The 121,896-nt window shown below is 44.7% G+C and overlaps 1 protein-coding gene across 5 annotated transcripts; it reads left to right on the forward strand.

Moving 5' to 3' along the window:
* Positions 1-67,743: 67,743 nt before the first annotated feature.
* Positions 67,744-120,114, forward strand: SLC41A3 (solute carrier family 41 member 3). 5 transcript variants are annotated; one of them, XM_035106485.2, is made up of 11 exons: positions 67,744-68,127; positions 75,069-75,383; positions 86,808-86,915; positions 89,636-89,707; positions 91,768-91,912; positions 93,863-94,009; positions 100,733-100,877; positions 105,700-105,779; positions 115,519-115,653; positions 116,401-116,549; positions 118,321-120,114. In XM_035106485.2, exons 2-11 carry the CDS (start codon positions 75,093-75,095, stop codon positions 118,504-118,506), a joined length of 1,458 nt encoding a protein of 485 aa, XP_034962376.2. In that variant the 5' UTR covers positions 67,744-68,127; positions 75,069-75,092; the 3' UTR covers positions 118,507-120,114. The 5 variants fall into 5 exon arrangements, with proteins under 5 accessions (XP_034962376.2, XP_034962377.2, XP_034962378.1 ...); XM_035106486.2 differs by lacking the exon at positions 67,744-68,127 and adding an exon at positions 72,209-72,360; XM_035106487.2 differs by lacking the exons at positions 67,744-68,127; positions 75,069-75,383 and adding an exon at positions 81,752-82,303.
* Positions 120,115-121,896: the final 1,782 nt, after the last annotated feature.

Below are 121,896 nucleotides of genomic sequence, written 5' to 3' on the forward strand. Positions count from 1 at the left end.
AGATCAAAATGAAGCAGGGCAAAGGCTAATAGAGTTCTGTCAAGAGAACAAGCTGGTCATCACAAACACTCTCTTCCAACAACACAAGAGACGACTCTACACATGGATATCACCAAATGGGCAGCATCGAAATCAGATTGATTATATTCTCTGCAGCCAAAGATGGAGAAGCTCTATACAGTCAGCAAAAACAAGACCTGGAGCTGACTGTAACTCAGATCATCAGCTTCTTATAGCAAAATTCCAGCTTAAACTGAAGAAAGTAGGAAAAACCACTGGGCCAGTAAGATACAATCTGAATCAAATCCCTTATGAATACACAGTGGAAGTGAGGAACAGGTTTAAGGATTTAGATTTGGTGGACAGAGTGCCTGAAGAACTATGGATGGAGGCTCGTAACATTATACAGGAGGCAGCAACGAAAAACATCCCAAGGAAAAGGAAATGCAAGAAAGCAAAATGGCTGTCCAACGAGGCCTTACAAATAGCGGAGGAGAGGAGGCAAGCAAAATGCAAGGGAGATAGGGAAAGATACAGGAAAATGAATGCAGATTTCCAAAAAGCAGCAAGGAGAGACAAGAGGGTCTTCTTAAATGAGCAATGCAAAGAAATAGAGGAAAACAATAGAATGGGGAAAACCAGAGATCTGTTCAAGAAAATTGGAGATATGAAAGGAACATTTCGTACAAAGATTACCATAATCAAGGACAAAAGTGGTAAGGACCTAACAGAAGCAGAAGACATCAAGAAGAGGTGGCAAGAATACACAGAGGAATTATACCAGAAAGATATGGAGGTCTCGTACACCCCAGGTAGTGTGGTTGCTGACCTTGAGCCAGACATCTTGGAGAGTGAAGTCAAATGGGCCTTAGAAAGCACTGCTAATAACAAGGCCAGTGGAAGTGATGATATTCCAGCTGAACTATTTAAAATTTTAAAAGATGATGCTGTTAAGGTGCTACACCCAATATGCCAGCAAGTTTGGAAAACTCAGCAATGGCCAGAGGATTGGAGAAGATCAGTCTACATCCCAATTCCAAAGAAGGGCAGTGCCAAAGAATGCTCCAACTACCGCACAATTGCGCTCATTTCACACGCTAGCAAGGTCATGCTCAAAATTCTACAAGGCAGGCTTAGGCAGTATGTGGACCGAGAACTCCCAGAAGTGCAAGCTGGATTTCGAAAGGGCAGAGGAACCAGAGACCAAATAGCAAACATGCGCTGGATTATGGAGAAAGCTAGAGAGTTCCAGAAAAACGTCTACTTCTGCTTCATTGACTATGCAAAAGCCTTTGACTGTGTCGACCACAGCAAACTATGGCAAGTTCTTAAAGAAATGGGAGTGCCTGATCACCTCATCTGTCTCCTGAGAAATCTCTATGTGGGACAAGAAGCTACAGTTAGAACTGGATATGGAACAACTGATTGGTTCAAAATTGGGAAAGGAGTACGACAAGGTTGTATATTGTCTCCCTGCTTATTTAACTTATATGCAGAATTCATCATGCGAAAGGCTGGACTAGATGAATCCCAAGCCGGAATTAAGATTGCCAGAAGAAATATCAACAACCTCAGATATGCAGATGACACAACCTTGATGGCAGAAAGTGAGGAGGAATTAAAGAACCTTTGAATGAGTGTGAAAGAGGAGAGCGCAAAATATGGTCTGAAGCTCAACATCAAAAAAACCAAGATCATGGCCACTGGTCCCATCACCTCCTGGCAAATGGAAGGGGAAGACATGGAGGCAGTGAGAGATTTTACTTTATTGGGCTCCTTGATCACTGCAGATGGTGACAGCAGTCACGAAATTAAAAGACGCCTGCTTCTTGGGAGAAAAGCAATGACAAACCTAGACAGCATCTTAAAAAGCAGAGACATCACCTTGCCGACAAAGGTCCGTATAGTTAAAGCTATGGTTTTCCCAGTAGTGATGTATGGACGTGAGAGCTGGACCATAAAGAAGGCTGATCGCTGAAGAATTGATGCTTTTGAATTATGGTGCTGGAGGAGACTCTTGAGAGTCCCATGGACTGCTAGAAGATCAAACCTATCCATTCTTAAGGAAATCAGCCCTGAGTGCTCCCTGGAAGGACAGATCGTGAAGCTGAGGCTCCAATACTTTGGCCACCTCATGAGAAGAGAAGAATCCTTGGAAAAGACCCTGATGTTGGGAAAGATTGAGGGCACTAGGAGAAGGGGACGACAGAGGACAAGATGGTTGGACAGTGTTCTCGAAGCTACGAACATGAGTTTGACCAAACTGTGGGAGGCAGTGCAAGACAGGAGTGCCTGGCGTGCTCTGGTCCATGGGGTCACGAAGAGTCGGACACGACTAAACGACTAAACAACAACAACAATGGTGTACTAGCAGAGTCATCTGGAATTTGGCTGTTGGTTGTTCAAGATATAACTATGTCCAGAGAAAGAGAACTTTGTCACTACACAGGGGGCTCCTTGTACTATCTAAGAAAGGAAATTATGTAAATAGCAAAACATGATCTGGCAAGGATGTTGGGGGTGGGGGGGGAGAGAGTACAGACCTGAGATGTATACCTACCCTCATGAAATAAAATATTCAGAAAAACCGATTAATGAACTATTTTGTCCAGAGATGGGGGAAAGAGTGGCATTCCAGTACAGAACATGAAGCAAGTTCATCTGTTTTTACTACAGCTGGATAGACATGCATTCTTGAACAACTGGGCATTGGATTCTTTTATCACACTCGTTAGGCTCATTATAGCCTCTCCCATTTCTTAACACAGTGTTCTTTCTGCACTGTCCACTGGCATTCTTGTTCTCACCAGCAAAACCCTATACGCCTTCCTCAGATCCTTCTCTAAAACCAATAGGAGCAAATTCAAAAGATACACTGCTTTTTAGGAAGAAAGAAAGAGAATAAATCAGTGGACAATGTGTGCAATTATTTCCTTGCACAACTGAGGGAAAAAATATTTCCCAGAGGGAAAATGCTTCCCAGACCTTCTGTTTAGAGATCATCAAATTTCATAACATTCTGGGAGTCCTTAGCCATAATACAATGGATCCTTCTAATAAAGTATTGGGTTATTTTCCACCAAGATTCCAGTGGGAGCTATATTCCATAGCAGCAATGTTAAGTGTTCAATTTGAAGCTAAATTAATATCATATGGGAAGCCTGTTTTCACTTAGAACATGGAGGAATGGAAACCAGCCAGTAAGAAGTTGAAACGTCCTGTGGGGGGTATTCTGGTAACACTAAAAGGAACAGACTCATTGCATTATTTTGATTATTGCCATCACTGGTTGGTTTAGGAAAATATAAAACTCCACTATTATTGCCAGTTAAGGATAGCTTGATTCCAGCTTCTAGATTTCCATGCAAAGGACATTTAAAATGTTTAATTTCGGATTCTGAGGATCAAGACCATGATAAATTGCACAGAGAAAAGACGTGTGGATATTTCTCAGTGTGCGGGCAATCCTAGCTCAGTTGGGGTTTCATAAATTTCTTTTTACAATTTGCACAACCCCCAGTAAGGCCCCTCGGAACACAACGGAGGTTCGGGATTGTTGAGGATTGCTGCAGTTTTTTATTATTATTACTTGACACTGACTGGTATTAGGTGTGGCCTTCACAAAACACCCATCAGAAATGGGGACATGCACAGGAATCTGGGAGGCTACTGTGAGAACAGGATACTGGACTAGATGGGCCATTGACCTGATTCAGAAGGTTCTTCATTGGTTCTTATCCTGCCAGCAAGACTCCCACCCACTCGCACATTCAGCAGCCATCTTAGCCAGGAAAGCTAAAGGGTAGAGGGACACTGCCACCCAATCCAGTCCACAGTTCCAGCTTTCTATAAGTCCATACAATGCAACACAAAATTCTGTTACAAGAAGAAGAGCATTTGAATTTTATTGACTTTGCTTTTATTTATAGACTATCAGGGAGTGCCTAGCACTGCCCAGGGATTTTTAGAAACCAAAAAATATTGCGATTTTTAAATGGATAGTGCAACTTGTGAGCTTGGACCTCTCACGCCAAAAAATCAGGTAAAGTGATGTTTTGGATCACCGACAATGCAAAATGGTGCCTGGCACCCAAAGATCAATGAAGACTGCCACCCCCACCTCAAGAACCCTCATGCCACGTTTGGTAACCATATCCTGAGAGGTGGCCAAAAATATGTCAAAAAAAGGGGCAAAGTCACATTTGGGTCCACCAATTTGAATCAACTTGAATCAAAATGATGGCTAGCATCCAAACATCAATGAAGAGTGCCACACCTGTCTTGGAAACCCTCATGCCATGTTTAGCAATGATATCTCAAGAGGTGTCCAAACATATTGAAAACAAGCAGACAAACCACTTTCGAAAATATATAGTAGATAAACTGATTGGTCACTTTTTCATTTTCTGAAAAGCTCGAAGGCATAGTGCAGAAAAAGGAGGGCAGAATAACCCTGTAAACAATGAAAAGGAGTGGAATATATTAATGTTATCTTTTAAAGATGTTGTATCCACTTTTTGAGCATCAGAGGTCCTTGACTATTAACCTGGAATGGTTCATTTCAGTTCATCAAAACATTATTTTAGCATGGAAAGCAAAACTAGGACCAAAATGAAATATAAGGAAGGCAACATCCATTGGAGTTATGGGAATATTCTCCAGACAATAAGAATCGTGAATTATTGGTACCCAGGCCTCAATGTGGAAAAGATGGAAAGAGAGATACACAAGAGTGATGGGTTTTTTTAATTTAAAAAACTGTTTTCTCATTTTCCCACAGTGTCTTGAGGCTTTTTGGTATATTTAGCACTTATTTTCTCTTTTGTCTTCGGAAAACCTGGTTCGCCCAGGCGCCGTTAGAATAGGAACAATTCCCTCATGTTAATTCACTTTGGCACAAGAAGCCCCCAAATGAAATGCCTTTTTGTTTCACTTCTCTAAACCTGAATTGCTCACAGAGACCAGGAGTGGCAAAGGCTGACTCCAGTTAATCAGAGGCTCCTCTGTGGTTTCAAAGGCTTCTTTTCCAGATTTAGCATGCTTTCCAACATTTCCCCGTTCTCTGTTGCCGCTACAAAAATCCCTCTGCCAGGTTTGTCAGCCAGGACAAAATGCGGACAGTGGACTCCAGGCAACTTCATCCAAAATTTGCAGGTAATTATAAAGTACTGTAATAAGTAGGCGACTTCCTCCATCCTTAGAGACATGAGATTTTTTACTATCACCATTCTAAGTGACTAGTGTTGCTGACACAATGAAGCCAGAAACAAAAAACGAATGTCCTCATAATGGGGAGAAAAGCACACCTCTCTTTTTAATCACCAATGGATGGTTGGTTGCAGTGGATGCTTCTCAATAAACAGCCTAGCCACAGGCTTTGCAGTATACAGACTAGAAAATTCCCAGGGAAGTCAAGTCAATTGCACAGTGCTGTCATTATTCCCTAGGATTGAGCAGTGACTACAAGCTTCACTGTTTTAGTAATGTTTGGAAGCAGCCTGGTCTGTTTCAGATCTGCTCTGTGTTGTTGTTGTTGTTGTTGTTGTTGTTGTTGTTGTTGTTGTTGTTGTTGTTGTTTTTATTCAGTTATTAACTGGGGTCCAGACCTGATGTGTTAAATCCAAAGTTCGGTTTCATTCTCATTATGAGGATTCAGAATCCCTCATAATGGGGAATCTAAAAACTTTTTTTTTTTTTACATAAGTGGGTGAAATGTGCAGGCATCCAGAGTTTCTTAAGCCTGCCGCTAGAGTAGATCCGTACAGGGATTTTCATGCAGGGAATATTTAAATTTTATTTCTAAGGGAAAATTCTCTTAATTCTCCAAACCCCCCCCCCCCCCCCGCTGGAATTGAATGCAATTTACAGACAGCTTTCAAAATGATAGGTGCAGTGTTTTTCCTGCAAATGCAGGCCTTAGCATTTGGGGGTGGGTTAAATAGGAATCGTGTTCCTACCTCCTAGGATTTTTTGTGGGCCATCAGTTTGAAAACTGGGGGCATGAGGGTAAGAAACCTATTGAAGTTCAAGTGATTTTATTTTAATTCTAGAAAACTGGTGAAGTAACTTGTTCTGTGCTGCAGAGAATGGAGAACCTGTGGCCCTATCCATGTTGTTGGGCTCAAACTCTCATCAGCCAAAGCTAGCAGAGTGGCTGGGGAAACCCAGCCAGATGGGCAGGGTATAAATAATAAATTATGATTATGATTATTAACTTATTATAGCATAGCTAATGGTCAGAGATGATGGGGGTTGGAGCCCAACATCTGGAGGACCACAGCTTCTCTATCACTGACATGGGCCTTTAAACAGAAAACATCAAAACTAGTGCAGGACTGCTTGCTCTCATTTTTTAGTTCTGTGTTTTTAAGAAATTAAACAATGTGCACTTCCCCTCTGTGCACTCAAGATTTTCCCTTTCTTGTGAAATTGACTAGAACAGAAGACATTGTACTCTAGTTAAGTTAATTTCACCACTTCAATTTACTTGAATGGGATAAGTAGAAGCAGCTGTAATTGGGAATTTGTAGTACGGCTTTCTCTCAACAGTGTAGAGGAAACCACAGCTCCATTACGTTGTACAGTTAGCAAGCTGTCACAGCCGGATCAGGGCTAGTTCTACAATAGTGGGAAGGGAAAGAAATGCAGAAAGCCTTGCTTGATGCATAGCAAATCAAATAATTTGTTGAGCAGCCAGCATGCTTACATTCATTCTGAGACCCATTTGCACTGTGATCATTCTACTCTGTTTGTATGTAAGAATGATGCAAAAGATGTGTGAGAGAGGTGCTGGAGCAGAGTTTGGCCTTTCCCTAGTGGGTTCTCTGGCTTCTAGAGAAATGCAATGGCGGATTCATACATTGTGACTGACAGACTCGGGGGAAGCAGGTAGAATTACATGGGTAGAATTCAATGTGGCCCTAATTACGGGTAGGTAGCCGTGTTGGTCTGAGTCAAAGCAAAATAAAAAAATTCCTTCAGTAGCACCTTAAAGACCAACTAAGTTTTTATTTTGGTATGAGCTTTCATGTCAGGAAGTTCTTCCTAATGTTTAGGTGGAATCTTCTTTCTTGAAGTTTGAATCCATTGCTCCGTGTCCGCTTCTCTGGAGCAGCAGAAAACAATCTTTCTCCCTCCTCCATATGACATCCTTTCATATATTTGAACATGGCTATCATATCACCCCTTAACCTTCTCTTCTCCAGGCTAAACATACCCAGCTCCCTAAGCCGTTCCTCATAAGGCATCGTTTCCAGGCCTTTGACCATTTTGGTTGCCCTCTTCTGGACACGTTCCAGCTTGTCAGTATCCTTCTTGAACTGTGGTGCCCAGAACTGGACACAGTACTCCAGGTGAGGTCTGACCAGAGCAGAATACAGTGGTACTATTATTTCCCTAGATCTAGATGCTATACTCCTATTGATGCAGCCCAGAATTGCATTGGCTTTTTTAGCTGCTGCATCACACTGCTGACTCATGTCAAGTTTGTGGTCTACCAAGACTCCTAGATCCTTTTCACATGTACTGCTCTCAAGCCAGGTGTCACCCATCCTGTATTTGTGCCTTTCATTATTATTTTTTTGCCCAAGTGAAGTACTTTACATTTCTCCTTCTTAAAGTTCATCTTATTTGCTTTGGCCCAGTTGTCTAATCTGTTGAGGTCCTCTGGGGTATTAGCCACACCTCCCAATTTGGTGTCGTCTGCAAACTTGCTCAGGATGCCCTCAAGCCCATCATCCAAGTCATTGATAAAGATGTTGAATAAGACTGGGCACAAGACAGAACCCTGTCTGGTGGAGACTTCCGCTTGAGGCGCCATGGAAGATGGCTGAAAATTCCATCGCTCCACCTCTCAAGGGGTAATTAGAGGCTGAGATGGGAGTAATCAGCCTCCCAAAATCTTCCCAGGGGGTACGGGAAGATGCAGTCTCATCCACAGATGCCCAAGAACCCAGCCCCAAATTCAGAAGGAAGGAGGGACTGGGAGGCACTGGATGGAAAGCCCCTGAGTCTGGCTCTCCTGGATGCTGTCTCCGTGAGCGAATCAAGTTCTATTTCTTAAGATGAAAAATTGGATTTAAGTTTTGGACATGCTTCAAGCGAGGAGGGAAGAATTACTTTGGTAAACCATCCAGCCACTGAGGTGCCAAAAAAGTCTGAATCGAAGAAGGACTAGCATCAAGTTTGTATGTTGGAATGGAACGGAAAGGGGGGGGGGCGAGCTTCTTTTATTATTGTATTTTGCTTCATTATATTATTCGGCAAAAAAAAAAAAACCCAGAAGAACAGTTTACAATATTTATAACAAGCGAGACTGGAAAGTTTGGTATTCATTGATATAATATGGCTTTAAAATTATAAACTGTGTGGAAATGAAAATATTATATCATTAAGGTTTTTGATCTTTGATTTGCTTGGAAGAGGATAAAAGATTCTCCAATTTGTTGACATCAGACAGAAGCAGGATCTCATTGGCTGCTGGAGTCTTGATAAAAAACCTTGGATGGTTTCCTGGAATCTTTGTTGGAGTAGTGTCGCAGTTACAATTTGGAAATCCGCCATATTGGAAGTCAAGACCAGGCTGCAGAATTATAAATAGTCATAGGGATAGGTGAGCCTTTAATATGTCATTATATCTGTATTTCCAGTTTGATTTGGTATATCTCCCCGGAAAGGCTAATGTTTGATGCAACCGGTTTTGGAAAACTACTGAGCAGACACTTAGATTTGATTTTATTGAACTATGTGAAGATGGCGGCTGCCAGCAGTGAAAAGACTTTTGGCTTGATTCGGCAGAAACACCAGCATGTGAGGAGATACTGCGAACTTATGGAAAGGAATCATAGACATAAAATCCACACAGAAACACATCATTGTTTGTTTTAACTCACTTGTGGAAACAACCCAGAGGCTGCAAAAGACTGAAGGATAACAACAGATAGAAATAGAGGAACCATCGGGAATGATTATGAAATGCGGTAGAATTATGATGATGATCAGAGCCTTCCGAACTTGAAGCATGGAAAGTCCCCCAAAAACTTTTTACAATTTGGCAGAATATTTGGATTATTTGATGCATATGTATAATTTGGAATATTTAATGTGATTTAATTGGATTGTTAAAGTGGAAAATTTAATAAAAATGATTTATTAATTTAAAAAATTGAAATGTTTACTGGTGGAAATGCATCCCAGTCAGGGTCCTTTAAGCAGCTTCCCACTCGCCAATCTAAATGGGCTTGTTTCTATGGCTGTTGCTGCAATGATGTCTGAAAGCAGAGTTATAGGCAGACTGCAACATTATAAAGTAGTCTGTTTTTATTTTATTTTATTTTTTATTAAATTTGTTCACTGCCCTTCATCCAAAGATCTCAGGGCAGTTCACAGCATTAAAATACAACATGAAAACACAAAGTACATACTAAGAACAAGAACAATAGCAAAGCAAAAAAAAAAAGACAAAACTCCTACCCCTCCCACAAACACATTTAAAAGGGTTTGGGATGTTAATTTGTGAAAGACCTGGTTAAAGAGTAACATTTTTACCTGGTGTATAATGAAGGTGTATAATGAAAGGTGTATAATGAAAATGCCTAAAGGTGTATAATGAAAACACCAGGTGAACCTCCTTGGGGTAGAGCATTCCACAAATGGGGAACCGCTGCAGAAAAGGCTTGTTCTTGTGTTGCGACCCTCCAGTCCTCTTGTGGGGGGGCACACAAGAAAGGGCCTCAGTGGAATTTGTACAATCCACTAGAGATGGCTTGCTGAAATCCACAGGACTTCTATGCTCTTGCGGAATCCCCATACATTTCAATGAAGTTTCATCTTGACATAGAAATGATTTGAGTCAGAGGTCCATTTTTCTCCCACAGCAAATAGCAGGCGCAGCAAGGAACTGTTCCGAATAGGATTCTGGATGGGGGGAAAGGTTAAAGCCCCATTTCCCATAGGCTGGCTTCTCTCTCTCTCTCTCTCTCTCTCTCTCTCTCTCTCTCCATCCTGCTAATTGTTAAATGAAAATCAGCTACGCAAGAGCAAACTACATGAAAAATATCACGTCTAGTTTCGTCCTTGGACTGTGGGTATTTTTCCAGTTGGGTTCTGAACTTTTCCAACTTCTTTCCCTGTTTTCAATTCCCAAGACCAATAAAAAGAAACAAAATATGAAACTTGCCAGTTTTGGCAGCCAATGCAATGGATACTGGCCCTAAACCCATTTGCAGACAATTAGACACTAATGAGAAGGTGAATTTTCCAAACCTTGGAGAATTCGTTTTTTTATAATTACTGGCTAGTGCTTCTGGAAAAGAACGTTTCTTTCTCCCAAAATGTTCAGTATCAAATTTTGCTTGTGATGATGCTTATACAGTAAGAGTAAGAGACAGCAGGTCCAGTGCTATAGTGAGGCAAGTAGTGACAATTGTCTCAGGCAGCAGCCATGGGGTTGGGAGCAGCAAACTGGAACCCCGAAGGAACCCCACTCACTTGCCTCATTATTGCTCAGCTTCCATTTTTGCCATCAGCCAACCCCTCTCCCAGAAAAGCTGTCCTCCACCCCCTCCACCTCCTCCTTGCCCCTCTCTAGCCCCAGAGGAATGGTCAAGGGGCTTGTTCCTCAAAGTGAGACCTTCTGGGTGAAGTGGCCAGGCGAAAAACTGCACACCACTGTGTTTTGACACAGTGGCTAGAAATACGCTTCAAATTTAGGGAAAAAGTTGCTGGGGCAATGGCAGCAGCGCAGGCACTCTCTCAGCCGCCTCACCCAGAATGCCTCACACTGAAGAAGGACCCCCTTTCCCGTTCCTCAGAGTGAGCTGGGGATGAAGGGAAGAAAGTTCTGGGGGCGTGTGTGTAGGCAGAATGGGGGCAGCAGCAACAGCAGCAGGGGACAAAGGGTGGAGCAGCGAGTGGATGCAGCCATGGGGGCGGGAGCAGAGAGGCACAATCTCATGCGCTGGGCCTGAAGGAGAGCAAAGATCAAATAAAACAATATGCTTTAAAAATAAAACCATACCACATCTAGCATTATGTTTGCTGTAAATTTAAAAATTCAGTCTGAAACTGAACAAAGGTTTGCTTTCCCCCCAAAAAGCATTTTGGAAAACCATCACAACCCTGTGATCAGCTAGTCAATTAAATTGTTTGCAAAATGACAGGTAGAATGAGATGTCAAATGAAACAAGAAGTCAACAAGGAATGGGGAGCATTTAAGGAATACTTGAGAAACGATAACATAAAAGAAACCCCTTTGGCAGAGCTAGAATGAACCTTGTATATTACAAATCTATATTAAAAATGTTTAAATATATGAATAAGTGAGAAAAAAGGTAATATGTATATAAACTGTGCGAAAACATCTAAATAATAGACAAAATAGAGCAAGTTTAATTGGAAGTCATTTTAAAATTTAGATAATAGAATATAAGTTTGAAAGTAACAGAATAATTAGTTTTATGTTCACTGTTTGTTGTGTATTATTTGTTATTGGAATGTATAATTTATGTTTGTAAGTATAATATGTGTTTGTTTGTAATTTGTTTGTTTTATAATTTTTAAATAATAAAGATATATATATATTAAAAATTGTTTGCAAAATGAGATACCAAAACATCCTGGCAGGGACCTAAGAGGACCAGGATTTATGTCCTCATAAGTCAATGATGTCTTCGAGCCAGACAAAAATTTCAAATTCAATGTGTGTCTTCTCTTGTGTGTTATTTCCATTACCAGCTAGGGAAAGGCAAGTGAGAACAGGATGCTGGACTAGATGATCCATTGGCCTGATCCAGCAGCTTCTTCTCCTGTTCTTATGATTTTTCTGATATAATTAATGCATAATATTGTGTGTGTGCATTGCCTTGCAATTTGATCTGAAACACCAAGTTTGTTAAAAAATAACCACATCAATACTCAGTCCCTACATTTTAAAAAGGTTATCACAAAAGTTGCAAACATCTGTAACTCCCCAAGGGAAACAGTGATCATTGGTCAGAATAGTGAGGGCTGTAAATTGCATCCCCACCCCCCACTCTCTGCAGCCCAGCTGGCTGAAACTCTGGGGCAATGCCAAGAACGTCTTACATTTCCCCTTCACTCAGCTGCTGTTTCCAGCCTTGGCAGTCAATGTCCCCATTATATTTATTTGCTTGAAATGCTGGTTCCAGGCTTTGGCATTTACCAAAGTTGTTCTGCTTCTAATTCATTACACACACACACACACACACACACACACACACACACACACCGTGACAGAGACATCCCTACTCTTCCAAATCACTGGCATGAGATCAGGAGCGAGATCAAAGTCAAGCTGGAAACTCCAGCTAGATAGGCATAAGTCTAAATGAGCTCAGGAAGTGAGCAGGGTGATTGACAAATATCTCTCATTCAGGAGTTTCTGACTTCGCTGGAGTCAGCCCATGGATGCTTTCCCTCTCAGTGAGACAGCATTTTCTAAGCGTTTTCCAGTTTAGTCCAGGAAGTGGCACTTCCATGGAGACAACCGGAACATTGACAAGAGACCATTGTCTGATTTATTTCAGTGGAATTGATCACCAATCTACCTTGTCATTTTGAGTGAAGTCAAGAAGTTTTCAGTGATTCAGAGTTACAAGCCGGACTTCTTAAATGTTGAATATAAACCGTGTGATCATGGCTCATAAATATATATATATATATATATATATATATATATATGGAACGATCAATTGAAATCAGCTATTGTGACACACCTGAGAGCATTGAACCTGTCAACAACTGATGACTTCACCATTTGTAAAATAGAAATGTCACTTGAGGCTTCTTTGACAACGTAGGCTGCATTAGCCATCTCCCCATATAGACCACCCACCCACCTGCAGAACTGCTGCTTGTCCCAGACACCAGTACAGCACTTCCACTTCTTGACTGTTGGTAGATGAGAAGGAGCGATCACACAGAGTACCATCTGTGAACTAATGACACCTTACTCCAAATGGCCCTCTAGGTCAGTGTTTCCCAACCTTGTGCCTCCAGCTCTTTTCAGACTACAATTCCCATCATTCCTGACCACTGGTCCTGCTAGCTAGGGATCATGGGAGTTGTAGGCCAAAAACATCTGGAGGCACAAGGTTGGGAAACACTGCTCTAGGTAGTAACACAACATAATCCCTCAGTCTCCAACCCAAAGAGTCTATCCAGAAGATATCATGGTTGATTGCATCAAAAGACACTGAGCTATCCAGGAGAATTTGCAGGGCTACACATTCCTTGTCATCCAAGTATAGGACAACCATCAGGGTTGAAAGAGGAACCTTTGCACTGAACCCTGACTGAAATCTGATTGAAATGGATCTAGATAGATGAACAATCTCATCCAAGAGGTCACTGGATTGGATTTTTGAGGGGATTGGATTTCTGAGGGAGGGGTGTACTGATATTGCTTTGGAGTTAACCTTTCCAAAGCTTGCTGCTGAATCCATGTTTACAACACACAATACGTTTCCAGGTCTTCTCTCCAAAAAAGAGAGAGAATAACAATAAAAATATCTCCTGAGTTTCCTGCTGCTGAAAGGAAGGGGGGGGACGTGAGGCCAGCTTCAACTTTTGGGCACAGAGTTGCCTTGTAAAATTAGGCAAGTGCTAAACATTTCAATTTTTAAAAAGCTTACTAGGTTGGAACATTCCGTGCCTCACAAACACCTAAGTTGACTTCACTGTTTTGTAGGATCAGATTTGGCAAGGCTACCGAGTTGCTAACATGAACCAGGCTTCTTTGGGTGTGCTTCAAGAAACAAAATGCAGATATATTGAATTTCTTCTATGTGATAATTAGCTACTGGACATGTACTGTACATGTAACACTTATTTAAGGACAATTTCTCAATGTACTTATCCTTCTACTAAGAGTCTGGTGTCTCCATGGAGGAGAATGGGGTATGTTGGAAGACGGATTTAAAGTAACATTCCAAAGGGACTGTGGTATTTATTGCCAATCAAATCTCAGAAACCACTTCTCGACAAGTTTCAGATCCCTTAAAGTTTAACCTGCTGAAAGCAGAGAGGTTTTTTTTAAAAAAAAAGTATGTTCTTTTCTTTCAAAGAAAACTAGTTGTTTGTGGTTTTAAAGTCAGCACAAGAATGTGGTTCAAGCTTTTGATTTTGAGAAACATTCAAACCACATTTAACCCCGTTGCTGAATCTGGCAATGTGTCTTATTGTTCAGTTGTTTCTCTCTTGCCAACTTCAGTGATTTAGCTAGCCTATAGCAGTATGATCCTGAGCCAAGAGAAGCCTTGGGTTTGCTGAAAATAATTTCACAATCTATCAGCTTTCTTAGACAGCAGCCTGATCTTATTTATAGTCTTGGAAACAATGACCTGGTGAGCCAGATTTTCTCTGCCATCCACACTGGGCTCACATGCATGTGAATGTGAAAGCAACTAGGAGTCCCTTACAGATCTACAGGCAGATGTAGACAATTTACATGAATATTGCAAGGCACAGCAAGATTTATGGCACTTCCAAACAACAAGACCCCCACCAACAGTGGTGACAAAGATAGCACAAAACAGGAAGGCATTAACTAAAGTACTTCCTGTTGATTTAGTGTTCTTGTCACAATGGTAACATCACTATTAGTGCCAATTCTGTTAGTCCATTTGGGCTAGCCGTGGGCAGCAAAAGCATCAACTTCCCCCCATCAACATGTGGGCTGTCCATGATTGATGCTTCAGCTCACAGTTCTGCTCCCCTGCAAAATGTGATGTGCAAAATAACAGCAACATCGAAAGCCGCAGTCCACAGCTTCCAGCAAATTTAGAAATTCTGGAGCAGATTTCGAGGAATGGTGATGGGTTCAAGACGTGATGTCAGGTAGGTTGGAATCGAGTCGCCAACCCTGCCTCAAATTTTGTTTCCCAATGACTTTGTGGATGGGTCTTGATCCCACTCACAATCTGACTCATTCTATATTTAGAGTCCAGAAGGAATATTCCCAAGTTTACATTGGCCAGAATGATCTGTGGGGAGTTTTGCTGCAAGATACAGATGTAAGATACAGCTGGAACTGGATGCATGAGTCATCCGGAGCTGTTTGAGCCTTGTGCATCTTTTCACATTGCTCTTTCTCTCTTTCTGCTTTGTGCCACACTACAGTACAGAATGGACAGTGTTGGTTGCTCTATGGAATATAAGTAAATAGGTGGTCATGGGGGTTAACGAGATCAGTCCTGTGCACTTCATAACCCACCAAATTGTATACAGCTCACCAGCCAATTTCTCCTCCTGCATGCCAGAGACAGCAAAGCTGAGCGTGCCAAGCCCCTTGCAAGCCACAAGGCATTGACTAGCGGTCTGCATTTGGCTTGGTAAGTCTCAAGCTAAGCTAGATGGTGTATTAGTCTTGTCCAACTCTATGACCCATGGATGATTCCCCCGGTGTAATTTGTTTATGACTATAGCTTGCGTTGCTTTAACATTGGTTGCTTTTGAGCGTGAGAAAGCACGCTTGATGAAAACAAATTCGCTAGCAATATGGCTGAAAAGGACATTTCTTGTTCTGCTCTTCAGCTAGAACCTGATATTTGGCAAGGATGCATGCTGAACCCTGCCTTCTTGCCTTCTTGCTTCGCCAATGACTAGACAGCTGTGTTTACATATCTGCTATAGGCTCATTGCTTAGCACATATGGAAGACTTATGTGCAAGTCTTTGGATGCTATAATGGCTCGCATCTGAAGACACTTTGGATGACAAATGGACAGGGTACAACATCAACTCAAGTAAACATTGCTTACATTTTAAATGCCTCTTCACTGGGATTGTTTATTCAACATGTCTTGCTCAATCGCTTTGATAATGGAAGACTTAATAACCTGGAACCGTGAAGAACACAGAGTGTTGTAAATGGGCTTTTCCTGGAGGCAAAGAGCGACAGCGAAATGTGCATCACCACTGATCAATAATCAAAAGATGCAGTAATTATAAAAGTAACAGTTTAAGAAAAGCTTTCACACTTTGGCATGGAACCCTATTTACACACATGGAGCTATTCTGGGAATATATATTTTGTGTCCAGGAGAGGCAGAGTGTCCCACTCTTCATATAGCTTGGTTCTAAAGAGAAAACAAGTCAGTTTGGCGGTGGGATGCGGTTTTCTTTAAAAAAAATCACTGATATGTTTGCACCATGCAGGGGCAGCCCCCAGCCCCTCCTCTAAAGCCTTGCTTTTCAGGGTTGTGCAGCAATGGCTTCCAGTGACATCTCATGGAACTCGTGCAAGATCTTGTGGAGATCTCACAAGTCTTCTGCAAGATCTCACAAGATCTCACCAGAACCTGCCGCCACCACTTTTCCTCGCTTCTCCGGTGGTAGGATGCTGGGGGAAGGCCACACCCCACCACTCTGCCTCATGGACATGTGGGTACTGGCACCACGGCAACCTCACCACCTCTTGCCCTCTACCCCCCAGTAGGCAGCAGAGGTCATGTGAGCACTGCCTCCTCACTGTCTGCTCCTGCCTGTGTAGCTAGACTAGAGCTATTTAGGGACCCCACTAGTTCTCCCATATTTAGCTCCATAAAGCCACAGTTCGCAGAGCCCCTCAACTTTCCAAAGCATTCATCCTATTCAACTCTAGCCTACCTCTGAGCAGACAACATGCTTTTTGGTCAAGCAGTACACAAGTTATATATAGAGATGGGCTGGAAAGAACTATCCCTGTTTTTCATTCCCCCCTCACAGCAGCCAAACAGCCCAGCATCATGTAAACACCACGCTGAAGCATCTGACATTTCTATTCTTCCAAACATTTCTGGGGCGAAAGGGACACCTTACCCATGATTAGGTCAAACCTTGCCCCTTGTGGTACATTTTGTTAGTTTATTCATGGCATGCTTGTATTATAAATACAACATTTGGTTTTCAAAAACCAACACTTTCCTCCTCATCACCGATTCTGTGGGAAAGGATCAGAGAAGTGCGGACTTCCTTAAGCAAATATTTTTTAACCTCGCTAGGCTTTCTTTCTCCAGGGGAGTTTTGTGCCTCTCCACACCCTTCCAAATTGAACCTCCTTCTCCTTCTCCTTCTGTACTTTGTTAAAATAGTGGACTGCCGCTTTGGCTGAAGAAAGCCAAGCATTGGGTTAACATTTAGCACATTTGAGTAGCACAGAGATTGCTCTTCTGTGAAAGACAGGATTGTATTATGTAACAGCCGCACTGCCAAATCCTTATGCTGGCATCACTCAGCTTTCTATGCACCATTGACATGAAGACCAGGCGAGATTTGATCCAGAGACGGGATCTGAAAGAACGTCTTGTGTTTTTCCCCCCGCAGTCTTCGATCTTTACAAACAGAACTCTCTCTTTTAAAAAATATATTAAAAAGCATAAAGAAGATAGTCTTGTTTGATAAATGAGGGGGAAAATTAGTGGTTTTTCTCCCAAGTTTTGGCTGTTTATTTCTTTAAGAGCAATTGCTTAGAACAAACAGTTTCTATTTACAGTGTTTATCGCATCATCTAACTTTGCAGGAGGGATTGAGCCAGCAATGGAGTCAATGCTTGTGTGTGTTCTGGATTTCATGACAGCTCACCTTACGAGTACAGATTCCTCACATGCATAATGGCATTTTACATCTTATATACACACAGAACAGATATTAACTGTCTCAGAGCAGCAACAAGATGACTAGCCACCTTGTAAGAGCATCTAAGAACATAGGATAAAACCCAGTGATGCTAACACTTATGGGAGTTTCTCTATCGGCTTTGGGCAGTATTTATATTCCCTCCCTCCATAATCCACTAGCTTTTTATTATTTTGCACCTAGACCTAGGTCTGTCCTGATAAAGAAACGGGATGTTGACTAATATGGGGTACCACCCATACTCCAACCCAACCCATTGGAATCAAGTCCCTATACAGCTCAGGACTGGGTTACTTGAGAGACCAATGTATCCCTTATCACCCAATAGATCATTGCGGTCTGCAGCACAAAAGATCTCAGAAGCCGAAAATAGGTTTTGAAGATAAAAGGTCCAAATTTCAAATAGAATTGTTGGAAGGCAGAGTGAAATTGTTGTCGGAAATGTATAATTTTTTGTTAGAGTGGTTTGCAAAAGATGAAATGACAAAAGAGGTGATGATAAAATGGGCAAGAGACTTTGGGTACAATATTGAATATGATGCGTAGTTGAAATTGTGGAGCGAAACATTGAAATTTACTGCATGTACCACTTTGAAAGAAAATGTAATGAAAATTATGTATAGATGGTACCTAACACCAGTAAAATTAGCTAAAATGTATAGACTGAGTAGTAAATTATGCTGGAAATGTAAAGATAAAGACGGAGAATTTTACCATATGTGGTGGACATGCGAAAAAGTAAAAAGATTTTGGGAAATGATATCTAATAAATTGAAAAATATGTTTAGGTATACCTTTCCCAAAAAGCCTGAACCTTTTCTATTGGGACTAATGGGAGAGGAAATAGCAAAAGGAGACCAGAGATTATTTATGTATGCTACAACCGTGGCAAGAACTTTATTAGCCCAAAAATAGAAATTACAAGAGATACGGGAGATTGAGGAGAGGCAGACGAAAATGATTGACTATGCAGAGTTTGCAAAGTTGACCTGCGGAATCCGAAACCAGGGAGAGACAAAGTTCCAAAAGGAATGGAGTAAATTCATGGACTATATGGAGAAGAAGTGTAGAAGTTTAAAGACACTTGCAGGACTGAAATAAATCCTACGAGCTGGTTTAAAATGTGGGTAAAAAGGAACTGCGAGCCAAGAGTGAGAAACAAAGCCGAATGATGGGAGGGAGGGAAGTCACAGCTCGGCAGAGCAAAATGAACTGAGATGGGTGAAAATAAGATGAATGGTATAAAAAAAAAATTGTTTGGAAATTAATTTGGAATTTTTTTAATAAAAAATATTTTTTTGGGGGGGGGGGATATCTCAGAAGCCTGGTCTGCAGAAATTCAGAGCAAGGCTTTAAATGTGGATGACCCTGTTCAGTGGAATAGCATTTCTTTTGAGATATATTATCTATACTATTTTCTATTATCTATAATTTCCAGAAACAATTGAAGTCAATCTTTTTTCCCCAACAGACTTTCCCAACTAGCTGAATAGGTCTTTACCACTAGTGTCCCCTTTTTAATATTTGAATCTTGTTTTAAATGTATTTGGTTTTGTGTTTTTAACTGTAATTAATTATTTCTTATGTACAGGCCCGGCTCTAGGTAGACCCCCGGTGGCGCAGGGCACCATGGCGCCGGCCCGCCAGAAAGGCACCGCGAGCTGCGCCCGCCCGCTGGCCGGCCGATCCGCCGGTCCGCCGTGCAGCTGCGCCTGTGGGAGCCGCGCTGCGCGCAGCGCCCACCCGCCCATCGCGCTGGGAAACGGGGCGGGAGGGCGCCGGAGAGATCCGGCGCACCACAGCGGCAGGGGCGTTTAAGACGGCCCTGCTTATGTAAATTGTATTGAGACAGTGGTTTAGAAGGCAATTAATAAATCAAGGTTAAGAACAATTAATAATAATAATAATAATAATAATAATAATTCAGGTTAAGTCCATTAACTTCAATGCATCCACACTGAATATCTTAGGTGGATATTACTCATTGTTTGAAAGTCCTCAGACATGAGTCAAGCAAACCTTTCAGTGCCTCACATCTGGAATGGTTTATCTAGAAAAATTATATGAACGAAGATTTGTGTCTAAGCAAACTGCAACTCGGTTAGCATCAATGGTGAGATCAAGTTACGGTAAGGAGAGAGTTCAGATCTGATGTCCCACTAATAGGACTGGGTGGGGGAGTTGTTGCTGTTATTTCCCTGGGCTCATTCGGGAGAAAGGTCTGGATATAAATTTAACATAAATGACATGAATATAACACAATAGCAATAGTAACTTCTCACCTCCTCCACTGCTAGGCATCTTTGTTACAAGAACAGTTAATCCTTATGCTGTCTTCTATTACAATGACAATTTTATTACACCTCAGTGCCTTTTCCAGAAAAAAAATGATTCAAGAACATATGCTGGATCAGACCAAGGTCTCTTTAATCCAGCACTCTTTTTCCAACAGTAACCAACCAGATGTATCTGAAAGCTCATAAACAGGGTATGGAGCTAATGGTCACCTCCAGTTTCCGGTAATCACAGGTATATTTCTTTAAAACAAGGAACTTCCAGTTAATTATACCACTGTCAAAAAACCCCAAACAATTGACATATCCACCATCTGCCTAACTCCAGCCTCTTCTGAACCACATTTTGATAAATGGCTGGGGGATTAATGCAAATTTCAGCATGCGTTCCTTTAAGCAGCTCAGGCTGCAATCCTGTCCTCATTTAGCTGAGTAAATCCCATTGAACTTAGCAGGAATTACTTCTGAGTAGAAATGTCTAAGGTGATGCTGTCGATTAAGTATCTTTTATGAACTGACAAAAATTGAATTAGTTATGGAAATAAAAGACAAGCCCTGAGCTTTGTAATGTCAGGAATTCCTCATCAATCCAGCCCACAGAGGGCCATGTGCTATTGAACATCTAGTAAAACATCCTTCACTTCGTTTATCATTTTTACAGTACAATGGAATTCAAAAAAACACACCACCCTTTATCAAGCTGCTTTGACCACCTCACCTGTTTCTTTCACGTTCATCTCTCTTCCCAAGACCACTCCAAGCATCCCCCCAAAGCAGCATGGTGCCAAACAGCTGCTTCAAAATGCAATTTTTAAAATTTTTCCTGATTCCCAAGGTTTCCCTTCTTGGAGTCTACCCACGGATCAGGCACAGCCTTTCATGAAGATTACAAACATCCAGGTTTACCTTGGGATCCTGAGTAGCTTTAGGCTTCTGGTGTCCTGACACACTGGGTTTAAAATCTGTGATGATATCACAGGCCTGGCATCAGCACACAGAACACTTGGGCAAATGCCAGGCCCCTCTGCCTGGACTCAGCAAGGCCCACTGCTGGCAGTGCCTACTGGGCTAGAGGGGTGCTAATTAAACTCATCCCCTTGTCACTCACCTGGAACTGAGCGGCTGCCATGAGAGAGTGGGGGAGCTGCCATCTTAAACCCCCTGCGGTGTCCTCAGCCCCACAAATCCTCCGGTCATGGTGCCTAACAACATAGGGACCACATTCACACAATGCATCTAATATGCTATGATGCTACTTCAAACAGTGATGGATTCCCTCAAAGAATTATGGCAGACCCTCCAAGTGTCCCTGTTTTCCAGGGATTTAGAGAAGCCATCCTGGTTTCTGATTTGATCCTGGAATGTCCTGCTTTTCCTTAGGACGTCCCTATTTTCATTGAAGAAATGCTGGAGGGTATGGAGTTATCTGACCCCTGAGCCGTCTGAAGCTAATTCTGCATAGGGAAGTTTTTTTTTTTAAAAAAAAGTTCAATGTTGTATTATGTTCTGATATATGTCGGAAGCTGTCCAGAGTGTTGGGGCTACCCAATAAGATGTGTAAGATATAAATAACAAAGTTATCGTTATGGAATGGGACACCCCTATTTTCATCAGAGAAATGTTGGAGGGTATGTTTGGGAGCTGGGGTTTGTTACGGGTGCTTCATGTTGTTAGGGGACCCCCGTTCCCCTCCCAGAGCTATAATTCCCGGAGTTCTCTATGAAACAAGACTAATCGTTAAATGACTCTAAGTTGGAGGAACCATGACAGTTAAAGTGGTTTCCATCGTGCAGAGGCAGACCCTGGTCTTTCAAATTTCAGCAGTGCCCTGTGCGAGCCCAAAATCCAGTTCCCCCAGCCTCTCATCTTTCATTTTGCTCAATTCACTATGTCACAGTTGTGGCATCCGCTAGGCTCAGCACCCAATGTGGTGGAACTAGTCTCTGCCCTAGTGCTTTAATGTATGGGTATGGTGTGGCCTTTGGTTAACTTCAACTCAGCCTTTCTTGAGATGAACATCAAAGGCACTCTGAACGCCTTCTGGCAGTGATGTGCAATGGCAACCCCCACCAAAAAACAACTGGCATAGGAATATAGGAAGCTGCCTTTTACTGAGTCATCCTGTTGCCTCATCTAGCTCAGTACTGCCCACACTGACTGGCAGCGGCTCTCCAGGATTTCAGACAGGGGACATTCCCTGTCCTTGCTTTAGATTTTGCTGCCACCCCCACCTGGAGATGCCAAGGGTTGAAAGTGGGACCCTCAGCGTGGAAAGTATCTGCTTTATCACTAAGTTCCACCCAATTTTCATTGGCTGGCCAAAAATTATTGAGCCCTTTTGTTTACCAAAAGCAAACATGGGGTGAACAGACATGCGATCAGCAGAAGTCCATTTTCAAAAGCACCATCAGTTCCCTGGATGAAAATGATCATCTGTCTCCAGGCTAGAATTTTGAAACAATTCTGAAGAATAATGACCATCTATTGGAGGCCCCCCGACTGTCTTCGAGTCCAGTATTGGACCACTTTGATCGGATGCTCCCTGCCAATGTAGACAGATTCCTCCGAGCTGGAAGGCCCACCACTTGCTCCCTTGACCCGTGCCCGTCCTGGCTGATTAGAGCGTGTCCAGATGAGGTACGGGCCCCCCTGGGTGAGATCATCAACTTGTCCCTTGGCACAGAGACTTTCCCAGAGGAGTTGAAGGAAGCAGTGGTGCGTCCGCTCTTAAAGAAAACATCTCTAGATCCTTTAGATCTATCCAATTATCGCCCGGTTTCGGATCTTCCGTACCTGGGTAAGATAATTGAGAGAGCGGTTGCAGAACAGCTTGGTAGGTTTCTGGATGAAACATCGGCTCTAGATTCATTTCAGTCCGGCTTTCGCCCTGGTCATGGGACCGAGACGCCTCTGGTCGCCTTAACAGATGATCTCCGTAGACAGCTGGATTGAGGTGGGTCGGGACTGCTGATTCTTTTAGATTTGTCAGCAGCCTTCGATATGGTTGATCACGAACTTTTAGACCACCACCTTGCCGACGTGGGGATTCAGGGCAAGGGCGTAGCCAGGATCAAAACTAGGGGGGGGGGCAAGCCATGATCATTCAGGGGCGGGGCCACAAAGTGGGAACGTGGGCGGGGCTACAGGGCCAGCTGGCCTGGCGACATCGTGGGGGCGGCAGCGGCGGCAGCGGCCACCTTGTGCTTCTGGGGCTGGCAACGGCGGCGGCTACCCTGCTTGGCTGGAGAGGACGGGAGGGTCGGGCAGGCAAGAGGGGGTGACAGGGTGGGTGAGGGCAAGGCAAGGCACGGCCGCAGTCACGACGGCTCCGAGGCGTTGCTGCATATCAGCATAATATTTCAACCATGTTGTGGGTTCAAGCCCCACCTTAGGAAAAAATTCCTGCATTGCAGGGGGTTGGACTAGATGACCCTTGTGGTCCCTTCCGACTACAATTCTATGATTCTATTGATATATTGCCATAGCATATGCATCATTCTGCTTTCTTGAATTGTCCTACTCCTAGGCATAGCAGCCAACTCCTAGAGGCCTAGGTGCCTCCCCCCCCCCAATTACTAGTAAATACCGTATGTGAAAGAGTCATCCCCCCCATGTTGATGGGCTTTCTATGTGGGGCTTATCTGCCCCCCCATATTTTATTAAGAATGGAAGAGGGAGGGAAGGAAGGAAGAAATAGAGAGAGGGATAACTCATATTTGTGGGTGCCTCTGGGTGACGCTGTGATGCTGGAACTCTGCAGCAAGAGGACGGGAGGGTCGGGCAGACGAGAGGGGGTGGCAGGGCGGGTGAGGGCGAGGGAAGGCACGGCCGCAGTCACGACAGCTCCGAGGCGTTGCTGCATATCAGCATAATATTTCAACCATGTTGTGGGTTCAAGCCCCACCTTGGGGGAAAAATCCTGCATTGCAGGGGGTTGGACTAGATGACCCTTGTGGTCCCTTCCGACTACAATTCTATGATTCCATTGATATATTACCATAGCATATGCATCATTCTGCTTTCTTGAATTGTCCTACTCCTAGGCATGGCAGCCAAATCCTAGAGGCCTAGGTGCCTCACCCCCCCCCCAATTACTGGTAAATACCGTATTTGAAAGAGTCAACCCCCCCCCATTTTGATGGGCTTTCTATGTGGGGCTTATCTGCCCCCCCCCCAGTATTTTATTAAGGATGAAGAGGGAGGGAAGGAAGGAATAATAGAGAGAGGGATACCTCATATTTGTGGGTGCCTCTGGGTGATGCTGTGAAGCTGGAACTCTGCAGCAAGAGGATGGGAGGGTCGGGCAGGGGAGAGGGGGTGGCAGGGCAGGCGAGGGCGAGGCAAGACAGGGCCGCAGTCTCGATGGCTCCGAGGCGTTGCTGCATATCAACATAATATTTCAACCATGTTGTGGGTTCAAGCCCCACATTGGGGAAAAATTCCTGCATTGCAGGGGGTTGGACTAGATGACCCTTGTGGTCCCTTACGACTACAATTCCATGATTCTATTGATATATTACCATAGCATATGCATGATTCTGCTTTCTTGAATTGTCCTAGGCATAGCAGCCAACTCCTAGAGGCCTAGGTGCCTCCCCCCCAAAAAAGAAATTACTGGTAAATACTGTATTTTAAAGAGTCCTCCCCCCCCCCATGTTGATGGGCTTTCTATGTGGGGCTTATCTGCCCCCCCCCCCAGTATTTTATTGAGGATGGAAGAGGGAGGAAAGGAAGGAAGAAATAGAGAGAGGGATAACTCACATTTGTGGGTGCCTCTGGGTGACGCTGTGATGCTAGAACTCTGCAGCAAGAGGAAGATACCGGTACACCTGTACAGGAGCCTTGTAAGCAGCTTTCTCTCTGCTTGATTTACAGCAGGCACGTCCAACAGGTAGATTGTGATCTACCAGTAGATCACTGGATGTCTGTGGTAGATCACTGCTAGATCACTGGCACCCCTAAAAAAAGCTCACCCAAATTTTTCCTCCTCCCTAAAAAAAGCTGAACTATGACCTGAAGCCCTAAACAAAAATGGGCCTCCCTCCCTCCTAAAAGAAGCTCAACAAGTTTGACCTAAACCCCCCAAAACAGGGCTTCCCTTCCTTAAAAAAACTCAACAGCTTTGACCTGAACCCCCCAAAAGGGGGTAGATCACTCCCAGTTTTTAACTCTGTGAGTAGATCAGAGTCTCTTGGGAGGTGGCCACCCCTGATTTACAGTATACAGATGCAGGAGGAGGGGCAGACTGGAACACCAATGCTTTTTATAAACATCACTGTGTCTATCAAAGCTACAGCCCCCCCCCCTTCTTATTCACTTCCTTTTAGCCTTGCAGGGCCACCTTAGTCAAATTGAATCCTCTGCACCCTCATTAAATCGCCAATAGAACTGTTAATGCGATCCCTGAATGCCCATTAACAACTCCCACTGAATAACAATAGGGTGAATAGGGTGGACCTTGCCTGAAGGGATATTCTGCTCCATTGTCTTAACTGCTTAAGTACTGGTAGCCACTTTGCTTTATTTATTTGATGTGTTTTTGTTACAGCTGTGTTCCCGCCCCCAGCAAGTGGAGAGCTGCTCTTGCTAAAGCAAAGCCCTTTCCACTTCAGTTTTTGGAGGGGCAAAGTATTGGTTATGGTCTGTAAAATACAATAATTTTTTGCTTCTAGGGGGGGCAGCTGCCCCCTCCTGCCCCCCCTGTCTACACCCATGATTCAGGGCATAGTCCAACAATTGCTGCGTTCCTTTATCTCAGGTCGGGGACAGAGGGTGGTGCTAGAGAGGGAGTTGTCGCCGATGCTTTTTAATATCTTTACGCGCCCCCTTGCCCAGATGTCCGGAGTTTTGGGCTGGGTTGTCATCAATATGCTGATGACACCCAGATTTATCTGTTGATGGACGGCCGCCCTGCCTCGGCCCCGGACACACTGACCAAGTGCTTGGAAGCTGTGGCTGGATAGCTACGTGGGAGCCGGTTGAAGCTAAATCCTTCAAAGACAGAGGTCCTCTGGCTGGGTCGGGACGACATGGGGTTGGGGGGCCAACTCCCATCTCCTGCAGGGGCTCGATTAGTGTCAGCGCCTTCTGTCAAGAGTCTGGGCGTAACTTCGATGCCTCCCTTTCCATGGAGGTGCAGGTTGCAGCCACAGCTAAGGTGGCATTTTTCCATCTCCGCCATATCAAGCAGTTGGTCCCTTACCTCTCTCGCCCTGATCTGGCCACAGTGATCCATGTGACAGTCACCTCTAGGCTTGATTATTGTAACTCGCTCTACGCGGGGCTGCCCTTGAAGCTGACCCAGAAACTCCAACGGGTGCAGAATGCAGTGGTGAGGCTCCTTACGGGCTCCCGGCCGCGGGATCACATTCATCCAGTGCTTTACCAGCTGCACTGGCTCCTGGTGGAGTACAGGATCAGGTTTAAGGTGCTGATTTTGACCTTTAAAGCCCTATGCGGCTTGGGACCCTCGTACCTATGGGACCACCTCTCCTGGTACGCCCCACAGAGGACCTTAAGGTCCACAAACAACAATACTCTGGAGATCCTGAGCCATAAGGTGGCTAGATTGGCCTCTACTAGGGCCAGGGCCTTTTCAGTATTGGCCCCAACTTGGTGGAACGCTCTTTCACAGGAGACCAGGGCCCTGCGGGATTTGTCATCTTTCCGCAGGGCCTGCAAGACAGAGCTGTTCCGCCTGGCCTTTGGGTTGGATTCAGTCTGACCCCTGTGTTTTCCTCCCTCATGGCTTGGATTTATGGATTACTTAAAATGAGGCTGCATTTTAAATTTTAATATTGTATTTTAATCTGCATTTTAATTAATTTCTTTTTATGTTTTATTGTAATTTTATTGGTGTTAGCCGCCCTGAGCCCGGTTTTGACTGGGGAGGGCGGGGTATAAATAAAAATTTATTATTATTATTATTATTATTATTATTATTATTATTATTATTATTATTTGCAAAGTGTGTCAACAATCACAATGGTTTGGTGACCCTGTTCAGGCTGTTCTATGTCTTGTCTTAGTAATGGAATTTGGAACAGATCCTTCGTCCACCTCTTGCTCTCCATGAACCATGGTCATGGCCAAGCAGCAGAAAGTGTGATGGTGAGTGGAGATCAGTTCCAGTTCTGGAGCAAGATCTCACTAGGCTTGAAGATCATGCCCATCTTTTGTTTGACAGGGGAAACATTTGTACACACACTCTCAGAGTCTGTTGGGAGCACAGCTGGTGGAGAAGGGAGGGGAAAGGAACTGTCCAGCTAACCCCCGTTGTCCTAAATGTTTTGCAACAAAGTTTCGATGTGCAGCAGATACGTCAACAGGATTCTTCCATTCTGACTCGGAGATCGCCAAACAGTGATGGGGCTGTTCAAATGTGTTATTTCTTTGTCTTCTAAAAAAATACAAATACTACGAAGGAGATGAAAGTGGATATTGGCCTGAGGCTCTGGAAGCTATCAATCTTCCGTGGTTCTATTTCCCCCTGACTTCCAGGGTCTTTATTGATGGTGCTATCCTGGGCTTGGAGAAATTGAAAGGGAAAGCTATCTGAATTGGCAAGGCTTTAGTGGGAAGCAGGTTTGGCTTGGTATACCAGCACATTGGCCTCAAACTGTGCCCATTTTCCAGGCCAGGTTGTTTGCCTGGGTCTCTGTTTTGTTCTACCCTCTCTTTGGACACTCTGGTCCTGTCGAGAAAGCCAAAACTAACATAATGTTCATTTTTCACTGGGTTATGCTTGGCTGACATTTCCTGAAGGGAAGAGCCCCTTGATATTTATTGGGCAGGATGATAATAAAATTAAAAATCATTCAATTTAGTAATTAAAATCTCACCGTATTTCCAAGATTGAATTGTGAGAAACATATTTTTCAGTGTCTGAAGCCAGAGTGCCTAGGGTGGAGTATCGTGGAGGATTAAGTCTGCTAATATCAAGTGGAACACTGTTGCTCTATTTTGGGGAACAATTTGTGTTTCCATACATAAAAGTTTTATTGTGCAATGCAAGGGGAAAAGAAGAGCTCCTACTGTATTGCTTAATTGGGCCAAGCTCTAGGATTCGGAGCGTAGTTTTAATGTAATTGTGAGATGTGTAGTAAAATTACTACAACTGCGATCAAGCTAGCATCTTCTGAATCTAAGCACACCAGGTGTGTGGTGTAGTGGTTAGAGTGCTGAACTAGGACCTGGGAGACCAAATATCCATTCAGTAATGAAGCTCCCTGGGTGACCTTGGGCCAGTCATTGCTTCTCAACCTAATCTACCTTACAGGGTTATTCTGGAGGTTAAATGAGGAGAAGGAGACCCATGTATGCCATCCCTACGCTCATTGGGATATAAATGCAAAAATAAATAAATGCTGCAAAACTTCATGAGCTGGATTCAACTAGCAAGTCCTACTAGCAGAAGCCTGCACAAGGACTTCTGCTAGCACAGTTGGGGTTTCCCCTCTCTCCTCTCCCCCTGGGCCTGCCAAATTGGCTCGGGGGTTGGGAGAAGCCCCAGAACAGCACAAAGAGGGGGTGACAAACTGAAATGCTTGCACTCATGGAACAATTGCCATAGCACTTTGTTGAATTCCTTCTGGTGTGAGCTCAGGTTCTCTCTGAAAAGGACATGCATACATAGCTCTGAGCTCAAGTTTGATTCCGTCCTCAGCCTTCATCTTCCAACACCACCACTTGGCTTCAGATGGCTGCATTCATTTATTGATCCTTTCAAACACCCTTAAAAACAAAAGCAATCCAATGGAATCAATCTGACAAAGAAAAGAGAGGGAAGGGGGGTTGCAATGTCATTGATTCTAACCAATCAGTGCTGTGTATAGTCAATATCGAATACAGCCATACATAGCTGGTTTCCCATGAACCCTATTTGAGATGGAAGATGGTATAACTGAACCAAACACCACAGTTGGATCACTGTTCAACTTATGTATATCTGTACAAACACTTCTGCTGGCTCAGTGATGCTCTTATGCTCCACTAATGCTAAGAGTAGTGATTTTTACTACTTCCTAACAGGAAAGAGACACAGAATGATATTCATTGTGGCCAGTAAACGTTCCTGAACTGTATGATCAATGATGTAATCAGGGAGTGTAGTCAGACTTCCCCAAACCTGCTAACACAGAGCAATAGTCTGTCTAGAACCAGGGAAACTTAGTCAAGGAGGACTCTATATTATACTGAGTTGGGAGGGCAGAGTCGCAGCTAGAGAGAAACAATCTAGAGAACTGTCCACATTATATTCTGTGACTTTCTGAAGGACTCTGATCAAATTGGTGCTTTTAAATGTTCTTTTCATTCTGCACTGAGAAGGGTCGGGTTCTACACCCAGGCAGTAGCAGATGGCGTGGTGGAAAGGCAGTACTTAAACACTGTAAAGTCCTTTGGCTATGTACAATAAAATTGACCGATCTGCCTACCTGACCTCCTGACAGCTGAGTTGCTGGAGGGGCATGGCAGCAGGGAGGTAAGCAAGGTGCAAACATATTGGCATGAGTTCCAGACTGGCTCTGCTGGTGCATTTGCACCATACCAGCCTCCCTGCCAACAGGAGGTCAGGTAACCACCACCACCCCACCATGCTGTCTGCTACAGCATCCAGTGGTTAAAGCTAGGTTTGAACCTCAGAGACAAAGTCCAGGATCCCCCCAAATGACCGCACAGAGAGCAGCAGATTATGGTACCTGCAAAGAGACCCTGTGTCAGCATCTGGGCTGGCATGGGCCAATGGAGCTGTCGCTGATCACTGGCACTGGAAAAGACAGCAATTGGTTGACAGCCACCAGGTGAGGCTCTCTGGAGAGGGTATTCCACCAGAGTGGCACGACCAAGAACTCCCCCTTTTTCATTACCACCCAGTTTCCTTCAGTGCGCCTAGAGGAAAATGGCATGGGAAGGGTGAGAATAGGGAGGGGCAGAAATTCAGTTTTCTTTGCATCTTCAGGATTTACCGACGATTGAAGAGTGGCAGACAAAAATGATAGACTATGTGGAATTAGCGAGACTGACTAGCAGGATCCGGAACCAGGGGGAAGCAAGGTTCCAAAGAGACTGGAGTAAATTTGTGGACTATATGGAAAAGAACTGTAGAAGTTTAAAGACACTTGCAGGACTGAAATAAATCCTACGAATTGACTTTAAATGGGAGAGACAAAGGAACTGCGAGATAAGAACTGAATAGAAAACCAAATGAGGGGAGGGAGGGAAGTCAAGCTCGGTGGAGCATTGGGAACAAGAGATTTGGAGAGAATTGTTTAAAAAATTGATGTATGTGTTGTATTGTTTTTTAATGTTTGTTTGTTTTGTTTACTGTTTTATATGTGCTTTAATTGGAAAATCTAATAAAATGCTTTTAAAAAAAAAGAAATTCAGTTTTCTTTGCATCTTCATCGGAAACTGTGTGATTTGCACTCCTCACACCAATGCAATCAAAACACAGTTATCCTCTGAAAATTGTACCTACAAGTTTGCAGTGTCTACAATAATGTACACATGAAAGGGAAGTGCATGTGAAAATGTGCACATTTGTGAAAATAACATACAAAACCATGTTGGGGGTGATTCCTTGTAAAAATGTGTGTATTTGGAAAAATCTGCATTCAAACGCTGATGGGTTTTTATGTTTGTTAAAACAAATATGTTTGTTTGTTTGTTAAAAAAAATATCCCAATTGCTGTGGAAATAGGTAAAAAGGTAAAGGACCCCTGGACGGTTAAGTCCAGTCAAAGGCGACTATGGGGTTGCGGTGCTCATCTCGCTTTCAGGCCAAGGGAGCCGGTGTTTGTCCACAGACAGCTTTCTCAGTCATGTGGCCAGAAGGACTAAACCACTTCTGGCCCAACGGAACACCGTGACAAGTGCCGGAGCACACAGAAAGGCAGTCTACCTTCCCACCACTGCAGTACCTACTTATTACTTACTTACTTGCTTGCTTGCTTACTTACTTACTTATTGTTGAATTTATATACTGCCATATACCCAGAGGTCTCTATTTATCTACTTTCACTGGCGTGCTTTCGAACTGCTAGGTTGACAGAAGCTAGGACAGAGCAACAGGAGCTCACTCCGTCACACAGATTTGAACTGCCGACCTTCTGATCGGCAATCCCAAGAGGCTTGGTGGTTTAGACCACAGCGCCACCTGCGTCCCTGCTGCTGTGGAAATATGGAGAACTGAATTTAAGATTGACAAGATGAGAAAGTGACAGAAACCAAAATGGACACATTTATTCTAGCTGATCTGGGAGTGGGCGCTCCTTCAGATACCTAGATCCCAAGTCTTGCTGGGTTTTCCTGCTGTTTGAGAACACAAGCAGAAACACACACACACACACACACACACACACACACACACGTCACTTTTCTAGTCTACCAGCTATTTAGGTAGTTGCTGTTTTTCATTTCTGCTTTGGTTTTTGGCAGGCTCCTACTGACATAGACTTTCTACCCATGGCTTTACGGCTATGAACCATGGATTACTGAACCCTCCACTCCATTTAATATTTGTTCACCACTTTAGAATCTTTTTCTCTTTTTTGAGAAAGAGAAAGAAAGAAAGAAAGAAAGAAAGAAAGAAAGAAAGAAAGAAAGAAAGAAAGAAAGAAAGAAAGAAGGCACTGAATGTACAGGCTTCACAAGGAAAAACTGACCATTTGCTGTATAGTGTCTACCATGGTTGGGGGCAGGGGCGTAGCCAGGATCAAAATTAGGGGGGCAAGGGGCGGGGCCAAGGCACGGGGGAGGGGCCACAGGGGGGCAAGGAAAGCCATGGTCGTTCAGGGGTGAGGGGGCACCAGGATCAGCCCGAAATCGGGCTGCTCTGACCCCCTCCTCGACAGGCAGGGGCGAGGGGGTGGCAGGATCAGCCCGAAATCGGGCTGCTCCGACCCCCTCCTCCCCCTCCTCGACAGGCAGGGGTGAGGGGGCGGCAGGATCAGCCCGAAATTGGGTTGCTCCAACCCCCTCCTCTCCCTCCGCGATCGCCGGGGCGGGTGGAGGGAAAGCTGGCTTTCCCTCCACCCGCCCCACAGCCAGCCAGGGAGAAGGGAGACGGCACCAGGTGGTGGCGGGCAGCGGGGCAGGCTGGCCAGCGGCCCTGCTTCTAGGGGGGCAACTGCCCCCTCCTGCCCCCCTGCCTACGCCCATGGTTGGGGGAACCACTAGGTGCAGAGCATCTATTGGGATGGGGAGGACCAATTAGGCACACAGCAGCCATGGACAAAAATGGCCAATGGGTGGTGCATGGCAGCTGCTATTGAATAAACACTGTTAGAATGAGTTTGCTGCGTGAACTGCCTCCACTCAACTGCCTTACAAACATGTCATTGATAATCACTTAACACCCAAATGAAACAGATGCACTCCATATGGCTAATCCCATAAACTGCCAGGGCTTGGAATTGCAGCGCCCAGAGCCCTACAACTCCCAATATCTCTACTGCGAGAGTCAGTAAATTGCAAACACTTGGCAACAGCCAAAGTTATTCCCCCTAGAAGATATAGCTGGCATTATATTCCCTGGCTAGAGAGAACATCTAATGGAGTGCAGATGATGTGAACTAATCTTTTGAATAAGAGCTTAATTTACTGGCCAAGTTCTGATTACTGGATTTTGTGTTTTGGGGGGATGCGGGGAGGTTTAGTATTCTCTAAATGAACATAAAAAGATTACAAAAATTGTGAATGCAATCAGTCTCCTGGAAATCCTGGTGGTTGGCTAAACCTTGGCTTCTCTTGGTGTTAGGTAATTAAAAACACAGGGGCGAAGAATTCGGGCTATCCAACTGGAACTTGCCCAGGCTGAATCTCAGAACTGCATCAGCAGCACCTTGTGACACTTGCCTTGAATGAAGAGGGGAAAGGACACCATAAAGACATTTCTTCTGAAAATTGAAACAGTTTTCCCCGAAATGAGCAGTGTGGCTGGCTCCCTTGCAAACAAGCAGATTTAGCTCCCTGACGTATACGCTAATTAAATTATCATGGGAATACCAGTTCTCATTAGGCACCAGAAAGAGCACAATTCATCGCAGTAGAATTGGACAAATCAAAACCACTCATAGGACATCCAAATGGCTCAGATTCATGCTTAATTGGAGGATTCATTAAAAAAAAAACACCTTTGTGGGGGACTGTGCTCTGCAATGGGAATCCTGCTTGGGTCCTCATCCCTTATCCAGACCCATACACACAGAAAGCACAAGCTCTGCATGTGTCCTAACATTTCTCCCAGTGCTTGACTTTGGGCAGAAAACAACCACACACACTCACACCAAACTCAGGTGCTTGAGTGTTGGCAGGAGCAGTGTCAAAACATAGGTCTACCGAGGCTATGTATTAACCATGCACTAAAAGCACGTAGCTTTCCCCAAAGAACAATGGGAACTGTAGTTTATTACTACTCACTGGGGTACAAATTCCCAGCACCCTTAACAAGCTATGGTTCCCAGCAATATTTGGGGGCAAGCCATGCACTTTAAATGTGCTTGAAAGCGATGGTATGCAGCTTGAAGAAACAAAGAGGAAATACTGGCATGCTGGGGTGAACGTATGCAGAACTGACAAGCGTTTTGTGAAACAGACACACAAACACAAAACATGCCAGTGCAGACCACGTACGCCCAGTGGCCTCCAGAGTTTGCAGAATGTTGTGTATCAATTGGGAAAGCAGAAACAGAAAACCTTCAGTTCACAGAGGGAATGGGGGACCTGGGGACCTCCAGATGTAGCTGGACTCCAATATCCATCAGCCCCAGCTGCCACAGCCAATGGTCAGTCATGGTTCAGCAACGTCTGGAGGTTCATGCTTGCTGGAGCTAATGGGAGGTGTAGCTCAGCAACAGCTGGCTAGTTAGACCATTGATAAACAAGCAGTGGAGGCTGGTCCATGAGGGTGAATGGGTCACTGTCCCATCAGCCTCAGTCTACCCCCAGACAATCCCCTGGCCTGCCTTTCTTACAATCAGTCAGGATCTGGGTCTACCTATCATTGGCCTCCCAGCCTTGCACCCAAATGGGCCCCTTCCCACGGCCACCAGCAGACCTCCTCTTCTGTTCTTAACCACCACAGCTGCGTATTATGAGTGAATCTCCAACCCTGAATGCATCTCTATATGAAATGACTCCAAATCAGAAAACAAATCGGGTCCTCCCTCAAAGAGAGTGAGACCTGGCAACCAAACCCTGTGTTGTGGATGGGTATGATTGGATAGCCACAACACCCATCTGGTAGGTCCCTTGATGCAGGGTTTAATCGGGCCAATGGGACGCAGGCTAAACGTATCAAGGGACCTATATATGCCCATGCATGTGACCCAGAGCATCTTTTGGCCAGTGCATCAGAACACCCGCCCACCTCTCCCTACTTTTAGGGCTTGTGCGCTTGACCTTGCTATGCCGTCATGTGTCGTCTGCCGTTGGGACAGGGGCATGGCAGGAATTTTCCCCACTTGGCTGATTGGCTGGTGCCATTTGGGTTTCGCCTGCTGCGTAGCAAATTGTCACAGCTTGTAAGGTTGCAGATAGGCACTGGTTCAGGTGATAGGGATGGGAGAACGCTCTCGCCATCCCTATGTGAAGGGTATTCCGTTAAAGGAATCCAGGGACTCAATGGTTTGGTCAACCCTGTGAGGGGGTTGTGCCCGTGCCTGAGTCCAGGGGGGCATCTGGGTGGTGGACAAATCCTGTTCCCGGCTTTCTGCCTATCCGGGTGTTCACCCTTGGCTGACCTATGCTGGAACCCTGGGTCAGCACTACCTGCAACGGTGCAGGGAGCTAGTCAAACCACAGCCTATGCAACCACTCACTTGCTGTAATCAATAAAGTTGTGGCCTAAATTCTGCCAAAAACCAAACCAAAATGTGAGTCTTGTCTGAATTTATTTAAGGGGGAGGTTTAAAGGTCTTAACACGCAAAATGGCTGCTTCAACAACTTATGAAATTTCTACACCTAAACAGTACAATATAGAGATATTTATTTGCCTTATGCTAGGGTTGCTGTAAAGTGAAATATGTTGAGCTTTCTTGGGCCAAGTTGATTCCCCCCCCCAAAAAAAAAGAATCTCAAAAACATTTAAGTTTATGGGCGTTTTTAAAGGAAATTGTCCAGAATCTAGACTTCTGACATGGGTTGCCATACGTCCAGATTTTCCCCAACATTTCAGCGGTTTCCGCCCGGACACTGTTTCCAACAACCGTATTCCGGCTATGTCCAGGAAATTCCGGACGTATGGCAGCCCTACCTTAGGCCAGAAATGTGTTATCTCAAATCCCAGCATAATAAAAAGTTCACATTAAAATATTACATGTTTGCATTCAAATATTTCCACATGGACACACATATAGCTTAGGAACAAACCACCCTGAGTTACTGAATCTACTCTGGCCTTAACATTTTGGGCTTACATCAGAGAGCTTCTGGCCTGCTTCAAATTTCTCATTCAGACTTTAAAATCAAACCAAAACCAGCTTGTGGATCTTGGAACCTTTGTGAGGTATCCTGTTACAGATTTCCCTCTTATATAGCATGCATTCAAATTAATGATGAAATGGTGTCCACAGAAAAAAGAAAGATTGCCAAATCAACATCTGGGCTGCTACGTGGATAGCAAAGGCGATAAATGGATGATGGATATTATTTAAAAACAAAAACAAAAAACTCTATTTTTATGTGGCCTGGTTTTTAGAGGCAGATGTTCCGTGTTCACAGTTCCTCTTGGCCTGGAGGAGAACTTGTTTAGCTTTGGCATATGAAAATAAGATAATCTGCTTTCTTCATCTGTATATCTTCTGTGTCTTCCCAAAGGGTGTATAAAACATTCCTATAGTCTGAGGACCATTTCAGAGACCACTCTTTCAGAAAAAGCTAAGCATTCATCAGCATGAATAATTGGGTGCTATTAAGGCAGAGATCACATATTAAAATATACTCTAAAATGCACAATTGGACAATACTTTATTACAATATATTACAAGATAGTAGCAGGCTATTGAGTTCCCTGGAACTTTTCAGGTTCCTCCAGATGATCTATTTATTGAGCACGATTTTCGTATGTAATGCTTACATGGAGGTGAAATTATACCCAGTCTTTAACCAGCATTTGTTCTGAATTGTTTGTGGGGAGCTTATATGACAATAAGCACTCATCTTGATTTACTTGCAGAGTGTTTATAGGTGTTCCCGTTAATCATTTGTTCATACCATGGTTTTCAATGCATTTCATCATCATTTTCCTAACTGCAAATGGGTGTTTTTTAAAGTGGAATTTTTTTCATTTGAATCCTGCTTACAAAATACTGATGGATGTTGTTTAGTCATTTAGTCGTGTCCGACTCTTTGTGACCCCATGGACCAGAGCACGCCAGGCACTCCTGCCTTCCACTGCCTCCCGCAGTTTGGTCAAACTCATGTTCGTAACTTCGAGAACACTGTCCAACCATCTTGTTCTCTGTCGTCCCCTTCTCCTAGTGCCCTCAATCTTTCCCAACATCAGGGTCTTTTCCAAGGATTCTTCTCTTCTCATGAGGTGGCCAAAGGATTGGAGCCTCAGCTTCATGATCTGTCCTTCGAGTGAGCACTCAGGGCTGATTTCCTTCAGAATGGATAGGTTTGATCTTCTTGCAGTCCATGGGACTCTCAAGAGTCTCCTCCAGCACCATAATTCAAAAGCATCAATTCTTTGGCGATCAGCCTTCTTTATGGTCCAGCTCTCACTTCCATACATCACTACTGGGAAAACCATAGCTTTAACTATACGGACCTCTGTCGGCAAGGTGATGTCTCTGCTTTTTAAGATGCTGTCTAGGTTTGTCATTGCTTTTCTCCCAAGAAGCAGGCGTCTTTTAATTTCGTGACTGCTGTCACCCTCTGCACTGATCAAGGAGCCCAAGAAAGTAAAATCTCTCACTGCCTCCATTTCTTCCCCTTCTATTTGCCAGGAGGTGATGGGACCAGTGGCCATGATCTTGGTTTTTTTGATGTTGAGCTTCAGACCATATTTTGCGCTCTCCTTTTCCACCCTCATTAAAAGGTTCTTTAATTCCTCCTCACTTTCTGCCATCAAGGTTGTGTCATCTGCATATCTGAGGTTGTTGATATTTCTTCCGGCAATCTTAATTCCGGCTTGGGATTCATCTAGTCCAGCCTTTCGCATGATGAATTCTGCATATAAGTTAAATAAGCAGGGAGACAATATACAACCTTGTCGTACTCCTTTCCCAATTTTGAACCCATCAGTTGTTCCATATCCAGTTCTAACTGTAGCTTCTTGTCCCACATAGAGATTTCTACTGATGGTAGGCAGCCTTAATTAACATAAAAATAGCTCCCTTGAATCAGGCTGATGACCCATCTAGTCCACCACCCCTGTTCTCACAGAGCCCAACCAGGTGCCTATAGGAAACCTACAAGCAGGACCCAAGCACAAGAGCTCTCTTCTCTCTTGTGTTTTCCAGCAAAGCCTGGGAGGAGGATGGCGCAAGGAGAAACACACACACACACACACAGAGAGAGAGAGAGAGAGCTGGGCTACTTGTTATAGTCATAGTCAGCTTTTAGACTGCTGGCTCATTAAATCTAGGCGGTATAGGTATCAGGCTACAAACTTAGAGTTTGAAGCTAAAGAAACAATGGCTGCTTCCCATATATGAAACCATAAAGCCCAAATCTTATACAGATCTGTGGCATACCTTAATGAAAACACACAAGTTCCACTTAGGCAAAAAGCAGCAATAAAGAGAAACATGATAGTTTCTATATGAGCATAGCAGAAGAGTGATTCTATTGAAATACAGAATTTCTGTAATGCTTGGGGCTACTTTGAGTTTTACTCCTGAATTAATCTTGTTCAATCCGACTGAGGTTAACAGTTCTATGGATTTGAAATCATTGGTTTCAATTTCATTGATAGCAGCAAATAAAATTGTTGGCAAAGAAATGCCAACAAATCCCAATGGACTAGGAACATTTATTGAAATGCCTTGAATTAGCAGAGTGGATAAACTAGCCATATTGGCCCAAAGGAGGACTACGGGAGAATAATTTGGCCAGCGATTGACTTGTTTTGTTAACTAGTGAAATGCAAGATAAGGTAATGTAAGAATGGCAAGAAATCTTTTTGTGGAATGTTGAAGGAGAATTAATGAAATCAGGGGTGAATATTGATTTTTCTTTTACAGTTTAAGAAGAGATGCCCTCTTTGTGTCCATGTCCAATATTTTACCTTGGGCCAGTCACTGCTTCTCAGCCTAACCACATTCACAGGGAGGGATGTTGTGGGAATTAAATGAAGCAGGGGAGAATTGTGCATGCCACTTGGAGCTCCTTAGAGATAAGGTGGGAGTAAAAAGGCAATAAATTAATAAAATAAAGCACAAACAAGCTGTGGTTCTGGAACGGTAATAAAAAAGACAAGAGAAATTAAGAAGTGGCTGTTTAAAAATGCACAATAAAAATGTGCATTCAGTATATAAAAGTTCAGGATGTTCATTTGGGACAGTGACACCTCTAGGTCAAGAACAGCAATGTCAATATGGGAGCAAGTTAAGGTGCTGGATGCTCTCTGCAAGCTGCCAGTTTCCGCTACCTAATTCTAAAGAGCAATAAACCTCCGTCCGTACTGTATCTTCAAAAACATCAGCTGAATTAATACAGTAACAGTCATCACAATGAGTTCATTTCTTTCCTTCCTCGATTTAAATGCAAGGAAGCCAATTCCATTAGTGAATCTCCGAGGTAACTATTAATAAGCTACTTTTGCAAAAAACAAAACAAAACAATTTTTAGCTGTCCAATCCCCCCCCAAAAAAAAACCCAGACCGGTCTCTGCCCTGAGTCTAGATGTAGACTAGGGGGTGAAGTAGCTATGAGCTTCAAGATGGTGCTGGACAACAGCTCTGGCCCTCCCTGAACACTGGCCAAACTGACTAGGGCTTATGGGAGTCCAACCACATCTGGGGGGCCAGAGGTTCCACTTCTCTGATTTTAGCAGTACAGGAGATGCCAGAAGGAGGGAATGGCTTGTGTGATGTCACTATACCTGTGTGCATCAATCCAGATATTGCCCTGGTCAACAGGGCAACTACCAGAGTGCTTACACCAGTTTGCCATTTCATCATTACATGAAGACTGTAATGTAGTTGCCCCATCAAAGTTACATGTGAATATATAAGTTTTCAGAAATCTACTGAGCAGTGCTAAGAATACTGATTTGCACAATCACGAAAAGGAAACCAAATACGAGTGAGTGGTTTCAAGTTAGCCCCAATTTTAAACATGAGGTAGAATAATTACGTTCTCATTCTTACAAGGTGATGTCATATAAAGAGGTCAGCATTCCTGTATAAATTGGTGACGCACACAGCTTCTTAAGGTGGTTCCAAAATTAGCAAGCCCTCCGTCATAAAATCATTATGTCATTTTTGTCCAAATATGTACAGTCTGCAACAAGGCTTCTGGAGTTTGCTCTGGGTCTGTTATTTATCTTGAGCGGTGTCAGTTTATAAAATGGTTTCGGCAATTTCCATTCCAGTATCAAATCCTCCTTGTGGGGGTGGGGGGGGGGTGAGGAGGGAGCCACTGGATTATTAAAGAAACATTTCCAAGTTTAAAAATGTTAGTATTAAAAAATCTATGATCTCTCCCTCCTCGTGGTGATCTCATGCACGATAAGCAAGAGAAAAAAGCTGGTAACATTTCCCCCCCTAAAGTGTGTACTCTATGTATGATTCAGCCAAGACTTAATATAATTTCCTGCTTCTTTTTTCATATTTAGAAACAGTGGATGTGACTGTTTCTGCACAAACACACATTACTTTCTCCAGATATAGGTCAGCTTTCTAAAGGGCTGGCTGTGCATTTAAAATTAGTGTTCCATGAGCGTCTTGCTTTTTGCAGCGCCCCATGTAATGAGTCTGAGAGATGAGTTGTGCCTCGTTCTTTGCGTTATTCTGTCGACATCTGAGCGCTGCCTGTACCAGGAATGTATTTAGAAGCCTGCTTTGAGTCATATGTTTAGGGAAAGATGGGGGTGATTAACTGTGTGCAAATGACACAATTTGAGCCATGATTGTGCCTGTAAAGTCTTAGTCATATGCGCTGGTTATAAAATCATGAAAAATGTTAGGGGCTGGCTTGGAGGTACATTAAAACAACACCCAGTCCATCCTTGGCCTCAAAGAAGGCCTAACTGTGCCCAAATTATTTCTGAGACAGTTGTTGTTGAAAATCGTGTCCTCCCTAAAAGAGGTGCAACCCGGCAACCAAACCCTGTTTTGTGGGCGGGTACGATTGGATAGCCACAAGACCCTGTTGGTAGGTCCCTTGTTGCTGGGTTGAATCAGGCCAATGGGACGCTAGCCAAACTGATCAAGGGACCTATATATACCCATGCACGTGACCCAGAGCTTCCTCTTTTGGTCAGTGCATTGGAACACCCGCCCACCTCTCCCTACTTTTAGGGCCTGCGCGCTTGACCTTGCTATGCCGTTGTGTGCCGTCTGTCGTTGGGACAGGGGCACGGCAGGAATTTTCCCCACTTGGCTGATTGGCTGGTGCCACTTGGGTTTTGCCTGCCGCGTAGCAAATCGTCACAACTTGTAAGGTTGCGGATAGGCACTGGTTCAGGTGAAAGGGATGGGGGAACGCTCTCACCATCTCTATGTGAAGGGTATTCCGTTAAAGGAATTCAGGGACTCTATGGTTTGGTCAACCCTGTGAGGGTGGTTGTGCCCATACCTGAGTCCAGGGGGACATCTGGGTGGTGGACATAGCATGTCCCAGCTTTCCACCATTCCAGGTGTTCACCTGAGGCTGACCTATGCTGGTGCCCTGGGTCAGTGCTACCTGCAACGGTGCAGGGAGCTAGTCAAACCAGAGCCTATGCAACCACTCACCTGATGTAATCAATAAAGTTGTGGCCTAAATTCTGCCAAAAAACCAAACCAAGATTTGAGTCTTGTCTGAATTTATTTAAGGGGGGAGGTTTAAAGGTCTAAACACGCAACACAGTTCTTCTCCACTGGGGACAGGGAAGACGAGAGGCAATGCCATGTGCCTGAGTGCCTCCCGTACAGTAGGCTAGTCTCTACAAACACTTGAACTGGATGGAAGATAGAGAAAGATGCCTGAGGAAAACATTGCAGCCAAGGATGCTGTGAAGCAGGACCACTGAGGGCCATGATCTGGGGAGAGTGGGGTGGCTGGGGATGAGGCAGGGTAGCCAGATAAAGAGAATGAGATTGGCATGCCTTGAAACCAAAGACAGGAACTATAGATAAGTTCCTTATCATATTTGTGGCTTTGGAAACAAAGGCTGACTTCCTTTCCATTAAAAAAGCCACATTCTTCCTAAGATGAAGCTCTTTCTAACAGCAATAAGCTTTGGGGGTGGGGGAGATTGTGATTTTTCAGTGTGTTAAGATGATGCGTTCAGCACTCAAAATTCAAAACAGCTTCTATACAGTCCCCCAACAGCTGAGCCTTTGTCTCATTCTACTCCATATAAGCCAAAGTTATATGACTAAATGCAAGAGAACAGGCTGTACCTAGAGTCGATTGCTATACTTGAACAGTTCTTGCCAAATGGGAATCATTTTGTGCTGTACTATCCAAAAGAGTGGAGTGTTGTTTTGTCATCGTTCCCCCACCCCACCCCCAACCCAGAAACTCCCCAATGACTTCTGGAGATTTGCAGGTCTCTCGTCTGACATGACAATAAAATCACAAGTGACTCTTCACTCTGTTTACCCTGCATCATTCTAACGTTTGATTGAGTTGTCAGTGAATATCGTCTCATCACCTCAGGCAGATCTCCAACCAGCAGAAGCTAGATCACTGGGGCCCAGGCCTCCCCCTGAAAATGTCAAGCAATTCTTAAAAACTTCATCCTCAGCATTTCAAAGCCTCACACTCTTTCCTGTCCCACACATATTTTGTACAGTGGCAGCTTGGTTCTCAAATGGCTTGGCTCCTGAACAAATCGGCTCCTGAATGCCACAAACCCAGAAGTAACTGTTCTGATTTGCGAATGTTTTTTGGAAGCCAAACATCCGACATGGTTTCTGCTTGACTGCAGGAAGCTCCTGCAGCCAATCGGAAGCTGTGCCTTGGTTTTCGAACGGTTTCGGGAGTTGAACGGACTCCCGGAACGGGTTAAGTTTGACAACCAAGGTACCACTGTACTTTGTACTTCCTTGAACTTACAGAGGCACTGACCACTGGTCCTGCTTGCTAGGGATGATGGGAGTTGTAGTCCAAAAACAGCTGGAGACCCAAAATTGGGAAATCCTGCTCTATACAATGTGTACTCAAAAGTAAACCCTGCAGGAAAACACATTTAGGATTGCAGCCTAAGCTTTCGAGGATCCACACAGTCCCGGCGTAAGCAGACTGGGAAAAAAAATCCAACATCTGCCATCCTCCCTGCTCCAACGGAGTTAGTGGCTCTTTTAATCTCCCATTTCTTCCTTGGAGTTCTGCCACCGCTGCAGCGTGCCTTTGTGAAACAGATCTCCCCGTTCAAGCAGCAGCAGCTTTTCATTTGTGTTTTATCTTTTTGCTGAAGAATGCGGAGCTATGCAATCGGGGGCGAAATACGCCCTGAAAAGCAAAGGGGGTCAAGGATCTGAAGTTACCCACCATATTAATGACAAGCCAGCAGCTGCACCATGGCAACCTGGGAGAAGGTTGCTCAGCGTGGAAGCCATGAGTGGTGGATGGAAGGGCTCTGAGAGAACACTAGAGGGAAGTGAATGGAAATAACATGATGTTCCCGTTCTTCTCTGCCAGGATAGACATGTGCAGCTTAATCCCTTGGAGGCTGAGAGAGCCCAGGATTGCCAAGAAAGGTCCGGAGGAAGGAGATGAGGAAAATAAAGGTGAGCGGGGAGCAACAGTCTGAATCCATGCAGTCAGTGTTGTGATAAAGGGTTCCATATTCCTTTTACACATCACTTGGGAAGACAGGCGAACCAATGCCAGTGTACTGGAAGAAGCAAATATCACCAGTGTTGAAGCAATAATTCTTCAGCATCAACTTTGTTGGACTGGTCATGTTGTGCGGATGCCTGATGATCGTCTTCCAAAGCAACGACTCTATTCTGAACTTCAAAATGGAAAGTGTAATGCTGGTGGTCAACAAAAGAGGTTTAAAGACTCTCTCAAGGCAAAACTAATCTTTTTTATAAACACCGACAACTGGGAAACACTGGCCTGCGAGAGGCGCTCCAACTGGAGAACAGCCTTTACCAAAGGTGTCATCAACTTTGAAGACACTTGAACTCAAGATGAGACAGAGAAACAAGCTAAGAGGAAGGCACATTTGGCAAACCATGATCAACTCCCACCCGGAAACCAATGTCCCCACTGTGGAAAGACGTGTGGATCCAGAATTGGCCTCCACAGTCATTTAGGGACTCACTGTTAAAACCGTGTTTATGGAAGACAATCTTACTCAGCTACTGCACAAGTGATTGCCAAAGAAGATAAAGGGTTCTATATTCAGTGGTATCGCTTGGCCTGGATTCTGCTCCCGGGAAGAGAAAGTTTGCTGAGCGATATCAGAAAAAGGCCTCCTCCTCCTCATCCTACAGACCATTCTGTTTTTCTGTGTTGCTGCTTGTGTTCTGCAGAGTGCCACTGAAGCAATAACAGTGCATAGTGATGGTCCATGGGGTCACGAAGAGTCGGACACGACTAAACGATTAAACAACAAAACAAGTGATGGATTTATACTGGACCGTCCACACATTGTCCTGCTGGTGTTATTGCATTCTTGAGGAGCAACAAAAGTGGGACAAAAAGTAAAAAAATAAATAAACAACATTTGTGTTCAGCAGGAAGTTGGCAGCTTTCAAAACTCTTAGGTGGGCTCATTGGGGTGGAAGGACTCTCTCAAATAAGGCCTAGACCACATAAGACTTTAAAGATCTAAACCTGCACCTTGAAGTCAGCTTGGAAAAACAAACCAGTAACCCATGCAGATATTTCAGGACAGGTGTGGCGCATTCCTTGCCACTCCATTCCTAGCATATAGCTGAGAATCTTAAATTAACTCTTTGCACATTTTTGTAATACCAATGTGTTGCTGCTGGGATGCCAGACACCTAATAGGAATAGTAAGCAGAAGAGGCATAAACAGAAGGACACAGGGCCCCGAGACTTACAAAAGTTTAGAGGAGGAGAGGGGTGAATCAGTGGTGTCATTTCCCCCTGCATATTTTGCTTACCAGCTTTAAAACAAGGAGAAGCAATCAGGAAAGGGAAAGTCAAACAACAAGGTTGGGTTCTCTTTTCTATACTGTGTTGAGGTTTGAGTAAATAGATGCTGTTAAATAAATGGTGATGAAGAAATAAAACCAAGTTGTCAAATAGCCCTGCCATGTTAGAGGTGTATCCGCAGGGTGCCTTCCTCCTGTTGACAGGAGCAACTTATGCCAGACTCTCAAACGCTACACTCTACACACTTCCATTCACTCTGCCGCTTCCCCCCTGGGAAAATCTGCAGTTCAGCAGTGAACAAACAATAATCAGGTTTGCCATGGATAGCCATTTGTTCCGAGTTAGCGCAAAAGAGCGGGTTTTTCATGGGCAAGTGGCAGGGCAAAAAGAAAAGCACAAGGCTCCATCCTTTCTAGGCATGGGACAAGCGGAAGTGTGGGCAAGCCCTTTGTTTTTACCACAACCATGGACTCAGCTACAGTAGTAAAAAAGATGATGCTTTGAATGTGTTATAAACATGCAACAACAGATGGCACCAGAGAGCAAATAAATTTTCTATGTGAGTTTTACATAGGGTTTTTTTCTTTCTTTCGTTATAACGATTTAATTTCTGATTTATTTATAGCATTTTCCCCCCGTGTGCAGATCCACCCCATTTCAGCAGTGAGATCTGGTGGTTGCCATGTGAAGATTGATCTCATGACAAATTGCCAGCATTTGTGAGAGGCAAAGTGTTCTATATGCAAAAGGGAGGAGGTAATTAATATTAAAAACATTTGGTTACATAAGAAACAAGCCTGAGAAGTTGGCCTTGAATTCCTATGAGAGAAGACAGGAGTCCTGTTCAGGCATTTAAAGACATGTGATGGAGAGATCACATGAGGGAAGAGAGCTGTGTACATAATTGCAATTTACTTGGGCCTTTATATTAGTAGCTGCTGTATCTGCAACAGTGACCCTGTTCAGGCATTGATACAGGTGATGCAGGAAGAATGGAGAACCTGTTGCTCTCCAGATATTGCTGGACTGCAACTCCCATCAGCCATAGCCAGCATGGCAAATGGCCAACGTTGATGGGAATTGTAGTCCGGGTACATCTGCAGGGCTGCAGGTCTCACAACACTGTGATAGAAATTGCACGAGGGGTGAAGCAAGGCTGAGTCCATTGGCTTTGCCCCTTCACTGTGTCGCTTAGCCCAGTTCTGCAGCCCTTCTGCTGCTGCAGAGCAAACACCTGCAGCAGACAGAACGCAGTAGAAGCTGTGCAGGCCAGGGTGGCCAAACTGCGTGGCTCTCCAGATTTTGTTGAACTAAAACTCCCAGCAGCCCCAGCCAGCCCTGCCAAATGATCACAGATTGTGAGAGTCAGTGGTGTAGCAAGGTCAGGTGGTACCCGGTATGGAAAAATTCTTGTCACTCCCCACCCCCCACATTGAAATCTAGCTGGACTCCCAAGAGACTGCGATCTACTCACAGTATGAAAAGACTGCCTGTGATCTACCCATTGTCATTGCTAGGAGTTCTTGAGCTCATTTTAGGGGAGGGTTGGCAAAAGCTGTTGAGCTGAGCTGTTTTGGGAATTGCAGGGTTTGTGTCCTGAATTTAGGGAGCTTCTGCTTCTCTCCTTCCCTCTACCCTAGCACGGCAGTGTACCACAGCTCCCCCCTTCCCCCGACGGGAGTCATGTCACCTCCCCCTCAGAGATGACACCCGGGGCGGTCCGCACCCACCACACCCACCTTGCCCCTGATGAGCATTACTGTTTGGCAACATTGGGAAGACCTCCTGTTAGCCACCCCAGCAGAAGCTCTTGGCAAAGCTTAGAACTCTGCCTAATCAGGGTTCTAAATTGCACAATGAGCCTATGCAAGCTTGGCGGGTTCTCTGCTGCAGAAGTTCATTTTGCACAAAGCCAGGAGGGCCTCAGACCTGCACAAGGAGATGCAGCAGAGAGAGGCTGGGGCTAATGGGTTCATCCCTCCACTCACAAAATCTCTTACTTGCCTTTAAATGTCTGAACAGGGTGAGGATTGCAAATATACCAGAAGCTTATCAAAGAGTCCTGCTAAGATGCTAAGTTTTCTGAGTATTTGGTCAGGCACAAAACTGGGATGATTAGTGCTTGTTTCCTGCTCCATCCGCTCGGCTTTCAGCTGAATATTTTGTAACCTGGTACAGGACGGGATTGGGGATTATCGGTTTGTGTTTGTTTCATATTTTTAATATGTATGTTGTGGGGGGGGTTTATATTGTGTTTTTATGTTGTGACCTGCCCTGAGATCTACAGATGAAGGGCAGTATACAAATTTAATAAATACAATAAAATACAATAAATAAATTGGCATGAAGCACTGTTCCGTTTTCCAGATGAAACCCAACATGTTACCTCAAGTGGAACAAAATTTATGACATTTATTGCGCAGGATTCATTACCAGGCTGCATTTTTATCAGACGCAGCAAATTCCAAATGGCCTTGACAGCTGTTCCTTGTAGGGAAAAGCAGCTGGGGGGGGCTATATTTTGTTAGCATAGTAGCAGCTGGTGAGAGGGGTTTTTTTTAACTCAGCCTTCCCAACCTGGTGCCTTCCACCTGTTTTAGACTACAACTCCCATAATTCCTGACCATTGGCTACACCAAATGGGAACTGCAGTCCAAAACCATGTTGGGAAAGGCTAATTACCTCTTCCCCTGCTTGCTACTTTTCTGTTGAAAATTAAATTTAACACCCCCCCGGACCTCACCTGGTTGCTTTCCCCTTGCAAGGCTCCATAGAGACCTTTACAATAGGTGCTGAACTTAACAGGGAAAGGAACAGCAGGTAGGTGCCAAATCCAGGGGCGTACCAAGGGGGGTGATGGGGGTGGGCTGCCCCAGGTGCCATCCTGGGGGGATGGCACTTGGCAAGCCCCTCCCTGGCCCGCCCCTCGCCTCCACCTGCACATGCGCAGTCCGTACGGGCTGTTGCTGGCACGCGGTGACCTTGCAGGCTGCCGCTCTTGCGTGGCTCCCCCATGGGGCCGCTGCGCGCCAGCGGTGCCCCGTGCGGACTGTGCATGTGTGGGATGCCATGTGTGCACAATCCGCATGGGGTGCCACACAGGCGCTGCACCCGGTACCAGCTGGGCTAGGAACGCCACTGGCCAAATCACTTCCTTCTGAAACATTTAGTGTCAAAATGCACAATCCTTGCCCTTAAGCCTCAGTATTTCACTCCTTTGCCCTTCAATTTCCTTCTATAGAAATCATTGGGGGTTTTTTCTGCACAGGATAATTCAGGTGACAGGGAGTCCTACTGTAATGTCAAGCAAGACCAAATTTAGATTGAGAAGATGCAGAAAACAGTAAGGTAAATCACTTCCCTGATGAGTGGTAATAGCCCCCCTCTGGCGTCAAACCCTTAGGAACAGATCTCCAGGACTTTGGGGACTAGGGCACATGACAGATTATTTACAGATTGGCCCACCTTCCCGGGGCAGCTTGTTCCTGAATTTCCATTGCCAGCTTTGGAAATGTCGCTGGCCTCGTGCAATGCTTTCTGGTCCTGTTCTGCAAACGGAACGGTCGTATAAGTATGTGAAAACAGCAAGCGCAGAATTTTTAAGATGACAAAATCACAGGGCAGGTGGTTTTAAATCCGAGTCTTTCCAGATAATCTAAAACTAAATAACATGTGAAAAGGGGCGCGTGCGCGCACACACACACACACACACACACACTGGTGCAAATGCTGTAATAAATCCTCTGATGCTGTTTACACCAAGATGACATTTTGGTTCCCGGCCAGGAAAACATCGCTGCCTTAGTGACAGCATGGAGATAGAGTTTCCTTACCTTTGTATCACTATGCAGAAGAGGCAAGGCATCTCCATGCGGTGCAGCACTTGGAGCGAACTGGCGTCTTCTTGATATTTCCCCCACCGTAATTACAGATGAGGGCTAACAAAAACACGTCCGGAGCCTAGTGTAGAGAAAGAAATCTGGGATTATCCATCCCATAGGCTAGCAAAGCCACCCCCCCCCCCAGCAGGAGCAGCCCATACAGAGGAGACAGAGGTGGAGAGTGCAGCCTGAGTTCTGTCTCTCTTGAAGCGATCTGTCAAACCAGAACTTTAAATAGTGGTTCAGCAATTTAAATAACTGCATTTGCCAAAATCTTACTGCAACAAGCACCATGTATGCCACAGACGTTTTCCTTTTTCCAGCATTTCAATATCATTTCCCGTGGTTAACTGGCATAGGAAGAGCTTTTTTGGACCAAGTCAATGATCCATCATGCTGTTCTCAAAGTGGCCAACTTTGCAAGATCGCTTCCCCCACTTGTGATTCCCAGCAGCTGGTATTGAGATTTATGCATGTAAAGCAGAGAAGAGATTAGCACTTGCGGTCTGGTTGTTATCTACAGTGCTAATAATCCCCCCCCCCCATTTCAGTGAATTTATCTCAGGGTTTCGAAAAAATAGTGAGTCACCTTTGACAACCAGCGCCTTCCCCCTAAAACGAAGATGCTCCGTAATCAGCTGCCCCTTACCACTTGTCCTGATTCCCAGGTGAAGTGTGGCGCTGTTTGCTTGCCACGTGGTTTTGCAAAAGGCCTCCGCCAGGGGATGCAACACGGCAAGCACTGATTCCATTAGCAGAAGGAATAACTGTGTTATGTAACTTGCCGTATTAAACCATTTCACAGATTGAGTCTAAACATTGTTCCCGAGAGGAAAGTACCGGCTGGCATAGTTTACATTTTTTAGCTTGATGGAAAGTCAAAGCACACGCGTATCCACAAGATTTAGTGGTTATTAGCTGAAAGCTTTTGGGCAAAGTGTGACGTCTCTGTTTTTCACTAAGGCCCTTTTCAGATTCAGGGCTCCCATGACCCTGTTAGAGATTTTCCAAGATGCCAAAATAAGGGATTCTATCTACTCAAGAATCTCAGGATTTGGCTGGACCGAGTTTGTTCTGAAGTCCTAGTGACTGAAGAGGAAAGTAGAGAATTATTACATCATACAACTTTGAGATGCTCAATAAGCCATCAGAGGTAGGAATTCGCCCCTTCTGGATGATATGAGCCGAAGAGAGTGGAAATGCATAAAGCATAGTGGATTGGGACATAAGATTAGCCCTGCTGGATCAGACAACTCCCATCATCCATTGGACATTCTGGCAGGGGCTGATCAGAGTTGAAATCAGTAGGTTTCTGTTCTATGTGCTCTTTGGTTAGGGCTGTACCTGAATGTGAGAAGGCAGCTCCTATGATGCTACTGGGGTGATGGTAGCAGAATTCCTTTTTCCGCACCAGACGAAAGCAGATTTTGCTATTCCTTACAAGGCTGCAACTTCTAGAAAGTTCTCAGGTGTACAGAATAATGTTTGATTACCAATTTCCACATGACTATAATAAACAGCCTATTTATGATCAGCCAAGGGCTGCTTTGGGACTACAGTTCCCATCATCCCTGACCACTGGTCCTGTTAGCTAGAGCTAATGGGAGTTGTAGTCCAAAAAACAGCTGGAGGGCCAAGTTTGGCCACCACTGAGCCAAGCACTCAAAGGGTAGATCCACATGACCTTGGCATATTCCGCCAATAATTCAGTCTCACCGTGAGTTACTTCAGGACAAACTAGAGGAAACACTTCTTCATGCAATACACAATCAATTCATGGGAATTCACGACCACAAGATGTTGCAGCGGCCAAGAGACTACATGCTTGCTTTTTGTCACATTTGTTAACCCCACTCAAAGGCCTTAGGCCTGTGCATGTGGTTCTCTCACCTCCTCATTTCATCCTCAAAGCAAACTTCTCAGATATATGGAGCTGAGAGGCCACCTAGCTGTGTGGAGATTTGAACCTGGGACTCTGGCTTCGTGGTGTCAATGGTTATCAGCCACATGCCTTTAGATACCAGTTGCTAGGGATCAACCACAAGGGAGAACTGTTGCCTTCCCTTCATGTCCAGCTTGTGGGCTTCCCAAAAGCATCTTGTTGGCCACTGTGGGAAACAGAATGCTGGATTAGAACATTCTTTGGTTTGATTCAGCAGGGCATTTCTTAGGTTCGTCTTTTATTATACCAGTAGTCATCTTTTGGCAGAACCCTTCACAGAACCTGTTCTTGCAAATCAGCCATCCACAATCTAGTGCCCTCCAGATGTTGTCGGACTACAACTTCCATCTTCTCTGATCATCTGCCATGCTGGCTTGGGTTGATGGGAGTTGGAGTCCAACAACATGTGCAGGGCCATCCCATTGGGGAAGGTGGTTTCAAATGCCTCTATCTATCACACAGAGTGGACTATCATTAGTGAAGCTGTTTATACAGTGGATTCCATACACCCTCACGAGACACTTCATGGTGGAAGAATAAAGCCTGTGGATTGTCCTTCCAGGTTTTTTTCAGACAGCCTGGGATATTTTGTTCCGCCACTCTTCAATCCTAGAAAGACTGCTTGAGCTCTCCTGGCACTCCAGTTTTCACCGCAAATAGTCTGTAATTATCCAAGTAACAATGATTAATCATCCTTTTTTACTCTCCCCAAGGCTTTGCTTATGATCTCAGTCGTAAATGACATTCTAGCACCCCTGCCATGCTGAATTCACCAACTTAATGCGCATTCCAATTCCTGCTGGTGTTGCCAAGCACAGCATGTTCCTTTGAGTATCACAGTACAAACCCAAACAGTAGCTCTGTTAACTGTTCAGTTATCAGCATAATGATCTGAGAGCTTTATGAATCGGCTGAAAAGCAGCTGCAGCAGCAGCAGCAGCAGCCCAGAGGCACTTTCACACTCCAGCTGCAGAGCTGTACAAGTTTATGGCGACCACAGCTATGGACTCTGAATTCTAGCACTTCTCCCTTGAGCGGCTGCTGAACACACACATACACCCCAGTAATACTGGCACAAGTCAACAGCCTTTCTCCCACCATCTTCTCCACCCTGAATCATTCCATCTTTTTTTTACATTGGCATGTCCACGCATTACACTGAGCACAGGTAAAAGCTGTCTGTATGCATGAAGAAGTGTTCGTGTGAAAGAGTGCACACACTTGCTGCTTTGCAACAGCTTGACTGTTGTACGCTCAGGTACACAGACTGTTCGTTTGTTGAATGCCACAAGTGAATAGCTGTATGAGTGCACTGCTCAACTATTGTTGTGCACAGGTACACAGACTTTACACTTGTTGAATGTAATGTGTGAACATCTCTAGTGTGTATATGGGGAGTAAACTTGCTATTCTGGGCAAGGGATGGAGCTCATCACTTAACACACAGTACCATGCAACAGCTTCCCCAACTTAAAGGTAAAGGTACCCCTGACCATTAGATCCAGTCACGGATGACTCTGAGGTTGTGCGCTCATCTCGCTCTATAGGGCGAGGGAGCTGGCGTTTGTCCACAGACAGCTTCTGGGTCATGTGGCCAGCATGACTAAGTGGCCAGCATGGCGAACCAGAGCAGCGCATGGAAACGCCGTTTACCTTCCCGCCGGAGCGGTACCTATTTATCTACTTGCACTTTGACGTGCTTTCAAACTGCTTACTTTTCCAGAGTGGGCTGTGCCCCAAGTGGCTTACAACGAACATCCAAAATACAAAAAGTTGTCCGTTCATCCTTCCTGTCACTGAGTTCCTCACAGGGTGGCATAAACATTATCGGAGTAGGAGGGTGTTTGGTGCTGGGTTAGCATAATTGCAGTTGCCTGGGGTATCTTCAAGCCCATATGTAGGAGCTTTTAAATAACTCACGCTGATTAAACTGAAGAAATATTTACTCCCTCTCAGAGATAAAAGATGGGCAAGAAGTCCTGTAAACAGAGAGTCACACCCAGCGTTTCTGAACAAGGCTCTTGGCGGATTTCCTCCACAATTCTAAGAAAGGATTCGGGGTGTTCTTCATGTCACTATCACTGCGAGAGTATTATTAGCGAGCCGATCACAAGATGGAACATGCTACTGCTAATCCAGATGCCTGAGGCTCCCAACAGCCAGGGCGAGCAGCATGCCACAAATATGGGAAGCAGAAGAGCTGCTGCATGCCTATTATGGTTCTTGTTACTCCCGGATGCCGGATGCCAGGGCAGCTCCCAACAGGAAAAGTCGCTTCCATTCACAGACATTTCATTCATTTGGGGTCGAGAGTGGTGGCGTTCCCTTTGAGCCTTGCATTATTCTCCCGGCTTCGGCTCATCCATCCAATGTCCAAATGTGGAAGTGCGGCTCTGCTGTCATCTTGACTCAGTGCAGGAATGCGTGCACAGATTTCTCATTCGCAAAAGCTATCTTTCGTTCCTTTTTTTTCCAGCCGAAAGCTAACACCAAAGGAGAAATTCGCACAGCCTCTGCAATGGTCTTTTAGACACCCGCTGAAGAGTTTTATTTCAGCAAGCCTACCCAGACATATAATTTCATTTTAAAAGTTTTTGCTGATCCCCCCCCCGCTTGTTATAATCGGTAACTATTTTATGCCTATTGGATTTCTAATAGTTGTGTTTTGCCTACAATTTTGTTTTGCACGCCACTTAGAGAGCTCTTTAGTTACATGATTTACAAAACAAGGAAATGTGATATATGCTAACTGATACGTTACATCAGTGCTATTTTTCCACATTCCAGAAATGTTTCCCATGTCAGGGATTCAAGGTGCTTTATCTCTAATAAAAAATTACTCCAGGAAAGCTGGCTGGTTTGTATGTTTGCTCCCTGTTAGAGGGAAACCGTAGAATGAGAATGGAAACAACCACTGGGTCTCTTTTTGCAATTGCATAGTAGAGGTAAGGAATAGATTGAGCAAGACCCCAAAATCACTCTTAGAGCTAGCATATTGGCAGGAAGGCGAACCATGTGATGATGTCACAATGTGCACTGTTTGCGTCAGAAGTATCAAAGATGAGATAGAGAAAAGAGGCACAGAGAAGACGATTACTATATCTTATGATATAACAAAATATAATCATATTTTTAAAGAGTAGTAGCTGGCTTAGGTTCAATTAGTTCATTTGGTTCAATTATTTCATTTGGTTCAATCTTCATTTTAACGTGAACCAGCCTAATTTGTCATTGCTGAAACAATAAGTAAACCAAAACACAGCTGTCTTTTACGATTTGTACCTCTGGAATGCACATTGCAGTTCCCCAACCAAAACAAAATGTGTACAAAAATTAGGAGAAATGTATAGATGCATATTTTATTTTTTAGTGACAATAAAATGCAAAAATGCACTACGTTAGAGGAAATTGCTTGCAAAAAATATGCAAATTAGGAAGAAATTGAATACAAAATGTGTCTATTAGGGAAAAAAATGTGCACTAAAATGCTGGCACATATTTATGACGTTTTTAAAAATAAATCAGAAACTGATGATACATCATTGATTTGCATTGTGTATTCTTTGCATTGAAATTAATGGGGCAGAATATGTAATTTCACCACAGCGGGCATTGAGACAAATAGCATCAATTTTGGCAGAAAGTGAACTGTAGTGGAACAGAAACAGAGGTGCTTGTGATATGTGACAAATACAGGGTGGGGTGGAAAAATGATGCCTTCTTATATCCCAATCAGTATAAGAAAAATGGGGTGTTTGGGAGATTGGTGGAATCTGTTTTGTTGCGTTGATATTGACCTAAGCGAGAGAAGATTTAGGGGACGCGGGTGGCACTGTGGTCTAAACCACTGAGCCTAGGGGTGGCCGATCGGAAGGTCAGCGGTTAGAATTCCCACGACAGGGTGAGCTCCCGCTGCTCAGTCCCTGCTCCTGCCAACCTAGCAGTTCGAAAGCACCTCAAAATGCAAGTAGATAAATAGGTACCGCTACGGCGGGAAGGTAAATGGTGTTTCAGTGCACTGCTCTGGTTCGCCAGAAGCGGCTTAGTCATGCTGGCCACATGACCTGGAAGCTGTCTACGGACAAACGCCGGCTCCCTCGGTCTATAGAGCGAGATGAGCGTGCAACCCCAGAGTCGTCCGCGACGGGACTTAACGGTCAGGGGTACCTTTACCTTTTAAGAGAGGATTTGGGGAGCCGAGTGCCTGCATCTCCTTTGAGGCGAGCTTCTGAGAGTCCTGGTTTGGGTTTAATATCCAAATCTAACAGATATACTGGGCCCAAGTAAGATTTAAACCAGAGGCCTAGTGAATAGACTAGACGGTTCAATGACATTTCCATATTCCAAATTGCGGCCTTGTACAGTGTCATGGAACTTCTGTGTTCCAGATTGCTTCTGTTCCCAAGGAAAGAGAGCATAGCAATCTGCACAGCTGTGATAATTGCAGAATTTATCGTGACCAGCAGAATCCCCTGAAACTCATGGAGGATTTCTTGTTTGTTTTTAACAATTTTCAAGTTTCTAGCCCTCAATGGCAGGTTAAGAAAACCTTTAAATTCCAGATGTGGGCTTTTATGGCCAAACAACATACCTCTTTAAAAAAAATTCACACAAATATTGTCCTCAGAGCCAGCTTAATACATTAGAGATTTTCTTTATTTCTGAAATTCTAAATTACCCAGTTGTTCTATACTGGACTCATCCCGCCACCACTTTTTCATTAACAAGCTCTATAGGCAAGCTGGTCTGTTTGAAACAAACACAGTAGTAAGTCTTCTTTCACCCGCCACAATGAAGCCTGAGAGATACAAGCCCACATTTTTTATGAAGCGCCTTTTGCTGGAGGGGGCAGGGAAGCAACCACCAAGCATTCGCAGCAAACAAACAAACATAACTGCAAATGAATTATAAGTGCAATGGCGCACAATTATATATACCAGCCAAATGGAGAAGAAAATAGTTGCCTGGGGAGTGGGGAAGAAGAAGATTCTTTTGGAATTCTCACTTTGTGAGTCATTTAATGAAAACACTTTAATACTATTGCGCTCAAGGGAATAAACGGTCTAGATTTCATTCCTTTTAAGTAGGAGCCTTTTAATGTGTCAGGAAATGTTGGATGCCAACTTTATTCCTCTCGTTTGAAGGAAACAGATGCATTCCTAAATGTGTTTAGGTACTCAACATGTCAAAGTAAAATATACTATTAAAGACCAAACTAGAAACATATGAATAGTCTCCCAATCTTGTTTTATAACTGGGGGGAAAATGGGGAATGGACCCTGCCAGTTTAAGCAGGGTGGAGCTGTTAAACCCCTTCCTTTCCCACCAATTTTCCCGCATAAATTCACCCACCCCAAGTTGCTTTTCTCCTATGGTTGGGACAGGGAATTAATTTTGAGAAGACAGAGGCATCCATTGAAAGGCCCCTTTCTGCCATCTGCTCCTGATCGCAGCCTCTGAAGCTGTTTTGGGGGAACAATCACAACGAACCATCAGGAGACTGGTCACATGTCATCATGTTCACATGCATACCGGTAGCTGCCAAGTCTCCCGCTGAAAAATGCGGGATCAGCAGTGGCGCAGCACCGGAAGTCGCTTCTACGCATGTCCGGACATGCGTAGAAGCAACTTCCGGTGCCCAGACATGGGCAGAGCAGCACCCGAAATGGAGCCTCCCTGGCAGGTAGGAAATCTGGGGGATTTCCGAGATTTTTTTCTCTTTGGGATAACAGCGGGAAACGGATTAAAATCTGGGGGTTTCCCGCGAAAAACGGGAGACTTGGCAGCTATGTTCACATGTGCACTTTGGCCCCAGTGAATCTGAAAAATGGTGGAAAAGGAACTTCTTGCATTAGGAAGTTGCTGTGCCGTTGCCTGGTTTATTCATGGTGGATCAATCAAATAGGTATCTCCCTCTTCTTCCTACTCTCACACCTGATATCACACCTTGCGGACTTGACATGTTCGCTTCTCCTTATCCTCTTAAGTCTCAGATTACTGGGCGAGGTCCCTTCCTGCAAATTAGTTCTTTATTTCTATTTCACAAGGTTTATACACTTTGTAACTGATCAGAGCAGTTTACAAAAAGAATTTTAAAAAATCAGTTAAAAACGATTATTTAAAACATTCAAAATGTAATTAAAATAAGCATTGCAAATTGACATGTCTGGGCAGGCCTGCTTAAACAAAAATGTTTTTTTAGCGTGTGCCTGCCTGATGCCAGTAGGCATAGACTTCCAATGGGTGGGTGCAGCTTTCTTCATTAGGGGTGTGGAGAGATGTGAGCCTACCTAATCTGCATTTCCTGAAACAATATGGGAATGGAAACACAGCTATTCTTTGAAATTTGCACTTTTCTGAGCAAAGATTGCATATGAAAATGCCTATATTAGGGGGAACGTGCATGAAAATACATATACTGTATTGGGGGAAATGATATAAAAAAATGCACCCCTCCACCCCTGCTTTGCTCAAATTTCTGCCCTTATTTAAAACAACTCCTCCCCCCCCCTTCAGCATCACTCCTTTCTCACTGTACTCAAACTTATTCCATTTCTCAGCTGCCTCGCGTGAAAGAGATGGAGCCCTCAAACATTCCACAGTAACTTCACTCAGCTTATTTCACTCCTGGTACCATGGGCCATCTTCAACGTGAAGTTCCATATTCAACATAGTAATTTAGAAGAGATACTTTATTAGCAAGCAAATACCCACATATGTACAACTTCCATCAACATCAATGTGATTGCTGTGTACTGTATGGCAATGGTTTGCAGTTGGTCAAATTTTAAAGGAATTGTCCTGGCCTTTGGTTGATACAATAAATCAGGCATCCCCAAACTTCGGCCCTCCAGATGTTTTGGACTACAATTCCCATCATCCCTGACCACTGGTCCTGTTAGCTAGGGATCATGGGAGTTGTAGGCCAAAACATCTGGAGGGCCGCAGTTTGGGGATGCCTGCAATAAATTATTTGATCATCGTCACCAAATGAACTTGAGTTTCTCTAACCGAACAGAGCTAACTACAAGCTCTGGACAATTCATTCAGGCAGACAGCAAGAAAGAGAACGTCAAGGTTTCTGAATATAAGCAGTTTGTTTGTGGAAAATAGGTCTATTACCTGCACTTAGTCTGAAGAAGTGTGCATGCACACGAAAGCTCATACCAAAATAAAAAACTTAGTTAGTTTTTAAGGTGCTGCTGGAAGGAATTTTTTTTATTTAGTAAAACTGTGTATCCCTGTTCAGAAGCAGGAGAATCATGTCGCTTTCCAAGCTTGTTTTGCAAGCTTGCCTGAAACACATAGCAGGCCATTGTTTAGATGGAGAATGCTGGAGCTGGTCTGATCAGGCAAGACTCTTCTTATGGTCTTCATTTTTTATATACATAGAGGGGGGGGGGAATCTAAGCCTGGCTGATACAGAGGTGTGTGTGTGTGTGTGTGTGTGTAAATGCTGGCACCATAAAATGTCAGCTCTCGAAATGAAAATGTTCTCATGTTCTTTGGGACAGTTTCCTGGAAGTTCCTGTCAAGCTACAGGCACCCTTGCGCCTGTGCCCCTCCCTCGGTAAATACGAGCGGGCAAAGGCAGAGCATCTCAAACAGGGGTCATTGTTATGTGCGGAGAGCACCCTGTTCCTTAAGCACTTGGTTTCCAAGTAAACAAGCTGGGGAGGTAACTTTGCAAAAGAGGCTGATTCATTAGCGGCAAGGCAAACCAATGGGCTGGAGGGCTGCCCAAAGGCCTGGAGGGATTTGCGTAGCTCGTTGAGCTGCATGCTTTTCACTTCTTTGAACAGAGGGAGCTGTGTGACAAACACAATCTTGAACTGTACCAGAGTCATATGCTTTCTGGGCACATTGCTTATCTCATGGGTTTGCTGGGCTTCTTTTTTTCCCCCTTCCCTTCCCCTTTCTGTTTATTTGTATTACTGTTGTTATTACTGGCAGGCCGCCTTCGGTGTTCAGCGAGACATCTGCATTTCTTATGGCCTTCATAGTAACAATAAACTGGGAATGTAAATCACCTCATTAGCAAGAGCCCTTTAAAAAACAGAAGAAGTTCTCAGAAGAGTTAAACAAAAAAAACACAGGGGGAAGAAAATAGACCCAGATACATACCGCACGATCCCAATGCAATTTTCACTTTGTTTTCTTATTTTCACACAGCACTGTCTATTTGCAGGACTTCCCATGAGATCAGGGAGTTTGGGGTTTTCCTGTTTTGCCTCTCTGAAAACTCTGCGAGCAAGTGAGCATCAAGAAATAGCACCGGGGGCTTGTTCTAGAACCACCAGGCACATTTGCGGGCTGGAGCCCCCCATGAATGAGAAGGAGAGAAACCTGCAAAGAGGGTTAACGGGTGGCAGGGCTCTGAAAGCAGGTCCACTGCTGCTGGAGGAAGACAACCAATGGGCGAGGACTGGGGCTGGGCCACTCATGAGGCAGACTGAAGCAGCTGCCTCAGATGGTGGAATTCCAATGGGGCAGTGCCCCCATAGATGCCCCATCTGCCCCCCCCCACCACTGGAGAAGCAAGGCAAAATGGCAGTGGGTTCCAGCAAGATTTTGCAAGAACTCTGCAAAATCTCCCAGAGCTCTTGAGAGCTCTTGAGGGGCTCCGCCCAATATCTCGCCACTGTCCCTGCCACTTCTCATTTTGCCATTTTGCCTCAGTCAGTGAAATGGGATGGGCCACCACTGGTGAGGACCGTTCTTTCCCATGAGCACTCTGTCTTCCCTTCTGAGGGGGCAATCTGCAGCTGGAGCAGCTGGAGGATGTGGCTGCTCAGCTCTATCCTTCTGGTCGTTGCCTAGAACAATAGATTTGAGACCCTCTTGTGCACATACTGTAAAGCAGGGGTGGAGAACCTGTGTTGCTTTTAGGTGCTCTTGGAATTCAACTTCTATCCGCCCCAGCCAGCAGAACCAGGGCTATATCTGGAGGACTGCAGGTCCCCCACCCCTGCTTGTGAGTGTAAAAAACAACAACACACTTATATAATTTATAAGCATTATATAAGGTTGTGTTCAATTCATACAAATCACATTGACCGCCTTCACGCTTCACGAATCAAGATTACATTGTTCCCCTTCATCATTGTTGTTTTGTTCATTTTGTTTTTCTTCCTTTGTACTGTTTGGTGAGGAGAGTTGACGTGTGAAAGCAGCAGCAGCAGCAGAAAAGACTTCTGCAGACTTTCTTAGAAGCCACCATCACTCTCTCTCTCTCTCTCTCGCTAACACATACATACACAATGTCAACTGTCCTAGCTGTTTTATCATTCCAGGGCACTCTGGGGAAGGAGTGGAAGAAGCTGCTGAGAGGGGAAAAGGTAGAGAAAGGGGAGGGATAAGGGAAGAGGCATGGATACAGGGAAATGACAGGCACCTGCTGAAGCAGGTAGGCCACTTCCGCCATTCCTCCTCCCTTGAAGGCAGTGGGCGCAAGTCTCCTTGGCTTCAACAACTTTAGCCTTATCCAGTTGGGTGCGCTTCGATTTTCATAACCTTCAACTGTTGGCCATGCAGACTGGGATGGATGGGAACTGGAGCCAATGGGGAAAGAACTGAAAATTAATAGATGCAGGTTGGTGGGGCGGGTGAGTGGGTGGGATCATGCAATGCCCCTCTGTAAGTAAATGATACAGCTGAACCATGACTTAGCGCAGCTCCCTTATGAGGAAAGCTTGCCACATTTGGGGCTTTTTAATTTAAAGAAGAAGGGAACAAGAGGAGGCATGATTGAAGTGTATGAATGTATGCATGGCATAGAGCAGGCATGTTCAAAGTCCGTTTCGGGGGCCTAATCCAGCCCTCTGGTCGATTTAATCTGGCCCCCGAGGAAGTTTATTTCCTGGGGAAATGCATGTTCACTTCATCAAATCTGGCCCTCTTTGAAAAAAGTTTGAGCACCCCTGGCATAGAGGAAGTGAATAGAGAAAACGTTCGCCCCCTCTCTCATAACACTAGAATGACAGCTGGCTGTCACATAGCTAACACAGCAGGCGCATAGCTAAACACAGCAGGAAGTGATGGCCTGAAATTTGAATCATTATGAGGATTAAACAAATTCAAGGCTTCCCACAGGCATTCGGTTGTCCACCGTAAGAGCAGGATTCTGAACCAGATGAGCCACTGGCCTGATCCAACGGGCTCTTCTTCTGTCCTTGGTCATCCCAACCCACCAAGGGTACAGTCAGTATATGAAAGTATTGAACTCAGATATGTGAAGGAATGAAGCAAATGCACACCAAGAATGTGGCAGAGGCTTAGGTAAGCAATTCACCCAGCATCTCCCAGTAAATTGAAAGGGAACTGCACAGGAAATACTTCCTGGTGGGTTTTTAACTTCTTACGTGGGACTCAACTACATTGTTGCATGTGCAGAATGAGGGCTGCTGCAGCAACAGGACCTCATCTCTCTTCCCTCATCTTCCATTGCAACCCCTAAATCTGCTCTGAAGGGTTGGGGGAAAACACAGAACAGGTTTGGGGTGTACAGAGGGGAGGAGAGAGGGGAAGTTCCATGGAGCAAGCAGACCTCAGTCTCCACCCCACATTTATAAGGCAGAGATGGGGAGCCTGTGGCCCTCCAGGTGTTGCTGGATTACAGCTCCCATCATCCCTGGCCATGGACTATGCTGGTTGGGGCTGATGGGAGTTGGAGTCCAACAATCCTTGAAGGCCCACAGGCTCCCCATCCCTTCTGAGTCCAGACATTCCGGGCAGTTTGCTGGGCTTCCCTTCCCTTTACGGCCGGCTTTCATGAGCTTCTGCTGCCACCTACAGCTAGAATGGGGCTCTCTGCATCTCTTGGAACCGCTACTGCTGGTTGAACATCAGTGAATAAAATAACGGCATTTTAAAGCAAGGACATGCGGAAAAAATCTGGTGCTTTGGGGATACATTTGGTACGCATTGTGGCATTGGATGAAATTCGTGCTGCTCATTAAAATAAATTACTCCATGATGTTACTGTTTCTCAAAACACCAGGTGCTGCCCTTTGGGGATTTAAAAAGAGTTTCTGGAGAAGCTCCGGTGTCACAGAGAATTGTCCCAATCGAGGTATGAGAGGAATTATCAGCTTCTCTCTAGGGAGTTGGGAGCTTCTGCTAGAGCCCTCTCCACTGTCTATCCCCATGGAGTCAGTACAAAATTCCAGCGCCCCTCCTTCCAAAAATAACAATATGTGGCTGGCCCGCGTAACTCCTTGTCCTTGACAAAGGCACCCAGCAACCCATTACCACCTGAATTTCCTGAACCCAGACTTCAGGGTCCTCTTCCTCTGACATGTCCTGCCATTCTCACCCCTTCCCAGCTTGTACTCTGGGGGGGGGCATGACAAGGAGGGAACCTCAGTAGGGACAGATCCAGCCTTCCAGCCTTCTCTATCTGGCTCCTCCCAGGCTGCGACTCTCTCCAGCCCTGCTCCATACTCTCCTCAGGTGTTTTGCCTGCCTAGAATGTGTCCTCAAACTGTGAATTTGTTTTCTCCTTGCCTGGACAGACAATGGAGGATGTTTGTGAGGGAGGGGGTGTGAACCTCTGGCTTCTACAGACAATGAGTCACACCCATTGTTCTGCCAACTTTTGCCTCTGGCCCCACCCACTTCTCCTCTGGCCCTGCCCACCACTGACATGTGGCGCCTGGATGGTTCTCCATGAGGGAATGTGGTCTTTGTGTCTGAAAAGGTTCCCCACAGGGCCGTCCCTAGGACTGGGCTGGGTGGCGCAAGGGGCCAGGGCGCCTGGCCATCAGGGGCACAGAAGGGGCGCCAAATGCTGGTGTCTGCCTCCGCACGTGGTATCAGGCAGCTCTCCAGAGGCGCGCAGGGAGCGCTGGCCTGGGGCCGCCTGAACAGCTGAGAGGTGCAGTGCGGCGGCCCCAGGCCAGCGCTCCCCGCGCGCCTCTGGAACTTTGCGCGGGGAGTGGGAGCCTGGGGCCGCCTCCTCGGCGCATCTCAGTTTTTGAGCGGCTTCAGGCCGCTCTCCGGAGGCACGTGGGGAGCGCGAGCCTGGGGCCGCCTTGCCGCGGCTCCCAGCTCCCTGCGCGCCCCTCCTGCCTGCCTCACTCACGGGGGGCGTCGGAGGGATCTTGGCACCAGGGCGCCAGATATGGTTCAGACGGCCCTGGTTCCCCATTCAAGGACCTCTCAGAGGATGGACAAGTTCATTCTATAGGCTGGATGGTGCCTGCAAGTGGCCGAACTCATCTTTGTGTCCCACAGTGGAGTATCCTAGTTCTGGGGATCTCATCCAGTCCCTGCAGATGAACAGTCACCATAAGGAAGTGACAAGAGGAGGTGCATACTCCCCAAAATGGTTTGTGTTACCCAAAACGTGGAAAATATCTTATCCATTACTTGTTTCCAGAATCAAGTTCCCAGGATCTCAAACTGATCCCATGTGTCTAGTTACAGGTAGGTAGCCGTGTTGGTCTGAGTCGAAACAAAATAAAAAAATTCCTTCCAGTAGCACCTTAGAGACCAACTAAGTTTGTCATAGGTATGAGCTTTCGTGTGCATGCACACTTCTTCAGATACACTGAAACAGAAGTCACCAGACCCTTATATATAGTGAGAGGGTGGGGAGGGGCACTCAGAAGGGTGGTGGGAATGGGTGATTGGCTGATAGGTGTGGTAAACCTGTTGATGACTGTTAACGACTGCAATTGGTCCTACAGGAAAAAGCAAGGGGTGAGATGGCTAAAGATAGCTTTATCATGTATAATGAGATAAGAATCCAATATCTTTATTCAGACCAGGTCTCTCCATGATTTTAACAAACTTAAAAGCTCACACCAAGTATTACAATGTCCACGTTATTGTTGTTGTTAAGAAAACCCCGAACCAAACGGAGTCTGACTTGCTTGGTGCAGTTAGAAAGGATAACCTCCTCTCAGGACACTCGCTGGTTCCTTTTATAGGCCTCTTGACTCCTCAGTGATTCACATAGTTTTTAACACTTTCTGCTCATGCAAGAAGGCATGTGATGGTGAGCTCAATCAGGGCAAGGCCTCCCTGGCCTAAAAAAAAAAAGGCTGATGGGAAAATGCCTCTGAAAGAGATACGTTTTCTTCAGTAAGATACCCGATTGCGTGTCAAGCCCTGTCCGCACAAAATGGAATCTGCTGCCTCTTGGATTCTTTCCTGTTCATGAAGGGGGATCCCTTACACTGCATTATGTGGGGAGAGGGAAACAGGATAAAGTGAGACCGATGGGTCCAGCGTGCTCTTCATCACCATGGAAAAGGTTGGCCAAGCAGAAGCACCCGATGTCCAAGAAATAGCATATTGGAGAAGAGCACAATTACAGCACACTGGATTAGCACCTACAAACAAACAAACAAACAGCATGAAGTAGCAGATAGTTCTAATTAATTTGAACATGCTCTGTCCCAGCTCTTGCTTGGTTTTTTTTTTTTTTGCAGGGCTTTAAAAAATAAATAAAAATAAAATAAAATAAAATAGTGTGCCCTAGAGCTGATAGAATCTGTCTGTTTTGGTTTCTCTCGGTTTCTCACCTTTCTAATCTTAAATCCAGTTTTCCACGTTTCAACATCAGATTGTGATTTTTTTAAGTCCTAGTGAAAATAAATCAGCGTTGTTGTGCGAATTTCTTCTAAATATGCACATATTTGTTTGCCATTCTGCCTAACATATATATCCTTGCAAAACAGTGTTCCCTAATTTAATGTGGTTTTGTATGCCAGTTTCCCTAAGACACAGATTTATATGCACATTATACTGTGGTGTGTGCATTCGTGTGCGCATCAGTTGACTGGAGAACTGCATCACAAAATCCAGGGAAGTACAAATTTCAAAGAATGGCAGTGCTTTATTTTATGTACTGTTTGGGGAGCTGCAAATTAGGTGAGGTCACTTTTAAATGTGAACCGAATCAAATCTGTCCCTCTCCCCCATAGCTGCCAAGTCTCCCGTTTTCCCTGGGAAATCCCAGTTTTTCCAGCTGTTCCTAGCTGAAAAAACTGATTTTTTTGTTTTTCCCTGGTTTATTCTGGCACGGCGGCCATTTTGGAACTGGGCGGAGCATGCTCAGAAGTGACTTTTGATGCTGCTCTGCCCAGTTCCAAAATGGCTGCAGTGCGACTTCTGGCGCGACGGCCATTTTGGAACTGGGCAAAGCAGCATCAAAAGTCACTTCTGAGCATGCTCCGCCCAGTTCCAAAATGGTGGCAGCGCTACTTCCGGTCTGCTATTTCCGGCCCGGTCCCTTATTTCTCTGACAGCAACTTGGCAGGTATGCTCCCCCCTGGTCCTTAGGGTGTCCATATTGGCTGGCAGGTCTATGGGACTGAAGTTTCTGTGCACTAATGGGGCACCTCTACAGTTGTTTCACGGTGTTTACAATGAGCCACAGCACACACATCTTCACAGACACAGCACCCATCCTATTTATGAGCAGCCGTGCTTGCTCTTGGTAGGCAGATCCTTGACAGCTGAGAGACCAAAGAAACATGTGCCCCTCATTGTGGTAGTGATGTGACCGAGGGACAATTGCAAGGGAGTAGATGTGTCCCTAGCATGGGAAATAGCTCTGTGGGAGGGCTGCAGAGGAGCATATGCAAGCAAAAGTGTCACTCAGGGAGAAAGAACACAAGGGTCTAGATTCATGATGGCCAACATCTTTGGCCTTAATATGGAAGTTGGATGTAGTCCATACACCACCAGCTAGCCACACAATCATCAGATTTTATTGTGAAAGGTGAATTTGGAAGCCACCCAGTTCAACCCCTGCTCAATAAAAGTACAGTATGTACGGTATCATAGACAGCTGGCTGTTCAGCCCCTGCTTGCTTAAATACATTCAAAGAATGAGAGCTCAACACTTCTTGTGATGTTCCACTGTCAAAACAGCTCTGACTATTAGGAGATTTCTCCTAAAGTTAAGTCAAAATTTGTTTCCTTGGCATTTTCACTCTATAGTTCTAATTCTGCCTGTTGGAGCAACAGAGAGGAAGTCTTCTCCATCTGCTAGGTGACAGCCTGTCAGATATGTGAAGGCAGCTTGACCTTGCTTCCAGGGTAAACATTCATAGTTCTTTCAACCGTTCCTCTTAGAACTTGATTTCCAAAGCCTCTCACCAACCTGGCCACCCTCCCCTGGACACATTTGATTGTCCACACTGTTCTTTACATGTGGTGCCAAGAGCTGGGCACATTACTCCAGATGTGGTCTAACCATCACTGGCATAAAAACCGCATTTGCACAAAAGCATCAAAACACACCTCTTCCAAACCATCCATGAATTTAACTAGGTGTGAGCCAAATATTTTTCCAACACTTGTCAACATTGAAAAGCATCCCTCTTTTTCGTGATTTTTCATGATGCCCACATTATTTTTTAACCTGTTATTTTGCATTGATCTCTCTTGTTTCTCTCAATTGTTGTCTCATAATAATAATAATAATAATAATAATAATAATAATAATGTATTTATTATTTATACCCCAGCCACTCTGGGCGGCTTCCAACAGAAAAATAAAACACAGTAATCTATTAAACATTAAAAGCTTCCCTTCCTAACCTTGACTGGTTATGTAATGTTGCAATGTTATTCTGTTGACTACATGTTCCTTGATTAGCTGAGATCACCCACATCCTTAATTTAATCCAATCTGAGGCCAAAGTATTTCAGACCAAAGTATTATAAACTACCAAAAGCATCCAGCCGGCCAATGTGAGAACAGGATACTTGACCAGATGGGTCACTGTTCTGATCCAGCAGGCTGCTATTTTGTTCTTATGTTCAATTTTGTCTTTTCATTCCTGTGCCTACATGCATATGCACTGCACATTTGGCGCATTGTACGAACCAGCTAATTAGTCATTGTGACAGTAACATAAATATGAAAACAGTACATAAGTTGTTTCTATAAAGCCAGATTGTGAAAGAGCAACCTTATTCATCTGTGGTAGCATGTTTACAAAAACTGTTGTTGGAGCCTTGGAAATGAAGTAAATATTTTTGTATGATACTGGGACGGAGCAGTTAAATAATTTTAGATGCCGGATGAGTGTTCGGACCCCTGGGCTCTCACTTGTGGGATGCCTCAGGGTTCTGTCCTCTCCCCCATGCTTTTTAACATCTACATGCAGCCGCTGGGAGAAATCATCAGGGGGTTTGGGCTGGGTGTTCATCAGTATGCGGACGATACCCAGCTCTACCGCTCTTTCAAATCAGAACCAGTGAAGGCAGTGAAGGTCCTGTGTGAGTGCCTGGAGGCGCTTGGAGGATGGATGGCGGCTAACAGATTGAGGTTGAATCCTGACAAGACAGAAGTACTGTTTGTGGGGGACAGGAGGCGGGCAGGTGTGGAGGACTCTCTGGTCCTGAATGGGGTAACTGTGCACCTGAAGGACCAGGTGCGCAGCCTGGGAGTCTTTTTGGACTCACAGCTGTCCATGGAGGCACAGGTCAATTCTGTGTCCAGGGCAGCTGTCTATCAGCTCCATCTGGTATGCAGGCTGAGACCCTACCTGCCTGCAGACTGTCTTGCCAGAGTGGTGCATGCTCTAGTTATCTCCCACTTGGACTACTGCAATGCGCTCTACATGGGGCTACCTTTGAAGGTGACCCGGAAACTACAACTAATCCAGAATGAGGCAGCTAGACTGGTGACTGGGAGCGGCCGCCGAGACCACATAACATTGGTCTTGAAAGATCTACATTGGCTCCCAGTACGTTTCCGAGCACAATTCAAAGTGTTGGTGCTGACCTTTAAAGCCCTAAATGGCCTCGGTCCAGTATACCTGAAGGAGCGTCTCCACCCCCCACCGTTCTGCCCGGACACTGAGGTCCAGTACTGAGGGCCTTCTGGCGGTTCCCTTGTTGCGAGAAGCCAAGTTGCATCAGATGTCAAAGAGAAAAACAGCTACCAGACTTTTAAAAGACATCTGAAGGCAGCCCTGTTTAGGGAGGCTTTTAATGTTTAATAGATTATTTTATTTCATTTTTCTGTTGGAAGCCGCCCAGAGTAGCTGGGCAAACCCAGCCAGATGGGCGGGGTATAAATTATTATTATTATTATTATTATTATTATTATTATTATTATTATTATTAATTTTTCTTACTTTATATGGTCTTGCGGAGGGACCTCTCTTTAAATGATAATATGCCCCAAAGTTTGACCTTGAATAAATCACTGAGCCTGAGCCAGGCCTCAACTGCTCCATACATTTAAAACAGTGTCATATCACTTTAAACAGCCATGGCTTCCACCAAAGAATTATTGGAAATGTAGTTTGTTACGGTGCCGAGAGTTGTAAAGAGAGACTCTCCCTCACTGGAGCTCTTCAAGCAGAGAGGCTGAGCAGCCATCTCTTGGGAATGTTCTAGTTCTGGAATGTTCACCTTCAAAAGTAGCCCCACGTAGAGCACATTGCAGTAGTCCAGCTGCCCTGGACACAGAGGAGGTTGACAAGCAGTGCCCCCACTGCTACTCACCTGCAAGGCCCTCTCCAACCCTTATGATTTTATGACTAGTAATACATCATTGTTAACTGAGGACCCATCAAGTTACTGTACTTACATAGTTAGCTATGGGTCTCAAGTTTGTCCGCCCCCACCCCTCCCGGCCCCGCATTTCTCAAGGCACTTCTCATTTGCTTTTTGAAGCTCAGTTGAAAACTGATAGCATAAGTCATAACCATCTTGGCGAGGCCACTATTTTTAACAAAGCCAACATGCTCCTCTCTCCCATCTAACCCTGCTCTCATAATAACTCACGAAAGCAAGGTGGAGCAACACACAACCACTGTGGTCCAGCGATTCCTCTGATGGAAAAAAATAAAGCTTTCCTTGCCGCAGATGACGCAGCATGGAGCACCACTTGTGAAGATGCGAAGATACACAATTTTGCCCAGCGAGCTGAAATTTAAGCCTGGTTTCAAAACGACACCCTGAAACGATGCACAGCTCTGGGACACAGCAGCTGCAGGGTTCAGTTACTGCCACTTGCAAAATCTTGCAACTCTTTTGTAGCTGTGGAGTTGAAGCCTTAGCCTTACAGGACCATGTGAAGCACCGTTTCTGGCATTAAGAAGCTTCTTGCCTAACCACCTCATTTCCTGAACTGAGCTTCGGTGGAACAGGCAGTTGTTCCAGCTGTGACCTGGAGGTAAGGGTTCTAAATCCTGAAAACTTTAAAGAACATAAAGAGCATGGTTCCAATCAATTTAACATGAGAATGGCTGACAGAATGTTCCTCTTTCTTAGCTGTTGTGATTAGTAATTTTAATGCCAAACAGGCAATAATAAAAGGGGATAAGTATATGCAAATGAGTTAGTACCAGATAGACCAATCATTTCCCTTTCTTGTGCAAACGATGCATGTGTTTACTGGTTCTAAATACCATTTCCCGTTCACTCAGACCACTGCAAAAGTTCTTGTTACAGGTAGGTAGCCGTGTTGGTCTGACGTAGTCAAAACAAAATAAAAAAATTCCTTCCAGCAGCACCTTAAAGACCAACTAAGTTTTTTTTTTTTGGTATGAGCTTTCGTGTGCATGCAATCTGAAGAAGTGTGCATGCACACGAAAGCTCATACCAAAATAAAAAACTTAGTTGGTCTTTAAGGTGCTGGCTGGAAGGAACTTTTTTATTTTGTTTCAACTACTGCAAAAGGTTTTCCTTGTGTACAAATGCAACAAGGTTTAGAATTCGGGGTTTTGAAATACAGTAGCTATTACATAGATCCTATTTAGACCATATTCTAGGGCCAAATAGATCCAAATGTTTCTTTGAGAATACTTTCTAGGTAGCACAATTGTAATTTATGAAATATTATATCATCTTTTTAACATGCTTCCAATATATGCCATACTAGGATTTCAATAACAACCAACATTACTATTAAATACGATACTCTCACCGGAAGGGGGGAAATGCACAAAGCAAAGCTGTTAAGGTGAAATTATAATAATTCCTGGTGTGGTCCGTCTGCTTTACTAAGGAGTTAAGACACAGAATTGCATCTCCTTTCAATACAGCACAGAGTTATATTTTCCTGTCAGTTCCTTGGCCACATACAGCAATCTCTTCCTCTCATTCTCGCTATCCCGGGCAGGCGGCAAAAGTTTGTTAAAGTTCCTTTTATAACCTGCTATACGTGACTGGTGGACTGCATTTAGTCAGATGGGTCACAGGCTCACAGTCAGCATTCAGTAGCCTTGGGCAGCTGCCAGAGCCTCAAAATCCCACAAGGGCCGCACAGCATTGATGCTGCTCTTGAGCATATTATGCCGGATGGCAGATAGCTAGGCTGAGAGCTGCCATTTTAAATTTCCCAGGGCACTGTGGGAAATAAAAATGGTGGCTTGTAGCCACTCGTGACTGCTGGGCTCCAATGCAGAATGGGACAGTTAGGGCTATTTCCCAAATGCCCCTTTGAACTTGCTTTTTTGCTGTACCATCTTTAATAAGCGTTTGTGCGTGTGTTTTAAATCCTATGAAATAAAACAGCAGCAAAAAAGTTGATTCTATGGTGCTGGGGTGACAATGTTTGCTGACTCTCTGCCTTGGAAGGGAAGACCTACAATCAATTAAAAGAGGCACAGAGAAAGCAGCACACACACTGCTGTAGAAAATAAACGGGCCACCAGGCAATACCCAGTATTTATAATGGCTCATTAAAAACAAAAGTTACAGGACAGCACACATTATTAATGAAGTGGGAATTAAGTGTGTGGTCATTTTTTTTTTAAACCCACCTATCCTTTCAGACTTTCCTCTTGGTACATTTCCTTTTTTCTTCCTTTTTTTAAAAAAAGCCTTTAAACCTTGTGCTAGCACATATGGAACACAATGTTAATGATGCAGAAGAGACCATTTTTCACTGTTTCAGACTTTTACATCCATTACTCTCCTGTTTATTAAGCCCATGAGGTTCACAGTACAGAATTTATTTGGAAATCCCACTCCCCTACAACTTTAAGCCAAAGGCATTAGGAAATAAACGGACAAAATGATATGTAATAAAAAAAACAGGAAATGTTATTGGTTTTTTTTTTAAAAAACTGTATATCATTTCAGCAAAGACAAACCACAAGCCAATGCTGTTGCCAGGATTTTAAACTTTTTATTTATTTAATTTTCCTTTGCAGAACATACATTTGCAATGCAAGCAATAAATCTTGTACGTATCTGGCAGATCGTTCTGTGTGGACTACCAACCAGTATTTCAAAATCTCGATGTATTATAAAGGTAGCTCCCAACTGTGTGCTATTCAATTTAGCAGAAACACACAAATACTATGGGTTTGCCCAGAAGTACCTGTAAACATCTGAGGTGGTGTTCTGCGAACGAAGGCAAATCATTTGGGGAAATTTCTACACAAATCTAATTTATTTTTCTTTATAAAGGTGCATTTGTAGAACACTGCCTCAGATAAACGATTAAGGTGGTGTACGGGAGGGGGGGGAGGAAGCGGCTGCAAAAAAGCACAATATACCATAAAACAATGCAAAATAATTATAAAAAATGAAATTCCTTCCAGCAGCACCTTAGAGACCAACTAAGTTTGTCATTGGTATGAGCTTTTGTGTGCATGCACACTTCAGAATAATAATAATAATAATAACTGAAACAGAATAATAATAATAATTTATTATTTATACCAGATGCTTATATATAGTGAGAGGGTGGGGAAGGGTATTACTCCCTCCTTGTGGTGGGAGTGGGTGATTGACTGCCTGATAGCTGTTGACGACTGTTAACGACTGCAATTGGTCTTACAGGAAAAAGCAAGGGGCGAGATGGCTAAAGATAGCTTTGTCGTGTATAATGAGTTAATAATCCAATGTCTTTATTCAGACCTGGTCTCTCCATGGTTTTAAGCTTGGTAATAAGTTGCAGTTCAGCAACTTCTCTTTCCAGTCTATTTCTGATATTCTTTTGTAATAAGACAGCTGACTCTCTCTTCTTGAAAATGCCTGTTGGCATTAAAATATATCCAAGAGAGACTTGGAAGTTAGCAGCAAGGATGCCTGAATCTTTGCTGGACAAGCGTTCCACAGCATGGTCTGGTAGGATATGGGAAGCCAGTGCAGATGTTTAGCAAAGATGTCACTCGCTGTTGCTAATCTACCCCTATTGGCACTTTAGCGGCTGCATTCTGCACTAGCTAGTGCAAATAGACAGGGCCCAAGGGCAGCCCCGCACAGAACACATTCCAGATATCCAGTCTTAAGGCTAGCAAACCATGGTTGGAATAGTGGTCAGGCTGTCTAGATACAGCTGTATCGGTGGCACCAGATGAAGCTGGTAAAAGACACTCCTTTCAATAGCTCTGAGGTGGGTGCAAGCGTCTTTGCTCATATTAAGAAGGCCGTTGCAGAGCACAAATAACCTATTTTCTCAGCATCAACGCTGAAACACATGCTGAAACACGTAATCCCTTCACTACATGTCACAACAGGTGGTGCTGTGGTCTAAATCACTGAGCCCCTTGGGCTTGCCGATCAGGTCAGCGGTTCGAATCCCCACGACGGAGTGAGCTCCCGTTGCTCTGTCCCAGCTCCTGCCAACCTAGCAGTTTGAAAGCACACCAGTGCAAGTAAATAAATAGGTACCGCTGCGGTGGGAAGATAAGACGGTGTTTCCATGCGCTCTGGCTTTCGTCATGGTGTTCTGTTGCGCCAGAAGCAGTTTAGTCATGCTGGCCACAGGACCCAGAAAACTGTCTGTGGACAAATGCTGGCAAAGTAGAGTTGAGCACTGCAACCCCTGTTGCCTTTGACTGGACTTAACCGTCCAGGGGTCCTTTACATTTATTTACATGTCCATTGACTGGCAGCGCCCACCATTTCTACTTGTCCTTCTCCAGCTGGGCACTGGCGTTATCAGAGCCTCTCTGTACTGCCAACAGGATTAGGGGAAGCAGTAACGTCCCCTTGAGCATGTGCAGAGTGCTCCAAGCAACTGACGGGGGGGGGAGAGAAATAAGCCTCCCCAGACAACCCTGGAAACCGACACCCCCTCTCTCTTTTAAAACACTCCAGCATATAAAACCCGCTGCGCTGCAAGCAGAGGTGCGTTGGCAACCAGGGCTGGCGGCTGCAGCCCAGGACGAGTCCAGAGGCGGCATGTGCTCAAGGGGCGGCACTCTCCGCCCGTGGCCGCGCGTCCCTCCGAGCAGGCCCGCCCCTCGCCTTCGCTGCGCGGGCTTTCCGCTTCCCCCTTCCGCGGGCCGCTTCCTTTTCCGCCGCGGAGCCGCCTGGCCAAAGCTCCGCTGCCTCCCAGATAGGGTGGAGCGGCGCGCCCTGCTTCGCATGCGCTCCCGATGCGCGCGATGCCCCTGTCGGATCCCAGGGGGCGATAGACTCCGGCGGGGAAGGACAAAGGCGGCCGCCGGTAAGTTGCTGGCGAGGGGCGTGACTCTCCGCGCCTTATATGGAGGGAGCGTTGCTTTATATACCTTTGCTTTCTCGCATCTTTTCAACACGCTGCACGCCCTTAATTAAATAAAATAAAATCGTAGTGAGTGAGTTGGAATCCGTCTGTCTCGGGGAAACAATTGTTTACCAGATCGTAGGATTTGGAATGGTGTTCCCCCGCCCCCAATGTATTATAATCTAGCGTTTTCTGTGATCCAAGCTTTTTGTCGCTGGGGAAATTGAGGCTGGTCGCTAGCGACTTGCTCCAGCAGAGGACAGTCCTACTGCGTTAACATGATAGATGTGGATCTGTGACGGTCTTGAGCCCAGGGCAGAGTTCAGCATTGACCTCTGGGTCCACCACTGCAGGAATGGCACTAATGTTGCTTGGTTTTGGCCAAGAAAGCACCCCCGTTGGTGTATCCAGCAGCAGAAATAGCACCAGAGCGCTTTATTTATTAGGTTTGTCAGAGATTCTGTAAGGTAAGGTACATCCTGTACTTCAGAACACTTATGTTCCACAGAAATTTGTTTGCTTTGAAAATTTATTCCACACCTACCTTTGAAAAGAAACTCGATTTGGCTAATGGGTCACAACAGCAGTTCCCATTAAGATCAAAATGTCAACATCAGAAACTTAAACAATAAAACAGATTCCAAAACAGCCCGGGGAAATTAAAACATTGGGTATATACCAACTGAAGGAGAAACCATCACCCTTTTCAAACAATCATGCTAAATGGACCCCCCCATTTCTCACTTCTGGTATTAATATCAGGAGAGTGTGGAGACCAGGAGCTGCCATAGCCAACAACTGGGTTTTCTCTAATGCTCTGGGCAGGAGGAAGTGGGAAAAGGTGGCTATACAGAAGAGAGGAAAAACAGCAGGAACTGTGACTGGACCAGAGTAGCCAGCTACTGGGAAAAATGTTATCAAAGCTGTCTCCTTAAACCATAAATGAATGCCCTTAGATAAATAGGGGAGCTATCCTAATGGAGATAAGGCACATGGAGCAACACGTTTTTGCATTTACTTTGCTGTGCCAGCTCCATGGATTGGGCCCTTTTCGAGGAACTGAACCAGCTTTGGATCCAGTGGGCCCATCATTGCTCTCCACCCCTGAAATGCCCCATTTGGGGGCCTTAAACTAGCTGCAGCTGGTGAGACCAACCACTGCTAGTAGCAGGCGTTGTGCTTTCAGCAGGTGCCTCCACAGCAGCAGAGCCCATTGGAAGGACATCTCTGCCAAATCCTAACCTACACTAGCACCATGGATTGTGGATTAGGATAGTTCTGTAAGTGAATTGCATCCGGTTGATAAGTAGGTGTTTCGCACCCAAGGGGCAGCACGTGGATTGATTCTCACAGACGTGCTTGTTTCTCTGGTGTTGGCCAGGTATGGAGCTGGTTCAGAGATCAGCTTACAAACCAGGGTTCCTGGATATGTGTAGGCTACGCGTTTTATTTAATTAGTACATTGGAGGTTGGATGGCAGCTAACAGATTGAGGTTGAATCCTGACAAGACAGAAGTGCTGTTGGTGGGGGGCAGGAGACGGGCAGGTGTGGAGGACTCCCTGGTCCTGAATGGGGTAACTGTGCCCCTGAAGGACCAGGTGTGCAGCCTGGGAGTCTTTTCGGACTCACAGCTGTCAATGGAGGCGCAGGTTAATTCTGTGTCCAGGGCAGCTGTTTATCAGCTCCATCTGGTACGCAGGCTGAGACCCTACCTGCCCGCGGACTGTCTCGCCAGAGTGGTGCATGCTCTAGTTATCTCTCGCTTGGACTACTGCAATGCGCTCTACGTGGGGCTACTTTTGAAGGTGACCCGAAAACTACAATTAATCCAGAATGCGGTAGCTAGACTGGTGACTGGGAGCAGCCGCCGAGACCACATAACACCGGTCTTGAAAGACCTGCATTGGCTCCCAGTACGTTTCCGAGCACAATTCAAAGTGTTGGTGCTGACCTTAAAAGCGCTAAACGGCCTCGGTCCAGTATACCTGAAGGAGCGTCTCCACCTCCATCACTCTGCCCGGACACTGAGGTCCAGTGCCGAGGGCCTTCTGGCGGTTCCCTCGCTGCGAGAAGCCAAGTTACAGGGAACCAGGCAGAGGGCCTTCTCGGTAGTGGCACCCACCCTGTGGAACGCCCTCCCACCAGATGTCAAAAAGAAAAATAACTACCAGACTTTTAGAGGACATCTGAAGGCAGCCCTGTTTAGGGAAGCTTTTAATCTTTAAGAAATTAGTGTATTCTAATATTTCTGTTGGAAGCCGCCCAGAGTGGCTGGGGAAACCCAGCCAGATGGGCGGGGTATAAATAATAAATTATTATTATTTTATTACCGTACTTATATGCTTCCTTTGGGTGAGGGCAGCTCTGTGCAGCTTCTAGGTCTCCCATTCAGGCAGTGTCCCATCCAGCCATTGAGCAGGCTGAGAGAGCTACAGCATAGAAGCATTATGTGCCCTGAGTCCATTCTCTAAAGGCCACCTGTGCACAAAGTTGGGTGAATCTGTTGAAATGTGTTACCTTCCTTTGGATACCCGGAGAAATGAAAGAGTGCCAATGTGCTTTCCTTCTCAAAGGCATCGTGGAATGGCTCCCTCTTATTGCCTTTGTCTCTTTCTCTCCCGTTTCTTTTTCTCTCTGGTCTGGTCTCCATCTCACCCTTGCCCCAAAGGACTCCTGAACTGGAAGAGCCAGCATGAAAGGTGAAGAAACTCGGCAGCGGAGAAAGGAAGGCAGAACTCGCAATGGAGAGCGGTCCAGGCACAAAGCAAAGGGCAAGGTTAAACACAAAGAGAGCAAACTTGGCAGCCAGGGGACAGAGGATGGCTCTTTGCTGGTGCCAGAGAAGCAGCCTGCAGAAGCAAAAGTGGCTATGGCAAAGCTTCAGGAGGAGTCTGCCATCGTGATTGGCCTACAGGTGCTCCTGCCGTACCTGATGGCGGGCATGGGCATGGTCCTTGCAGGGATGGTCTTGGATTACGTTCAGGTAGGAAGAACAGAAAGTTCTGTGCATTTGCTTCAGTGTGTTCTGTGATTAGAGGGTACAGGCTCTGTGATGTTTCTCTGCTAGCTGTCAACAGCCCAGGGCAGTTAAAATCTCATATTGTCCATAGTTTCAAAATCCCTTTGCCTGTATTTCCTTCAAGGCTAAGGCTGGATTTCTGCACACACTTTATATGGAAGGTTATGGATGTCCTGCAAGTCTGTTGAACTTAGTAAATATGTGTGGAGTAGGGGTGTACAGGCATGTTCCTTAGTTGATTCAAGAATTAGAACGCTGTATCGCTGTGTCCCTTCCTGGCCTAGGGCTGTTTATAGATGGCTTCTGTACAGTGGAACCTCGGTTTACGAACACCTTGGTTTACGAATTTTCGGTTTACGAACGCCGCGGACCCATCTGGAACGGATTAATTCACTTTCCATTACTTTCAATGGGAAAGTTCACTTCAGTTTATGAACGCTTCAGTTTATGAGCAGACTTCCGGAACCAATTGTGTTCATAAACCGAGGTACCACTGTATATAGCATCTACAGATTCTGCTGTTCTCTGTTCCTATCTCTGCTAGTTGCTAATGTTACATATTTATTGCTTTAATCTTGTTTTGTGTACTGTCTTAAGTGCAATAGCTGTAGATAATGTCTGAAATAAATAGCCTTAAACACAAACTCTTATTTATTTATTTCATTATTTTATAAAATTTATACACTGCTTGATTATAAAAACAACAGCAACAAAGCGTTTTGCAAAAGGATGAAATAATAAAATCAAGAAAAAAATTACAGTCCTAAACTCAGAGGTTTGTCCTACTGCTACCAATGAGATGTGTCAACATTGGATTACAGTCTTAAACAAACAAGGTTTTAAAAGTACTAAATCAAGTGTTGACATTTTTTTTACTAGAGACAGGTGGCTCAACCCTCTGTTTTATTTTTCTATTAATGTTTTCTGTCTATTCTATAAGTTAAAACTAGAATTTGAATAAGTGCTTCCTAATAGGTGCTTTTTAAAGGACTGCAATCCTTTTCTCCCACTACCTGATTTATTTAACTAGCAAGGCACCAGGTCATGCTGCCCCTTATCTAACAGATAGGAGGATGACACTGAAACAACAAAGCCAGGGGCGCGGGGCGCACGGAGAACCTTTCCTGCATGTCCTGACCACTTTAACAGAGCTAGAGTTAATATTTCTCTTGGATATTTAGCAAATCAGTCAGGTCCCATAAGGTTAGAGGTCCCACCTATTTCAAATTGACATTGTGTCCCATAACTCATTTTATTGCACAGTGGTACCTCAGGTTACAGACGCTTCAGGTTACAGACTCCGCTAACCCAGAAATAGTACCTCAGGTTAAGAACTTTGCTTCAGGATGAGAACAGAAATCGCGCGGTGGCGGCGCGGCAGCAGCAGGAGGCCCCATTAGCTAAAGTGGTACCTCAGGTTAAGAACAATTTCAGGTTAAGAACGGACCTCCAGAACGAATTAAGTTCTTAACCAGAGGTACCACTATGCTAGATAATGAAGGACATACTGTACACGCTATTAAGAATCCCTGTATAAACAGGCACCATATTATTGTTTTTAATATGTACCCTTTTAAGACAGTTAAATCACTACAGTCAAACCTCAGCTGTTGAACATAATCCATTCCAGAAGCCCTTTCGGCTTCCGAAATGTTTGACAACTGTGGCGCAGATTCTGATTGGTTTCAGGAGCTTCCTGCACTCAAGCGGAAGCCACATCAGACGTTCAGCTTTCAAAAAACGTTCAAAAACCTGAGCATTTACTTCCAGGTTTTCGGTGTCCGGGAGCTGAAACGTTCCAAAACGGAGGCGTTCTGTAGCCGAGGTTTGACTGTATTCATTATTTTTATTCATTTATTATTGGATCTTAATAGCAACAGTGCAAACAAATAAAATCAGGATTCACTGAAGTTCAAAGGAAGGACATGTTATCCTCATCCAATAAAGAGAATCATGACACTGGGAATGGGGATCCTCTGGCCCTAATCCAGTTTACCAGGCCTCACAATCTGGCCCCCAGGCCATGTCCCTGAAGAGAAGAAAGAGTCTAGTTTTCATCCCCATTGTGGCATGGCTGTAAACCAGGCATAGGCAAACTCGGCCTTCCAGATGTTTTGGGACTACAATTCCCATCATCCCTGACCACTGGTCCTGTTAGCTAGGGATCATGGGAGTTGTAGTCCCAAAACAGCTGGAGGGCCAAGTTTACCTATGCCTGCTCTAAACCCAGGACACACAGCTTTCCACTGAGGTAATGCTTAAAAAAGGTTCTTTACGTCTGTTCATATAGCCATTGCGTCTAGCAAGGTCCTTTTGATTTAGCTGTGGGGAAGTTTTATGCAAGTTCAGTCAACTTTGCCTATCTCTCTTTCTTTTTACTTCCTAATTGACAATAACTGTAAAGTGCTTTGGAAGTCTAGAATCATAGAGTTGGATCATCTAGTCCAGACCCCTGCAAGGCAGGAATCTCAACTGAAGCATCCATGGCAGATGGCCACCCAACCTCTGCTTAAAAACCTCCAAGGAAGGCGAGTTCAGAACTTCCCAAGGGAGACTGTTCCACAATGTGCAGTAGACGTGCAGTAGAAATGCTACATATTGGATTTTTACCGACGTTTATGCTCTTAAATATGTTGTTGAAGTCGCTTGGATGCCTTTCTGCAAGCAACTAACAAGGTCAATAGATAATTATTAATATAAAAAATGAGTATCTGAGACCAAGAACTATATTTATTTGTCTAGTTAGCTAGCTATCTTTGTTTGAAAACACTTAATCCTTGACTGGCTCACTTGGATTGTTATTTTGGTTTTGATGGCATTTCTTATTTATTTTTGTTGTGTGTAGGTAGCTGTCTTGTTTACCTCTTTAGTGCTTCGGGGTGCTGGGCACCATACGGGAGTCTTACAATGAAAAGAAAACTCCTGTTCTCAAGTGTGCACAGATTCATAAGCTGATTTATTTCTCTGCTGGCAGATGCAGGCCTCTTGGCTGGAGACACCTTAACTGTGTAATAAAGGAAGGAAGAAATTGTACACTCTCAGGTCTCCTGAGTTAACTGGTGCTTTCCGAATATTGATTTGTTGCTGTAGGCTTTTTTTATGGTGCTTACTTAATAATGGACGGAGATGGAGAGCAATAAACTCATTCACCCAAGACTGTTGAACCTTACTGAAGGCCATGCTTGCTACAGTATTCCAGTAGGAACTGGAACTGCTCCCTGTGCGATGTAATCGCTGTGTGAGAGAGGGGAAGCAGCAGAGAGAGCAGGGGATGGGAAATGGCAGAGATCAAATTGAACGCCATTTTGGAGCCCCATCACCTCTGTGGGAAATGGGCTACAAGGAGGCCCTGCTCTTTTAACTCCCAGCACAGGTTGTAAGATCCAGCATGAAGGATGGGGGAAATTGGTTGATAAAGTAAATGAGTGGCAGCGAGGTTTGGGGGAGCTGGAGTCACCACCCTGCCATTTTTGGAGATGTTTCTGTAACATGGCCTGCCTTTAATATGTTCTCATATATGTGTATTTTGTACATACAGCAAGGCAAGTGGCTACTCAGGAGAAGGGCTGGCTTTGGTGGTACCCTGGCTGTAGAATTGGCCCTCCCCCTCACAAAAGGCTTACCTGGTATCCTTTTTATGGTGCCAAAAAGCTATTTCCCCCCACCTTTTTTTAATTAAAAAAAGTTGTTTTAAATAAGCCTCTCACACCATTTCATAGAATTGTAGAGTTGGGATTTGAGAGAAAGAAAATCTCTCTCTCTCTCTCTCTCTCTCTCTCTCTCTCTCTCTCTCTCTCTCTCTCTCTGTGTGTGTGTGTGTGTGTGTGTGTATTAATGTAAATTGTTTTATTCCGTTTCCACTAGACAGATTTTTTAATTGTTTTTTAAGTACAGTCGTACCTCAGAAGCTGAACAGAATCCGTTCCGGAAGTCCGCTTGACTTCCAAAAAGTTCGGAAATGAAAGCACAACTTCTGATTGGCTGCAGGGAGCTCTTGCAGCCAATCGGAAGCCGTAGAAGCCCCATCGGATGCTCGACTTCCAAAAATAGTTCGCAAACCGAAAATAGTCACTTCCAGGTTTGCAGCGTTCGGGAGCCAAAACTTTTGAGAACTAAGCTGTTCGTAAACCAAGGTATGACTGTATTGCGTATTGTATTGTTAATACTTTGTTTTGCCTTTTGGGCCTCCAAACTGGGTCGAGAGTGTTTGCTGGTAGGCAGCCATACTTAATCAGGGAATCTCGTTCTGACCCTGTCCGTTGGCCAGAGAGACCTAAGGATGGTGTGCACCCCCTGCCACCCAGAAAGAAAACATTATGTCAAGGGGGAGACCAGTGTGACCCCCCCCCCACCCACCCAGCAGTCAGCTGGAGGAGAAGCAGCTCTGGGGAGCTTGCTTCCCACCCCCTCCCTTCCAAAGAGAACACTCGGCTCAAACTGCCAGTTGTTTTCAGACTCTGAAGGGAAACACTGTGCGGCCCGTCAGCCGGAAGATTAAGGGGATCTGGGTGTGGGTAGGTGTGAAGGGGAATCTGCAGTACCCCTCCATGCTGCCATTTCTGGAAGGGAACAAGGGATCTGAATACTGTTTTTCTGGAAGTGATGCTGTTCCATAGGAACAGGAAGCCTGAAGAGGTTTTATTTCCTCTTCCTGTACAGCAAGGTAATGTCTAAGGACCATTCAGCGGATGCTAGATATAGATGCACTAGGTATGAGCCAGGCACGTGTCTTAACTGAATAGATGCCTCTTCCCCGTGGAGAGGAAAGCATCTAAAAAGATTAGTGTCAAGGCAGATATTATAATGGAAACCTTTTTTAAAAAAAGCAAAAAAACAACAACAAACCCACACCATCCAGCTTGTGTCAGAAAGGCTTCCTTATTATTTGATCTTCATGATCAACCCACTTTTAGTAATCAGAGTGAAATCTGTGGGGGTGCTTGCAGAGATAAAGTGGGCATTAGCGTTGTGTAACACCATTTGAAGGAAAGGCCGCTTTGCGAGGATCTGTGGTACCAAAAGGTGGCACAGAACCGTTTAAATTAGTAAATAACAGAACAAAAATCAGGTAAGTTTGTTACCTGAAATGCCTGTATGTCCTACATGTAACTGTGCGTCAATGCAAAACACCCATTAAAAGAAAACATGACCCTCGACATCTTTAATTTGGGGGTGCTATCGCTTTTTAGAAAATTATTTAAACAATCAGATTTCTATCCCTTTTTTGTTGTATCCCTTTTGATCCAAAACTAGACTCAAGGTGGCACTGAATGGACAAAAACTACACCACAAACTATTTGCCATCCAATTAATGACAGCCCCCTCCTGGTCTCACTCATAATCAAGAATGTGTACTGAGATTTTCTTCTTATAGAATTGATCAAAGGGCATGACAACATATCTCAGACAGAAACTTCCCACATCTAAATTCCCACACAGTTGACAAAATTTGAACCACCTGGGCTAGAACTTTCCCACCAGGATTCCACGGAAGGGGTTGGGCTGATAGAGCTCCACTGATCATTTTTACACTAGTGTGCCAAATGTCCTTTCTCTCAAGCCACCACGGACTGTGTCAGTTCCCCCCCCTCTTCTTTCATCTTCTTTTCTTTTTTAAGCTACGGCATAACAGTGCCTTGCAGACTTTTAGGACAGGAAGTAAAAACAAAAAAACAAACCACATAGAACCAACCCCCTGGAAACTTTTCCATTGACTAACAAGACTAAAGAACTACCTTAAATAAAACTTGTGCACAGACTCTTATCACAGGCCTTTGCATAGTAGCTGAAGGCTGAAGTGATGACAGCAGATAAGGGTGTTAGCCTTTGAAGCTCATTGGTGTTTGCTGTGGAATTTTTTTCTTCTTCTGAAAGTCAGTCTTTTAGAGACAAGCAACCACATATTTCCTGAACTTTTACACCCTTAGCAAAGCTTGGGGAAACGGAGAGAAGAAAAGGGAGCAGAGGGACAAGAGCGCCTTTCCACTCGGTACATCTCCTAAGCTATTCCTCTTGACCTCTTCAGTGGGACCAGCCTCCTATCACCTTGAGGAAACAAGAGGGAAAACAAGAGAAAACTGAAGAGTTCATTCCCCTCCACCGCCTTGACTCGGGACAGCAAGCAAGTATAGTTCAGTGTCAACGCATGATGAGCTGGAAGCAGTTGTGACCGTTTCAACAGCGCAGGCTTACATTTCCAACCATCGTATTTGTAACTTGAGGAGAAAGGACACCAGTGACGGAAATATTCAAGAGGGATTTTTGCACAGTCTGTTACTCTACATGCTGGTGGAACTCGGTGCCATAGCTTAAGCTGGTCTTTCTGGTTTCCACCCAGGTTGCTGAAGTCACCGAAGAAGTGGTTTTGTATGTATTTATCCGTAAACATCTTAATCAAATTCCTTCCTCTGGATTCTGTTTACTTTCTGGAGTATAATGTAAAGAAGGAGCTGCCTTGAAGTGTTAATGAAAGCTGCATTTATCTAAGGCAAATGGAATTTATAGAAAGTAGCCTTGTGGCTCTTTTGTAGAAGGGAGAAGACTGCAAACAGAAGACACGTGGTGGCAGAACCCTGACTTAAGACGTGCTTTAGGCTCTGGAATGTACAACTGAAAGTGAGGACCACCTCCATATCCTGGATTTCCTCCAGCCCACCTGCTTCTTGGGTATGCGTTAATGGCGCTCAGTCATGGTGTTCACGCAGCTGAAATTGGAGCTGTGCTTCCATGGGAAGAAACTCAGAGGTTTCACCTGCAGGTACATCAGATCGGTCAGTGGATTCCTTCCAGAGTCATCGTTCACCCTGGCATCACAAATTTTTGGGCCATTCATCCTTTCAGGTCTCGGCCTGTTATCTGCTGGGTTGTTGATCGATACTGTTCAAGTATGTATGTGCTTTCAAGTACGTTAGTAACAACATTGGTAAATGTGGCCTGGTGACGTTGAGCATCACTTTTTAAATTGTGGGTACCTAGGAGTAGCTATGAGCACTGTCGTGTGCTTCCTTGGCCTGTGGGGAAAGTGCTTTCCATGGGCATGCTAGAGTCACAAAGAGGTATTTCAGAGGAAGGCTCTCGTTCATTTTCAAGGCACATGGCTGTATTTAACTGTCTGAGAGCACAGCTACTAGGATGAGTTGTATAATACTAATGAGAGAGGGGCCAACAGGGAATCCTGGGGAGTATATAAATGTTTGGGAAATCCCTCTCTAGGCAAGCTTCAGACTTCTGAGCTCTGAAGTTCAGTGGTAGGTGAACAAGGAAGCTGCTCATTTTGCTCTGAACCTGAGTGGTACAGCATAGGGGAGGGGATCATTTTCACTTCTCCTTTCCACATAGTGGAATTTGGCTGGGGGTGCAACCCTTGACCCTTATTTCCTTCCTACTGTGAGTGGCTCAGACAGGCCAATTCCTTCTCTCTTCCCCTCCCTTTTCCTCTCTCTTTCAACTGACACTCGTTTGAACCCAACATTCCATGATAACTGTCCTTGTTGGTCTGTTTTTGTGGGAGGACGCGGTGTCCTTTTTTTCTGTTTGTAATTTCCAAATTAATGTTTTTCTTCAATATCTGGGAAGTCCGCTGAGTATGTGACAACCCTTGCCTTGTCTGTGGGTGGTTCATTTCACTGTTCCATTGAGTCCCATGGCAGGTCCCTCACGCATGTGACTTTGCTTACACCAGGAGAGAGTCATTTGCATCTTAACCCTGCGCACAAGTCTTTGGGGATAAGCCCCACATGCTCTTAATCTTTGTAACATGTGTCACTATTATATATTATATTAGCCCAAATTCACTCATTCATCCTCTCACTCCCCCCTCCTTTCCTCTCCCCGTCATTTTTGATCCTGGTAGAAATGTCACCCGTGATTTTGCTGCCTCCCCTGAGCATCAGCTGATATACAGCAAAAAAAAAAAAGGGGGGGGGAGGAAACAGCCAGTTCATGCACGACATATAAGGAATGGAAGTCAAACATGCACCATTAGATCTCCGGCAGCACTGACCTTGCCACTTTTCCTGCCATGGTTTTCATCGTCACCCTCGGGGACAAATTGCACACGATGCTTAACGAGTAGCATGATTGATTACAGGTGCAGTAAGGGAAATTCCTACCACAAATGCAGTTTATGGTATGGAGAGGCTTGTTTCTTCATTTTCCAGCCACAAGTGGTAAAGACGTTCTGCCCTCCCCATTTGGCCAGAAGCCTGGGAGGGAGGGCATTTCCACCAGTGCCAATTGGACCCCCCCACCCCCACCACCTATCCCTGCAGTTATTGTTCTGATTGTGAATGGGGAGAGAAAAGGGGCCATGATGCCGATCATTTAATTAACGAAACTCCAGGATATAGCTGTATGCAACACACTGGGCATCATTTTGAACACTTAGAATCAGATGCCACAAAGACGATATTGCGCTGTTGAGCTCCATGTTAATTGATAGCCATGTCATGTAGGTCTTCCAGCCATGTGGACCACATAATGTAAGACAGGCATCCCCAAACTTCGGCCCTCCAGATGTTTTGGACTACAATTCCCATCATCCCTGAACACTGGTCCTGTTAGCTAGGGATCATGGGAGTTGTAGGCCAAAACATCTGGAGGGCCGCAGTTTGGGGATGCCTGATGTAAGAGCTCAGCTGACTGTACTGGATACAGGTGATAAGGACAGATCCCAACCTCGTCATAACTGAGCAGAAAGTAATAAAAACATTAACTGACACTACTCACTCTGTGTACACTGTCCACTCTGCAAAAGAGCAGTCTCTGTGCGTCACTGCTTTATGAGCTCAACAGTGTCATGAGGAAAGCAAAATTAAGAGGTGCAGACAAGGGAGGAATGAGTAACTCTTGGCTCCAGTTTGAGATGAATGCAGAGGTCACCGAGCCAGCCTATACCGTTGATGGTGCTGTTGTAATTTCAGAATACTTGCATTCATTTTAGAGGGTTTTTTTTTAAAAAAAAATGTGCTGAAGGTTGGATTTGATGGATTAAAAACAAAAACAAAAAAACCCTTAAGGCTGTGAGTCACACATAATGATTCATGGAAAAATAACCGTATTCTAAAGGGGAAGGGGAAGGAATTAAAAATTGGGGGTTACTTGATTTCTCTGTTACTGCCTGTAATTGAACGACAGGTGTTGTCTTTTTAACGTGCACAGAAGATGGTTAGGATATCATGCCTCCATGTTTAGGCTGCTTTTGTTGTCACCCAAGTGTTTGCCGTTGGGTCTACACACCCCTTTCCAATCAAGTCTGGAAGATTAGCAAGCTAATGTCCAGGGTTACTTCTCTCATCTAATCCATCTTTTTGAACACATATATCACGATCCAAGATGCTAAAGCTACTAATCACTACTAATGCAACTTACACTGTGTTTTGTCCTCCTATGCATCTTTCTTTCATATTGCACAGCTTTGAAACAGCACTTTGTTCTTCAGTCCGTCCGTCCGTCCCCCATTCTGTTCCTTTCAGCATTTCTGGTACTCATGTAAATGCATAGCTTAGTAGTTGGAACCCATAGTAGTCAATCCATATCTAATGATGCTTGGCAAGTTTTGGACTGCCTGTCCTTGCAGAAAAATAGTGGGGAGAGTCATTCCACCATCTGCTGTCTCAAAGTCCTGAAAATTAGGTTTGTTTATGACTAATTCAGGGGAGTATCTTTAGCAGCAGAACATAATCATGCAAATGCACTAGCCTTGCCACATTTTTTTTTCCTGATATGGAACTCTTAAGAAGCTGCTGGCCTAATTGACTCAGGGAGGCTTTTGCTGCCCTCTTGGTGATCATCCTTCAATAGGCTGAGGAGAAGAGTGAGGGTTTGTTCAGTTGGAGAGGAGTGAAAGAGGAGGAAGATCTATGAGCAGCGGCTGGGGAGACCTGAGGGAGAAAGGTGGGTTACAGGAAGGGAAATTTGGTGGGGAGATAAGTTTCAGGTGAGGGGAGGAATGTAGGCAATTTGGGAGGAGATACAGTGATCCCTCGCAAGACTAATTTAATTCGTTCTGTGAGTCAATTTGTCTTGCGAATCGCGGTTTCCCATAGGAATGCATTGAAACTTCTTCTTTTTTGCCCATAGGAACGCATTAATTAAATTTCAATGCATTCCTATGGGAAACCGTGATTCGCAAGATGAATTTTTCGCAAAACAAATTCGTCTTGCGAGTCACCATCAGATCGCAAGATGCATTCGTCTTGTGGAAAATTCGTCTTGCAGGGCATTGGTCTTGCAAGGTACCACTGTAGATAAATTTTCATGGAGAAGAAGGCAACTGAGGAAAGGAAGGATTGGAATAGCTACCAAGAGGAAGAGATAAACAAGAGGCTAGAAGGGTAGGAAAATGACGCTTGTTCCATTGCTGCTTCAGCCTCCTGTAATTCCTTGCAGGCAGGTTCCTACTTGTTAATCTATAATTCAAGCTCTCCGTTGTTCGAACTTATCTTTTCATCTAACAGCACCTTCTTTGGGTCACATTCCTACAAGCTCCTCATATACAACTGCTCTTAGCAATGAACTGGTTCTTTGTCTTCTTCGCCTCATTCCTTTCCCAAGGCCCACTGAGCCTCTGTGGTAATTTCCAGTTGATTTTGCAGACCTTCACTGGTCTTTGTCATTAGGTTTATCAGCTGGTATTAAATACCGACGTGTGGCTCTATTCTCACCTGAACTATCTCCTGCCGTGGCCCACCATGTGTCTCTCCTGTTCCCACACCCTGGAATGAAGGCATATGGACATACATGCCATTAATGGAGAACCTCTGCCCCTCTAGAAGTTGGACTATAACAGTCAGGGATAGTCAGGGATAGTAATATATACAATCAGATCTCTGGTTCATTGAATCCAGGGCTTTCTGCTCTGACTGACCGGCAAAGGATCCAGGAACAAAAAGTTGAGGTCACGGTTGCTCCTTAGAGCAAGTGAAGGAACCTGCCACCCTTAATGACTTCTAAATGATCTCGTCACAAAATGTTATGGGAAGGAGGAGTAAGTGATTCATTGGCAATATCCTATAGGTTCCCATGACAGAAACATAACATTATTCCATGATGAATAGCTCTATGTGGCTACTAAACTTGCATATACCTATGCCAACAAGCAGGTGGTCACATAAAAGAGGTTGCCTCAATTTTTGTTATATATATTGTTTATGGTGGCTGATAATACTAGTTTGCTTCGCTACTTTTTTGGGGTGGGAGAACAGAGTCATTTAGTCCTTTGGCGAGCAATTTCAAAGATTTCATTGCCTCGGGATCTCTCTTAGCTAGTGTTGCATCACCATGCTGCCAAGTACAATGTGTGGAAATTGTGCATCCATGTTTGCGACTAAAGAAGACTGTGGTTGGTATAGCGGTGGGTTAACATCCTCTCCTCTTCCTTTCTCTCAGCACTGGACTGTGTTCAAGGCTATCACAGAAATATTTATCCTGATTCCAGCCCTTGTCGGACTGAAGGGCAACCTTGAAATGACGTTGGCATCTAGACTTTCTACTGCTGTAAGTGTCAACCTTGGTGTTGTTTTACTTTTTAATAGGCAGAGATGTGTTCATGACTTTTATTTCGCAAGGACAGTTTGGAGGTGTAATCAAAGAAGTCTCCTCAGCTGCCCATCCATGAAAATCAATTGCCAGTGGTGTCGCTACAGGGTATCCCAGGGACCTGAGCTCCAGATCTTTAACGCTCCAGATCTTTAGATCTCCTGCCTGTTCCTCTCCCTTTTTATTTTTTAAACTTTGCTTACAGGGTACTTCTAACTGGCTGATTAAATCTGATTAAAAGGAAGTGTTGATTTACTGCAGCTAACACCAACATGCTGCGTGCCTCTTGTACCAGAAACAATTAAAAGAAGCCACCTTATACTTATTCATTGCATTTGTCTGTTTAGCTCAGTATTGTCTACACAAGGGGTAAAGGTAAAGGGACCCCTGACCATTAGGTCCAGTCGTGACTGACTCTGGGGTTGCGGCGCTCATCTCGCGTTATTGGCCGAGGGAGCCGGCGTACAGCTTCCAGGTCATGTGGCCAGCATGACAAAGCTGCTTCTGGCGAACCAGAGCAGCGCACAGAAACACCGTTTACCTTCCCGCCGGAGCGGTACCTATTTATCTACTTGCACTTTGACGTGCTTTCGAACTGCTAGGTTGGCAGGAGCTGGGACCGAGCATTGGGAGCTCACCCCATTGCGGGGATTCGAACCGCCGACCTTCTGATTGGCAAGCCCTAGGCTCTGTGGTTTAACCCACAGCGCCACCCGCGTCCCCTACACAAGGGGTAGGGAACCTTTTTTTCAGCCTGAGGTCCACATTTTTGTGGCTAGTCCTCTGGAGGCAGATGGTCAATGGTGGACATGGCTAAGAGAAAATTGGCCTCCCCCCCCCCACATGCACACAGACACACATATCACCACATAGCTCTTTGCTGCTGCACAACAAATCATGGGCATGGAGATTGTCAGGAGAAAAAGATGCTGGAGTCTCCCTGCCTCACCTCGTTGCTCAGCATTGGCAAAGCGGGGGCTGCACCTTTGAGAAAGTGCTGCTTTGAGGTACTTCAGCAGTGTTGAGGCAGCAGCCCGTAGTGAAGATAGATTCCCCTGCCTGTTGGGAAAGGCAAGAGATGATGGAGGTGGAGACTCCTGACAGCAACCTCCCCTTCTCCTTTCAAGGTACTGCAGCCACTTCTCTCTCTGTTCATGATGGAACCGCTGCTTCCAGTTCACTGGTGTGATCAAGAAACATACAGGAAGATGCTTAATTCTCAATGTAAACTGCTCAGCTGAGCAGCGAGGAAAAGACAGCCGGGCTTTCTAGGGCTTGGTGGGCCTTATGTGGGCTGTGGGTTGCCACATGTGAAACAGATAATCCCAAAACATTGTGTTGGGTAGGGAGAATGGCCGTGATAAAATACTATTGCCTAGTCAGTGGCAAACTGTTGTTCCACGCACACACAAACCAACTATTAAATATACAGTGAATTAAAAGTTGCTTTTTGCTGAGGAACAAACCATTAGGTGCTAATGGCAAACCATCTCATAATCTAATCATAATCGTTTTTCGAACGTAATCCGTTCCAGAAGTCTGTTCGACTTCTGAAACGTTCAAAAACCAAAAATCAAAGGGTTGTTGGCAAAGCAAATTGTGAAAATGGGAAAATGTGCCCTGGAAGCCATTCGACTTCCGAGGCACATTCGAAAACGGAAACATTCACTTCCAGGTTTTCGGCGTTTGGCTTCCAAAACGTTTGGCAGCCGAGACATTTGAAAACCAAGGTTCCACTGTAATACATTCCAATCTGCCTTCTAGGTAGTTTTGGTTTGAACTAAGCATATTGCTGCAGCTGTATTTCACGCCCAGGTTTTTGGTTTGCAGAGTGGGCTGAGGAATTAACTCCTAGGAACCAGTGGTCATTTTTTGTGTGAGCCCAGGCTGGGATAGAAAAATGTCAAAATCCGCATGTGCCCACATTAAAATATTAGATACCACAGGAAGCCAAGTTTGATATCATTCTAGACCTGGCCATGCCTGATCCTAGGCATATTTTTTATTATTGAATGAATGAAAAATAAAATGTATATATACATTTGTCAGTACATGAACAAGTACTTACCGGTAGTTACGTGTTAAGTTTTATTTACTTATTTGACTGGCATACACATACAGTCATTTTGACAGGATTTTATTATTGTGGGAGTTTTTGTTGCTGCAAGATGGAGTTACATAGATTGCCTGTAAATATAAATTCATTGGAGGATATGGACTACATATGTCTTCGGTCTTGCCTAGGAGAGTTCTTTTCCAACTTTTGTAAATCCCCCCCCTCTCTCTGCCTCTCTTTTTCTCTCATTCAAAACACACATGGTTTTTAAAGTTTTTAATCCCTGGACAGAACAGATTTTTTTTTAAAAAAAAGCTTTTTCCTCCTTTCCTGCCTTGGTCACCAGTGTGTAATCTGCACAACCTGCTGCTCACTTTGGGTGCATACAATCTGCTGCCACATACATTGTATGCTCAGATCCTGTTTGCACGGGAAGAAAAGAAAACCCACACCCCACAGGGGCAGGTGTGGAATGCCCTGATACATATGGAAAGGGCGGAAACAGAAATGACTGGGACCACAGTGCTCCCAAGGTCTGGGGGCAGCCTCCTTGGGGCAGGTGTTCTCCCCCACCTTGTCTGCCAGCAAGTAACATTTAAGTTTTCCCTCTTCTGCCTCCCAGGCTAATACTGGAAGGATGGATGATACTCGGGCACAGTGGAAAATGGCTACTTGCAATTTGGCTCTGATTCAGGTAAGTAGATCTAAACTTTTGCTTGAAACCCCTTCATAGTATTCGTCAAGCTACACACCCTGCGGACATTCTCACGGGTGCGTGGAGTGGCAAGGCAAGGCTTAGGGTATCTGCTGATTGTGTCCTTTCAAAACTGTGCTTTACAATCAGTGGAGGAGGCCTCATTTTTCCATACAAAGTCCTGTTGGCTGCACGCTTTTAAAGCCTAGCAATTGCAACCAGAGACCTAAATAGCTAAGGCTTGAGCCTCGCATCTGCAGCAGTTTTTCTTCAGTTATGCAGCTCATTGTGTGACCTATGCTTCATAAAGGTCAGGTTTATGAAGTCCCAGGTTTAGTGTACTGAATGGCTCATGTGGAATCATTTTGTGTACATCTGCATAGCTTGGAACTTGCTGGGATGTCTTCATATAGTCTGGGATTTTTCCAACGCCACCATCTTTACAGGAATGTGGTCCTGCATATCTGTGCCCCTCTAGGAATTAATTGGCATTAAAACAAATGCCTGTTCAGTTGAATTATATGTTATGAAATATAATAACTATGAAAGCCAGCTATTCAGACTAGAAAATATTAATAGTTTTCTAAATATTGATTAGCTTATTAATTGTACTTATTTCATTATCTCTTTCTATCTTCCTGGGCCTGGTTATAAACCCATCTTAAGATTCCAGTCCTAAACACATTATATGAAAATACGTCCTGTTGAATTCTGGAAGCTTCCTTCACACAACATGCTTTGACTTAAGTTCCTACTGTTATAAGAGTTAAAAGGGGTCCTTCTATTTTCATTGCTTAAGGAAATGCCCTGAAGGTGATTGTTTAAATTAGTTTTTGCAACCTGGTGTCCCATCAGCGCTGCCAGGTTTATTAAGGCTGGTTTAAGGATAACTTGTTCAGTACATCTTCCTTTGGATACCCTAATAATAGCAATTGAACTGAACTATTATTTGGTCACTACATTGGTCAGCTTAAAGAAGTTAATTTTCTCAACTGCCTTTTAAAGATACAAGATACAGTGGTACCTCTACTTACGAATAACTCTACTTACAAATGTTTCTACTTACAAATGGAGCTCCGTCCGCCATCTTGGATGCGGTTTAGATAGGATTTTTTCTACTTATGAATTTTTAGATAGGGTTGCTTCGACTTACGATTTTTTTCTCCCAATGCATTCCTATGGGATTCAACTTACAATTTTTTTCGACTTACGAATGTGCGTTCGGAACGCATTTAATTCGTAAGTAGGGGTACCACTGTAATGGATTATATTTTATTGGGCCAATGTCTGTTGGTAAAGGAGTTATCAATATATTAAGTTACACAATGCTGCTTACCAGGGTGGAAATGTAACTGTGTAACTCACATGTTTACATACTTCCTCATCAACAGAAACATCTGCTAATGGGCCCAATCCTCATTACAGATTTAAACTCTCTTCTCAGGAAACCCTAAGGTTGTAGTACTGTGAAGTGAGCATAGGAATATCTAACAGGGAATTCTCAGCACCTCACAAAACTACAATTCCCAGAATTCTTTGGGAGTGGGACCCATGGCGGTTAATATGATATGAAATTGTTGTGTTTGTCGTGCATGTATAAATATTGAGTAGAATCTTTGTTTTCATCCACGAGGGGACAGCAGTAAGCTTTTGTGAACAACCTAAAGATGCCTGAATTTTAATATGACACTCTGAGCGCCACATCGCACATTCCTGTCTTGGAGATTTCAGACCCGCATCTGCCCTCACAAGTGTGTCTGGAAGCCTGCAAAAGGGAAAATATTTGTGTGCGCATGCAAGTGGAAAGATAACTGGCAGGAAAAAAAAGTATTGTGAGCACGTGCACACACACTGCTGCTTCATTGCCCAATGCCTCGCTACCTCGAAACTGCTTTTCCTTTTTGAAAAAAAGAAATGTTGAGTCTTTCTGGTGCTTTTGCATGTAACATGCCATTTGTTCCCGTGCTACCTTAGACCAGACGTCTGCAGGAATGCTTGCACGTTGGTACCAGACGAATAGCTCCTGAGCCTCTCTGTCCTCCATTCTTTTTGCTCCACAGTTGCAGGCCACGGTGGTGGGGCTGCTGGCTGCAGTGGCAGCAGTCCTTCTTGGTGCCTTGACCAAAGGCTACTTGGAGCTGAACGAAGCAGCCATCCTGTGCGCCAGCAGTTTGACGACAGCGTTCATAGCCGCCCTCTCGCTTGGTGAGTCTTTGTAAACTACTCAGCTTTAGAGTACGACTCAGTTGTCTCTGGAAGCCTCTCTCTCTGTACCTTGCCATAAACAGTCTCAGGTCCACTTTCTCTCTTAGGATGACTCCAGCGCTCAGGTATGCTTCCCAGGAGTTTCGTCATGACTGCCTGTTCACCTTGAGCCAGAGCTGTTAGGAAATTGATTGATGCTTTTAGGAACCTAAGCACCCTCGGCTTTCTGGCCCTTCACCCAAACCTAATGTCCCACCTTCTGCCTTTCATGGGATCCAGTTGTCCGCTTAGAGCAGGAGTCGGCAAGGCTCCTCCGTGGAGGATCCTCCTTGGGCTGGACCAATGCAGCGCGATGCCAGAAATCGTGCCTGCGCAGAAGCAATTTTTGGTGTCGGGGCATGCACAGAAGTGATTTCTGGAGCCACGTAAGAGAGTCCCCACACCGCACCGGTTTAGCGCAGTTCGCGGGGAATCGCTGAGTGGGCGGCTCGGTTCGGGGCGGCTCATGGGCCGGTTAAACAGCCTCCATGGACCGCTTCCAGCCCATGGGCCGCAGGTTGGGGACCCCTGGCTTAGAGAAAACTTGTGTCAAAATCTAGATGAGCAGTCTTGGGTACTAAGTGCATTCCTCTCGTTTTTGATCTTCAAACTTCAGCCAGCGTAATATGATGGCATTCTCTGTGCCGTGGGGAATTTATGCTACTCCAGAAAGACTGTTTCACAGTGCTTTGTGCCAAATGGAGCACAAGAGGAGAAGCTTGCAAGTCTTCCACAAGAGAGCAGCATAAGACCTTTAAAAAAAGAAGGAAGTAGGTGGCGGCGTCAGAAATGCTGACACCCTAAAACACAAAGAAAGGAGGGCAACATCTTAGGATGATGGACTGCTCCTTCCTGTTTTAAAAAGGCAAGATGGTTTAGGATGCCAGATTGCTGCTCCTTTGTTTTCCTCAGTGATCTGGGTGGGTATGAAAGAGAACTGTGATACTATTGACACATTCCATGGAGGAATTTATTTTGGCTCCGATAGCTAAGTGTATCTGCCATGCGTTCAGGCGCCTTATTCCTCTGAACATCACTCGCTAGGGATAAGAAACAGTGTACGGCCCCCTGCCTTAGGAACTCAGGGAGCTGCCTTGTATCGAGTGATATCATTGGTCCATCTTTAACTCAGTATTGTCTTCATTGAATGGCTGCAGCTCTCCACGGTTTCAAGCAGGACGTTTCTCCAGCTGCACCTGGAGATTTGGACTTGGGACCTTCTGCCGGCAAAGCAGACTCTCTGCTACTGAGCCACAGCCCTTCCCTGCCTTCATTAGGCCTGAAAGGGTTGCCAAGAGAAAATGCCCAGCACAAAGTTCCCTGGCACTTGTGGTTTGCCAGGGCTTTACGAAGGACCAATCATTCTTGCAGTTCTCAGGGATTTTAACGTTAGAACCCTCTTGTTTGGAAAGCTTTCAGGCATAGTGAAAGGGAGTCCATTTGGACTGCATATGGTATGGATATCTATGTTTTACCTGGTCTCAGCTGATGTGTCCCCCTCCCCCCTTGTGCAGAAACCCCTTTCTCCCTAGCTTATCTCCTCACCCCAACTTACTCCTGTACTTAATGTACCTCCTTTGGCTTGTTGATTATGGTTTGGAAAATGTACATTAATAGAGGTGTGGGGGGGGGACTAACTCCCCCCCCCAATAGCCACTGTCTCTGCTGGCTTCTTTTTCAGTTGTTAAAATAGCCTCCTTTGCTACTCTCTTTTCATCTTCTCCCTGCAACGGGTCTTGCTTCAAGGCAGATGTCTCCTGTCTTTCCATGCCATCCTGGACACAAGCCCTGGCCAGATTTCAGGGCTACTGCTCCCTCTATTGGCTTTAGGAGAGCTCGGCATACCGGGAGTCTCCCCTACCTTGAACTGAACTTTCTCCAAACCACTTGTTTTCTTTTCTTTTCTTCTAGGTCTGGTGATGATCGGCGTGATAGTGGGTGCAAGAAAGGTGGGGATAAACCCAGACAATGTTGCTACGCCCCTGGCAGCAAGCCTCGGAGACCTGATAACGCTTTCCCTGCTAGCTGCCATCAGCAGCACCCTCTACAAATACATAGGTACGTCAGCAAAAGAAGCCCGGGAGCTCTGGAACCACAGAATGGCCTCTCCCTAGACAGCCGCCCACGTTGGAAGGAAAGCAGATTCCCAGGCTGACCAGGGTCTGCAGGGGTAGGCGGCTTTGTTCTGCCTGTTGAGAGAGAACCCTTCAGGCTCTCTGAATCTCCTAGTTCATTTAATGTGGCACAGTGGGATCCATTTTGGTAACCGACAAGGGGAAATTGGAATCTGTGCAACAGATGCATCAAAACTCCTGCACTTGAAGAAGCACCGTGTAAATCACCCAGTGCAAATTACCTAGACCAGATAGAAATAGAGGATTCTGTGCCTATTAGTTGTGTAAAAAAATGAAATTTTGTAGGTTTGGGGGAAGAGAAAACCTGCGAAGATCCCCTCTTCTACAAAGGCCCTCCTAAAAGTATGACATCCCTCTCCTCTTTGGCCTTGATAGTCCTCTCTCTACAACAGGATATCCTCCATCTCAGTTGTCCCTTCTCTGTGCTCCCTCTTAATGGAAAAAAAAACCCAGATAGGAAAAGATACCCCATCACGATGCAGCCTGCATATTAAGAGCTGATACAAAAGTTTCCTAATCTGCTGTACACTGTCACTGAAATTTAAAAATTGCCAAGGCAGTTATTGTGTGACTGAGAGGAGTTTGTGAAAGGATGAGATTTTGGCTTGTGTTTTATTTTCAGTTGGTTAAGGTGTTTTTTTTTCTTGGAAGGTTGTAACAACAGCAGTCCAAGGTAACTGGAAATTGAAAGCAGATAATGTGGGTTACAGTCATACCTCGGTTTAAGTATGTCTCAGTTTGAGTATTTTCAGTTTAAGTACTCCGCGGAACCGTCTGGAACAGATTAATCCACTTTCCATTACTGTACTTTCAATGGGAAAGTTCGCTTCAGGTTAAGTATGCTTCAGGTTGAGTACTCCGCGGACTGGTCTGGAATGGATTAATCCACTTTCCATTACTTTCAATGGGAAAGTTCGCTTCAGGTTAAGTACGCTTCAGTTTAAGTACTCCACGGACCGTCTGGAACGGATTAATCCACTTTCCATTACTTTCAATAGGAAAGTTCACTTCAGGTTAAGTACGCTTCAGGTTAAGTACAGACTTCCGGAACCAATTGTGTTTGTAAACCGAGGTACCACTGTACTTAGTGGTGGTTTCCTGTATGCTGTTACTCATTTTACACGACAGCAAACATGCTACACCCCAATAGAGAAAGGTGGCCTAATAATTTCTTCCCATTTCAGCCCTCTTCCCCTTCAGACAAACCAGAGAACCAATGTAGCATTATAGGGCATTAGATTGGGACCACGGAAACGTAGTCATGAAGCCCACTGGTAGGGATTGGGAATGGATTCAATTCAATTCAAAACGCAACCACCCTTCGAAATTTGCAGTACAGTTCTTCAGCCAAGTAAGGTGCACAAAAATGCATATACTGAGGTGAAGTTTGCATTAAAATGCATATATACTAGAGGAAAAATGCTTTGCAAACATAGTTTGGCAAAATTGCTCACAAAATGTGTATATTAAGAGATATCAACATCAGGGGCGTGGGATGGGGAAACAGATGTGGCAATGTGGATTTTAGGAGTGGAAAATGAGAAACAGAGAAACCAAAGTGATGCAGATTCACCCATCTCTAGCTGCTGTGTAACCTTGGGCCCATTGCTGCCAAGTTTTCCCTTTTCTCGCGAGGAAGCCTATTCAGCATAAGGGAAAATCCCTTTAAAAAAGGGATAACTTGGCAGCTATGCCTTGGGCCAGTCATTACTCTTGACCTTGCTTACCTCACAGTAATAATATAATAACAATAATTTATTATTTATACCCCACCCATCTGGCTGGGTTTCCCCAGCCACTCTGGGCGGCTTCCAGAAGGATATTAAAATACAATAATTTATTAAACATTAAAAGCTTCCCTAAACAGGGCTGCCTTCAGATGTCTTCTAAAAGTCTGGTAGTTGTTTTTCTCTTTGACCTCTGATGGGAGGGCGTTCCACAGGGCAGGTGCCACTACCGAGAAGGCCCTCTGCCTAGTTCCCTGTAGCCTGGCTTCTCGCAGCGAGGGAACCGCCAGAAGGCCCTCAGCACTGGACCTCAGTGTCCAGGCAGAATGATGGGGGTGGAGATGCTCCTTCAAGTATACTGGACTGAGGCCGTTTAGGGCTTTAAAGGTCAATACCAACACTTAAATTGTGCTCGGAAACGTACTGGGAGCCAATGTAGATCTTTCAAGACCGGTGTTATGTGGTCCTGGCTATATATAATTGTCTCTGAAAGCAGAGTTGCTTAGGATCAGACACTCCCTACCTCCAGTTTTAAAATCAATCTGAGAAGCAAAGAGATTCATTCAGCCCCCACCCCTTTGCTGCTGCTGCTGCACTTGCTTCCTGCCCTGTATCACCTGGGGTGATGCTAAGAGCTGTGCAAATCCCATGCTCCACCCCCAGAGAAAGGTGTGTTCCCTTTCTGGGTGACATCCTTTGTGATTTAAGACAGCTTTTGTGATTAAAGGCTTTGATAACTTCATGCTTGTAGCCTCAGGCTTTAACAGAATCTTATTTTGAGAGAGGGAGGAAAAAAATATGAAGCACATTTCCAGAATGTTTCATCTGCTCCATTACCTTCAAAATGTGTTGCAACTGGCCCAGCTTTGCACCAGTTATAAAGAGCAGGTGGGGAGAGCCCTCTTAAGAACGATCATTAGCATCTCAAAAGGCCTGGCACACTCCCCATTGCTTGAAGGTGTTTCTGAAGCTTCCTTCCTCCTGCTTCTGAGTCATGCTTGTTTTGTCAGAGCAGCAGCATCTCCTCTCCCTCTTTCCTGACGTTCCCTGCACTTCTAAAGCATAGCTGCCAAGTTATCCCTTTTTTACAGGGATTTTCCCTTATGCTGAATAGGCTTCCTCGCGAGAAAAGCGAAAACTTGGCAGCTATGTTCTAAAGGTCATCCCAAGATTGACTTATTCAGAAGACAGACAGAAATAAAACAACAGGAGCTGATATAAGCTAAAGGGACGGGTGGGTGGGTAAGGATGAATAGGGCCGTAACTGCTCTAGCTCCCAGTAGCTGGCATTCTAGTCCATTATCGCCTTTTTTGACAAGACAGTCTGGTAGCCTCACAAACAGCCCTGGGTGCTTCATAGAGAAGTATATAAAAGCTAGATCCAGCCTGCCTGCCACAAAACAAAGTCACCTTCACAGCTAGAGATTCACAGGTGGATTATACCACAATCAGTATTTTAGGTAAACAAAACAAAACCCCACACAAAGAGGATAGCCATCAAAATAATTCAGAAGCTCTGTGCCGTACATTTGTTAGACTTCAAGGTTCCATGTGGGTTTTTTTTGTTGCCCTTGCTCACGATGAGCCTCGTGGTCCCGTCCAACTCTACGATTCTACGAGTAAACAGACCAAGACATCTGCTCTTTGTGAAATAACGAACAATAGCAGCATACATATTAGGTCTGTGTCCGCTATAAATTCTAGAGTGCTTGAGGCTAGGTCTGGATGGTCTAACTCTTTGAAGCTGCATCTAAATCTATTGTGAGGTCTCGGTAATTGTCAAAGGGGTGGAAGCCAGTTTTCATTACATCATTCAGCACTTGAACTGAAATTCCTATTCTGGAGCTCTTTTTCTCATCTTGCAGCTGATCGAAATTTGGTAACAAAAGTTGACTTGTGTCGAACTGTCCTTATAGTGTCAGAAACGCTTGGTTGTCAGGTCTTCTCCCTTGATTAAGCTTGAGCTGCATCCTTTCCCTTGGCTGAACTCAGAAATGCTCAGTTTTTTTCATTGGTTCAGTTAGAAGCTCCGGGGTCTGTTTTATTTTTTCCAACAGTGTTGCTTAGTGAGCAGTGAGCAGTGACTGTTATGCAATGGAAAAAGGGGCTCTAGTTCCATTCTGGTCAGCCTGTTTACCTTTTTTTAAAAAATATGTTTTTTATTATGTTTTCCATCATATATAGATTTCATTACATTCCACATTTTATAATTTAACATTCTATCTCTTTACTCCTAGAGTTGACTTCCACTCTTCTTTCTTCTGTCTCCTTCTGTAGTCTTTATCTTTTGCTTTGTCTCTCATCTTTCATCTCTCCTTTTTATCTCACATCTTATCTTTTATATACAGTATATTTACAATTTATAATATTGTATATTGTATACACATATCTTGAGTTCTTTTATCCACTCCTTATTCCTCTGTTAATCCAATTTTAATAACCATCTTTACCAAATTTACCATACTATATCCAATAAACTGTATCCACCTCTATATCCATCTTGCTACTGAAGTTTCTGCTGTGGGGTTTATCTCTATGTTACTGGTAATTATCTTTTCAACATAGTTTATCAATGTACACGTTGTATTTCCCCCATTCTTTCAGAAATGTTTCGTTGCTTTGGCATCTTATTTTCCCGGTTAGTCTAACTATCTCCATATATTCCAGTGTTTTTTGTTGCCACTGGTCAGCCTGCTTCCTGTTAACACACATAGTGTTCTCCATTTATTTTTACCTTTACCTTTTCTTTTACCTTTACCTTTCTTCACTTATTGCTTAGTTTACTGCTGTCCTGGACTTGCTTAAAAACTTTTTTTTAAAGAAAAAAAATCAGCTGTGTGCTATTTCCTTTTATGAAAGCTCCTTGGCTTCTTTTAGGAGGTATCCTGTTTCCTCTGTACGGATTAACAAGCTTCTTTTAAATGCCGGGTTCTGTTTTTTTTAAAAAAATAACATTTTATTAGATTTTCCAATTAATACACATTTAAACATAACAAATAACACCATAACACTGTAACATGTATTTCACTGTGACTTCCCTCCATCCCCTCATAAGGTTTTCTAATCAAAGCTTATCCCGCAGTTTTTTATTTCCTCTTCCTAAATTCAGTTCGCAGGATTTACTTCAACCCTGCAAGAGTTTTTAAACTTCTACAGTTCTTTTCCATGTAGTCCACATATTTACTCCAGTCTTTTAGGAACTTTGTTTCCCCCTGGTTCCGGATCCCGCTCGTAAGTCTCGCTAATTCAGCATAGTCTATCATTTTTGTCTGCCACTCTCCAATCGTCGGTAATTCCTGTGTCTTCCATTTTTGGGCTAATAAAGTCCTAGCCGCGGTTGTTGCATATAAAAATAATACATTGTCCTCTCTTTTAATTTCTTGACCTATCATTCCTAAGAGAAATGATTCAGGTTTTTTGGGAAAGGTGTATTTAAAAATTTTCTTCAGTTCATTATATATCATTTCCCAAAATTCTTTGACCTTGTCGCACTTCCACCACATATGATAAAAATCTCCCTCCTCCTCCTTACATTTCCAGCATTTTCTATCATTCATTCTATACATTTTAGACAATTTCACTGGAGTTAAATACCATCTATATATCATTTTCCAAATATTCTCTTTCAATGCGGTACATGCAGTAAATTTTAATGTTTGGTTCCACAGCTTCAACCAACAATCTTAAATGCCGGGTTCTGCAGTATGACAAATCACTTATTAGAGATGTGGTAATGAGCTTGTTCTATTACCCCACAAGAGCAGTCAGTTTGGGTTTCTTAATTTTCTACCTTTGGGTAATTCTGCTTCCGCCAACTCCATCTTGCCAAACGTGATGAAGGGACTTCTGTTTGAAGATTAGTAGCAAATCCAATTTGTATACTCTGGGGTGATGCTTACATAGACTCGGAACAAGAAAACACACTGACTCTGAAGTTAGTCGTGCTTAATTAAATTCCACTTAAAGCACTGGATCCTAAAGATAACCTTCTCCCATGTGAACCTGGGCACTTGGAAGAGAAGATAACTTCCGTAATGGTGGCTCCTTATGTCCTTATCCAGCTCTGTTGCTTTGTTGCTGCTGGTCCTGTAATCGTGTTACTTCATTTAGGCTTTGGTTTTATATTGATGTAAAACCCACTTGGCACATCCTTTTGGATGGAAAGTTGAGATAATAGATTAATTACAAAGAAGGTCTGCTCATGCAACAAAACGTTCCCCTTCCTCCTCCCATGCTCCCTACATCTGTTCCAGAGGGTTGGAGGGAGCCCCAGAACAGATTTAGGGGGTGCACAGGGAAAAGAGGGGAGAAAAGCCCCATTTCACAAGCAGGCCCCCTTCTCTGCATGCACCGCACTTGGCACTACATTGAATTCCAACCAGATAAATCAATTACATATAAAAATAAGTGTAACTTGATCCATTGGCTTTGAGACTTTACTCCTCTAACGTGCTCTGGAATATGCCCTGCTCTCCTGCCTGCTAGAGCATGCTTACTATTTTTGCTTTATGTTTTCTATTGCGGCAACCAATGCATCCCCCCAAGTCAGCTAATTCTGCTGGCTGCTTATAGATGGCGATGGAAGCAGGCAGTGATGGAGAAACACTGCATAATTATTAGAGCAAACAGGTTTGGACACTCATCACTGCATCTGTTATTTCGCTTGAGAAAACGGAATGGTCTTCCCTACAAAGCTGTATCCTTTCAGATTCGGAGATTCACGCAGAAACCTTTTAAGATGTGTTGTGGAAAGGGGGATCACTGAGTTGTCATTGTCATTGTTTTTATTATGTATTTTTTGTTTGTTTCTTACATTGCGATTTTATGTTGTGAACCACCCTGTATACTGCATATAGGGCAGTGTACAAATTTAATAAATAAAATAATGATAATAATAAACCCTTCCTTTTCTTTGGCAGAGGTGAGATACCTGTCGCCCCTGATCTGTGCCGTCTTCATTGTTATGATTCCTCTTTGGATTGCTATTGCCAGGCAGAGTCCTCCTGTGGCTGAAGTCCTCAAGACTGGGTGGCAGCCTGTCATTGTTGCCATGGCCATCAGCAGGTAAGCATCATGGGCTAGAGACGGACTGGAATTTAAGAGGTCTTGTCCCTGATGCTAACTGTGCAAATATGACGCTTCCAGGGACAATTTCTTCCTGTGTATTTGGTTTGCAGCTAACATGTTCCTGGAGTCTGGAGCCTTAGGTTGCCCAAACAGTGCCATACATGCGCAGGACATGTTGGCAAGCTGGGGGAATGTCCAGTGTTTACTGAAGTACAATAAGGAAGAAAACTCTAAGGTGGGGGGGGGCTCCCCAAAAGTGTGCAATGAGGACAGTGTTCAGTAACCACAAGATGCTGATGGACTCTTGGTATAAGTGTAAACCAGCCCCCAAACTGCTTATGTGTATGTGTTAAAAGAGACAAATGAGGCCTGCAACAAAATGTTGCAGCGTGCAGGCTTCCAGCCATGCCCTTTTGCAATATAACTCTTTCCATTGCCCCCCACTTCTTAAAAGGAATCCGCTTGGATAACTGCATAATGAGCTAATTTGAACTGTAAACAGCATATCTCTACTTCTTTTAGAATTCAGTGACCACAAGAGTGCAAAAGGCTCACTCAGACCATCTGACAGGTCTGACACTGAATTGGAAGAACCACTGTTCACTATTGGCCACCATTCTCCTAAGAAAGAGGAGATGAGTCCTGAAGACTTGCGTCTAGTACGCAGATCTAAAAGAGCCACAAAGGCCAAACCACCTAAGAGGTATGCTGACTATATAAAGACCTGATAAATGAACACCAAGCCCAGATAAGTAAAGAGCTGTGCCCTATCAAGGATCTTCTTTCTGACTGCTTAGGATTACTTACCTCCTTGGTTGAACTAATTAGGAGAAATGAAGTTATCCACTCCCACAAAAAAGATGATAATATGGGAAGTAGAAACAAAACTCAGCTTGTCAAAGAAAATAGACAAACAAATAGGAAGGAAGGGAAACATACAGACAACAAGAAATATTCCCTAAAGAGGAAGTGCCGCAAGAACAAGGGGAGAAAGGGAAAAAAATCAAAGAATATTAAGATGGGACGAAAGGTAAAACCAGCAGTTCGGACAAAAAAAATGAATTTCACAAAGCTTTATAAGCTCCTAGAGAACCTTAATATAAAGAGCCCTAACAACCCCTCAACCCCTCAAGATAAAAGTCGCAACCAAAGCCCAAATACCTACAGAACTTACCAAGAGGCTAGACCTCGAAATCCAATAGAACATTCAGCAGAACAATCGCCATCCCCTGGTGAAATTCAAGGGGATTTAGAGGAATATTTGAATAACAAACAAGATAATACCATAAAGGTAGACCGAAACAGCTTGAATTTAATATTAAACAAACACAAACTAGTCTTTATACCTGTATCCATACACGGAGGTCTCTTTACATATGCGCAGCAGAGAATTTATATCTCCAAGAAAATTGACTTAGTCCTGAGAGGACTTATTCCAGTAGAAAACATTGTCAATATTAAGTTTCTCCCATATGACAATGCTCAAAAAAGAGTGGTGGTAACACTCAAGGACTGGTCGTCAACTAAACAAATATTAGCTAATAAGGACACGTTATTAAGGGCAGGACTGTCGGTAATGCGTCTATTTGAAGATTATGGTGACCCCCTATGGTGATTATGGTGACCCCCTTAAATATGAGTCAATATGCTGCGAGCTAGGAATACTACCTCTATCAATAAGAGCGTGGCTGAGGACTTTGAAATACTGGATCTTCCTTCATAATAGAGCCCTATCTCCTAACTCTCTCCTTTACGACCTTCTAAGTGATAGTATAAGCTATAACCTATCACTGACTTGCAGGAGAAAGTTGAACTCAATAGGACTAAAGATAACTGATTTTGAAAACGTTGACCCCAAAGAAGTCTGGAAAATTATTAGAAAGACTCTTATAGAGAAAAGCACCCTCTACTTACTTGAGATGGCGGGGCGCAGCACCTGCTCCCCATTACACCTGAACCTCCCAATGTGTAGAGACTTTAAAGGGGGATATATGGCAAACTTGAAGAGTCAGGAAGAGTGCAGGCTCTTCATGTTGGCTAGATTCAACGTGTTCCCCTCTATGGAGACAGAAGGAAGATATCTAGCTCTCCCAAAAGCCGAACGTTTATGTAAATGCGGGAAGAATGAACCAGATACATTGGACCACATTTTCTTTTCCTGTAATTACAGTATTAATGCGAGAAGACGATTGCTGGATGCTTTGCAGGTGGATGCATCGATCGCAGCAATGCCAACTATTCAGGGGTTATTGTCAGATAATAATGATGGAGTTACTTTAGTGGTGGCTGAGTTTTTGTGCTCGGTTCACGCAGAGAGATTGGGCCACTGTGGAGAGGACCAGGTGATGCTAATTGAAAATTGATATATTGCTCTAAAATACTAAATCAATTAATATGTATTTTATTTCATGAAGTTTATAATGTGAATGTTTTACTCATAATTTTGTTCTGAAGCTTCTGAATTTGTCATGCCTAATAAAGGTTATTGATTTGACTTTGATTTGAGGTATTCTGACGAGTTTGCTAAAACAGCTGTTGTTAGTAACTCAAGAGAAGGTTTGGGAACCTTCAACCTTCCAAGAGGTCCAAGATTTAGCATAGAAGAATGCAGAGCCATGGCTAAAAGCCATGAAGGCTGAACTTGATTCCTTAGAAAGGAACAAGATCTGGGAGTTAGTTCCGATAGTACCAGGGAAGAAGCTGGTTGAAAAGGCAGGACCCAGTATCAGATGCACAGGAGGAACATGCTTTGAGGTGCCCTCTTGGTAGTTCCTCTGCCCTCAGGGTGGTGGTGGTCCAAGAGAGGGTAGTCCCTAAGTTGTGCAATTCCCTTCCCACAGAGATGCATCTGGCACCTTCACTATACAGCTCCCTGCCGGAGCTGAAGATGTACCTCTTCCCCCTGGCTTGAGATGCATATTGTTGCATGTCACTCCAATATCCAAGCAGTGCAAGACTCCAGGGGTTCCAGGCGCTCACCCGAGGTCCATGTCTTTATGATATATGGTTTATTTACACAGATATACAACTTGAGCATGCAAGGTAGAGGTTCACAGCACTGACCCCCAATAGGGTCTCGCTTCTCCCATAGCTGCAGCTTTGGATTCAAAGGCAGAAATGAACCATCATGCTCTGACCCTCTTTCCAGCTTGCTGACTTCAACAGACTGCAACCTTTTTTCTTAGGTCCTGTCATAGCCAACTCTAAAGGTTCTCCTTCAAACTCTGCTTTGTTTCCGAAAACTAACCCTGAGTGGAGCAAAAAGTCCCTCCCATTTGCCATCTGGCACAGAGCCCCTCTAATTTCGCTTTCCTAATGGCTCCAAAACTTCCTTTTGTCCTCCTAATGGCCCATCACCCCAGGCGATTTCTTGGGTCAGGAAACTGATCTGGCTTATATTTTAACATTTGCCTTGATTAAATTCTAACCCTTACTGGACCCAGAAATTTAGGGTAGTCTGATAATCACAAACTCAAAACAATATTAATACTCCCACCTTATTTTTGAATTATTATTTTTAATATTAGTAATGTTTTTAATTGTTTTTTAAAAATATAATTTTTGAGTTTTACATTAAGAGAAAAAAGAAAAAAGAAAAATTTAAAAAAGAAATACAGAAATACAAAAAACAAAAATGACAATGTTATCACATCTTATTTCTTCAAACTTCCCCTTCTTACAGTCCTTATTAATATTTAACTTTACCATTTCCAAATCTTAGCTAAACATCATAAAATTACATCTTGTAATGTTTTTTAATTGTTGTAACCTGTCATGGAACCTTAGGGTGAAGGGCAGGTAATGAATTATAAGAATAATAAGAATAATGCTGATGGTATGCTATGTGGCGATACCTTCTAGAGTTATAGTTCTTAACTTGAAATTTGTTCCAATCACATATGTTTATTCTTTTCAACTTTTCTTTTGCTTTTTATGCCACCTTAGTTCAGATCAGATTTCTAACAGCCATGGCATGGCTATATTCTCAAGAAAATACTCTGAAGCTGTAAATGATGATGGTCCCCAAAATAAATGAAATTTATGGCCTCATACTTGTCATATTATTTAAAATGATATGCTATAAAGTGCTACAAGTTTTGTTTTTCAATCTACAGTGGTACCTCTACTTACGAATTTAATGCGTTCCGAACGCACATTCGTAAGTCGAAAAAATTTGTAAGTCGAATCCCATAGGAATGCATTGGGAGAAAAAATTCGTAAGTAGAAGCAACCCTATCTAAAAATTCGTAAGTAGAAAAAATCCTATCTAAACCGCATCCAAGATGGCGGACGGAGCTCCGTTCGTAAGTAGAAACATTTGTAAGTAGAGGTATTCGTAAGTAGAGGTACCACTGTACTGTGCTTGGTCTGTTAGGCTCATTAAAACATTTTCCTTATTGCTTTGGTGTTGAAGACATTTCCTGAGTGTACCGGGGGAAATAGAATGTTAAATTATTATTATTATTATTATTATTATTAGTAGTAGTAGTAGTAGTAGTAGTATTAGTATTATTATTATTTGTATACCTCCCTTCATCCAAAAATCTTTCCTGTTGTGGGATTACAGATAAGTGCAATTTTCCTTCAAGTCTTCCTAGTCTGGGAACTGGGGTGAAATCTTTGTTATCTTAGAAAAGCTGCCCGCCTGAATGGCAGCAGCAAAAGTAAGGATTTCCACAGAATATTTGCTGGGGGGAGATCAGGATGAGAAGCAAATGTAATCACATAAGATACTGATTATATATACAGTCACTGAGCAGTGGAATACTAACAGATGAAGGATATACTCATGTTCTCTTGTTTTTTTAAAATAAAACAGCATTGGGGGACTTATCTTGGACAAAACCATAACCAATCCAGACTTTGAAGGCATAGCTGTTTTCACTCCTGTGATCAATGGTAGGTTGGTTCTTTTTTTCTTTTTTCTTTTTAAGCATGTCAGGCTGCAAGTGAAATATATGTCCCTGTTTTCACCCTCATTGTTGTAGGACTTAGAGAATCCCCATTTTCAGATCCATAAGCCAGACAAATCCTGCTTGCCGCACAAAAGCGTTGTCTGCCTGCAGCATTTAATTTATTAGCTTTAAGTCTGGGTTGGATAGAGCAGAGACTTAAGGTCAGTTGTGGAGCACATGTATTGGCTGTGCAAAAGGTCCTGATTCAGGCCCTGGTATTTTCAGATAGGGCTGGAAAAGACACCCCTGGCGATGCCATTGAGTGAAGACAGTACTGTACTGAGATAAACAATCCATTGGTCTGACTCAGGAAAGCATCTTCCTGTGTACTTAAATGCTAAATTTCCAGTGGAAGATTAAATGCTTCAAAAGCTGTGTATAGTACTTAACACTTTTGTGCTGGCCCTGGAAATAGGCAGAAGGGACTGTAGTACACTCATACCTTGGGTTACCCCTTCATGGATCAATGCCTTGTCGTGGCGAAGGGGCTTGAATAACTCAGAGAAGCTATGAGCTATGCCATGCAGGGCCACCCAAGATGGACAGGTCATAGTGGAGAGTTTTGACTAAACGTGATCCACCTGGAGAAGGAACTGGCAAGCCACTCCAGTAACCCTGCCAAGAAAACTCCATGGACAAAGACAACAGGCATATAAAAGTTATGACGCTGGAAGATGAGCCCCTCAGGTCGGAAGGCGTCCAACATGCTACTGAGGAAGAGCGGAGGACAAGTACAAGTAGATTCAGAGCTGATGAAGCGGCTGGGCCAAAGCCGAAAGGACGCTCAGTTGCGGATATGCCTGGAAGCGAAAGGAAAGTCCGATGCTGTAAAGAAAAATATTGCATAGGAACCTGGAATGTAAGAACCATGAGTGGAGGTAAGCTGGATGTGGTCAAAAATGAGATGACAAGAATAAATATCGACATCCTGGGCATCAGTGAACTAAAATGGAAGGGAATGGGCGAATTCAGTTCGGATGACTATCATATCTACTACTGTGGGCAAGAATCCTGTAGCAGAAATGGAGTGGCCCTCATAGTCAACAAAAGAGTGGCAAAAGCTGTAATGGGATGCAATCTCAAAAATGACAGAATGATCTCGATACGAATCCAAGGCAGACCTTTTAACATCACAGTAATCCAAGTTTATGCACCAACTACCGGTGCTGAAGAAAGTGAAATTGACCAATTCTATGAAGACCTACAACACCTTCTAGAAATGACACCAAAGAAGGATGTTCTTCTCATTACAGGGGACTGGAATGCTAAAGTAGGGAATCAAGAGATAAAAGGAACAACTGGCAAGTTTGGCCTTGGAGTTCAAAATGAAGCAGGGCAAAGGCTAATAGAGTTCTGTCAAGAGAACAAGCTGGTCATCACAAACACTCTATTCCAACAACACAAGAGACGACTCTACACATGGATATCACCAAATGGACAGCATCGAAATCAGATTGATTATATTCTCTGCAGCCAAAGATGGAGAAGCTCTATACAGTCAGCAAAAACAAGACCTGGAGCTGACTGTAACTCAGATCATCAGCTTCTTATAGCAAAATTCCAGCTTAAACTGAAGAAAGTAGGAAAAACCACTGGGCCAGTAAGATACAATCTGAATCAAATCCCTTATGAATACACAGTGGAAGTGAGGAACAGGTTTAAGGATTTAGATTTGGTGGACAGAGTGCCTGAAGAACTATGGATGGAGGCTCGTAACATTATACAGGAGGCAGCAATGAAAACCATCCCAAGGAAAAGGAAATGCAAGAAAGCAAAATGGCTGTCCAACGAGGCCTTACAAATAGCGGAGGAGAGGAGGCAAGCAAAATGCAAGGGAGATAGGGAAAGATACAGGAAACTGAATGCAGATTTCCAAAAAACAGCAAGGAGAGACAAGAGGGTCTTCTTAAATGAGCAATGCAAAGAAATAGAGGAAAACAATAGAATGGGGAAAACCAGAGATCTGTTCAAGAAAATTGGAGATATGAAAGGAACATTTCGTACAAAGATTACCATAATCAAGGACAAAAGTGGTAAGGACCTAACAGAAGCAGAAGACATCAAGAAGAGGTGGCAAGAATACACAGAGGAATTATACCAGAAAGATATGGAGGTCTCGTACACCTCAGGTAGTGTGGTTGCTGACCTTGAGCCAGACATCTTGGAGAGTGAAGTCAAATGGGCCTTAGAAAGCATTGCTAATAACAAGGCCAGTGGAAGTGATGATATTCCAGCTGAACTGTTTAAAATTTTAAAAGATGATGCTGTTAAGGTGCTACACCCAATATGCCAGCAAGTTTGGAAAACTCAGCAATGGCCAGAGGATTGGAGAAGATCAGTCTACATCCCAATTCCAAAGAAGGGCAGTGCCAAAGAATGCTGCAACTACCGCACAATTGCGCTCATTTCACACGCTAGCAAGGTTATGCTTAAAATTCTACAAGGCAGGCTTAGGCAGTATGTGGACCGAGAACTCCCAGAAGTGCAAGCTGGATTTCGAAAGGGCAGAGGAACCAGAGACCAAATAGCAAACATGCGCTGGATTATGGAGAAAGCTAGAGAGTTCCAGAAAAACGTCTACTTCTGCTTCATTGACTATGCAAAAGCCTTTGACTGTGTCGACCACAGCAAACTATGGCAAGTTCTTAAAGAAATGGGAGTGCCTGATCACCTCATCTGTCTCCTGAGAAATCTCTATGTGGGACAAGAAGCTACAGTTAGAACTGGATATGGAACAACTGATTGGTTCAAAATTGGGAAAGGAGTACGACAAGGTTGTATATTGTCTCCCTGCTTATTTAACTTATATGCAGAATTCATCATGCGAAAGGCTGGACTAGATGAATCCCAAGCCGGAATTAAGATTGCTGGAAGAAATATCAACAACCTCAGATATGCAGATGACACAACCTTGATGGCAGAAAGCGAGGAGGAATTAAAGAACCTTTTAATGAGGGTGAAAGAGGAGAGCGCAAAATATGGTCTGAAGCTCAACATCAAAAAAACCAAGATCATGGCCACTGGTCCCATCACCTCCTGGCAAATAGAAGGGGAAGAAATGGAGGCAGTGAGAGATTTTACTTTCTTGGGCTCCTTGATCACTGCAGATGGTGACAGCAGTCACGAAATTAAAAGACGCCTGCTTCTTGGGAGAAAAGCAATGACAAACCTAGACAGCATCTTAAAAAGCAGAGACATCACCTTGCCGACAAAGGTCCGTATAGTTAAAGCTATGGTTTTCCCAGTAGTGATGTATGGAAGTGAGAGTTGGACCATAAAGAAGGCTGATCGCCGAAGAATTGATGCTTTTGAATTATGGTGCTGGAGGAGACTCTTGAGAGTCCCATGGACTGCAAGAAGATCAAACCTATCCATTCTTAAGGAAATCAGCCCTGAGTGCTCCCTGGAAGGACAGATCGTGAAGCTGAGGCTCCAATACTTTGGCCACCTCATGAGAAGAGAAGAATCCTTGGAAAAGACCCTGATGTTGGGAAAGATTGAGGGCACTAGGAGAAGGGGACGACAGAGGACAAGATGGTTGGACAGTGTTCTCGAAGCTACGAACATGAGTTTGACCAAACTGCGGGAGGCAGTGCAAGACAGGAGTGCCTGGCGTGCTCTGGTCCATGGGGTCACGAAGAGTCGGACACGACTAAACGACTAAACAACAACAACCTTGGGTTAAGTATGCTTCAGTTTGAGTCCTTTGACTTTAAGTACTCCGCTGATCCAGAAGTGTTTACTTCAGGGTTCTGCCATGTGCGCATGCGCAGAAGTGCTCTATCGGCGCTATTGGCACTCGGATTAAGTACTTTTTGGGGTGCAAATGGCACCCCAGAACCAATTAAGTACTTAACCCGAGGTACCACTGTACAGTACATTGATTATTGTCTTCATTTTATGGATCAATGGTCTCGTTAGACAGTAAAATCCGTGTTAAATTGCTGTTTTACGGGGTGTTTTTCATCGTCTGGAACGGATTACTGTAATCCACTTTCCATTACTTTCAATGGGAAAGTTTGCTTCAGGTTAAGTATGGACTTCTGGAACCAATTAAGTACTTAACCTGAGGTACCACTCTATTGGATTTCTAGGGTGAGATCCAATGTCAGTCATACTCAGGGTAGACCCATTGAAATGAATTGAATAGTCCTGGAATTTCCCTTTCCGCATAGCACTAGTTGTGCCGCACTGCATCATGAGATACGGAAATTAAACAAAATGGGTTTGGAACAAATGTGGTTTTAAGCTTTATTTAAATATATGGATATAAATAAGGCAAATATAAAAATGTTTCAAAGAAATAAAACACAAGAATGACGTGGACGGGATTGCTCCACTCAGGAACAGCATTCATGTGAACAGGATTTTACCAAGAACTGTTGTCTCCATCAATGCGCCCACATAGGCAGGATCAGGAAGCATTACAAGGAGTGGAAGATCCCAGACATATAAGACATTGTCAGGTTTCCACAGAACTAACCTCTATCTGCTGAACACAAAAGGTGACTTCTCCTTCCACTTCAGAAAGTTAACATTTGTCTTGCCATTTTACCAGGCCTTACATAGAGCTGATTCACTCACAGGGAACAGCCCCCCCTCATCAGGAGCAGCCCATCTCCCAGCAGTAATGAAAGCGAAGGGTCGGAAGGGGAAAGTCAGGAGACGGAGAGGGAGTGCCAGAGCTCTGGCAACATCCACGAGCCACTGCTCCTCATGCAGGAAGAGAGGGAGGGGGAAAGAGAGGATGGGACTCAGACGGACCGGAGACCTTTCCCCCCGACACCGGAATTAAGGAGGAGGAAAAAGGGGAGGAGGTTCGCTGTCCCGCGACTCTTAGGTTGGTCCAGGTCGCGAAAGGGGGCAGTTCCGGATTCTGATTCGGACTGATGAGACATGAAACCAGCAGCTCACTTCACTGTAAATAATGTGCACCAATAAAAGTTCCTGAAAGACAAGCATGTGGAGGGTCGTTACTCAAGAGTAGTCGCAAAAACCCTGACACAGTGCCTCCAGAAAAACATTGTGACAATGCTCTGCCATGCTTTGCTTTTAAAACTTAAGAGTCTTCTGCTTCTGTTTGTTTCTGAGAAGGGGGGTTGAAAGCAGCTGTTGGATTTCCAGCGCTGCAGTTGCTGCGCCAGATATGTCCTTGAGACTCATTATTGCCAAAGGTTCATAGGACAATTGCTTCATAGAATCTGAGATGGTTGAAGACATAATGTTGCTGTAAAATAGCCCCCCAAAGGGAGACCTTCACTCGGGGCTTTCTCCTTTCAATTACTCATAAGCTTATGGACTCAGCTATACAGCTGCAAATAAAACGTTTTAAGTGTGTTTTAAGCGCAACATACAATGTGACACTAGATGGCGATGGTGAGCCTTATGGAAAATTCAATGTATTTTTATAAACGCTTTTAAAAAAAAGAATTTTCAGAACGGTTTTTTACATGTGTGTAGATTCCACCTGAGTGACAGCCAGAAATTAGTAGTATTATACATTGTGCCTCAAGAGATGGCGCAGTATAGAAGGAAATGGAGTCAGGCCCTAGAGCAGGAATCTGTGTCCTTCAAGATGTTGTTGAGCTACGACTTGAGTCCCTGGCAATGGCCTGGGGGGAGTCTTAGTCCAGCTACAATTGAAGGCTTCCAGCTTCACCGTCTTTTCCCCTAGAGGCTGTTTTTAATTCAGCTTCTCTCAGTTTTAGCTTTGTTATGCTGTTCAAACACTCTGCATTGTTTACCGTCCTATCGCATTTTAATTGATTGTAATATGTTTTTCACTCTGTTTTTCTTTTCTGCTTTGAACACCTCTTCCAGGTGTTGCAGGAAGTTGCAGGATAGAAATTTTGTCGCAAGTAATAAATAAGCTAGCGTGCCGAGAGCCTGTCAGAATGCTAGGTGGCCCAAATCCAGAGGAGACTATAATTAGATTGATGGTGCTGAACTTTTAATTTTTCCTCTCATTCCATGGTTCCTTTCGTCGGAATAAAAAATTGCTGGTACCGTAATTATCACAGTTGCAGGTATACTGCAGGTGGTTTCACAGCTAAGCACTGCAGCACCTGTTAGCTGTTTGTTATAAAAGAACCTGTCTATGTACAAGAGTCAAACAAGTTGTATTACAGAGCACCTGTGTTGGGTATCTTAACTCACGGATATCCAGTACGTGATAAGGACGGAGGGAAATATTTCTCTCTCAGAACTGGAAGTATTTGGTTATGTATCTGAAGCAAGAGAAACAAAAGGAGAAGCCCTGTTACAGTTCATGCAGCAGTTTTGCAATTCCTTTTCTGGTAGTTAGAAATTTGAGGAGGCCTCTGTGCCCTGAAAGATTTACAATGTCTGCCGAGACCTCAAGGCAGTAAGAGCAGTTGCTGCAGCCCCTGTAGCTTCTTCCCATTTCTCTGTGAAAAACCACAGCAGAGATCGGGGGCCCCCAAACTATGACCCAGGGGCTGGATGTGGCCCACGCGAGCCAATTGTGTGGCGCCCGCCGACCCCCGCTCTTACTGGCGCGCCACGGCGCGGTTGCCCATCTCAGGGTCGTTGCCACGTCAGAAATAGCTTGTGCGCACGCGGGGCCGGAGGGCGGGGGAACACGCTCCCATACGCACGCGCACAAGCTATTTCTGGTGCCGTGCCGACCCGGAAGTGCACCGGAAATGACATCTGCGCATGCGCAGAAGCCATTTCCAGCGGCACATCAGAAAAAACGAGTGCCTGCACGTATGGGAGCGCGTTCCCCCACCCTCCGGCCCACTGTGCGATCGGCGCTGGAGGAACCGGCCCGAAGCCGGGTAAGTTTGGGGACCCCTGGTAGAGATTGTCTACTCAATATTGATCTAGAGTAGATTCCAATGTATAGTTAGCAGAGTAAAAACTTAAACGCGTTGCAGGATTCCCCCAAAATAAGAGTAGAGGCAATTGTATTTCCTCCAGCAGAGCTTTACTGCTACTGAAGGCAAATGAGCGTAATGGTCACAAATCCAATACATTCAGGATTGGCACTGTCCATAAGAAATCCAGTTGCAGCAGCCGTAACCTAAACTTACAAACTTATCATAAGATAATAACTTAACACTATATACGAAACACCACACCAGAAAGAGACAGACAGACAGACAGACACCCAGGCTCCTTCTGGCCTCACTATTATAGTCAGCATGGCCTTGACAGAAAGAGATAACAGAACCAGTTTAAACCAGCTGTCCTCAGCTTCTCAGAAGGAATCACCCTTCTGAGGTTATTCTTCTGCTTGCTTCTTTCACACAGAGAAGCTTCCAGAACCCTCTTGAATTAAGAATAATAATAATAATAATAATAATAATAATAATAATAATAATAATAATAATAATTTTTTATTTGTACCCCGCCCATCTGGCTGAGTCTCCCCAGCCACTCTGGGCGGCTTCCAGTCGAATATCAAAACAATACAGCAATAGTACAATTACAAAAGTCACAAACAATACATAAACCACATCAAAAAATACACAACCTAATAGAAAACAATTTCGACATAAATCAAAATCTAAAACTAAGAATACATCCTTAATACAGTTTAAAATAACATAGGTAAAAAATAACAGGGATTTAAACAAAAAAACAAAACAAAATGGAGCCCTCTCTGCCCAGCAGCAGCGGCGGCAACAGTCCTTTATAAAGCCCATCAGGCCCTGCCCTGGGCCAGGTGGTGAGTGGCAGGACTGGGGCCTCCAGGCGCTGAGCAGGGGAGTCCTCCTGGCTGGTAGCAGCAGCAGCAGTTCTTATAGGCCTTGGCCCCGCCCAGGCCAGGTGGTGAGTGGCAGGACTGGGGCCTCCAGGCGCTGAGCAGGGGAGTCCTCCTGGCTGGTAGCAGCAGCAGTTCTTAAAGGCCTTGGCCCCGCCCAGGCCAGGTGGTGAGTGGCAGGACTGGGGCCTCCAGGCGCTGAGCAGGGGAGTCCTCCTGGCTGGTAGCAGCAGCAGCAGTTCTTATAGGCCTTGACCCCGCCCAGGCCAGGTGGTGAGTGGCAGGACTGGGGCCTCCAGGCGCTGAGCAGGGGAGTCCTCCTGGCTGGTAGCAGCAGCAGCAGTTCTTATAGGCCTTGACCCCGCCAAGGCCAGGTGGTGAGTGGCAGGACTGGGGCCTCCAGGCGCTGAGCAGGGGAGTCCTCCTGGCTGGTAGCAGCAGCAGCAGTTCTTAAAGGCCTTGGCCCCGCCCAGGCCAGGTGGTGAGTGGCAGGACTGGGGCCTCCAGGCGCTGAGCAGGGGAGTCCTCCTGGCTGGTAGCAGCAGCAGTTCTTAAAGGCCTTGGCCCCGCCCAGGCCAGGTGGTGAGTGGCAGGACTGGGGCCTCCAGGCGCTGAGCAGGGGAGTCCTCCTGGCTGGTAGCAGCAGCAGTTCTTAAAGGCCTTGGCCCCGCCCAGGCCAGGTGGTGAGTGGCAGGACTGGGGCCTCCAGGCGCTGAGCAGGGGAGTCCTCCTGGCTGGTAGCAGCAGCAGTTCTTAAAGGCCTTGGCCCCGCCCAGGCCAGGTGGTGAGTGGCAGGACTGGGGCCTCCAGGCGCTGAGCAGGGGAGTCCTCCTGGCTGGTAGCAGCAGCAGTTCTTAAAGGCCTTGGCCCCGCCCAGGCCAGGTGGTGAGTGGCAGGACTGGGGCCTCCAGGCGCTGAGCAGGGGAGTCCTCCTGGCTGGTAGCAGCAGCAGTTCTTAAAGGCCTTGGCCCCGCCCAGGCCAGGTGGTGAGTGGCAGGACTGGGGCCTCCAGGCGCTGAGCAGGGGAGTCCTCCTGGCTGGTAGCAGCAGCAGCAGTTCTTATAGGCCTTGACCCCGCCAAGGCCAGGTGGTGAGTGGCAGGACTGGGGCCTCCAGGCGCTGAGCAGGGGAGTCCTCCTGGCTGGTAGCAGCAGCAGTTCTTATAGGCCTTGGCCCCCCCTGGGCCAGGTGGTGAGTGGCAGGACTGGGGCCTCCAGGCGCTGAGCAGGGGAATAGGAAAGATCGCTACACCAGATCAGTAATTTCTGAACTAAGAAATGCAAACTGCCAGAGATAGATGATCTTGAGAACTATGAGTTCCCCACCCTGGCTCCTCTCTCTCTTCCCCACCTCTAGCAGCTGAGCGTTGGCACTGCTGGCTGTGCTTAAAGCTCATGCAGGGCATTGTGATCTGTACAGGTGTGCTTGTGCCGGGCAGGTGGTAGAATTCTGGGGCAACACCAGTAGCAACAGAAGCAGTTCTTCTTGTACGAAGCATCCATAGCACTGATCTGGTGGTTGTGCTGTCGGTATTCTAGTGCTTCGCCGCTGATCAGGCGACAGCAGCATTTCCTGCCTCACCATCCGCTCGTGAGCAATGCTCTATAAAGCAGGCATCCCCAGACTGCGGCCCTCCAGATGTTTTGGCCTACAACTCCCATGATCCCTAGCTAACAGGACCAGTGGTCGGGAAAGATGGGAATTGTAGTCCAAAAAATCTGGGGGGCCGAAGTTTGGGGGCGCCTGCTCTAAAAGATATTGAGCTAGAGAAGGCAATATAAGCCAGTGGCAATAAGGCTGTTTGGTAGCTTATAGGGCAGACCTCTGCTTAGCTTCCAGACCTGTGGGAGTGCATGAGTATTGACTGATCGCCATCCTCCCAGTGTCTCCCAGCTATTGAGGCTTAAAGGATGTGTTCTGCTCTCTCTCTCTCTTTTTTTTTTTTGCTTTGCAGGTGTCGGCGGAAATCTGGTAGCTATCCAGGCCAGCCGCATCTCCACATTTCTGCACTTATGGAGCATGCCTGGAGTCCTACCACACAAGATGAGGCACCACTGGCCAAATCCATGTACCACCTTCTTCAGTTCAGGTAATCTGCTTTCTAGGTACTGGTGCCTAGCTACTCTAAACCCCCAGGGAGAACTCTACACGAGCCCAAATTATTGTTGTTAATAATAATAATAATAATAATAGTTGTATTTATTTGTTGCTTACTATAAAAGAAGTCCCAAAGCAATGTTCAGGGTTGTTGTTTTTCAAAAGAAGCCTTCAATATCAAGTACACATCAGAAGAGTAAAAAACACTGAAAGTGCTCGTCCGTTAGTAACAGAAAAGAGACACATCCAGCCCCACACTGCTAAAACTTGGACACCAATGGCAAACCCACCGTTCAGCCCAGACACTGAGATCCAGCGCCGAGGGCCTTCTGGCGGTTCCCTCATTGCGAGAAGTGAGGTTACAGGGAACCAGACAGAGGGCCTTCTCGGTAGTGGCACCCGTCCTGTGGAACGCCCTCCCAGCAGATGTCAAGGAAATAAACAGCTATCTGACTCTTAGAAGACATGTGAAGGCAGCCGTGTTTAGGGAAGTTTTTCATGTTTGATGTTTTATCATGTCTTTAATATTTTGTTGGGAGCCGCCCAGAGTGGCTGGGGAGACTCAGCCAGATGGGCAGGGTATAAATAATAAATTGTTATTAATTATTATTATTATTTTATTATATAGGGGCATATATAGGGGATCTCCCATTTGGGACCAGCTCCTTACTAGCAGACCATTTCGCATTCGCTCAGTATAACCAGAATTATGATGTCATTTGCCTTTTCTCCTCTGCAGGAATAAATTCAAAATCTGCTCGTGTCTTGATCCTGCTAGTGATCCCAGGGCATCTGCTGTTCATCTACACCATTCATTTCTTTCAGGCAGGCCATACGGCTCTCACCTTCACTTTTGTCTCCTTCTACCTGATGGCTGCTGTTCTACAGGTAACCAGAAACTTGGCTTCTTCTTTTAGTATAAGTTTGGGTTCTGCCATGTCAATCAGCCACTGTATGACATGTATGAATGCACCAGGGACTGACCCTGATTTTTACAAACTGCAGGCCACCATCCTCATCCCAGTCCCTTTTAGATTTCTAAATTTACAGCACCCGCTTGGAAGCCGCAGTATCTTTTTAGTGGAGATTTCTAGGGGAAACTGATTGAGATATCAGTGTAAGATGCTGCAGGGTGGCAGATTAAATCCCCCCATTTCCAGCTACAACACCTTACCCTCTTTAGGCTGCTTTCACACCTTCCCCATGTCACTAAGAAAAAATATCAGTCAAGCACCTTCCTTTTCCCATTATATTTGAATTGTTGAGTCAAAATCTCTATAATAGCTTGAAGTAAGGGGAGTTTGGGGGTGTATGCCTTTCTTCCATCCTGGAACTGATCAAGGGGGTATAGATATGTTTCACACCTGATCACCTGTCCAGGCACCGCTCAGGCTGACAGCTGTTTGGTTTGCTTTAGGAAGGTGCTGGTTTCATACCCAGGGGCTGCCATAGCCTTCATCCTGCAAAACTTGCATTTAGAGCATTTATGCACTGACTGAAGAGCAGTGCTGTGATTTTAGCCCCATCCACAACCCGGCAACAGTTTCTTGCAGCAGCCGCACATTGCCCACAATCATCTACAGAGAAATCGCTCTGTGAGCGCCTCCTTGTGTGTAGGAGTTGTGCGTGAGTGGGACACCCAGTTGCACTGGTGTCTTGGTGCTGCAGGACCTTCTGTGCTGCTGGTCTTCAGCTGGTGGGTCGGGGCCTGATTCAAAGTGGGTCACAACAGGATCACTGCCCCCATGCAGATAGATGGGGAAAGTTTGAGGGATGGGTCCCCCAAGGCATGCATGGGCTAAAAGTGGGTCTTGGGTCTGAAAAAGTTGTAGATACAGTAGTACCTCGTCTTACGAAGGCGATCCGTTCTGTGGCGCTCTTCGGAAGTCGAAGCGTCCATTTTGTGCATGCGCAAAGTGCAATTATGCGCTTTGCGCATGTGCAGACGGCGTGCGCCGCTTCTGCGCATGTGCAGAACACGCACGTGACGGAAATACTTCCGGGGTAGTGAACTTCGGAAGTCGAAACCTTCGGAAGTCGAGGCATTCGGAAGTCGAGGTACCACTGTACCTGCTCTACACACAAGTATACTGGGACTGTTCTTCAGACAACCCCATGCAACCTGTGGCCTGCTCTGCGTGCTGCACAGAAACGCCATCCCTTGTGAGTGGCACATCAGTACGGCTCCTGTGTCTTCCCTGTTGCAGCTGCCATACCTGCCCCCACCCACCCACAAACCAGTAGCAGGTTGGAAGGGCATGGCAGTCTGCAGTGACTTCGTGTTTGTCCTGAAACCAGGCCGGGTGAAGGCAATGCTGCTTCCTGCCCTGCTAGTCTGCTTCCAGAGGGAGAGGGGTGGACAGAGCACACTTCCTTTGGCCCACTTGCATTCACACTCCCCCCCCACACTTTGTGACCTCATCCTTCCACTTTAGCACGTGTGAATGTGGTGGCAAAACTGGGTGGAGGGGAGAATTTGACCCAGCCCTAAGTATTCCTGCCCTCTAGGCTCCCGTGCTCCATGGAATCTAAAGTTCCTCTGTGCCCCACTGTTGTTGCCAACTCCGGTGCCTGAGTAACAGAAGCCCTTCTGAGCAAAATGGAACTGTGGTAGATCTGCATGCTGATGACCATGTCGTTCCCTCCCCCCCGCTTACAGGTGGCAATCCTGCTGTACCTGGCTGACATTCTCGTGCGGCTGTTTTGGAGAAAGGGCTTGGATCCCGACAACTATTCCATCCCCTACCTCACTGCTCTGGGAGATGTCCTGGGCACTGGCTTCCTGGCCCTTTGCTTTCACTTGGTTTGGATCTGCAATGGGTTGAAGACCATACCAAAGCACTAAAGGGGACTTCTGCTGCAGCACTGATCTGCCCACTGTTTCAACAAGTAAAAAATAATAATAATTGCTATGGTGCTCTTGACACTGTCCAAACAGGGTATGGAGAAGAGGACGTCCAGCTCCTTAAATGGGAATGGCTTGGATATCCCTCCCCTTCCATCTCAATACCACGTAGGTGTGAAGTTTGAAAGATACCTACCAATGAAATGGCATCAACGTGGACGCAGCTTCCGAAGTGTCAGTAATGAATGGGTTGTGAAACGCTGCTCCTGTCTTCCTTCCTCTTGGTTAAGAAGTGTTCTTGAAATGGCCGAGTCCGAAAAGCCCATTGACGCTAATGGGAGGCTATCCACTGACCTCAGCGGGGTTTAGATTATGTCCTAGATGAGGATGTTTCACTGTCTTTGCCAGGCATCAGCTGGCGATCAAAGGTGACATTTTCCTGTCTGTATTTCTTCTATATGTTCCCACACCGAGCAGGGTGGGGGAGAGAGAATTATGTCCAGGGCTAGTCACACACTGCACCAAAAATATAAAAAAAACCCTGTATATCCTACACAAAGGAAACAAAAACAACAACAACTTTGCACCGCAATATTTCAGATTCTGCCTCACAATACCTCATTGCAGCATTGTGTATAGCAATTTAGGTATCTTACGTTTCTCGGTTTGCATGCTGATGCTTAATTTGAGTGTTTTGTAGAAGTTTTGAAGTGTTGACCTTGCGGTAGCAGGAGTACAGTATAAGTTAAGAAGCAGGAGAAGGTGGCCGAGGATGGGGAAAATGTAGCTGGGAGGCGTAAAATAGACAAAACTGAATACTAAAGCTTCGTATTGGTTATTTGAATGGTTTCAAACAACTCTACCCATCCATAAAATCTTGAGAGGCTGAGCAGCTTCTCATCCCACTCGCCACGGCAGTTGTCCCGTCCAAAACTGCTTTCAGGGTTTCTTCAAGAATACTCATAGATTAAATGGCCAGCTCAGCTCTGTAAATACTTCTTCAGTAATTGAGATAGTCCCTACAGTGTGTTCTGAAGGCTCATCTGAGGGTAGGGGTGAGCTTTCTGTATTCTGCATGGAAGTCACTGGCCTGAAGACCAATGTGCAGATAGTACTCAGCACCTTCTAAGAGTTCTGTGCCCATGGACTTCCTCAAATCATCTGTCCTTCCCAAGGCAGGAAAATCAGCCACGTTTATCCCTGGCACAGTGCTCTTAAAAACCCAGTGAGTTATTGCTTAAGGCTTGCAGCATGTTTGGCCTTCCAGGTGTTGTTGGGCTCCCGACTCCCATCAGCCTCAGCCAGCATGTCAGGGATGATGGTCTTTGTAGCCCAGAAACATCTGGAGGACCACAGTTTAGCCACGCCTGTCGGGAAGACCCAAGGGTGGATTTTCACCATGTCAGCATCAATGCCAAGCGTAATAGAATTATCATTCTCTCTCTCTCTCTCGTTTTTTTGTTTTGCATTTTCAAATCTCGTGAGTTTTTACGGTTTGTAGAAACACCCACCCACATGTAAAATAAAAAGTGTAAAAATGGTTCATGTTTTGAGAGTTTCATTGTGGGTCCTGGTCCAGGACTGGGACAGTATATATGGTTCAGTTCAGAGTTTATTACGGCTATAAGCCCATTAGGTATAAAAGAGTATATATGGGATATACCTGCTTCAGGTATAGATGAGGAAGCCTTCCCTTCCAAATGAAGGATATTTGTTTGGTTTCCACATTTTAGCCATGGGGAATTATGCAAGTAAAACCTCAAAGTATATGTTTGAAGACCAAGACATCCAATCCATTGTGTCTTCTGGTTAGTTCACAAATTAAAAATGAAAATAAAAAAGCAAGCAAAAGCAATAAACAGAAAACGCTATTATCTCAACAATAATGGTAGCACAAAACATAAAATCAATGAAAACAATAATGAAAAGCTAAAACTCAGTGGAGGGGGTGGGGTCAGGGCCAAAGTGTTCAAAGGAAACAGTAAATTTCAATTGTTAACCTGGAAGAGGTGTGTATATATATATATATATATATATATATATATATATATATATATATATATATCCTGGCATCAAAAATATCTTTATGACAAGAGTCTATGGGAAAGCATTCCACAACAGGTGCCACCAGCAAAAAAGGCCCTCTCCCTAGTATTCACATGCCTCACCTGACTAGGCAGGACTGGGAAAGTATATGGGTGGGTATCCTTCAGGTATCCTGACCCCAAACTACTTGGATCTCCCCTCCTGCAAGTCATCTTCATAACAAAATATAATGAATGAGCTCTTTCAGTGTGTGAGCAAAACATCTGCATCCCTTTGTGCACGAAGGCAGAATTACTTGGTTCCAGCTGTATTCAGCCACAAACCCAGATGTGCCGCAACTTGTGGTCCGCTGAGGAAGAATGGTTCCTTGCTCTAAAGCTGGAGTAAAGCTCCCAGTAATTGAAAGAAGGTGGTGAGAAGGCGTAATAAGTTGCACAATGCTTTATATAATCTTAAAACTTGCTTATTCCTTTTTGAAAGAATTGAGGCATGGTGCAAAGAAAAAAAGGCACCCCTAAAGCAGGCCTGGAGGGAAAAGACTCCCCCTGTAGGAGGGTGTGTGGTGGCAGTTCAAACCCTCTGCATGCTTGGTTAGCCAGTGTGATCCAACAGTTTCGCTACTTTAGGACTTCTGTGTTGTTGACAGTGCTGTGTATCGCTGCTGATGCTGCTACTACTACTACAGGATCTGCTTTTAATTTCACCGATTCCACTTCGTCACTCAAACTAGGGCTCGAACTGTTCGTTACCCTGGAGTCGTAACATGAAATTGTCCCCTTTTTAGTGGAGGGAGGGGGGAAAGAGTTTTCTCATCCAGACCTACTGCAGGGCTTGTTTCCGCCTTGGACACGGCTCAGGGAGAATATCCATCCAAGTGTCAGCTCAGCTGGGCTCTTGTACAATTCATATTCACTTGAGTGGGGCTCTTGGACAGGAGAGGTTGAAAACACATAAAAAGACGCAACTCATGTCACCCAGTGGATGATGTAGGCCAAGATGGGGAATCTGGCCCTCCAGATGCTGTTAAACTCCAAATCCCATCAGCCCAGTCAGCGGTAAGGAATGGTGTGAGTGGTGGTCTCACAACCTCTGGAGGGTCATAGGTTTTCCATCCCTGATGTAGGTCCATCTAGAGCAGGCATAGGCAAACTTGGCCCTCCAGATCAGGCATAGGCAACCTTGACTCTCCAGATGTTTTGGAACTACAACTCCCATGATCCCTAGTTAACAGGGGCAGTGGTCAGGGATCATGGGAGTTGTAGTTCCAAAACATCTGGTGACCCAAGGTTGCCTATGCCTAATCTAAAGCATAGGCTTTTAAGTGGTGGATCCTATTTCCTACTG

Source organism: Zootoca vivipara, chromosome 2 (assembly GCF_963506605.1).
Source record: "Zootoca vivipara chromosome 2, rZooViv1.1, whole genome shotgun sequence".
Lineage (NCBI taxonomy): Eukaryota > Metazoa > Chordata > Lepidosauria > Squamata > Lacertidae > Zootoca > Zootoca vivipara.

Excerpts from the sequence above, each read along its gene's own strand:
- SLC41A3 (XM_035106485.2), top strand. The coding sequence starts at position 75,093 with ATGAAAGGTGAAGAAACTCGGCAGCGGAGAAAGGAAGGCAGAACTCGC. Across the intron at positions 94,010-100,732 it reads CACCCTCTACAAATACATAG|AGGTGAGATACCTGTCGCCC; the intron begins GTACGTCAGCAA and ends TTTCTTTGGCAG. Across the intron at positions 115,654-116,400 it reads TACCACCTTCTTCAGTTCAG|GAATAAATTCAAAATCTGCT; the intron begins GTAATCTGCTTT and ends TCTCCTCTGCAG.